Source organism: Papio anubis, chromosome 10, assembly GCF_008728515.1.
Source record: "Papio anubis isolate 15944 chromosome 10, Panubis1.0, whole genome shotgun sequence".
In the NCBI taxonomy this organism is placed as follows: Eukaryota; Metazoa; Chordata; class Mammalia; order Primates; family Cercopithecidae; genus Papio; species Papio anubis.
In genome coordinates this window covers 36689694-36833872 of record NC_044985.1, presented here as the reverse complement: position 1 = coordinate 36833872, position 144179 = coordinate 36689694, and the positions used below count along the sequence as shown (strand labels likewise).

Sequence of the window (144179 nt, the reverse complement as noted above, 5' to 3'; positions counted from 1 at the left end):
TTTTTTAGGAAGCAGCTCAGTCCAGATAGGCTGCCCTTTCCAGGCAGACTATCTGGAAATTCGGAATAACATTTTCTCCCTCTTATTATACCTATATAGGCATATATTGGAGATATTGTGGATTCAGCTCTACACCACCAAAGGAAAATGAATATAATAATAAAATGAGTCACATGATTTTTTCTTGCTTCTTAATGAATATAAAATATATGTTTACACTATAATGTAGTCTATTAAGTTGCAATAACAGTACATTTTTTAAGGCATACTACATTAACCAAAAAACACTTTATTTGGAAAATGATGGATAGGAGACAGAATGAGCATGTAGCTCCCACCTGGACAGAGAGAACAGTGTGTGAAGACTCATTGTGAACTTTTGCTTCAAGAACCACCACAATAACATACAAGAAAAACAGGAAAGAATTCACAGACCCTTTGAAAGAAGTGGCTTGCAGCTGCAAACTCTGTAAGATAATCAAAAAACTGTGAGTTCCCAAAGTGTGAGGTGGGGTATATCTGCCTCCAAACACACGCCCACTAAGAACCCTGAAAATTCAGATCACAGGATAAGATTTGAGCTGACCTTGAGTTGAAACAGATTTAGGGAGCTGAATGAAATGCAGAAGTAGAAGCAGCAGCAGGAAGAGCTCTGTAGTCATTGCCGGTCCCCAGCTCAAGCCCAGGGAAGCCATTCCTGTTTTTTTGTTTTTTGTTTGTTGAGACAGAGTCTCACTCTGTCTCCCAGGCTGGAGTACAGTGGTGCGATCTCTGCTCACTGCAAGCTCCACCTCGTGGGTTCACGCCATTCTCCTGCCTCAGCCTCCTGAGTAGCTGGGACTACAGGCGCCCGCCACCACGCCTGGCTAATTTTTTTTTTATTTTTAGTAGAGATGGGGTTTTACCATGTTAGCCAGGATGGTCTCCATCTGACCTCATGATCCGCCTGCCTCGGCCTCCCAAAGTGGCCACTGCGCCTGACCGCCATTCCTGGTTTTATCTCACAGGATCCTTGGGGATAGGAAGACAGCCAGCCCTGAGGTGCGGCCACAGGGTGAACAAGATCCCAGCTGAACTTTGTAATAATTTCAACTGAGCATAGATTTTCCTGAGCAGAATCTGGAGGGAGGAAAATAGGAATTACAGATATGAGTGTAGAAGCTGCAGCCAATGGTGCATGCAGGTGGGGAGGGGCCAGGTCTGAGAGTCCTGCTTGTTTTGTTGGCTGGGAGGCTTGTAGACTTGGGGAAGAGCTCAGCCTTGCTGGTCAGCTGCCTGGATATAAACTCAGTGCTGTTGGTAGTGGGGAGGGAGGGCATAGTGGGAGTGAAAATGACCTTGCTGGCTGTGTGGGAACTGGGTGAGGCCTGTCATTGCTAGCTTTCCTCCACTCCCCTGGTAACATGTATGATGCAGCAGAGGCAGCCATAATCCCACTGGAAACATAACTCCATTGGCCTGAGAACCACCCTCTCAACCTCCACAATAGCAACAGCAAGGCCTGCCTAACGAGAGTCTGAACTCAGACCCACCCAAACCTGCCCTTACCTGATAGGCTTTCTCTACTCACCCTGGTATCTGAAGACAAAAGACATAAATAATAACCAGCATGATGAATGGAAGAGTTCCTCATATCTCAATACTAACATTGAATGTAAATGGCCTAAATGCCCCACTTAAAGATATAGATGGCAGAATGGATAAAAATCCACCAACTATGTGCTGTCTTCAAAAGACTCACCTAACACATAAGAACTCATGTAAACTTAAGGTAAAGGAGTTGAAAGAGATACTCCATGCAAATGGACACCGAAAGTGAGCAGGAGTAGCTTTTCTTATATCAGACAAAACAGACTTTAAAGCAACAACAGTTTAAAAAGACAGAGAGGGACATTATATAATGATAAAAGGATTAGAGCAACAGGAAAATATCACAATCCTAAATATATATGCACCTAACACTGGAGCTCCCAAGTTTATAAAACAATTACTGCTAGACCTAAGAGCTGAGATAGACAGCAATACAATAATAGTGGGGGATGTCAATACTCCACTGACAGCACAAGATAGGAGAATGTCCAGTAGGTAGGACAATCAGAACACATACGACATTTGTCATTTACATTTTTCATCTTATATGTGTGCAGTTTGTGGTGTCCCAAAACAATTACAAGAGTAACATCAAAGTTCACTGATCCTAGATCACCATAACAAATATAATAATAATAAAAATTTTGAAATATTTCAAGAATTACCAAAATGTGAAACAGAGACACAAAGTGAGCTCACGCTGCTGGAAAAAATGATGCCAACAGACTTGCTTAATGCAGGGTTGTTACACACCTTCAATTTGTTAAAAAACATATCTGTGAGGCACACAAAAGTGAAGCACAATAAAATGAGGTATGCTTATACCTACATATCTACTCTCTGCATAGAATTAATAAAAGTATGATTTAAACTTTTCCTTTAGTTTCTGGCAAATTTTGCTGCCTTACAATTGTATAGATTTTTTAAAAAAACACAAACTTCATTTGCATAAATATGATGCTACATCTTTAGCATCCTGAGAATTTTTTTTTTTATGTTTTGCTTGGCCAGGGGAGGGAAATCTTGTTGTGGAAAAGTTTTTCAGATTTATGTTCTGATTATTTTTCTTAAGAATTATACCTGAAATAATGAGGAAACACTAATTCAAAGGAAAAGAATAGGGTTTTTACAAGATGAAATCAGATTTCCCTCTAATTCTTTATGGGACTAGATATTGGAGCTAGAAAGAAAAAGAATTAATGTAATAATTCTTAATACATTAATAATGTAATACTAGTCAAAAACTTACTGGAGTAAGTGATCTTCAAATAGAATGGTTTTCAACCTTGTTTACGTCTCTGTCACATCAAAGCAATACCACATACTATCATCAGCAGTAACAATAGCTCATTATGGCAATAATTCTTATGTGGGAAGGGGAATTCGATTTGGTTGGGGTGGTTCACATCATAACAAAGGGGTAGGAGAGGAAATGAATGAATGTATGCATTTTGAGAGAGCTTCCAGGTGCAGTTGACATAAATTACCACCCTTCTCCCTTCCCACTCCATGGCTACCATAGTTGCACACTCTCTTCCCCAGAGTTAATGTCTGCTTAAAGTCTGGGTCACAAGAAGTTGATTTGAGACCTGGGGACTTCCAACAGAACTGAGTTCAGTTGGAGCAGTGGAACCTATATTCATATTCTGACTGTACTCCTCTGAAATGAACTGAATTATTTGTTTCTTAAGGCAAACTATAAACCAAAGCTGAATCCAGCCACAGTTGTTTTAAGCCTACACAGTGATTTCTTTTTAAATGTGTGTTTAGTTGTCCTTAGATAGAGCATAGATTTTTCCAGTTTTCTATAATTGCCTCTACTCTTTCTTAAACCAGGTTTCATCCATTTATCTGTTTTCTAACTGGCCCCTACAGGGATTTACTTTTTGACTTCTTCGTTAAGACAGGAGACTTTGTTAAGATGTAAGGTGTCTTATTTTAAAAAGCAAGGATTTTCTAATTGTAAGTATGTGACAAGGAATGCAGGAACAGAGGGAAAGGTTTCTCAGCACAAGTGTTACTATTCCATTTTATTATCTTTTGCCCAAAGATCTTGCTCCTACCAGGTCCACAATGAGCTCAAGAAACTATAGAGTGAGACTGGGTCATCTGGATAATTGATGTAAATAAACAAAAGGCCTTTGTTTGGGACCCCACGGGCTGCCTGAGGTTTGGGATCAAATGAAACTTTGCCATCAGCCTGTGTCTCTGTCACTCTCTTGTCATTACTGGTTAAATCACACTGTTCCCAGTGGTATGTCAACATAACAACCTTCCTTGACAAGTAAATCAAGAATTCTCTTCCCAATTGCCTTATTATTGTCCTAGGTCAATATTTCTGGATCCTTAAGAAGCTTGTTTCTAGGTCTCACCTTGATTTTGTTTAAGTTAAAGGCCAAAAAAAGATTTCATATTATAGAAAATCCACAATCTAAATTTTTTGGCAGAATTTGACTCCATTTCTGCCAAGGTACAACTATCATTGAGAGTAACTGATGAGGCAAGGAAAGAACACAAATGCATGAAGAGAAAGGAGTGATTAACATAATAAAGAAGTCTAGGGACTACAGACAAATTAATCTATCCCAGGCCCTTATTTCAATACTGGCAAAATGTTACCATTCTAATATTACCTTCAATGCACAGAAAATAAAGTACATCTCTCTGATTTGAAAGAATTTTTAACATTATCCACTCTTTCCTGAAGAAGTACTCATTACCCTGTGATAGCCTCGAGTTGGCAAAGCTGATATTCCAAGAGTTGATTTACAACCATGTATTTCCCTTAAAATTCAGGAAACTACAATTAGGTGAGCCATATTGTACCGATTATGTCAAATGGTTCAAAAAGTTCGTGCACAGTTTACAAAAGGCAAGATATTAGCATTCCTTTCTACACAATTTTGACTTTCAGTTGTGCTTTTTTGTACATATTATAATGGTGTAAATTTCTCTTTCACTATAAAACTATAGGTTTTAATCTATGAAATCAATTTAGTAGGTCATATCAGAAGCTTTTAATGGAAGAATAAAATAAGAAAGAGAATGAAACATAAGCCAGCATCACAAATATTGTTTTATGAACTTTTTTTGTGTCTTAGGCCACAGTGTAAAATGTCTTTCTTACTGTAGTTCATGGGTCAAAATTTTTGAAAAACAGGAATTCAGGAGCGTTTCCCTTCATAACGTGCTGTCTCCCTGGGCTCCACTCCTGAACTAAGGCTTAGGTTGCCTCTGATCTCGAACACATAAACCGATCTGGGATTTTAATTTCCATCTTCTTCCTTCCAGCCAGAGGGAGCAGGATCCAGGTCCACTTATCAAAAGACATACTTAGAGCTCTTTTTTGTCCGTCTCTCAGACTCCCTTTCTCCCAGTTCTTGAGATTTTTATCTGACTTAGGATAAATCTGATTTAGGACAGAAAACTGTCTTTGGTAGTATTCGGTTATATCTGTTATTCATGGCATAACTCCATGCCCCAAGTACTTCAGTGTTCTAACTTTTTAAGCCATTCATTACAAATGCCCAAGTTCTTCAAACTTAAAAAAAAAATTTCTGCCAAAAGTATTGCCTTTTCCTAAGGTAATGGATACCCGAATCTGTGTTTTAGTCCAAATAGGAAGAAGGCTGCGGGGTAAAGAGAAATTATCAGACATGAATAACATTTCAATTAAAGTTCCAACACTATCCTTAATATTAAATTTAAAAGAATAAGTGAATATAAAATTCAAAAGGTTATGTGTATATGAATGACACTTTTACACTGCTATTTACACTTGCCAAATTCTGTTTAACCAAATCCTATTTTTATTCAAAACTTGAATGAAACAATTCTTTTATGTTTTTTCTAAAAAATTTACATAATAATTTTTAAAATCTCTGAGTTCATATATGACCTTTGACTTTAGATTAATATAAACTTTTTTCAATGATCGTGAGTTTTCATTGTATGTTAAATAAACCGTGCAAATTTGACGTGATGCAAAATAACATGGCTAAACTCTCAATTCTGGCATAAAATTTGGGGAAAAAATTGTTTAAACCTCTTAAATTGTGAAAGCTCACCAAAAATTTTATGATTTCAGAGCTGACGGGACAACTTCATTGTAAATGATATATACATAATTGCCAAACAGATGAGGATTTTATGTAAATGAAAACTTTTATGTAAACTACCCACCCACAATCTTTCTTCTGTAACCAGTAATCATATTTTGTTTATGTGCATCAGTATTGTGCAGGAAATATCTGTGCTATTTTCATTCATTCTTACCATACTTTAATTTTTCCTTATATATAATACACTGTATATTATTGATCAAGTAATGGGGCTAGTGTTAGTGCAGGAATATGCCAAAATCAATAATGATGGGGGAAAGTCAGATATGATAAAAGCCCATGAAGGAGGCCAATCAATTGTCATGACACCCTGTACTGGTAAAAACAAGCTAGATTTATTCAGGCTTAAGGAAAATTTAGTCCATAAGAGTTTTGAATTATGGGTGGCCTTCAGAAAAACATTCCTTGCATAAAATGTAAATGCTAGTCCTTGAACTACTTATAACTGTGGCAATAAGTACTTCAGAGTTGGGAATTATTCTGATGACTGTTATTTTCCTCAAACTACTATCAAAATGATTCAAATCAGCACATCTTTGGCTCCATTATTTTCAAATTTTTTTCCTGCTAACATGATTTATCAGGAGTTGGGGAAGTGATTGCAGCTATTTAACGTGTCTATACATTGTTTTTGAGATGCCTGTGACCTTTTTCTTGTACCTTTTAGAAAGAGGATGCCTAACAGCTTTGTGAAGTTGCTTTTCCCACTTGAAAATGTGTTAAGCACCTGTCAGTCACTGCCTTATTTTCTTTACAAATACGTATTGTTAGAGAGTCTTTACCAGACTTTATAAGTTAGACATTTCTATCAATCAAGGTCCAACTAGGAAAACAGAAACCTTTCTAAGCATTTAAAAGAAAGACAATTTAATATAGGGATGAGGATCAAGGAGAGAAATCAGGGAGGCAGCAGAGGTTAGAAACAGGAGAAACAGTGACCACCTAGAGCTAGAGGGAACAAGGAGAGGAGTGGATTATGGAAACCAAGGGTCTACGCTGGCAGAGCGGGACTCAGGACATGGTTGCCAAAGGGTTATGGGGTCATAGAGAAGAACAAGCAGCGCTAGAGATGAGACCAAGGCAGACAAAGAGGAGGAGAAATAGCCTGACATCTCCTTTCCTCCAGCGTGCCAATCTCCTGCCAAGGTTTCCCATTGGTCTAGCCCAAGACAGAACCCAGAAAGCACATCCTGTAGGGGTAGCTCCCTCGCCAAACCAAGCACAGCAGGAGAAGAAAGGGCCTGGATCAAATCTTAGAGTAAGCCCAGGACAGCTCTACCTCCCCCTTCTCTTCTGATGAGGAAACCATCCAGCTTCTAGCCAATAGCTTAGCTTTGTGCCTGTGAGCTAAAAAAATCTGTGTTCTATCCCTTCCATGACAATCATGACATATAATTTCAGAAGAGAACATTCTCAAAAAACTTAGAGTTGCAATCTCACCTATACCAGAATATGACTCTAAAAAATAAATTTAAATGGATTTTAAATATCTTTTATGGATATATAAATTTATTTTATCCTAAAGGACTCAGACCTAAAATGCTCTACAATGTGGTTTAGTTTAAGATATCTAGTATAGAAATATAACAAATTCAGTATAATTGCTTCCTTTTTAATAAAACCCATCCACCATTTGGTCTTGAACTGCAGCAGGGGCAATGAGCATAATAAATCTCAATCTCATTAACCTTTTTAGTCAGTCATACATAGGTGACTTTGGTCTCAAAATCTCTGAGTTGATTTCTATAAGGTTTATAGATGTAATTCTTAAAGAGCTTAAGATAATAGAAACTCAGTCTCTGCTTTCAAATGATCAATATTTTAATTAAGTATATTTTTCTTACTTTTCCTCTATGCCATTAATATAACCACACCTGCTGGAATTCAAGGAGGATGTAAATGACTTTCTCTAACTAATTGACAATCTCCGCAAATGTACAAATCCAATTTGATGTACAAAATCCATTTCCCTAATCTTAGCAAACTATAAGTTAAGAAATGAGGCTGTGACAAGCTTATTGATTCCTTACCAACAATTTTCTCTAATATGCTGCTTCTATTCCATAAATTAAGATGTTACCACTGTGCCCTCTAAAACTCATATTAATTATTAACAAGCTTCCCCACAACTTCAACTTCTTTACTAAGCATTGCCTACCTCCTTTAGAGAAACTAGCTCTTCCCTGAGGACTCTGCTTTCCTGCAGGTCTTTCAAGGGGAAGCCGTTCACTTTCCAACATCTCATGCACTTTGGGGTCTGAATCAGGGAACCCCTTGCTCTTCACTGCTGCTCCAGGACCATTCAACTCCCCCCGTTTCTATCATCCTCTCTTCCTTCATGACTCACTTATGCCATTGGCTAAGTATCCTACTCTCCTCTTAGTGAGGAAGACCGAGCTCCTGGTTAGTCTCCCTCATTCACTGAAGACTTTGACACAGAACTCACTGCCAGTGGCGACCTTAACTTCTTCCAACATCCTAGCTACTAACATTTTCAACATCCATGGGGAGAACAATTCCCTAAAATCTCAATGCCTTGACTCCCCATCTCTATGACCTTCTTCTTCCAGTCAAATCCTTCTTCTTTTTTTCCCCAAAAACTCCTTCCATTATTCTTTTATTATAAAAATACCTAAACCTGAGGTTCCCAGTCCATGTGCCAAGGGGCCCCAGGGTACTTTAGCAGATTCACAGGGACACCATGAGATATTTTCAATTTTCAAGAGAAGCATAGCAACATCTGTCAGATATCATGCAAACTACTAGTTGGAGGAAGTTCAGAGTTTCAACATTAGATAACTACATTCTTTTTTAAAATGTCATATCTTTCTCAAGCTGGGTTTTCAGCAGTGGCTGTGATAAAAAGGAAGTATCACATGGAAATCAATATGGTACAGAAAGCTGTAGAGGTAGGACAGAGGTGTCCAGTTTGATTTAAAATCTGAAAAGATGTGCAGTGCCCAATAAGCACTAAGTTATGTTAAATAACAAATACTTATGTTATATGGACCTAATTACTTAATAAGCAAAACTGTTAATTTTTTTCTTTGGGCCTAGAAGCAGGAAAAAATTACTGAGACACTAAAGGAACTGGGAAAGTTTGGGAAACTCTGTCCTTGTCAATTGCTAATTTTTCTTTTCTTTTCTTATTTCCCTTAGATTTATTTGATGGTCCATACAGGGTTTGAACCCATGACAAAATTTATTTATTTATTTATTTTTATCTCCTTTATATTTTAAAGTTTTTTTTAATAATTTCAACTTTTATTTTAGATTCGGGGGGTACATGTAGAGGTTTGTTTCATGGGTGTATTGCACGATGCTGATGTTTGATGTATGAATGACCCATTACCCAAGTACTGAGCATAATACCCAATAGGTAGTTCTTCAGTCTTTTCCACCCTCCTTTTCTCCCCCTCTCTAGTAGTCCTCAGTGTCTACTGTTTCCATCTTTATGTCCACATGTACCCAACGTTTAGTTTCTACTTATGTGAGAGCATGTGGTATTTGGTTTTCTGTTGAAATCACTTGTAAGTTTCCCGAGGATAATGGCCTCCAGCTGCAACCATGTTGCAAAAAAGGATATAATTTCATTCTTTTTTTATAGCTGAATAGTATTCCATGTTGTGTATGTACTACGTTTTCTTTATCCAATCCATCATTGATGGGAACCTAGGTTGATTTTTTAGAAGCATCTGTTATGTCTATGTCTTTTGCCCACTTTTTAATGGGGTTATTTATTTTTTGCTTAAGTTCCTTATAGAGTATGAATATTAGATCTTTGTCAGATGCATAGTTTGTGAATATTTTCTCCCATTCTGTAGGTTGTCTGTTTACTCTGTTAGTTTCTTTTGCTGTGCAGAAGCTCTTTTGTCTAATTAGGTCCAATTTGTCCATTTCTTTTTTGTTGCAATTGCTTTTGAAGAGTTAGCCATAAATTCTTTCCCAAGGGCAATGTCCAGAATGATATTTCCTAGCTTTTCCTTGTAGGATTCTTATAGTTTGAGGTCTTACATTTAAACATTGAGTTCATCTTCAGTTAATTTATATATATGATGAAAGGTAGGGGTCCAGTTTCATTCTTCTGCTTATGGCTAGCCAGCTATCCCAGCACTATTTATTGAATGGGGAGTCCTTTTCCCATTGCTTATTTTTGTCAAATTTGTTGAAGCTCAGATGGCTGGAGGTGTGAGGCTTTATTTCTGGGTTCTGTAACCTGCTCCATCTGTCTATGTGTCTGTTTTTGTACCAGTACCATGCTGTTTTGATTACTGTAGCATTCGTTTTTCTTTTAATGTATCCCCCTCACCATCTTGTTTTATTTTTGTTTATATTCCCACCCCGTTGTTGCTTATTAGGGTTTCTTTCAGTTTGTTTGGGTAATCATGATACATCTCTTTACTTCCATTGGTTCTGATTCTGTTTGCCTGATTACTATCATAATTTACCTCCTCCTCTGTAATGATTTCTAAATCCCCCATTATTAATTACTTATTGTAATGAAATGCTATATTGTAAAGAAAAGAAAATTGGCTTCATGAAGGTCTGTGTACAAACACATAAATATCTGTTTTACATGTTTGGGTGGGTGTGTGTTTGTGTGTGTGTGTGTGAAGCTAATTATGTACCTCATCCTTTCTCTAAATGGGAAAAGTTACAGTGACTTGATCTTACACAATTGTGGGGACCTGTTGAGCAGTCCCTGTAAGGCTGTCTTCTTCACATCTGATGCTAGAGCTTGAAGGTGGGTGTATGGTGGGAAAGAGCAAGATAAAGCTGGAACTCCCAAGTACAAAGCGTACTAAAACCTGTGTCAATCCTCTTGTCTCTGGCATTATTTATATGGATGTCCTTCAAAAGTTAGGTCCCTTCATTACATAGCTAAACTCACGCACACACACCCCTGAAGGAGGATGCAGGACATAGTAGAACAGTTCCAGCCCAGTCACTGCCTCACAGCAATAAGATGAGTCCACCAATCATTCAGCCACAGAATGCATGACCTACAAAACAGCTGCTGCTTCCCTTCCTCCCTCCAAATCTCACATAAGTCTGTCTCCACTCTAACTGGAAACATGCAGGAGAGGGAATTATGGGAAAAGTAGTTTGGCTGAGTCAAGGGACACATTACAAAGCCTCCAGAAGCACAGTACCTAGGTCCTTTACCAAAGTAGCTTACAATTATAGTTACAGGCAAAATATGTGTTCATTGAAAGACAAGTATCAGAAGCTCAGTATACTATGAATAGTAAATGAGTGGCTTCAAAAGAAGTAGGGAGAAGTGCAGGCAGTGGTTAATAAAGCTGATACAATGGAAAGATTTCAAGTAGGTTAATAAGTGTGGGAAAGCAGCACTCCATTGAAGGAAAATGGCAAAGTCCCAGAGGCAGGAACAACCAGGCATTCTGAGACAATGGCAGATCGATCTAACCAGACCAAAGGTTCTGTGAAGTGAGGAGTGGGTAAATAAGCCTGGAAACAAAGGCTGGGGACAGACAACAGTCTCTGATGGCAAGCCCCAGCACCCAGTTTTATTTTGCAGGCAGACAAAATGTCCTCATGATTTCTCTGACTCGCTCCTATTGGTTTTGATTCTTCTCACCTGGTTTTAGATTAACATCATCCATTAATTGTGCTGAAATGTCATATAGAAAAGAAAGTTGGTTAGAAAGCCCTCAAGCAAAGAGATAAAAGTGTGTGTAGTTCTAAGTCCCATGGGGATACACTAAGAAAGTCAAGGCCAAGGGGAGATATATACATACATACATATATATGTGTGTGCATATATACACATTAATATATTAATACATTAATTTAAATATAATGTAATATTATATATAATGTAAGGCAAATGGGGCATGGGATGTAAAAAAGTCTTTCTAAGATACTGAACCTGCAAAATACAGTAACAGTGCACAAAAGAGTCAGGCAAGAGGAAACTGAAGACATAGGCTTTTTCCCCCACAGCATTCCTCACAAAATAAAATTAGGGTCAGATTATAATTTGGAATCTTTGGCTATATATGCCTCAAGCTTCTTCCTACATTTTATAGGACTCCAGCCTGCCCAATAAACTGATAAGCCATTGTTATTCTCTCTACCCAGCAGATAGTTAAATACCTTCTATCCCCATCTTCAGGTCTACTAACCAGAAGGGATGACCCCAGTAAGATTCAAGCTGGGACAGCAGAAAGCTTGATGGTCTCCAAGTAAGTGTTTCTTAGCTCCTCTCCTGAGAAGCCTCTGGTACTAGGATAACCAGGTCCTTCTGTACGTTATATCTTCCTCATGACCTCCTCCCTGGGCAGAAGCATCTCCAGGAAGCTGGGTTCACTAACTGCTTCTGTACGATGCAATCAATAACTTAATTGTTTTTCAATGGACAAAACTGTACTCTCTTCCCACAGTCTTGTGCTCTGATGCTTCCAGCTGGAGAACTGCAGCAGGGGCCCCCCTGCTAAGTTTGTTTCCATGGAAAGAGCCGCGGGATAATATCCAGGAGAACTGGATCATGATCCCTGTTCTGCAGCCCACTAACTGTGCCATGGGCTTTGTAAAATGAATTGGTTAAATTAGATATCTCTAGGATTTCTTCCAGATTTAACTTTTTTTCAAATTTCAAGATATGCTCATTAAAATGAGATCCAAAATTTTACTTATCAAATTGGCAGAAATGAAAATAATACTACTGTTTGCTGTTGGCAAGCCCTGTTACCCTGCAGGTGAGAGATCATTTTAGTAAGAAAAACATGGTTAGCATTTGCCATTATACAGAATAGCTTTTTAAATGACATGCTCCCAGGCATTCCCGTCCTTCACTACCAGAATTTTCCGTTTCAAGGACCTATTGGAATGACTAAACAAGCTAGTTCAGACTTCATCCTGGTGGAGATGTGGGGTCAGAATGGCTCCCACAAATGAGAATCTCCAAGTGTACCGCTACCTTGAGCCCACCCAAACTCTTCTCCTTTAATCTGGAGAGAAAAAAAAAAAAAAAAAAAGCTCTTTCTTTCACCCAGATCAAGGCCTGTTTGGTGGCGATGTCCAATTATTTGAAGAAAATCCTCACCCCACCCACAATGTGGAGCCTGCACTCCAGTTCTGCTAAAAATAATCTGAATTGATATTACTAGAAAGAGGATTTAACATTTCAAAGTCAAGCATCAGTATTTGGAACAGTTCTCTAGGCTTATCTGAGAATATATCTAGTATCTAGATGTATGAAATTGGCCCAACTCATAGAAAAGAAGTTTTCCATAAACACAAAGTTTCTGTCATAGTTGGGAGAAGTTGCTTACAACTCTCCAAAATGGCACTTTCCAGCCTCCACAATTTAAGATTCATTCTCCCAAGGCATTCGTCTACATACACAAGTACATGTATGGACACATACTATCTTACTCCATTTTTTATTGCTATAACAGAATACCACAGACTGGGTAATTTGTGAAGAAAATAAGTTTATTTAGCTCATGTTTTTGGAGGTTGATAAGTCCAAGAGCATAGCATTGGCATCTGGTGGGGGTTTTCTTGCGATGTTATAAAATGATGGGGGGCATCACATGATGAGAGAGCAACAGTGTATATGCTCAGGTCTTTCTTCCTCTTCTTATTTTTTGGTTTTTTGTTTGTTTGTTTCTTCGTTTTGAGACAAAGTTTTGCTCTTTTCACCCAGGCTGGAGTGCAATGGCATGATCTTGGCTCACTGCAACCTCTGCCTCCCGGGTTCAAGTGGTTCTCCTGCCTCAGCCTCCCAAGTAGCTGGGATTACAGGTGCATGCCACCATGCCCAACTAATTTTGTATTTTCAGTTGAGATGGGGTTTCACCACATTGGCCAGGCTGGTCTTGAACTCCTGACCTCTGGTGATCTGCCCGCCTCAGCGTCCCAAAGTGCTGGGATTACAGGCATTAGCCACTGCACCCAGCCTCTTCCTCTTCTTATAAAACTACCAGTTCCATCATAGGGCCCCCATCTTATGGCTTTATTTAATCTCAATTACCTTCTAAAGCTCCACCTCCAAATACCATCAAAATATGAATTTGTAGATCAAGTTTCCAGAACAAGAAATTTCGGGAACACATTCAAACCATAACATATACTCACAGAAAATTGTTCCAAGGATGGCTTCTGTTCATGGTGGGTAGTTCCTAAACTCCTTAATCATAGCCCAAGAAACCAAACAGAATGGAGTGACAGTGGGGAAAACCTGGAGGGTGATCCTTATTAACTGGTTTTCTCCAGTTTTCAAAGATCAGTACAGCATGCCTTCATTCCAGTTTAGCTACATAGTTGAGTGAGTTTCCCAGATTCTAGGAGAGATCAAATGACTGAGGCACCTGCTTCCCTGGCAAATTCTACCATATCAACTGAATAATGGGAATGTTTACCTTCCCTAGGGTATCTTCAGTCCATTGTAGAAAAACTAATTTAAAAGCTTCTGGGTTAGTGGTAGAAACTACATTCTTAATTTTTAAAGTTTTAAGCAAAAGATAACATTTTCTTAAAGAAAGGAGAAGAAGTGGGTAACCCAAAAGGCTGTATTCTGGATGAGTAATTAAAAATTTCTCCTTTTAACTTTGATAGTTATAATAGGTTAGTAGAGTGTTGATAGATTGAGATTAAAAAGATAACATTTTCTTAAAGAAGCGAGAGAAAGTGGGTAACCCAAGGGGCTGTGCTCTGGATGAGTAATTAAAAATCTCTCTTTTTAACTTTGATAGTTATAATAGGTTAGTACAATGTTGATAGATTGAGGTTATATTTTTAAAGAAAGGATCATCAGAAAAAACTTAAATCTGTGCAATAAGTTTGTATTTCAATAATAACCTTAACCATCATATTTAAAATGTTGATGATACCATAATATAACAATTATAATGATTTAGTGAAAAACTAGATACAATTATAAACGATTTTACCTGGACAGTCCACAGTTGGAAGGGCCTTCTTTTTTCAAGTCCAAGATTTTTCCTTTTCCACTGTAAGAAAAGTGTTTAATATATTTCTAGAAAAACTTTTATTCACAAGACAAGCTATGGCCACCATGATCCTCACAAGACAATCTATCCAGAAATGTAGCAGATATTCTTACTCACACAAAAACATCCCAACTGCATAGGTCACTATTGGTTCCACAGGTATTTGAGAATTTGTATAAAAATTTAAGCCTCTATCCTCAGAAAATAACTACTTTTCTTTAAGCAGAAATATTTCTAATTTTAATGAAAATTCTAAATAGTAAGAATAACAAAATTCAAACAGGTAATTGCCTGATGAAAATAAAACCAAGAGACACATTGCATAGAAAAATAATGATTTTCTAATAGAACTTCACTAAGAGAGAAAGAATGATGAAAATGAATTCCTATATAAACTTCAAAATGCAAAGTGAATGTCTCTCACTGAAAATTCCTATCAGAGGAATATACTACCAGTATGTCATTAATCTATAAAATATATCCCAATAGAAATACAGAATTTAACTGGTCTTTATAAATTATATGTACATATAACATCCTCCATTAAAAACATTGGCAATTGCTTTAAGCAATTGTATCCTCTCTCAAAAATTTTTCAGAAATAAAATTCTATGCTACCATAGTCTTAAGACTATCTTACAAATTCATGCAGTAGCAATCATTTAATACTTAGATATATGGGCGTCAAATCTATATATAGTTTCAACTATTCCCACCCCTGTAGAATGTTCTCCTTTGCCATGTGGAATAGACAGTCAAAAATATTTTCAGATTTAAAAAGTTGACAAACCCTTAGCTAGACTAAGGGGAAAAAAAAGAGAGAGAGAGAAGAATCAAATAACTAAAATTAGAAATGAAGAAGGAACATTACAACTGATGTGCCAGAAATAAACAAGATTATAAGAGAGTACTATAAACTTATAATCTACCAAGACTGACTCATAAAGAAATAAAAAAAATCTGAACAGATTTATAACAACTATGGAGACAGAAAATGTAATTAAAAGCCTCCTAACCAAAAAAAAAAAAAAACCTAAGCTAGCTTTACTAAAAAAATCCACCACACATTTAAAGAAGAATTAACATCAATCCTCATCAAACTCTTCCAAAGAATTGAAGAGGAGGAAATACTTCCAAATTTATTCTAGGAATCCAGCATTACTATGATATCAAGAGCAGACAAAGAAGTACAGTACACGAAAAGAAAATTACAGACCAATATCCTTGGTGTATATTGACACAAAAATTCTCAACAAAATACTAAAATACTGATATAAAAATTCTCAACAAAATAATTTTAATATGCTGCATAACCAGCATATTAAAAGGATGATACACCAAAATCAAGTGAAATGTATACCTAAAATACAAGGATGGTTCAACAGAGTAAAATCAGTTAATTTAACACGTCACATTAACAAAGTGAAGGACAAAAAATAATCATCTCAATTGATGCAGAAAAAGCATTTGACAAAATTCAACATGCTTTCCCGATAAAAACACTCATCAAACTAGGAATAAAAGGAAACTACCTCAACACAATAAAAGATGTGTATGGAAAGCTCACAGCTAACATCATACTCAATGGTGAAAGACTGAAAACTTTTCTTCTAAGATCAGGAACAAGAAAAGGATGCCCATTCTCATCACTTCTATTCATCATAGTCCTAGAAGTTCTAGCTAGAGTAATTAGGCAAGAAAAATAAATAAAAGGCATTCAAATTAGGAAAGAAAAAGTAAAATTATCCCTGTTTTCAGATAACATGATCTTATACAGTTGGCTCTCTGTATCCATGAGGAATTGGTTTTAGGACACCCCCATGGATACCAAAATCCATAGGTGCTCAAGTAGCTCATCTAAAATAGCATAATACAGTTGGTCCTTTGTATCCACAGGTTTCAATCTGTATTTGATTCAATTCACGTATGCAAAACCCACAATAAAGAGGGCTAACTGCATTTAGAAACTCCTAAAGATTACACATACACACACACACACACAAACTGTCACAACTAATAAATAATTTCATCAAAATCTCAGGATAGAAAATAAATCCATAAAAAACATTTGCATTTCCATACACAAACATTAATAAATTGAAAAAGGAGATTAGGAAAACAATTTTATTTATTATAGCATCAAGAATACAAATGTTAGGAATAAATTTGACCTAGGAAGTGAAAAATTTATACACTGAACACCACAAAACATTGCAAAAAGAAATCAAAGAAGACAGAAGTAAATGGAAAGATATCCCATGTTCTCCAATTGGAAGATATTACTTTTTAAATGTCCACACTAACTAAAATGATCTATAGATTCAATATATCCTTATCAACATCCCAATGGCATTTTTGCAAAAATAGAAGAAAAATCTAAAATTCATATAAATTTTGATGAGATCTCAAATAGCCAAAACAATTAAGAAAGAAGAATAAAGTTGGAAGCTTCACACTTTATTTCAAAACACACTGCAAGCAACAGCAATCAAAACAGTTGGTACTGACATAGATATATATAATAATGGAACAGAATAGGGAGCCCAGAAATAAACTCTTGCATAGATGGCCAAACGATTTTCAACAAGGATGCCAAAGCTGCACAATGGGGAAATGATACTCTCTTCAAAATGTTGTGAAAGGTGTTGGGAAAACCAGATATCCACAAGCACAAGAATAAAGTTGGACCTCTACCTTATACCGTATATAAAAACTAACTCAAAATTGAATAAAGATCTGAAGGTAAGACCTAAAACTATAAAACTCCTAGAAGAAAACCTAGGGGAAAGAATCAGGACATTTGAATTTGGCAATGATTTCTTGAATATGACACCCAAAGTACAGGAAACAAAAGAAAAAACAGACAAACAGGAATACATCAAACAGAAAAACTTCCGTGCATCAAAGAAAACAGTCAACAGAGTGAAAAGGCAACCTACAGAATGGGAGAAAATACTTGCAAATTGTTTATCTAATAAGAGATTTATATATATATATATAAATTGTTACAATTCAACCTTTATAGAATATATAGTGAACTTTTTCAAAGTAACAAGAACAAAAATAAACATAATTTTAAATGGACAAAGGACTTGAATAGACAATTCTTCAAACAAGATATACAAATGGCCAAGAAGCATATGAAAAGGCATTTGACATCACTACTAATAGAAGCAATACAAATCAAAACCACAATGAGATATAGCCTCACAGTTATTAGGATGGCCACTGTTGAACAAAAAAAATAACAAGTGTTGGCAAGAAAGTGGAGGTATTGGGAGCCTTATGCTCTGTTGCTGAGACTGTAAAATGATAGAGCCATTGTAGAAAACAGTGTGAGAGTTCCCCAAAAGAATTAAAAATAGAATTACCATGTAATCCAGCAATCTCACTTCTGTATATACATTTAAAAGTATTCAGAGCAGGGCCTGGAAGAGATATTTGCACATCCATGTTCATCACAGCATCATTCATAACAGACAAAAGGTGGAAACAACTCAAATGTCCATGGACAGATGAACGAATATAGAAAAAGTGGTATATATACACAATGAAATATCATGCAGTCTTAAAAAAGGAAATTCTGTTACATACTACAACATGGAAGAATCTTGAGGCCATTACACTAAGCAAAATAAGCCAGTCACAAAATGACAAATTCTGTATAATTCCACACATATGAAATACCTAAATTAGTCAAAATCATAGAAACAGAAAGTAGAAAGTTGCTTGCTAAGGGCTGGGGGAGGTAGGAGGAGACCTGCAGTTTACAGGATAAAGAGCTTCAGTGTTATAGGATGAAAAGATTATAGAGCTCAATTGCACAACACTGTGAATATACATAAGAGTTCTGACTTGTACACTTGGTCGGGTGTGGTGGCTCATGCCTGTAATCCCAGCATTTTGGGAGGCTGAGGTGGGCAGATCACCTGAAGTTGGGAGTTCGAGACCAGGCTGACCAACATGGAGAAATCCCGTCTCTACTAAAAATACAAAATTAGCTGAGCATGGTGGCAGGCGACTGTAATCCCACCTGCTCAGGAGGCCGAGGCAGGAGAATGGCTTGAACCCAGGAGGCACAGGTTGCGGTTAGCCAAGATCATGCCATTGTACTCCAGCCTGGGCAACAAGAGAGAAACTGTCTCAAAAAGAAAAAAAAAAAAAAAAAAAAGAGTTCTGACTTGTACACTTAAAAATGGTTAACAGGGTAAATTTTATTTTACATGTTTGTTTACCACAATAAAAAGAAATATCCCAAGTATCCTCTTATGGTTTTCAGGTACTCGAAGTAACTATGTAATTAGTAGGTTATAATGGTGACTCCATATGCATCCTCTTTGAAGTAATTTTGAAAAAACTATTAATGTTCAAGGCATCATACCGAGAATATTGAGAAACAGAACATAAATAAAAATCAGCCAATGTCACACTTTCAATAAATTTAAAACCCCTAATAGAGGAAAGATGTGCAGGACAGTTCTCCCGGTGGTCTTGTACCAACCTAGATCTCCCCATTTCTTGCTCATAGTTCTCAAGAATAACCACAGAATGTGCTGGGAATATGATATCTTGAAATCGGGAAGGAACTGCCTCAAACAGCCTGGACATTGTTCCTGTCCCTCCCAGAGAAGGTAACATCTTGAGTTAGGGAATAAGCGCCAGGGATAGCCCAGACTTTGCTCCTCTCTCATCTGGAACAGGATGTCCTTCAAAGCTTTGCCCACTGTGTCATGTGGTCTCTGAGGTATATAACCAAGGCAGGGTGGATTTTGGGATGCCTCAGCTGTGGTGCAAAGTCCAGCATATGCAGTCGAGATGCCATCCACCATGGTAGCTTTCTTGAGTCTTGAGAGACTGGCTCACAATAGATCTGAGGTGTTTTTGTTTGTTTGTTTATCTGTCCCTTGCTGTTGACCTGTAAGTAATTAACTTGCTTTACATAACCTGTATGTGAGTATCTTCTGTCTCACTGGACTCAGACAAACTGGTAATCAGTGCCTGGTGGACTTAAAGAGTAGCCCAGGATGCAGTGGGCATAAGTACACAGATACATCTTTCTGGCGTTAGACCTAACAATGACCTTTGCTATTAGCAAACCCGCTTGGAACTAATAGCACAGAGCAGAGGAGGCATCAGGGAAGGACAAATTAATTCCTTTTGGCAAGTGGGAAAGAAGGAGTAGATTAGAAAAAATGCCATAAGGAAGTTGCCCTTTGAGTCAGATTTGGAAAGATAGAGTTTATACAGAGAGGAGGGAAAGGGCACTCCAGGTTGAGGGAATAGTATGAAGAATGGCAAAAAAGCAGGAAGATACAGAACATACAAGGTAAAGGTAATTTCTTTGATTTGGTAGAAAATGAAAACACGAAAGAAAAAGAGAAAATAAGATTTTATTTTCCTTTCCTCTGCATAAATACCAAGGAGTAGGGTTGCTGGATTGTATGGTAGTCGCATTTTTAGTTTTTTTTTAGAAACCTCCATATTGTTTAGTTCCTTTTCTCTGTATCCTTGCCAACATTTGTTATTTTTTGGTTTTTTGATAATACCCATTCTAACTGAGGTGAGATGATATCTCATTGTGGCTTTGATTTGCATTTCACTGATGATTCATAATCGTGAGCATTTTTTTCATTCTTTATATAACTCTTGGTCATTTGTATGTATTCTTTTAAAAGAAAATCTATTCATATCCTTTGTCTACTTTTTTAATGTCACTTTTAAGTTCAGGAGTACATGTGCATTGCTGACTTTTGCTGTGGAGTTGAGTTCCTTGTGTATTGTGGATGTCGGTGACTTGTCAGATGGATAATTTGTAAATATTTTCTGTCATTTTACAGATTGTCTCTTCAGTCTGTTGCTTATTTCCTTTGCTTTGCAGAAGCTTTTTAGTTTAATATAGTCCCATTAGGATATTTTTGTCTTTTCTGACAATACTTGTGAAGTCTTAGATATAAAATCTTTGCCTAGATGACCTGGGAGCATTTTCTCTATGTTTTCTTCTATAATCTTATGTTTTGAGTCTTATGTGTAAGTTTTTAATCCACTTTGATTTGATTTTTATATGGTAATAGATAAGAGTCTAGTTTCATTCTTCTGCATATAGACACCCAGTTTCTCTAGCACCATTTAGTGAAAAGACTGTCTTTTCCCCAATGTATATTCTCGGCACCTTGTCAAAAATCGGTTGGCTACAAATATGTGAATTTATTTCTGGGTTTTCTATCCTGTTCTACTGGTCTATATGTATCTGTTTTTATACCAATATCATGCCTTTAGGATTACTATAACTTTGCAGCATATCTTGAAGTCAGGTACTGTGATAACTTCAGCTTTGGGTTTTTGTTGTTGTTGTTGTTTTGTTTTTTCTGGCTCAGGGTTGTTTGGATATTTGGGTATTTCGTGGTTCCATGAAAAATTTAAGATTGTTCTTTCTATTTCTGTGAAAAATGCCATTGGTATTTTGATGGGTACTGCATTGAATCTGTGAATTGCTCTGGGTAGTATTGTCATTTTAACAATATTAATTATTCCAATCCATAAGCATGGGATTTCTTTCCATTTGTTTGGGTCCTCTTTAATTTCTTCCATTATTGTTTTGCAGTTTACATTATAGAAGTGTTTCACCTCCTTGGTTAAATTTATACCAAGATCTTTTATTATTTTTTGTAGCTATTGTAAATGAAGTTGTTTTCTTGATTTCTTTTTTCTGCTAGTTTATTATTGGTGTGTTAAATGTTACTACTTTTTGTATGCTGATTGTATCCCAGAACTTTGCTGAATTTACCAGTTCAAAAATTTTTTTTGGTAGAGGCTTTAAGCTTTTCTAAATATATCACATCATCTACAAAGAAAATTTGACTTACTCTTTCTGATTTGTATGCTTTTTATTTCTAGTTCTTGCCTGATTGCTCTAACTAGGACTTCCAATAGTATGCTGAATAAGAGTGGTAAAAGTGGGCATCTTTGTCTTATCCTAATTCATAAAAGATTTTAGCTTTTCTCCATTCAGCATGTTAGCTGTGGATTTGTTTTACATCAACTTTCTTATGTTGTGGTATATTCCTTCAATTCCTACATTATTGAGAGTTTTTATCATGAAGAGATGTTAAATTTTGTCAACTGCCTTTTTCTGCATCTATTGATACAATCATAGTATTTCATCCTTCGTTCTGTTGATATGATGTATCACATTTATTAATTTGCATCTGTTGTACCATGCTTGCATTCCTGGGATAAATCTCACTCAATCACGGTGGGTTATCCTTCTGATGTGTTGTTGCATTTGGTTTGTTTTGTTGATATTTTTGTTTCTATGTTCATCAGAGATACTGGCCTATAGTTTTCTTTTTATGTTATGGCATTGTCTGGTTTTGCTACCAGTGTAATGTTGGCCTCCTAGTATGCATTAGAAAGATTCTCTCCTTTCCATTTTTTGGCAATACGGCAGGCATGCTGATCTTTGGGCCTCCAGGTGTCATATAGGGATGCCAGTAGTGGCAGATCTGAGCATGCTGGTCCTTGTGCCTCCAGACAGCTTACTTGGGTGCCGGTAATGGCATTGGTAGGCCAGGTCCATGGGTCCTTGGGCCCCTGCTCAGCATGTGTGGCATCACCAATGGCAGTAGTGGCAACAGCCAACCCTCAGGCCCCAAGCCTCATGCTAAGACTGACAGCAGAGGCAACAGTTGGCTGGGCAGGCTAGTCCCCAGTCAAGCTGGTGAACACAAGTGGATGTCAGTGGTGGCAGCAGCGGAAGACTGGGCAAATCAGTCCCTGGTTCCCTTGGAGATGCATGTAGGTGCCAGTGGCAGGTTGGGTGGGCCTGTCTTCAGGCCACCAGAAAACATATCTGGGCACCGGCAGTGGCAGTCAGTATGGGCCTGTCCTCAGGCCCCAAGACTGCTCTAGTTCCCAGGCCCCTTGAAGGTGTCTGCAGATGCACAGTGGTCCTGCTGCTAAATAGGGTGGGTTTTCTGTCAATGGCAGCAGCTCCAGACAGGCAGTTGTCTGGCTCTGAGCAGCACACACTTCAGCTCCCTTTGTCCCAGATGCAGCCTCCCTGGTACACTGCACTACATATTCCCTGAAAACATAGAACACTGAGTGGGCTAGAATGCTGGAGTCCTACCCCCACTACCAGGTCCAGCTGGTGTCACAATACTGCAGCCTTCTGGGTTGATGTCAGGGATATCATCAAGGCTTCAGAAATGTGGGTGTATAGGGACTATCTCATCATTTTGAGAGCCCAGTCCCACCAGAGTAGTACAAAATTATACTGTGCTGCAGCCGCTTGAGTCTCGGGGGATGTATGGGAACCAATACAAACTTCCTCTCTGGATCAATGCTGTCATCTGGACACCAGGCAGCTCCCTACACTAACTCAGGGCCCAAAAGAGCCAAGGGGCTTATCAGCGGCTAGAATTGCAGGAGTACGTGGTGGGAATGTAGACCACTGAGAATCTCTCACTTACATTTTCCTCATGATGGAGAATTTCTCCTGGCTCCAAACCAATCCTGGCCAGTATGGCTGTCTTGCTTTCCTCTCCTTCTGTATCTCAGGAGTTCCCTGTCACTTTCTTGCTGGATGCTAGTGTTCTCTCTTAGAAGCTCTGTTCAACATGTGGTTATCTATTTGTTGTTTTGGTCCTTGTTTGTGAAGGAGGTGAGTGCCTAGTGCCAAGTGCCTCTAGTCAGCCATCTCGTAGCCCCCTCACCACCTGTATTCTAAGTTCATTCTTCCAGCACCATTGTTCACAATGTATCATGAAAGATTTAAAAAAATTTCTTGTCTGTGCATCTGGAAGAAAGTACAACTAAAACAAGTGGAAGAGAGGAAAGAAAATCAATGATGAAAACCATGTCAAAAGCTGTTACTAATAAATGTCAAATTTCATATATTATGATATAATAGCTCATGTTTTCAAACAGAAGATAATTACCTTCCACAAAGCTACCTGAAAAAAATGTAAGCTGAATCATAAACCTTCACAAATTCAGACTAATTGTGCAAGCCAGCTAAAAATTAGAAATTTACATTATATTCAAATTTGAAAGAAATTCAAAATATAAAATGCTATTTTCTTGAACTTGTCAGGTTACAAATTAAGTTCATTTCCAACAAAGCTCAAGTGGGAAATAAATCCCCAACAAAAGAAATGATATGGTGGAAAGAGTGCTTAAAAGAAGTTTAGAGCCAACTTAGACTGCTAGATGCTAGATGATCACCTTTTTTTCCAATTATTTTATTGTGGCAAAATACATGTGAATAAAATTTACCTTATCCATTTTAAGTATAAAGTGCCGTGGTATTACATTCATATTGTTGTATAACCATCACCATGGTCTATCTCTAGAACTCTTCATCTTGCAAAACTGAAACTATATAGCCATTAAACAATATCTTCTCTTTACCTTACCCTCTCCCATCTGCCCCACCAACCACCATTCAACTTTCTGTTTCTAGGATTTCTGACTCTATGATTTATACCCCATATAAGTGGAATCATATAATAGGTGTCTTTTTTGTGACTGGCTTATTTCACTTAGCATAATATGTTTCAAGGTCCATCCATGTTATAGCACATGACAGAATGTCCTTCCTTTTTAAGGTTTAAACAGTATTGCATTATATATGTATATATTTTGCTTATCCATTCATTTCTTGATGAAAGTAACACTTTTGGGTTGCTTTCATAATTTAGCTATTATGAATAATGCTGCTATTAACATTGGTGTACAAATACCTGTTTGAGACCCTATTTCAATAATTTCAGGTACACTCTTAGAAGTGGAATTGCTAAAATCTAGTTTTAGTTTTTTTTAATGGCATACTATTTTCTATAGTGGTTATAATATTGTAATATTTTATATGCCAATTAACAGTGACCAAGGGTTCCAATTTGCCACATCCTCACTAACAATTATTTTCTTGGTTTTTGTTTGCTTGTTTGTTTTACTAATGGGTGTGAGGTGGAATCTTATTTTGGGGGTTTTTTGTTTGTTTGTTTGTTTGTTTTTGAGACAGGGTTTCACTCTGTCTCTCAGGCTGGAGTAAAGTGGTATGATCATAGCTCACTGTCATCTCCAACTCTTGCACTCAAGTCATCCTTCCACCTCAGCTTCCCAAGTAGCGAGGACTAGCAGGCATGAACCACCATGACTGGCTGGCTAATTTTTTAGGTTTTTTTTTTTTTTTTTTTTTTGGTAGAGACAAAGTCTCACTATGTTACCCATGCTGGTCTAAAATTCCTGTCTCCAAGCGATCCTCCCACCTTGACCTCCCAAAGCACTGGGATTATAGGCATGAGCCACCATGCCTGGTCACCTTTTAATAGACTTATTGGCCATTCATATATATTCTTTGAAGAAAAGTCTATGCAAGTGTTTAATCCTTTTAAACCATGTTGTCATTATCATTGAAATATCCCTTAACATAATTTTTGCATTATTAAAATATACAAACGTATAACCTGACTTTGAAGTCAATGTAAAAATATCACTGAGGGCACTGTCCATTATATTACTTAATACCAACTGAGTTTTTTGTTCATTTGTTTGTTTTTTCATTCTTAGTATTCCAAAGTATTGTCCATTTATTGCACACAGAAGACACTTAATAAATGTTTGCAGTTAATAAAGACAATATGCAATGATACTTGTTAATTATATGCTCATTTACAGCAAATATATATGCTCTCAAATATTTGAAAAAAAATTCTCCTGTGTAAAATAAGTACACATATTGAAATATTATTAATGGCTCTAATTTCCTTAGGTGAGTGTAATATAAAGTTAAATGAAAACTCCAAATAGATTTTTTAAATTCTGAAATTTGTATGTTTTGTTCACATTGTATTGCACATGCACCAATAAATTAATGGGCAGTTTCTTTTTTTGAAATATCAAAGCTATACATTAAAACAGGAACAGGTAAATTATTTTCATGATTAGTTGATGCTATTGTTTGAATGTCCCCTCCAAAACTCATGTTGAAATGTAATTGCCATTGTAATGGTGTTATGTGGTGAACCTTTAAGAGGTGCGTAGGTCATAAGGGATCTGCCCTTATAAGTGGGTTAATCCCATTATCCTGAGAGTGGGTTAGTTACCATAGTAGTGGGCTCTGATGAAAGGATAAGACTGGATCCCATTTTGTCTTTCCCTGTCTTGTGTGCTCACCTGACCTTCCACTATGTTACGAAGCAACACAAAGCCTCTTGCCAGATCCCAGCACCATGCTCTTGGACTTCCCAGCCACTAAAACTATGGGACACAAATTTTTCTTTACCCAACCTGAGGTTCTCTGTTATTCAGCAGCAGAAAATGAAGATTGTTGGTATAAAATATAACTTAACCTATATATAAACAAAGAAAAACAATAAAACTATTGAAAATGATAAAACTGTAATTGACTCTTGGACAACACATAAAAGTTTTACATAATTCTAATCTAAAATGTACATTTTACCTGTTAAATATGTATCACACTTCAAAATAAGGAACGATTCTGAATAATATCCACTAACGGCTTTTGGAGCATTCAATTAAGATTATTTCTTCATTTCCCACCTGTAGTTCTCACGGAAGAGTTGACTGTAAAATATTCACCTTCACGCTGGAACCGGATGTCTAAAAGACAGCTCCCGACCCCAGGCAGTGATCCCCTTAAGCAGGAAGTTAACACTAATAATGACTGAAATCAGAAATTTTCTGCATCTCTTAACAGATAAGTATTAACACAGCTGATGTAAACTAACATTGACTAACCACTCATTGAGTACCAAGGCATATGTCAAGTGTTTTGTGTGCATAATCTCACTGAATTCTCCCAACAGTCTTATGAGGTTAGTTCTATTATTTCACTTCTACATTGAAACTGGCCTAGGGTTACAGAACTAGCAATTGGCAAAAGAATATCCAGCACAGAATTTTTGGCTTAGCACTATACTGAATCAGTATTATCAAAAATTATTGCCCCAGCTCTTCAAAGAAACACTGCAAAAACAGAATACCTAAAACATTTTAAAGTTTGACTAAAAATGTTTAAATAACAGCTAAATAAAAAAATCGATTAAAATATAGCATTCTGTCTTGAAGTTTTGATTATATTTGAAGATTTAAATTAAAAATAATTTGGATGAAATAGAAAATATGAACTATGAGAAGGTGATTTTTTTAAAGACTTAATTTTTTAAAATTTAGTCCTCATAGTTCATTCTTCTGGCAACTCTTGTTGCCTGGTTACCACCAAGCAGGGAAAACCAACTAAACAAGAATTATCACAACTATGCCAAAAATAATGAACACTTCTTATTTTCCTGTTCTATTCTAAAATAATTATTTACAAAATAGAGCAAATAAAAATATAAGCCTAGGTGGTTAGTGTGGCTCATGCCTGCAATCCCAACATTTTGGGAGGCCAAGGCAGAAAGAAGGCTTGAGACCAAGAGTTCAAAACCAGCCTGGGCAATATAGCAAGACCTGTCTCTACAAAAAAATTAAAATAAAAAAATTAGCCAGGCATGGTGGTGTGGCTGGTAGTACTAGCTACTTGGAACGCTGAGGTAGGAGGATCATTTGAACCCGGGAGTTCTTGATTGCAGTGAGGTAGCATCATGCCACTGCATTCCAGCCTGGGTGACAGAGTGAGACCCTGTCTCTAAAAAAATAAATATAGGCCTCATAATAACTGCTTAATATATAAATGAATATTTTATTTATTCTTTGTTAGGTCTTCAAGACATCTACATACATAACTGATTAATGTATTTTTAGCTTTAGCAAAAAATAAATAAATACCTTACAGCATCTGACTAGTGAGTCACTCAAAGTGTTCTGTTGTTCAAAGCAAGAACTTGTTTTTGATCAGCACTCTGAAAATAGGGAATGAATAATATGAATTCCAGATAAGGAATGTATAAATCCAGTATCTGTTGGTTTTGCTGTCTTAAGCTTCTCACAGCCTTTTCTTAACAAAATTCCTCTTACCTGGGGTAAATTCTTGTAGTACAAGTGAAATTCTTGCATCCCAGACCATAGAGATAGTCACATGACCCCTAAATGAATAAAGTTCTTCATCTCCTTGGCCACATTATCCAAGATGGACAATCATACTTTTCATTGAAATTTACTACATAAACACTAAAGAGTTTGGGGGTTTCTTTTTTGGATTGCGATCTGTAAGTACACAAGTTTGTGGCTACAAGCAGCTGTCTTTCCCACCATTTGGGGAAATCCTGTTTGTGAATAAAGTCACACAGGGTTGAATAATTGAATAGCATCATTCAAAAAAAGTTCCTTGCTTGTCATTCACAGATGCATAACCAACATACTTCCTTTTTTGCATAATGTAATTTGATTTGCATTTCCATTGCAAGCAAACAGTTTGAGAAATATAATTCACTCAACCATGGAGTTAATTGATTCCCTCTTGAATATATTTATATTTAGGAACTTCGGATTTTGAGATGAGTTCTTTAAGACAACTACCTGCTGATAAAGTCATATTTCCTTTTTATTTGTCTTTAAAGTATCTCAAGTGTCAAGCAAATAGTGGTAGGAAATTGAAATTCTGTGACTGAACATCCTCAATGTATACATTATAGTCACCAATATTTGGGGAGAATAATTACAAAAAAAAATCTCTTCCAAAAAATACCTCACTTCAATATCATAAAAACTTAAATTCTATCATCAGAAGTTATTTCCTAATGTTAAGCCCTGTCATTTCCCTTCAGTCCTATTTTGAGAAATAAATAAAATGAGGCACTTACATCTTAGTGTGAATTTCTCAGACAATTTTCTTCTATAATAAGAGAAATAACAGAAGAAGAGTGGGTGCCAAAATGTTTCAGAAAGAGGGTAAAATGTAAAAGGATCAAGAGAACGAGAAAACAAGACACAGACTGGGAGGAAATATTTGCAAAAGAAATACCTGATAAAGGACTGTTATTCAAAATATATACAGAACTCTTAAAACTTAAGAAGAAGAAGAAAACAAACAACCTGATTTAAATATGGGCAAATATCTGAATAGACACCTCACCAAACAAAATATACAAATGTCAAGTAATCATAGAGAAAGATTCCCAACATGATAAGACATTAGGGAATTGCAAATTAAAATGAGATACTATTACATGTCTATTAGGATGGCTAAAATCCAAAACACTGACAACACTAAATGCTGGAAACAGGAGCAAAAGGAGCTCTCGTTCATTGCTGGTGGGAATGCAAAATGGTACAGCCACTTTGGAAGAGAGTTTGGCAGATTCTTACAAAACTAAACATACTCATACCATATGATCCAGCAACCACACTCCTTGATATTTACCCACATTAGTTGAAAACGTATGTCCACATGAAAACCTACACACAAATGTTTATAGCAGTTTTATTCATAATTACCAAAGCTTGGAAGCAACCAAGATGGCCTTCAGTAGGTGAATGGGTAAATAAACTGTGGTACATTCCGACAATGGAATATTATTCAGCACTAAAAATAAAGGAGCTATCAAGCCACACTCAAAAAATGGAGGAACTTTAAATGCATATTGCTAAGTGAGAGGGGCCAGTCTGAAAAGGCTAAACCCTGTATGATTCCAATGACATGACATTCTGGAAAAGGCAAAAGCGTAGAGACAAAAGAAAGATCAGTGGTTGACAAGGGTTTAGGGGGAGGGAGGGATAAATAAGTAGAACAGAAGGGCTATTTAGGGCAGTGAAACTATTCTGTATAATATCATAATGATGTCTACACATTATTATACATCTGTTAAAACCCACAGAACATACAACACAGAGTGAACCTTAATGTAAAATATGAATTTGGGTAGATAACGATGTGTCAGTGTTGGTTCATCGATTCTAACAAATACCACTCTGGTGCGCTGGTGAGAGATGTTAATGATGGGGAGGCTGTATGTATGTGGCAAGGGGTTACATGGGAACTCTGTATTTTCTGCTTAATTTCTTTTTAACTTAAGACTTCTCTAAAATATAAAGTTTTTTTTTTTAACAAAACCAGTGAAACAGATGATGACCATAAGTCAACAAATGGTATGCATCATAATGCCCCCATCCCTATCACTCTTCAGTGGGAAGAACACGGGATTTAGAGTGTTCTATTCACATAACAAATATTTACCAAAAGGTATTGTGTGCCTGTGCTAGGTGTCTAAATAAATACAAATAATCATTGCTTGCATGCAGCTTGTAGTCTAATAGAGAAATACAATAAACAAATAAGTATGTAATTACAGATGACAATAAGTGCTATAAAGGAAATATATAGGGACACAAAATAGCATGATAGTGGGGACAATTTTTTCAAGAAAGGGGAGAAGAAAGGTAGACCAGCAGATATAGAGAGAAGTGGGATCAAAGAAGCCTGTTTTTAACATGGCAGTACTAGATAATATTTGAATATTGGTGAGGATAGTCCAGTAGAGAAAGAGAGTCATAAACACAGGAGAGAGAGATAGGTGATAAATTATGAAGCAAGACCTGAAAATGAGGGTTGGAATTCAGAATGCACATGAAGGGCTTACTCTTTGATGGGAGGAATTCCTCCATTGCAGCAGAAGGAGAAATGTAGAAAAAGAAGAATATTTTCAGGAACCCTAGTAAGAAGACAAAGGCCTTTCCGCCAGGTGAACAGAAATCTCCTTTTGGGGTTGTGCCATAGATGACAGAGGTAGAAAGCACTGAAATAATTTTTTATGAAATCTACTAGACATTGGCACCACCTTTCTTGGTTGGCAAAAAAAAAAAAAAGAAAGGTTTTTTTCAATTACTGTAGAGAGTTTCTTTTTTGCCAGGGGCAAGATTAAAGCTATGCTGATGGGAGGAAAATCCCACTTTGTATCAACTAGACTGTATGTTCTCTGGGCTGTTTAAAAGCTTGTGTTGGTAACATACACTTGTTTGGTTTTTCCTTTTTTTTTTTTTTTTTGAGACGGAGTCTCGCTCTGTCGCCAGGCTGGAGTGCAGTGGCGGATCTCAGCTCACTGCAAGCTCCGCGCCCTGGGTTTACCGATCCTGCCTCAGCCTCCCGGAGTAGCTGGGACTGCAGGCGCCTGCCACCTCGCCCGGCTAGTTTTTGTAATTTTAGTAGAGGCGGGGTTTCACCGTGTTAGCCAGGATGGTCTGGATCTCCTGACCTCGTGGTCCGCCCGTCTCGGCCTCCCAAAGTGCTGGGATTACAGGCTTAAGCCACCGCGCCCGGCTACACTTGTTTCTTTTTTTTTTTTTTTGGTGAATTTTATGGTATGCAAATTTTATCTAAGAAAAGCAAAATATTGAACATGAATGTCCTGAGCCTCCCAAACTTAGTCTAAACCTAAACAAATATGGCGGTGAATTTTTTTTTTTTTTTAATACTTTAAGTTCTAGGGTACATGTGCATAACGTGCAGGTTTGTTACATATGTATATTTGTGACATGTTGGTGTGTTGTACCCATCAACTCGTCAACAATGAGAAAATTAGCCACTGTGGCTAGTGGGAAGACTAACCTGGAACTTGAGTAGCCACACTGGTCTGCACTCACAGGACATCCTCCATGGCCTGGGTCAGCAACAAGTGTGCAAACTAGGAAGTTCATTAGCAACTGGCCAAGGTCTGAAACATTCTAGTGTGTAAGACAAGAGAGATGAAAGAGGGGGGTGGCTTTTTTGATGACAAGTGGAATTTTCTGGGGCACAGTATGTAGACCTGAGTAGGATTTAAAAGAAAGGGCTCCAAAACTGAGAGAAATGGGGAGTGATGGAAGCTGGAGAGAGAAAGAAAGAGACCTGAGACAGAGAATATCCACTTGAGACACCTTCTTTTAGAAGGTCTGAGTGTCCCTGGCCCTTCCTTTGGTGACTCAAAAACATGACTAAGTCATATAAAATGATTCTGTCCTCCAGCATAATATGGCCTTTCTGAGACCCTTTCAGTGCATATTTGATCTGAAGAACATAGGATGTGTTGTTGAATTTCAGATTACCCAGAAAACAAAGAAATACAAAATCCCACAGAGTGAACCCTAATGTAAAACATGAATTTGGGTAGAGAATGATGTGTCAGTGTTGGTTTATCGATTCTAACAAATACTCTGGTGTGCCGGTGAGAGATGTTCAGGAGGAAATTTAGGGGAGTGACTAGAACTGGCTCACCTTAGTCTGTGGTTTTAGGTCAGATGACATTGGTTACTGGGACAGGGGAAAGAGAGCCACAGGCACTGGGGTAAAAACAGGAGGACTGAGAGAGGCTTTGTCACAACTGGGTCACAGATTTATGAGACAAGATTTTCAATGAGGATTTTAAAGAGAAAAGATATAAAATAGTATTTGTGACAAGTTGGAGAGTGATACTCGAACAACATCAATTCCTGGGAAGAATTAAGGGCCCATTTAAGACAGGTACCGGGTTTAGGCATTGCCTCTGCCATTTATCGGCTATATGATTCTTTTACAATACACTTATCCTCTTCGAATCTGAGTTCCCTTGGTGGTAAAATGGGGATAGTAACACCTCTGATACAAGCCTGTAAAAAGAATTAAGATTATGTATATAAATTCTTTATGCATAGTAAATTCTCAAAAACCACTAGTTTCTTTTCTGCTTTCACGATACATAAGCCTTACAAAGTGGTAGGGTCTTTTATCTTTAGGTAAATATTCATCTGAGAGTGTTTTCCTAAGTATGGTGTTAGCATTAGGAATATCACTTCCTAAATAATTTCAGGCATTTTGAACATGGAAAATTGTTCAAGGTATATATAATTCCTGAATCAGTGGGCTAACCACTGTATCCAGATGTTTTTATTCAAGTCAGTCTTAGGACCTAAAGTATCAAACCAATCTCATTCAGATTTATTTATACCTAGAAGACAATCTTTCCAGAATGAAAATAAAACCCTTTTAAATATTCTTATCAACATGTTACCTTTATGTTTTTACTGTTATTGGTAAACTGATAATGACAAAGCAATTTGATACAAATGCTTCTATTTGAAGAAAATAGGTTTTGGACTTCCAATGGGATTTTGTATTTCTTTGTTTTCTGGGTGATCTGAAATTCGACAATGCTGCACCAGGTTTTCATACTTTAATGTTCATCAGAATCACCTCAAAGCCATGTTAATAATTCAAGTTTGGGCACCTTCACCCTGGAACATGTGATTCTTTAGGTCTGAGGTGGAACCAAGGAATACGCACGTTCACCAGCATTCCAGGTAACATTAACACAGGTGATCCTTAAACTTCATTTTGAGAAACACCTGCAGACTGACAAGATGTCTATTCCCTTTGGAAAAATTATTTGTTTTTATCGTGGAGAATCTAAAGAAACTCATTTTTTATTTTCATATACAGACCATACTTGATTTTTCTCTTGCAAAAAAAGAAGATATTCCTTCCTTACATCGAATTTATATTCACTTTGAGTGTTGCACTTTATGGATACATATATTTTACAGAGTTTTAAATGTTAATTTTATAATTTTTTTTTTTTTTTTTTTTTTGAGACAGAGTCTCGCTCTGTCGTCCAGGCTGGAGTGCAGTGGCGTGATCTCGGCTCACTGCAAGCTCCGTCTCCCAGGTATAATATTTTTATAATGAAGGTCTATATGATTTGTATCTTTTTTACTAGAGGCTTTGACAGCTGTTTAACTTATCACTTGATAGTACAATAGCAGTACTTTTGCATTTTTCTTTATCTATGAAATCTATCGATCTTCATTTACTTTGAAGCCCCAAGGACTATCTAATTTTTCTGCTTTAAATTCCTACCTTTAAGAATTTTATGTGAAAGAGAAGAGATGTCCTGAAATTTCCTTGGGAATTTTCTCTGAAGGATATTTACTAACTATATCTTGTCTATCCTTTCTTTTGTTCCAACAATAAGTCATATTTCTTTACACATGGTAACTGATAACATTACAAACACAAAATTGCAAGCTTATGTAGAATTGAAGCCAGGAAAAATCTGGAGGACAACTATATGTCTTTTAGATAACTGCTTTTCAGGAGCATTCAAAATACATAGTTCAGATACCAAATAACAAGTAAATGTAACACCTTCCAAGATGGAACATGAGGTCTATTTTAAGAGGAAGAAAAGATTGGAAAATATCCCAGAAACGTCATTGTGTGAGCAGGTTGAACAATCCACTAGCATAAAAGGAATTTTTTGAAAAAGAAGTCACATTACACATTTATTACATTTAAGGAAGACGGTAGAATAAAAATTTTCAGATTTCCTTAGGGAAAACATTCAAATGAAACTCCTAAACTATAACTGAATATTACAGTTTCATCCATTCTGTTTGGAATCATGGGACCAGAAGGAATGACAGGCACTCATCTGGCCATTTTCCTACCTTTAGTCAATTCCCATCACTAAGTCACCTAAGCTTAGTAAATAATCAATTCCAGTTTAAATGCCTGTAGAGGAACAAACTTTAAAAATTTCTTATTTGTCAGTTCAACAACCAGTGTGCAAGTTGAATCCATTTTATTCCTTCTTTTATTCAATCCAAAAATATTGATTAACATACTATATACTATTGCCAAAATCTCCAGACAAAAACTCCATAAAATTTAGTCGATTATTGAAGCATCTTTAATACATAAAATCAAACATTAGATTTGTTCCAATGAGGTAGACATTATACAAAATTGTGAATTTTAACGTTTTCTGCACTGTTCCTTCTCAGTTCATTACCCACTCACATCTCTATCCCCAAATCACAGTACAGAGAAGAATTGAGGAAATTTAAACTGTTCAGCTCAGGAATTCTTGAATACTTGCTTCATTTACAGGCATATAAATGTTTAATATTGATATTTGATAAGCTAATGATATGCACAAATGTTTAGGGTTGATCTTTGATAAGCGAATGAGATGCACAAATTTGTAATCTGTAGAAGCTATTGGCATGTATTTGTATTCAATCAGAAATGGCATACTATTATTACAGGACAGGAAAGAATTCAAACTACAGGTGCTCCTCGACTTACAATGGAGTTATATAACCATTGTAAGCTGAAAATATCATTAGTCGAAAATGCATTTAATACACCTAACCTACCAAACAATGTAGCTTAGCCCACCCTGCCTTAAACGTGCCCAAAACAGTTATATTAGCTTACAGCTAGATAAAAATCATCTAACACAAGTACTATTTTATAATAAGGTGTTGAGTACTGTACACAGATGGGTGTTTTGTAGACATGATGCGATGAGATAACACAAAACACAATATTCCAAAACCACAAGTAACAGTACACTACAGAGTATTGGTTGTCTACCCTTGTTGTCACATAGCTGACTAGGAGCTGCAACTCACTGCTACTGCCTGACATCTTAAGAGAGTTTCCCTACCACATATCACTAGCATGGGAAAATACCAAAATTCAAAATTTGAAGTATGATTTCTACCAAATGCATATTACTTTCACACCACTGTAAAATTGAAATATTCTTAAGTCAAACCATTGTAAGTTCAGGACCATTTGTACTTGGAGCTCCCCACAACCCTTTATTTAGGTGGGAGAAAATAACAGGCAAGGGATGGGTTATAAAGTGAATATACTTACTAGAAGATATAAATTTTTGGAAAGATAAGATTTTGATGGAAGAAATGAGGAGGTGTTAGCCACTCTAGCTGTTGTTGGACTAAACTGTAAGTGGAATATTTTTCCCTTATATACCTATATGTTCCAATATAACATCTGTGTATGATTGATGGGCATTTGGAGCTCCTCCCTTGCTTACCCACAGGATGCAGACCCCTATACTTACCTCCAACTTTGCCTTCTCTAATGTTTCTAGAATAGAAACATCTAGAATAAATGATGTTCTGCAAACACGTAATATGTGTACATGACCTTGTGCCTTCATTCTATCACAATAATTTGTCTTTGTCATGTTTCCCAGTGCCAAAATGTTCCACCATGTATATTCTTCGTTCAGAATCTTATCTGAAGTGTCCAAGGTAAAAAGTTGTTATATGATCATATCATGATATAAGAAAATTAACTAAACTGCACAAAACTCAGACTTTTTTCATATCTGATATTCTTGCAAGTCTTCTTGGTTTCACCTGTCTCTCATTCTAGTCACCAGTGCAACAAATTCTTCATGAGCTCTTCCCAGCTTCACAGCGTCTTACATCCATCCCACTGTACATGCCTCTTTTCTCCAGTCCTAAGTTTCTCTATGGAAATACGAGGACTCATACTTTACACAGACACAGCCTCAAATGTAATTCCTCATGACACAAAGTTGGCCAAAGGAGAACAGAATCCAACACATCAATGCTTCTCCCATTCTCCTCCCATCTCCTCACCCCCGGCGTACAAGTATATGGTCTGGAATACATTTTGCATGGCTACTCAGCTGCACATTCAGCCTCTCATGGCAGTAAGCAATTCATAGACTTATATTGTTCTCTTTTCTATTCTGCTTCATTCCTCTATCCTTCACTCCCACTCCCTGGAATTATTATCCAATAAAATACTTAAAGAAAGACTTTTGACTTAGGCTCTGCTCTCTGGAGGAACCCAGATAAGAAAGGCAATGACTTTCATTTTCATACTGACTTCCTAGAAATATTCTTCCCAATCTGTACTTATTATAGGTCAGTTAGGAGAAGAGGATAGTATCAATGGCAATATATTTTGGAAAGTTCTCCTCAACTAACATGCCAGATATATATAGATTGCACATATTAGACTAGTTAGACTAGTTCTGGATACTATTCAATATGATTGCATTACTTCTTGGAGTCATATTTTGTTGTTGTAGAAATATATCTCTTTTAGAAGACAAATTTCTTAGAAAACAATAACTTATGTCAAAATGTTTTAAAAACTCACTTTTTCAAAAGCCTGTTTAATGTTTAAGTAATATGTGCTTTATAAAAAAAACATTCTCTGCACTGCTATGTCTGGAAATCCCTTTCACACCTCCCTCACTCCCCCAATATAAGCTACAATATTCTACTTTTTAAAAAAATTTAAATATTTGATAAGCAATAGGAACTTGGTTATTTTTTCTTTTTGAAGTGCATTACTGATCAACAAAAAAGCCACCTTTAAGCCTACTTAACATTGCATAAGAAAGTTGTGCTTTTTACATTTTAATATTCTAAATAGTTCAATGGGAAAATAATACTCCACAAACAACCTAGAAGACTGATGTAAACCCCCATTTCACCATAAACATATAGATAATCAATAAAGTATAACTCTCATTTTTCATATAGAAAGATGAACAGAAAAGTATTTTTTTTAATCCTGGGTATAAGAAAAGAAGTTAGAAAACTCATAGCCATAGTGTTTGATATGGTTTGGCTCTGTGTCCCCACCCAAATCTCATCTTGTAGCTCCCATAATCCCCATGTGTTGTGGAAGGGACCCAATGGAAGGTGACTGAATCATGAGGGTGGATCTTTCCCATGGCCTTCTCATGATAGTGAATGCATTTCACAAGATCTGATGGTTTTAAAAACAGGAGTCTCCCTGCACAAGCTCTCCCTCTTGTCTACCATCATGTAACACGTGCCTTTCACCCTCCACCATGATTGTGAGGCTCCCCAGCCACGTGGAACTGTATGTTCAATAAATCTCTTTCTTCTGTAAAATGTCCAGTCTCAGGTATGTCTTTATCAGCACTGTGAAAACAGACTAATACAGTAAATTTGTACCAGTAGAGTAGGGCATTGCTGAAGAAATACCCAAAACTGTGGAAGTGACTTTGGAACTGGGTAACAGGAAAAGGGTGGAACAGTTTGGAGGGCTTAGAAAAAAACAGGAAAATGAGGAAAAGTTTGGAACTTCCTAGAGACTTGTTGAATGGCTTTGAAAAAATGCTGACAGTGATAAGAACAATAAGGTCCAGGCTGAGATGGTCTCAGATGGAGATGAGAAACTTGTTGGGAACTGGAGCATAGGTGACTCTTGTTACATTTTAGCAAAGACACTGGTGGCATTTTGCCCCTGTCTAGAGATTTGTGGAACTTTGAACTTGAGGGAGATAATTTAGGGTGTCTGGTAGGAGAAATTTAAAAGCAGCAAAATCCCATTTTTTGAGGAGAAATTCAAGCCAGCTGCAGAAATTTGCACAAGTAATGAGGAGTTGAATGTTAATCACCAAGACAATGGGGAAAAGGTCTCTAGAGCATGTCAGAAACCTTTGCAGCAGCCCCTCCCATCACAGGACCAGCGACCTAGGAGGAAAAAGTGGTTTTGTGGACTGGGCCCAGGGGCCCTGTGCTGTGTGCAGCCTAAGGACGTGGTGCCCTGCATCCCAGTAACTCCAGCTGTGGCTGAAAGGGACCAACATAGAGCTCAGGCCATGGCATCAGAGGGTGCAAGCCTCAAGCTTTGGCAGCTTCCATGTGGTGTTAAGCTTGCAAGTGCACAGAAGTCAAGAATTAAAGTTTGGGAACCTCTGCCTAGATTTCAGAAGGTGCATGGAAACGACTGGATGTCCAGGCAGAAGTTTGCTGTAGAAGCGGGGTCCTCATGGAGAACATCTGCTAGGGCAGTGTAGAAGGGAAATGTGGGGTGGAAGCTCCCATACAGAGTCCCTACTGGAGTACCACCTAGAGGAGTCATGAGAAGAGGGTCACTGTCCTCCAGACCCCAGAGTGGTAGATCCAATGACAGCTTGCACCATGCACCTGGAAAAGTCACAGACGCTCAACGCCAGCCCATGAAGGCAGCCCGCAGGGATGCTGTACCCACAAAGCTACAGGGGCAGAGCTGCCCAAGACTATGGGAATCTACCTCTTGCATCAGCCTGGCCTGGATGTGAGTCACGAAGTCAAAGGAGATCATTTTGGAGTTTTAAGACTTGACTGCCTTGCTGGATTTCAGATTTGCATGGGGCCTGTAGCCCCTTTGTTTTGGCCAATTTCTCTAATTTGAAATGACTGTTTTTACCCAATGCCTGTACCACCATTGTATCTACAAAGTAACTAACTTTCTTTTGATTTTACAGGCTCATAGGTGGAAGGGACTTGCCTTGTCTTGGATGAGACTTTGGATTGTGAACTTTGAGTTAATGCTGAAATGAGCTGAGACTCTGGGGGACTGTTGGGAAGGCATGGCTGGTTTTGAAATGTGAAGATATGGGATTTGGGAGTATATTTAGGCTGTGTCCCCACCCAAATCTCATCTTGTATCTCCCATAATTCCCATGTGTTATGACAGAGACCCAGTGGGAGATTATTGAATCATGGGGACAGGTCTCTCCCATGCTGTCCTCATGATAGTGAATGAGTCTCATGAGATCTGATGGTTTTAAAAATGGGAGTTTCAGCCAGGCATGGTGGCTCATGCTTGTAATTCCAGCACTTTGGGAGGCTGAGGCAGGTGGATCATGAGGTTAGGAGTTCGAGACCAGCCTGGCCAACATGGTTAAAACCTGTGTCTACTAAAAATACAAAAATTAGCCGGGCATGGTGGTGGGCACCTGTAATCCCAGCTACTCGGGAGGCTGAGGCAGGAGAATCACTTGAACCCAGGAAGCGGAGGTTGCAGTGAGCTGAGATTGCACCACTGCACTCTAGCCTGCATGACAGAGCAAGACTCTGTCTATTAAAAAAAAAAAAAAAAAGTGAGTTCTCTGCACAAGCTCTTTCTTTTTCCCTGCTGCCATCCACGTAAAATGTGACTTGCTCCTCTTTGCCTTTCACAATGATTGTGAGGCCTCCTCAGCCATGTGGAACTGTAAGTCTAATAAACCTCTTTGTTTGGAAATTGCCCAGTCTCAGGTATGTCTTTATTAGCAGTATGAAAATGGACTAACACAGTGTTAAATGCAAGAGCCAATGGATAAAGGTCAAGTGTCTAATGGATACAATTCCTAGATATAAGCCCTAGGGATTCAGGAATAGGGCTTCAAATAACAAATGTGGTTTAAAAATGTGCCTTGGTCCTGTACAAGGCAAAGAGTTGAAAGTGAATTTCTTGCAAAGCAGGAAACTGTGAATTGACACCACTCCATGAAAATGACAGTAGAATCATTTTACCTACCAACCCAGAAAGCAGCAAGAAAACTTACCGTGTGCCTATAACTCACTGGCAATAAAAAGAATCCCATGAAAGGTAAAACACCATGATTACACCTGTACTTGAGTAGAAGCCCAAATTTATACCATCCACATAGTGTTAAAATCCCAAACCCAGGATTTAACATAAAAACTGATGAATCTAGACTTTGGCAAAAACAAACCCAAAATTACTCTGCAGAGACACTATTTCTATTCAGGCTGTAAGGGATGCTCACAAAATGAATGTGTACACTGAAAATAAGCTTATAATCAAAATTTATGAACTATCCAAAGGAATAATGCACCATAATAAAGAGTAATCAGAAAAAACAGGACAATTAAGAATCAAAGAACCAAAGATACTAGAAAAATCCAAAGATAAAAATTGTTTAAAGCATTTAAGGAATGAAAAATGTAATAAGAGAATAAGGCACCAGAATAAAAATATAGATTTTAAAATATAATATTTTATAATTTAAAATATAATATTAAGGTTAAAATTTTGACAAGTCAAACAATGGCTAGACACAACTTGAGGAAGAAATGGTAAACTAAAGGAAACATGAGGAAATTACACAGAATATAGCACTAATAAAAAGGAAGTGAAAAACGTAGAAAAGCAGTTAAGAGATAAGGAGTTTAGAATGCAAAGGTTCAACATACAATCGATATAAGTTCCAGTGAAAGAGAATAAAGATTATTGGGGAGAAGTAAGAGTAAATGACTAAAAAAAACTCAATTGAAAAAAGCGGAAGACTCACAGAGAGAGAATAAATCTCTACCCAGACACACCAAAGTACAATTAAAAATTATCTAAGGCAAAAAGAAAAATATTAAAAGAAACCAAAGAGAAAAAAATCCTCAGAGTAACAATAATTAGACTAACCAGAAACTCTTGATAAATAGTAACAGGCCAAATAGATTACTCACTCAAAGTATTGGAGGAAAACAGTCAACCAAAATTAGAAATCCAGCTAAAACGGCATAGAGGACTAAAGGAAAAAATAAATATATTTTCAGAAAAACAAAGAATGAGATAGTTTACCACCAGTGACTGTTATTGAAAAAAAATATGAAAGGATATGTGTCATGAAGAAAAAGCTAACCACAGAAGAGAAGAGTAGTGTGCAAGAAGCAATAGCTGGCCAAAAAAAAAAAAAAAAAAAAAAGATGAGAGAAAATATTTTGGTAAATCTAAATAAGCATTGAAATATAAAGACAATGCAGTGGTTCGTGCCTGTCATCCCAGAACTTTGGGAGACTGACGTAGGAGTATCACTTGACCTCAGGAGTTCAAGACTAGCCTGGGCAACATAGTGTGACCTTATCTCTATAAAAAAATGTTCTTAATTAACCAGGCATGGTAGCACATGCATGTAGTCCCAGCTACTCCAGAAGGTGAAGTGGAGGATCGCTTGAGCCTAGGAGGTCAAGTCTGGAGTGAGGTATGATTATACCACTGAACTCCAGAGTGGGCAATAGAGCAAGACCCTGTAGAAAAAAAAGAAAGAAAGAAATACAAAGACAATAACAAAATAATAATATCCCCATGCATGAGATTTTTTGGTCCTGAGCAAACCTGTCATTTCTCTCACATGTATGGAAACTCCCAATTTAAGCGAATTCAAATTTCCTTAACTTCTCTACTTGTTACCATTGTTTCATGTTTGGCTCCTGAACACTTACTCTTTGCATAAGCTGAATTGAAATAGTAACACTTGTAACAGTCTCTTGTGTCTAGCATTCCACTTAACCCTTACTAACATGAGAATGCCCTGAGTGAAAGATGGAGAGGGGACCATTAATACTTATTCCCAAATTTACTTGCTTCTTTGAACAGGCCCAACAACCTAGGAATGATGGTAATGCTCAAGAAAACAAGCTAGGCTACATCCTCTAAATGAAGGACTAGGACAGTTCTCTTATATTCAACATTGTACCAGATGCCTAGCTAAAATAACAAGAAAAAAAGGTGTAAGGACAAAAAATAAGAAAAAATTTTTCATAATTTTCTTCTAGAAAATCTGCAGAATATTAAAACTAATAAGAGAGTTCAGCAAACTTTTAAAAAATAAGATTAATAATGAAAATCAATGTTTACTTATGAGTAACAGAATATTTTAAAATATGATTTTCAAAAGTTCCCCCCTTTTTTTGAGACAGGTTCTCTGTCACCCAGGCTGGAGAGCAATGGCACAATCTTGGCTCACTGCAGCCTCAACCTCGTGGGCTCAAGCGATCCTTCCACCTCAGCGTCCCAAGTAGCTGGGACTGCAGCTGTGCACCCCCACGCCTGGCTAATTTTTTTTTTTTTTGAGATGGCGTCTTGCTCTGCCGCCAGGCTGGAGTGCAGTGGTGCAATCACGGCCCACTGCAACCTCTGACTCCCGGGTTCAAGTGATTGTCCTGCCTCAGCCTCCCGAGTAGCTGAGACTACAAGCACCCGCCACCACACCCGGCTAATTTTTTTGTATTTTTAGTAGAGACAGGGTTTCACCATGTTGGCCAGGATGGTCTCCATCTCTTGACCTCATGATCCACCTACCTTGGCCTCCCAAAGTGCTGGGATTACAGGCGTGAGCCACCACGTCTGACCACACATGGCTAATTTTTCAATTTTTTTTGTAGAGACAGGGTCTCACTATGTTTCTCGAGTTGGTCTCAAACTCCTGGGTTAAAGAGATCCCCCGACCTCAGCCTCCCAAAGTGCTGGGATTACAGGAATGAGCCACCACACTAGCCCCAAAAGTTACCATTTTTATTAGCTATAAAAACTATAAGGTGCCTAGTAGTAAATTTAACAAAGATGTGCAAGAACTCTAATGACAATATTAAAATTTTGCCAAAGACATAAAACAGACCTAAATAAATAGGAAGATCAATCATGTCTAATACCAGTTTCGTATCACCTTAACAAGTGGATATTAAAAGTTAAACGAAAAAATAAAACACCAAGAATAGCCAAGATATTTTTGAAAGTGAAAATGGATGGCTAGTTCTACAAGCTATCAAGATTTATTGTAAAATTATAATAATTAAAACTGGGTGATATTCATGCAGAGAAAGACAGAAGAGAGAACTCAGAAACAGGCCTATCTATACTTTGGGTCATTTGGTGTACGACAGAGACATCACCTCAAGTCAGTAGATAAATAATGGAATATTCAGTAAATGATACTGGGGAAATATGCTCCTGATATGAATACAAATAAATTCAATTTTTACTTATATGACATTAAAAAATTTCCAAGTGAACTAAAGACCTAAGTGTCAAAAAAACTTTAAAACTTTTAGAAATAAATATAGAAAATCTTTTTAATAAATTCAGTGTGAGGAATAATTTCCTAGACAAGATGCATAAGCACAAACTATAAGAAAGATGAATACATTTGACTAATTTAGAATTAAATACTTCTGTCAAATGTAAGACTTGTCTTTTAAGTGATAATACAAGCAATTCTGGTAGAAGATACATACAATATGTATATATATATAAAATGTTACATATTATATAATATATATAATGTAAAATATATATCTTATAATATATATAAAATATATAAAATATTGTATATCATATAATATATATAAAAATCACCGTGGATTACTATTAAAATTCCAGAAGGAATTCCTATGGATCAATTAAAAATGAAACAAAAACAATAAAATATAAAAATGGCAAAGCATGTAAACAATTTAGAGACTAAGATATCCAAATGCTCACTGTTCTAACTAGTAATTGGTGATACAAAATTTTTTTTAAATTCAAGTTTTTCACAAACATGAGAAAACAGGAATTCTCAGTGTTCTCAGTTTGGAAATACAAATCAGCACAATCCCTTTAGAATAAAATTTGCCAATATCTAGGATATTTTAAAATGTGCTTAGCCTAACATCCAGCAATTTCTCACACAAGCATTTCCCTAGAGAAACTTTCTTATGTATGCACAAGAAAACATATACAAAAAAGGTTTATAGCAGCAGAAGACTAAAAGCAATCTAAAATTAGACGAATAAATTATGAGATGTTATATAATACTACATGACAGTAAACATGAATGAATTATAGCTACCTATATCCTCAAGGTCCATCCCAAAAAACTGATGTTAAGTGAAAAAAAAAAAAAATTAAATATTAAGTATGTTACAACACTAGGTAAAGTTTAAAAACTTGAAACATTCAATAGCACACTTTATATACAAATTTATGATAACCTTATCAATAAACAAGTTAGAAAACTAGTTTTCCATTTTACTACTGATTTATTTTTGGTAAATACAATTTCTGTTTCATGAAGAGTAGAGGGTTTTGAGTTTATTACTGATTTATGAAGATTTCATACCAAATTCTTACTACCAAGTTGGTTTAAGCAAATGAATCATTAAAAAGTATGTTATTTTTAAAGATGATGATAGTGAACCAAAAATTGCTGTTATCACTTACCTTCATATAAATAATTTTGAAAATCTTCCAAATATTTTAACATCTCAAATTAAAATGAAGTTTCCTATTTATCCAATGATTTCTATATTTTGTATAACTCCAAATCAACTCTATAAAAGAAAATGAATTATTTGCAATGTTAACATTGTAATAGCATAACTTTGATAGAAGCAGATATCTTTAACTATTTTTAGCATTTGTTCCATGAATAAACATGCCAGCATTTCCACTGAACTGAAAAAACTTTATTTCCAAAGCCGTAAATAAATCCAAAGCTTACAGCTAATTGATGAGAAAAATAACAGTTCATAGCTTTTTTTAAAAAAAGGTCTCAAATGTAAGCTTTACTAATTGTAGTTTCCTTGGAAGCATAGATGTCTATATTAAATCTTGTCACATTTTAATCTACATTTAATTATCATAGATCAGTTTCTAAATGCCTACTGATGAGAAAGAAAATCACACAGCATATGGTAACCAAGAGCACAGAAAACGTTGCAAGGCATCTCTTCTTTTGCCTCCATGATAAAACTAATCAATATTCTCATGCAGTCTCCCGAAATAGATAAACTCATGACACGATAAAACCATCCCTTCACTAATTGTTAACAGTTACAGGTTGCATGAAGCTGTTGTTTTCTTTGGGCATCCATTCCTGTAGCAAAACTCTTGAGATGCTTATACTGCTGTGTGAGAATCTCATGAGACCACTGCCTCCCATAACACAGAGAGTGATGGTTCAGTTCCCCCTTACAAATCATTAGAGTCTGTGGTTTAGTGCTGCACCAGACACATCAATCATTGTGCCTACCACACCTTCCAAGGAAACTGCTGTGTGCCAGATAAAGAAATTAGCCACAGATTCTCCTTCTGCAGGGAAAGCTATATTCTGCATCATGCAGCCCACCTCCCTTATCTCTCCCATGGGACACAACTGATTGAAAAATGGATAGGTATCTGACCCACAGTAGACCGTCTTTCAGCTTTCCAGTGGACCATAAGTTGACTTGTGAAAAGCTTAACTGAGTTCATTCAAATCTCACTGTCAATACTGAGAAACATAATAAGAATTGGATGTAAGCAGTGGGAACTGAAAGCTAAAGAACGTTCAAATAGAAGCCATGAGGTGAAGAAGAGGACATGATGGACTAAATCGGTTATGAAAAGGAAATCAGAAGTAGGTATACGATGTTAAAGGGAAGAAGCATAGTAACCAGGTTGTAGTAGCAAGATCAGTAGAGACAGAGAGAGGCTGAGTGACATTCACTAGCCAACACTGGAGCAGAGCTTCCCACCCAACTGCTGTGCCAGTCTTACCAGTTCCACTCTGTTCAAGACCCTACCTTCCCACTATGTATATCGTACACTAGGTGTCCATCCTTCCTACAGATATCCTTTAAAATAACCCCCTTTTACTTGAGCTAGACTGAGTGAATTAGGAATGGAGGAGGTTGTCATCTTTACCACATTTTAAAGAGCAACAAGCATTGCAAAATTAATGAAAATTGCATTACAGTTTCACAGTTACCTCCTGTTTAAACTCATTTTGCTTACAGGATCTCCAATGTACCTTTATAATAAATGTTCATGTTTACCACTACTTTTCTGGATAAACCACCCACTTATACCAAGTAGAAAATACAAAAATAAGCAAAAAATTTGAGAAGTTAGTGTAATATTTATAATATTCTCATTCCTACCTCATCATTGATACATGATTTGGATTTTTATCTTGGCAGACTATTTTAAAGGAAAGCAGACAACAGGGAGTAAGGATGCAACACTTTTTTTTTTTTTTTTTTTTAGTACAAGACAGTTGAGTCATACCAATCATAAATTTTAAACAGAGAAGCACTCAGGTCTTATTTTTGAAGTAAGTATTTTCCATTTATTATATCTGAACCATTCATGAGTTTAACACAGTAATGCCAAACAGAAAAAAAAACTCAGAATTTTTGAAAAGTGTAACTACACTTTGAGAAAATATAACAAAAAGGAAACTGAAAACAAATTTCCCCATAAGTGGCACTGAATTCCCCATGGAAATGATTTAAAGTTGGCTTCAGAATCACATACTTGATTTTTAAAGTAAAAACAAAAAAGAACTTGGTTCCAAGATGGCCAAAAAGGAACAGCTCCAGGCTACAGCTCCCAGCATGAGCGACACAGAAGACAGGTGATTTCTGCATTTCCAACTGAGGTACCAGGTTCATCTCACTGGGCTGTGTCAGATAGTGGGTGCAGGACAGTGGGTGCAGCCCACCGAGCGAGAGCCAAAGCAGGGCGAGGCATCGCCTCACCTAGGAAGCGCAAGGGCTCAGGGAATTCCCTTTCCGAGCCAAGGGAAGCCATGACAAACAGCACCTGGAAAATCGGGTCACTCCCCTCTAATACTGCACTTTACCAAGGGTCTTAGCAAACGACACAACAGTAGATTATATCCGGTGCCTGGCTCAGAGGGTGCCATGCACACAGAGCCTCCCTCATTGCTAGCACAGCAGTCTGAGATCTAACTGCAAGGTGGCAGCAAGGCTGGAGGAGGGGAGCCCACCATTACTGAGGCTTGAGTGGATAAACAAAGCAGCCTGGAAGCTCGAACTGGGTGGAGCCCACTGCTCTGCAGACTCCACCTCTGAGGACAGGGCATAGCCAAACAAAAGGCAGCAGAAACCTCTACAGATTTAAATGTCCCTGTCTGACAGCTTTGAAGAGAGTAGTGGTTCTCCCAGCATGGAGTATGAGATCTGAGAACACACAGACTGCCTCCTCAAGTGGGTCCCTGACCCCGAGTAGCCTAACTGGGAGGCACCCCCCAGTAAGTGCAGATTGAAACCTCACACCTCACACAGCCAGGTACCCCTCTGAGACGAAGCTTCCAGAGGAATGATCAGGCAGCAACATTTTCTGTTCAGCAATATTCACTCTTCTGCAGCCTCTGCTGCTGAAATCCAAGCAAACAGGGTGTGGAGTGGACCTCCAGCAAACTCCAACAGACCTGCAGCTGAGGGTCCTGACTGTTAGAAGGAAAACTAACAAACAGAAAGGACATCCATACCAAAACCCCATCTGTACATCACTATTGTCAAAGACCAAAGGTAGATAAAACCACAAAGATGGGGATAAAACAGAGCAGAAAAGCTGAAAATTCTAAAAATCAGAGCACCTAACCCCCTACAAAGGAATGCCAGCTCCACGCCAGCAACGGAACAAAGCTGGATGGAGAATGACTTTGACGAGCTGAGAGAAGAAGGCTTCACATGATCAAACTTCTCTGAGCAAAAGGAGGAAGTTTGAACCCATTGCAAAGCTAAAAACCTTGAAAAAAGATTAGACGAATGGCTAACTAGAAGAACCAATGTAGAGAAGTCCTTAAATGACCTGATGGAGCTGAAAAACCATGGCACAAGAATTACGTGATGAATGCACAAGCTTCATAACAGATTCAATCAACTGGAAGAAAGGATATCAGTGATTGAAATCAAATGAATGAAATGAAGCGAGAAGAGAAGTTTAGAGAAAAAAGAGAAAAATAAATTAACAAAACCTCCAAGAAATATGGGACTATATGAAAAGACCAAATCTACGTCTGATTGGTGTACCTGAAAGTGATGGGGAGAATAGAACCAAGCTGGAAAACACTCTGCAGGATATTATCCAGGAGAACTTCCCCAACCTAGCAAGGCAGGCCAACTTTCAAATTCAGGAAATACAGAGAATGCAACAAAGATACTCCTGGTGAAGAGCAACTCTGAGACACATAATTGTCAGACTCACCAAAGTTGAAATGGAGGAAAAAATGTTAAGGGCAGCCAGAGAGAGAGAGAGGTCAGGTTACCCACAAAGGGAAGCCCATCAGCAGATCTCTCGGCAGAAACTCTACAAGCCAACAGAGAGTGGGGGACAATATTTAACATTCTTAAAGAAAAGAATTTTCAACCCAGAATTTCATATCCAGCCAAACTAAGTTTCATAAGCGAAGGAGAAATAAAATCCTTTACAGATAAGCAAATGCTGAGAGATTTTGTCACCACCAGACCAGCCCTACAAGAGCTCCTGAAGGAAGCACTAAACATAGAAAGGAACAACCGGTACCAGCCATTGCAAAAACATGCCAAAATGTAAAGACCATCGGTGCTAGGAAGAAACTGCATTAACTAATGAGCAAAATAACCAGCTGGCATCATAATGACAGGACTAAATTCACAAATAACAATATTAACCTTAAATGTAAATGGGCTAAATGCTCCAATTAAAAGACACAGACTGGCAAATTGGATAAAGAGTCAAGACCCATCAGTTCGCTGTATTCAGGAGACCCATCTCACATGCAGAGACATACACAGGCTCAAAATAAAGGGATGGAGGAAGATCTACCAAGCAAATGGAAAACAAAAAAAGGCAGGGGTTGCAATCCTAGTCTCTGATAAAACAGACTTTAAACCATCAAAGATCAAAAGAGACAAAGAAGGCCATTACATAATGACAAAGGGATCAATTCAACAAGAAGAGCTAACTATCCTCAATATATATTCACCCAATACAGGAGCACCCAGATTCATAAAGCAAGTCCTTAGAGACTTACAAAGAGACTTAGACTCCCACACAATAATAATGGGAGACTTTAACACCCCACTGTCAACATTAGACAGATCAACCAGACAGAAAATTCACAGGGATATCCAGGAATTGAACTCAGCTCTGCACCAAGCAGACCTAATAGACATCTACTGATCACTCCACCCCAAATCAACAGAATATACATTCTTCTCAGCACCACATCACACTTATTCCAAAATTGACCACATAAGTGGAAGTAAAGCACTCCTCAGCAAATGTAAAAGAACAGAAATTATAACAAACTGTCTCTCAGACCACAGTGCAATCAAACTAGAACTCAGGATTAAGAAATTCGATCAAAACCACTCAACTACATGGAAACTGAACAACCTGCACCCGAATGACTACTGGGTACATAACGAAATGAAGGTAGAAATAAAGATGTTCTTTGAAACCAATGAGAACAAAGATACAACATACCAGAATCTCTGGGACACAGCGAAAGCATTGTTTAAAGGGAAATTTATAGCACTAAATGCCCACAAGAGAAAGCTGGAAAGATCTAAAATTGACACCCTAACATCACAATTAAAAGAACTAGAGAAGCAAGAGCAAACACATTCAAAAGCTAGCAGAAGGCAATAGCTAAAATCAAAGCAGAACTGAAGGAGATAAATAAACAAAAAACCCTTAAAAATCAATGAATCCAAGAGCTGGTTTCTTGAAAAGCTCAACAAAATTGATAGACCCATAGCAAGAACTAATAAAGAAGAAAAGAGAGAAGAATCAAATAGACACAATAAAAAATAATAAAAGGGATATTATTACCACCCCACAGAAATATAAACTACTATCAGAAAATACTATAAACACCTTTACACAAATGAACCAGAAAACCTAGAAGAAATGGATAAATTCCTGGAAACATACACTCTCCCAAGACTAAACTAGGAAGAAGTTGAATCCCTGAATAGACCAATAACAGGCTCTGAAATTGAGGCAAAAATTAATAACCTACCAACCAAAAAAAGTCCAGGACCAGATGTCTTCACAGCCGAATTCTACCAGAGGTACAAACAGGAGCTGGTACCATTCCTTCTGAAACTATTCCAATCAATAGAAAAAGAGGCAATCCTCCCTAACCCATTTTATGAGGCCAACATCATCCTGATACCAAAGCCTGGCAGAGACACAACCAAAAAACAGAATTTTAGACCAATATCCCTGATGAACATCGATGAAAAATCCTCAATAAAATACTGGCAAACCGAATCCAGCAGCACATCACAAAGCTTATCCACCATGATCAAGTGGGCTTCATCCCTGGGATGCAAGGCTGGTTCAACATACACAAATCAATAAACGTAATTCAGCATATAAACAGAACCAAAGACAAAAACCACATGATTATCTCAATAGATGCAGAAAAGGCCTTTGACAAAATTCAACAGCCCTTCATGCTAAAAACTCTCAATAAATTTGGAATAGATGGATCATATCTCAAAATAATAAAAGCTATTTATGACAAACCCACAGCCAATATCATACTGAATGGGCAAAAACTGGAAGCATTCCCTTTGAAAACTGGCACAAGACAGGGATGCCCTCTCTCACCACTCCTATTCAACATAGTGTTGGAAGTTCTGGCCAGGGCAATCAGGCAGGAGAAAGAAATAAAGGGTATTCAGTTAGGAAAAGAAGAAATCAAATTGTCCCTGTTTGCAGATGGCATGATTGTATATTTAGAAAACCCCATTGTCTCAGTCCAAAATCTCCTTAAGCTGATAAGCAACTTTGGCAAAGTCTCAGGATACAAAATCAATGTGCAAAAATCACAAGCATTCTTATACAATAACACACAAACAGAGAGTCAAATCATGAGTGAACTCCCATTCACAATTGCTTCAAATAGAATAAAATACCAGGAATCCAACTTACAAGGGATGTGAAGGACCTCTTTAAGGAGAACTACAAACCACTGCTCAATGAAATAAAAGAGGACACAAACAAATGGAAGAAAATTCCATGTTCATGGATAGGAAGAATCAATATTGTGAAAATGGCCATACTGCCCAAGGTAATTTATAGATTCAATGCCATCCCCATTAAGCTAACAATGACTTGCTTCACAGAATTGGAAAAAACTACTTGAAAGTTCATATGGAACCAAAGAAGAGCCCACATTGCCAAGACAATCCTAAGCCAAAAGAACAAAGCTGGAGGCATCACGCTACCTGACTTCAAACTATACTACAAGGCTACACTAACCAAAACAGCATGGCACTGGTACCAAAACAGAAATACAGACCAATGGAACAGAACAGAGCCCTCAGAAATAATACCACACATCTACAACTATCCAATCTTTGACAAACCTGACAAAAACAAGGAATGGGTAGAGAATTCCCTATTTAATAAATGGTGCTGGGAAAACTGGTTAGCAATATGTAGCAAGCTGAAACTGGATCCCTTCCTTATGCCTTATACAAAAATTAATTCAAGATGGATTAGAGACTTAAATGTTAGACCTAAAACCATAAAAACCCTAGAAGAAAACCTAGGCAATACCATTGAGGACATAGGCATGGGCAAGGACTTCATGTCTAAAACACCAAAAGCAACGGCAGCAAAAGCCAAAATTGACAAATGGGATCTAATTAAACTAAAGAGCTTCTGCACAGCAAAAGAAACTACCATAGGAGTGAACAGGCAACCTACAGAATGGGAGAAAATTTTTGCAATCTACTCATCTGACAAAGGGCTAATATCCAGAACCTACAAAGAACTCAATCAAATTTACAAGAAAAAAACAAACAACTCCATCAAAAAGTGGGCAAAGGATATGAACAGACAGTTCTCAAAAGAAGACATTTATGTAGCCAACAGACACACGAAAAAATGCTCATCATCACTTGCAATCAGAAAAATGCAAATCAAAACCATATGAGATACCATCTCACACCAGTTAGAATGGTGATCATTAAAAAGCCAGGAAACAACAGGTGCAAATAGGAACTTTAAATAGAAATTTAAAAGTAGTGAGAAGAGAGTAATTCAAATGTTCTTAGCATTAAAAAAGATAAATATTTAAGGTGATGGGTAAATATGAATTGGAAAAAACTACTTGAAAGTTCATATGGAACCAAAGAAGAGCCCACATTGCCAAGACAATCCTAAGCCAAAAGAACAAAGCTGGAGGCATCAAGCTACCTGACTTCAAACTATACAAAAATTAATTTAAGATGGATTATTAAATTTTCATGTTAGTTCTATTTGATTTATAGTGACCCAGATAAATTACTGCTATGGGCTGAAATTTGTACCCCAAAATTCTTATGTTGAAGCCCTAACTCTCAATGTAACTGTATTTGGAGATCCTATAAGGAGGTAACTAAAGTCAATAAAGTCACATGGGTGGAACCCTAATATGATAGAATTAACATATCATATTGCCTGTCCTTATAAGAAGAAATACCAATGAGCTTGCTATGTCCCTCCACCTCCTTCTCTTTCACAGCATGCTCCATGAACATGCTCACCAAGTAGAGGTCATGTGAGCACACAGTGAGACGACAGAAATCTACAAGGCAGAAATAGAGACTTCACCAGAAATCCACTGTTCTGACACCCTGCTCTTGGACATCAAGTTTCCAAAATTGTGAGAAAATAAACGTCTGTTGTTTAAGCCACCCAGTCTATGAAATTTTGTTACAACAGACCAGGTAGATGAAAACAACAAGCATGTCAATATTAGAGTCTTTAAACCAGCATACTTGAGAACAAAAGTCGGTAGCAAATTATATGAACAATCTCTATTAATCTTAAATGGCTGACCTCATAAAGGCGTAGCTTGGTTGACTGCAGAACCCAGCATGATTTGCACCAAAACGTCCTGAAGAGTTGCTCTGAAGATGTTCTTAATAATGCCAAAAATTACTCGATAAACTTTAATAGTAATTTATGATTTTAAAACATACTAGCAAGTATTAGGAATAGAATAAAGCTCCCTAAACATGATAAATAATTACACATACTGGAGAAAAGTTTAGACATATACTCTTAAATTCCAGGAAAAGGCAGGAGTATCTATTATCATTCCTACTGCTCAACAAAGTAAAGGATGCCATAAAGGAACACTCTCCTCCTCAGCTTGTGTGTCAAACTTTGTCATTTGGACACTGAGCCAAATCTGCTTGTTTCCCAATCTTTCAAAGCCTTTTTTTTTTTTTTTTGAGATGGAGTCTCATTCTGTCACCCACCTGGAGTGCAGTGGCACAATCTTGGCTCGCTGCAACCTCCTCCTCCCAGGTTCAAGCAATTCTCCTGCCTCAGCCTCCCAAGTAGCTGGGACTACAGGTGCCCACCACCATGTCCAGCTAATTTCTGTATTTTCAGTACAGACTGAAACCCCTCTTCAGTAGAGGGGTTTCATCATGTTGGCCAGGCTGGCCTCAAACTCCTAACCTTGTGGTCCACTCACCTCAGCCTCTCAAAGTGCTGGGATTACAGGCGTGAGCCACCACATGCGGCCCAAAGTCTTTCTTAAGTCACTATTATCAGCAGAGAATCTCAAAATGTCCCCATAGAAATAATTCTATAAATTCCAGTTTTTATTTCTCTATGCATGAGTTCAAGTTAGATTTTTCCGAAGAGAGACAGATACCATACTATTGTCATCTAGGGGTTATCAATGCCTCTTTTTACATATGAAATAAAGGTATAGATAAGATAATCTACATAAATGTGTAATTTAAAATTACAAAACTATAAATTCAAATTGCTATTATATAAAGTCTTAATTATATTTTAAAAATGAAGTAACTTATAATAAAATATGTCTTAATATAAAAATGTTTAGACAAAACTGCATTATAAGATATAATGAAGTACAGTTCACACACATACACACACACACACACCCCTCCCACAGACACCAAAATCTAAGGATGCTCAAGTTCCTTACATAAAATGGCAAAATAGTATTTGCATATAACTATGCACATCCTCCCATATACTTTAAATAATCTCTATATTATTTATAATACCTAATACAATGTGAATGCTACACAAATAGTGGTTACACAGCATTGTTTTTTACTCGTGTTACTTTTTGTCATTGTATTGTTATTTTTTTTTTCCAAATATTTTCCATTGAATCCATGAATGCAGAGCCGATGAGTAGGGAGGGCCAACAATAAGCTGATATTTACCTGTATGTATAGAATGCAGAGAATGACACTGCCTCAAAGAAAGTCTGATATTGGTATTTGACATTAGCATTTCTTTCAATCATGTGATTTACCAAAATAATAAACAATTATTGGTAAAGTGATGCTTCAAAGTATAAACTTGCCTTGATTTATTCAGCAGGTTTATCACTGGAAATCGATAGATGTAACACCATGAAAAAAAACATACTGATATGTAAAAAATTTTTTGCATTTAGACTCGGTTATTTATATACAGGTTTTTCTATATACCTCAATGTCTGGTCAGAAAATCAAAATTCATAGGAGTCTCAGGAAAAGTCTTCATTGTATGGAAATATTCCATGCATTGTAGATAATACAGCACCCTCAATAGCTGCCAGTAGTATTCTCCACATACACACAATCAGTGAGAACCTAGAAATGCCTCAGTTTTTTTAATGTCCTCATGAATTACTAAACACTCCCTTAAGAGTGGTAGCATATCTTCTCATAAACCACTATCAACACCATTTCTCCATCCTCTGGACTCTTTCCATGAAACCCAACCCAAACCTCTCTGCTCTCCTATTTACAAAGCAAAACTCCCATACAGCAATGGCATTAAATAGATGTTTTTAGAAAAGGCGAAGAATGTAACATTTGTGTTTCTATCACTGAGTCTGATTTATCCAAACAAATGTGCTTTATTATAATATAAATGTAGAACACTATTCAGTGATCAAAAGAGAAAATTGAGGGTTTTTTTTTAATCTCATTTCAGAGTCTTTGTCATCTTGGATCTTTCGCACTAAGCAAAGTGCACATAGTAGGTGTGTTATCTTATGATGTTACTGTCTTGTCAACATATACTTTCACAGGGTTTTTGTCTGTCCTGTTTTTCTGTTTTTCTAAGCAGATAAACGTTCTATAACATAGCTTTCTTTATTAAGTTGTGAGCATTCCACTTTTTAAATTCACATTTCTCCTTTAGTTGAAGTTCATATAAAAACATTCCTCTTGTATTGCACAAAAGTAAACATCTTTATCAACTCTTCCAGTGAGTTAACATTCCGTGATATGTTTGATTCCCTTTACTATTTTAATCATTAAATTGTACTTTATGTTCTTATCTTGTGAGTGTCAATAGATCACTGGGTTAATGAAGTGTAATAAATGAGTTCTTGATTATTGTTCTCATTAATCATTGTAGCTCCACAAAGAAGATCAGTGAAGTACACAGATATAATGTGGTGCCCTAGAGTACAGAGTAAAGTGTGGATGCCAAGCACAGAAAATATAATTTTTAAAACTCTGGAAAATAAGCCCTAGAGCATCACATATTAGAATCATATTGATATTTGGAATTTTTTTAACCCAGTCTGCACCACAAGGTGTAATTTGGTTTTTAAAAATGCCTATAATAAAAAATAGTTCTTCAAGGTGTAATTTCATGATCAAAATCGATTATTGCCCCCACACAGCAGTGTTTCAAGACATTGGAGGTGTTTTAACTGACAGCCACTGATGTTTCAAACTGTGGCCATGCACTGCACTGCTATTTCTGCAAGAGATAGTGATGGCTACTTGTGTTGGTATAATGCAAGCCTAAAGTACCCCCAAAATACAAAGGAATAGCTTTTGTAAACAGTCATTTACATGTTCTACTGTCACTACTAAATAACCAGTGACAAAGAGATTTTCGTCCACCTTTCTAAAATGTATTTTATTTCAAATGTCCTTGCAGAAGAGCAAAACACAAGTTCTTTCATTCCAAGCACTTGACAAGAACACTGGAAATATTAAGAAAATTGTACTTGGTTCTTCTGAATAGTAAATCAATTGCTTCATCTTATCTTTTTCTATAATTATAATATTCACAGTGCTATTTTGGTATATATTTTAAAAGGATCATTATTAACCTTTTATATCCCTGAGAAAACCAAAGGTTAGAAAGTTATTATTTAATTATAATCAAAAGGCTAGAACATGGTAAAAAAAAAAAAAAAAAAACAGGATGTAATTTCTGATATTTGGACTCCTAGTTAAATGCTCTTCACATTACACCTTCACAGATTATTTACTGTTAGTACAAAGGATAATATGATCCTCCTCTTGCAATTGTAATTCTCTTTCTGTGTCAAAACCTGAAACTCTGGAAGGGTAGTGTATGTGGACAGAGTCCATGGCCGAGGATACAGGGAATCATTACCGTTCTTTTTTTGACCCCTATCTTTAGGACCTTTAGAAAATTCTTTATAAAAATACTTTGTTGTTATTTCACATAAACTCTTTAATGGCACAGCATGAAAGTCCATACAGCATACAATATATGACAGATGGACAAAGCACTCATACTTTGTTGGTGGCCAGGTCCCAACTTGTTCCTTGTGAGTGCTTTGTGGTCCTGGAACTAGGCACATCAGTTCCATAAAACCTGTCAATGGGATTTGTCCACTGATGAATTAGGCTTCACTTACATAGACCCCTGCCCCAGCACTAAAGAATAAAGTTTTGTAGGGCTTAGATCTTAGATATGTCCAGTAGTAGCCCTGTTGATGTGACACAACCAATAAAGTAATGGCAGAATGGATGGCCAGATATCTCTCCTCTCTCTGCTCCTCATTCCCCACCTCTCTGACTCTCCATCTTAGCTACAGAGGCACAGAATAAAGGCCAAGATAAAGTGAATATCCCTGAAAGTGTCATTATACATGAGAAACGAAACCTGGCTAAAAAATAAACCCTAAAAGAAAAATGAATTCAATAAATTACTCATTAGTCTTTTGGTTTATTGACCTTTAATGAATTGATCTAGAAGCCCCTGCTCCCAAAACTACAGTAACCGAAGTCACATACCTTGAGAATTGGGTATGAGCTCTGGGAAAATTGCTAAAGCTGTGGGTAAAGATGCTCCCGCTTCCTTTGGTATCTCAAGCAATAAGGACTGTGTATGCATCAAGTCATCAGTGGCCATCTTGCCACCTGATGGAGGGAGATACTGAGAATGTAGCCAACACATGGGCCGGGCGCGGTGGCTCAAGCCTGTAATCCCAGCACTTTGGGAGGCCGAGACGGGCGGATCACGAGGTCAGGAGATCGAGACCATCCTGGCTAACACGGTGAAACTCCGTCTCTACTAAAAAATACCAAAAAACTAGCCGGGCGAGGTGGCAGGCACCTGTAGTCCCAGCTACTCGGGAGGCTGAGGCAGGAGAATGGTGAGAACTCCAGGAGGGCGGAGCTTGCAGTGAGCTGAGATCCGGCCACTGCACTCCAGCCTGGGCGACAGAGCAAGACTCTGTCTCAAAAAAAAAAAAGAATGTAGCCAACACAGAGGAAAATAAAGCCAAGGTATGGACAGAAACAAAACCCTAGCTATATAGTTGAAAACACATAGCAAGCTATTCCTGAAGACTGATGTCTCTAGACATTTCAGTATTGTGAGACAATACATTCTCTTTTTGGTATTAAGCCCTTTTAAGTTTCTACCACCTGCAACCAAGGGTAGACCAAAAGATTATGGCACAGCACTGAGAATATTTTTAAATATGACGGAAATGTAAGAAACTTTTATTGTTGCCAAATAAATGCAAAAACTTCCTCCAAAATATTACATTTGATCTGATTCAAGTCCAGTGACTCCTTCAATCTTGGATGTATCTTTAATTCAATTCTCACTGTCCTATAATTGATAAGTCAGCATGACCATTATATAAGATTAAAAGAAAAGTTAAAGGAAAACAACATAGATTTATTCAAACTTAACTACAAAGCCCATGGAAGAAATGAAAAGGTGTTATGAAAGTAGTGTATTTGTGACACTAAGAAACACTATTCTTACTGCCAAATGGATTTCATAATGGATTAAATCCATTATGAAAATTATTCCATTTATTGTGCCTAATAAGTACTGCTGTGTATGTCCATGAATAGAGTTTGATTTCAGAGACTTTGTGTTAATCAGCATACAAATTTAATGATGACTACTCTTTAATAACAAAATCACATTTACCTCAAAGAATAGGTAGTATTATTTAATAGCTCTTTCTCTGAAAATGATTGTATTCATAGTCCCCCCAAAACTGTTCTTTCACATATAACTCATCAATCAGGAACTATGCCATCATCCTGAATCGTATTTAAAGATTATTTTCACAGAAAAACTCAATATCATGAATTTCATTCCTTTGAACAATCTTTTTACATTCTAACTCTACTTTAAAAATGTTGATCCATAAGAAAGTTATTTTCAGGTTATGCTCATTTCATTTAAGATGAATGACAGTATTTATTTCAGTTTCTCATTGTGTATTCAAGTCTCTATTAAACAAGGGAAATAAAGATTCTCTTTTTGCTTAGATCAATTTTTTTGGTCCTAGCATTAAGAGGCTTATTTACATGAGCGAAAGCAATTTCTAAACATTACAAATATTGAATCTGATTTTCCTTCCTTCTCCACCATTAGAGATTGTAGGCTGGCAAAAATACCAGGGAGATGCTGCTGGCTGCGGGTCCCCATGGAGAGAAGGAGTGCAGTTACAGAAGGGTGTCTGGGCAGAGTTTCCACTGGTGAACACAGCACACACAAAGAGGGTGGTACATGGAGTACTTTGGCCAAAACTTCTCTAATCTGGGATGAGGCTATGGAATACTGTCTCCCCACTAAACACACTGGAATCCCAAATCTGAAAATTCAGCTAGGAAAGCAGCTCCTCAAAACCTGCTACGTCTACAAGGAAACTCAGCCTAAATATTGGCCACAGGTGAGAAAACAGGTGGGAAGGCAGGATGAAAATTTGCACCAAAGAACGAAAATGTTTTTCTCAAAACCCTGGAACGTCAATTAATTGCCACTCAAAGGGCAGGACTCAGACTTCAAGAGTGAACTTGTAGCACATTTTACGAATTGCAACTGTGGCTGAATTTTAGTAATGTTTCCCTCCTGGAATGTACTTAGCCATGTATATTTGAATCCTACCTATCTGTCCTGGCCCAGTTCCAATTCCACCTCCTCCAGTGAGATTCCTCTAACTTTTCCAGCTTGAAGTCAGTGATTCTCTTCTGAAATAGGATAGTTCTTAACCTTTTTCCTCTTTCATGAATCCTCTTTTACTCAAACTTATATTATTGCTTTAAAGCAATGTTCATGTCTTATCTTCCCTTACAAATTATGAACTCCAAAAATGATTCTCTGCCTAATTTAATTTTTTATCTTAGCAAGGTACCTTGTACAGTATAAAACATTCAATAAATACTTGTGACATGAATGGTGTAGAGGAATGGATGGAGAAAATGTTAAAGACCAAGAGTCAGTCAACTTTTCCTTAAAGAGCCAGAGAATAAATATTTTAGACTTTGTGAGTCAAGAGAAAAAATTGAGAATATTATATAGGCATTTATGTAGCCTTTTAATATGTAACTATTTTAAAAAGTAAAAGCCACTATTAACTTTCAGGTTGTTTGCACAAAAACGGGCAGCAGGTGAGATTTGACAAATAGGCTGTAACTTGCCAAGCCCAGGGTTATGCCATTTTTTCAATGCATTCATTAGGAAGGCCTGTTTTCAACAGATAATTTTTAATTACTTGATTTGCCCTTGAAATAATGTGTGGCATTTAATTCGGGCACATAATAATTGTTTTTGGCTACCAAGAGCCAAACCCGATTGTTCTACTTATTTCTGAGGCCCACTTAAAACACCCTGAGCTCAAAGCTTCTCTCCATATGTTCCTTATTTTACTGTATATTACAATGCTTTATAAGGTTGAAGGTATCAGATACCTAAGGATAAAAATTGTGTGATCTCTGAGAATCCCAAATAGTGGACAGAAAGTCATGTTCAATGATAGAGAAGTGGTAAGGGGAAAGTAGAATCAGGAAGCAGCATCTAATCAAGTTTTCACCTCCACATGTAGAGTGGTACAGTTTGCAGTAAGGCTAACCAGTAGGAAGAGCCAGGCTACGCACTAGAGTGCATTACCCAACAGTCAGAGAAATTCATCACTAAAAATATAACTTAAAAAGGACAACTGTAGACTCTCACTTCTGGCCATGATGGCATAACTGGTGGCAGACTTGTCCTCTAGTAACAACTAGAAAACTTGGCAGAATATATGAAGTAATGATTTTTAGGCATTGGATAGTAGGCAAAGAAGACTATGGTTCCTGGAGGAATAGACGCAAAAGTGGTAGGCCATGCAATCACTTCAGTTTCACCGGATACACATTAAGGACTATAGTGGAGCGAGGAGGAACCTAAGAAAAAGGTGAAAATATTTTGAATTGAGGAAACAAAGATCAGAATTCAGGGACGCTATGAGAGATGAAATGTGTGAGACAGAAATCAGAGAGGAGAAATCAAAAGAACTCCAAAAATCTATAACAGAGTATTCTTGAATGTCCTCCTCAATACTAAAGGGCACATTTATAAGGTAAAAACTCCATGAGGCTCAGCAAATGACAATTATAAGTCGCTGTAAGCTTAATAATTCCCAAAGCTTACATAAGGCTGGGAGGTAGTGCCAGAAAAAGCAGCAAGCCTTGAAGAGCTTTCTGGCATGGCAGCTGGCACAGCACTGGGGGATGGGTACATGGGGTATGCAGGAGACAGTCTGAGATGGCCTTGCTGAGATTTCCCCAGAGCTCCCAGAGCCAAGAGGGCAGCCAGATGATTTTCTGTGTCCAAAGGTGGTGGAAGGATTTTATACATAAATACAAGAGCACGTGCTGAAGAAGTTTTAGGACCAAAAGATGGATGAGAATAAGCATACCTAAGAAGATGCCCAAGGGCCAGATGATGATGCTGTGAACCAGGTCCACCACACCCCTCCACACATATCCTGGTATCTATGCTTTCAAACAGAAATCTGGGAAAGGTGAGAAACTGATTTGAGGAAACAATTAATTGAGCAAGATTTTAAGTTGTAGTCACGGGAACTAGTTACAGGGGAAAAGGCATTTCTTGCCAATCTGTGTTTCACTACATTATCATGATGATTACCATGACTGAGATGATGGTAGTGCCTAAACAAAACTGCTGTTACCCTGCTTAGTATTTGGGTCTTCCTGATCTCAATTTTTATACTTGACTCCACCGATTCTCACTGATGTGTTTCAGCTTTGTAAATCCCATTTCAAGCTCCCATATCTGGCTTTCCCTCCATACAAGGGCCTATGCTTGAAACCTTCCTTCTCTATCAAAATATGCCTCTCCTCTGCTCTCTGGGGATTGTGCTGTCTGCTTTGCGATTTTTTAATTCTTCCAAAGGAATCTACTCAAAAGGATACGTGCCTGCGAATACATTAATGTCGTATCTCTCATAGGTAAGGTATTAGCACAAACACTTCCTAAAGAATATGAATGACAGTCAACTGTTGCAAAAATTTAAAAAGAGATATAGCTTCTCATCCAATCCAGGACACTTTTTAGAGGGTGCTATGGCTTGAATGTGTCCCCTCCAAAATTCATGTTGTCAATGTGATAGTATTAAAAGGTGGGCCTTTAATGGCTGATTAGGTCATGGGGGCTTCTCCTTTGTTCATGGGATTAATGTCCCTATAAACGAGGCTTCACACCACTTTAGGCTAGCTGGCTAGCTTGCTCTTCAGCTCTTCTATCACGTGAGGATGCAGGAAAGCAGCCCTCACCAGACAATGGAACCTGCCAGCACCTTGCCTTGGACTTTCCAGCCTCCCGAGCTGTGAAAACACAATTTCTGTTCTTTATCAATTACCTAGTCTCAGGTATTTTGTAATAGCAGCACAAATGGACTAAAGCAGAGAGAAAGTGGTATTAATAATTTCTCTGGGACAAAAGTCATAAATTGGGTCTGATCCAGATGAACCGGAGTGTATGGTCACACATAAAATACTCCAGTGCTACAATAAAAAAATACAAATTTTCCAAAAATATATTAAGTACACTTTTGTTGTCTAATGTGCCTAGTTAATGGAAAGTAATCCAAGAGGGAAAGATGCAGATGAAGGGACTGAGAGAACCGTAAAACAGAGCTGTGCAAAAACATGAACAGTTCAAAAGGGAGGTCACCAAGTCAAGAAGAGAATTGCAAAAGGCCATCTCCTGCTTATATAGCCCTCATCATTTCCCCTCTTCCATTTTCAGAAACTGACCTCTGAAATGACCTCTGCTAGAAAATGATCTTTTCTATAGATGTATGCGTTACTGATTCCCACCTCAGATCCAGTTTCTTACAGATCCACATAGCCTCAGTTCCTTGGAATTCATTCACGACCCAAGTGAAATTTATCTTCACTTACCTACATATTTTTAAATGTCATGTTATAGATATTTTGAACATACCCACCTAAATTATCCCTCCAATTTGATTATTTAAAAAAGTCCACATCACATTATATCATTTTTTCTTTAATTACTTTAGTTTGAAAGCCTAAGGTCTCTTTTTAATAACAACAATAACATTTTACCTTATAAAAATGGCAACCTTTAAGACTGCCTGAATGTTATCAAATATCCAAACTAGTCAAATATCCCCCATACAACGTTCTGGGTTTTCTCTTGTTATTATTGGTGTCTGTTTGTTATTAATTATTGCTTTGCTCAAATAAGTTCCATATAATACATTCCATTGATGTGTTTAATTTTATTTTAAAACTTATAATTTATTGGTTGAGGACATGAAATCACTTGACCTGTAGATTTTCCCAATTTTTATATTTTGCTGCTTGTACCTTCATATTATAATCTAACCTGTTTCTCTGTCCTGTATATTTCTCATAAACTGACAGTTAGAATTAGAGGATTGATCAGATTGAGATTGAATTTTTTCAGAAACAGAGTTTTATAGTTATCTTATGTATTGCCCTAGCATCGTATCAGGAAACAAATAATGGCTGATTGTCCCTCTTTGTGAGATTTAGACTCTTGACTGAATTCATGTATTGCTAAGCCTAATCCATCCATTATAAAGTTTCCCAACAGTTTCTCACCTCATGATTTTATTATCTGTTGATAATGATTGTCTAGATCCATTAGTTCATCAGTAGCGGGAAAATAATAATATTTTAATTCTATCACTGTTTCTACATTTATTACCTAGAATTATTCTATTAAAAAAGAATTTTCCCTTGGGTAGTTTGTCCAGGAAAGGTATAAAACTTTTCAGTTTTCAGAATAATTCACTGGTTCCCTAGCATCCTCCAAAAGTGACCAACTTTTTTTAGTATACATATTCATGTATTTTAACATATTTGATGTGTTTCAATTTATTGAAGTTTTTATTCTTTTTGGTGATAAAATTTTTTAGCCCATAAAAAGTCCATCATGTTATATACCCTAATACTTTTGACCCAAGCTTCGCAGTTTTTGAAAAGTTCTTTGAATTCTTGTATAAGATTTCTCAGGCTTATCTCGTACATTCTCTATTTCCAATCTGGAACCAGCTATTTCTCCAAAGATCCGTAGTTTCTTTCAGTGGGAAATGGTGTTTAGAGATTACCAGTGGCCTCAAGGAGTACTCACTGCCACTGTTTCTAAGTTTTTCAGTAGCTAGAACCACATGAAGCTGAATTTTTTTAAGTGAAAATGCATCATGAGTTTATACTGGTATTTCCAATCCAAATATGCAATTATAGAATTTTTTACTTTATTTTTTACTTGTTTATCTTCTTTTCAATAAAAATTTGGGCTACTAATGATGATAAGATTACTTATTTGCATTAGCTTATTATTATAATTACAAAGTAGCAATGGCAATATTTTTACGAAAAATAGGATAAATTAAAACAGTCAAAGATGTATTTACAGTGACTTTGCTCTTGGTACATATACCACTACAGATGTACAGACATATTACTTTGTTTTAAAAGTATTTGAAGTAACCCCTCTTTGCTGACTAAATTATCAAGTCAATACACAGTTACATTCAATTATTTTATTTGCTTTATATTTTCAGACTTTTTAAAATGTTGTTTTAATTTTATATTATAACAAAACTTTTTCAGGATTCTGGAGTCAAATCTATTTATACAATCATTCATTTGCATTACCTTTGTTTCATATTCCTTTAATTTTATTTACATTTTTTATTTATTTGATAAATAAATTTAAAGATGACAATAGAAGGCATCATTCATACACGTTCGCACCAAAACCAATGTGCTCCCCAATCCAGTATTCTCTTAGCCAAATCCCTCCAACCGCCCCATATACATGTTTTTTTCATTTTTTGGTATACATTTTTTGACATCAGCAACAGACAGGTGAGCATACGCACATGCACACGCACACATACATATTTTTCCCATTTTAGGTAAAAGGTGTTTTGAACACATTGTTCTGATCATTACTTTTGTTTATTTAGCAGTTTCCTTCAGATTCATCCCATGTTGATATAGACATATAATTCACTCTTTTTTATGGCTTCTTAGTACCCCTTCTGTGTGGGCACACCACAAAAAATGCTGCAATGAAGAGAATTGGGTTTGCTGTCTCTGCCATTGCTAATTTGTCTCTAATGTTCTTTTCAATGTAACAACTAACTCAACTAACTCAACCTTCCTCAGGAACCAAAATCTAATACTTAACATATCTGACACTCCCACTAAGTCTCCCAGCCCTTTGAACACTTCATTTTGTTTATATGACAACATTACTGCCACAAACACCCATCCTCCATCACAACTATTATCCTAGAACTTATTCCTCTGTAAACTTTAGAGATTATTTAGTTCAACTACTTTATTTTCCAGATGAGGAGACCAGTCCCAGAGGGATCATCTGATTGTAATCAAGGTCACACAGCAGGAATGGCTCATCTAAGACCAGGTGACTTACCGTGAAGTTAGGAAAGCACAAGCTTTAACCTCATTTGCTGCTTCTAAGACCCAGAAAAAGACTCCTAGCAATGTGTTCATGTTATCAGATGTCCTTGTGAACTTTTTAGAAATAACTTATTTTAACTCAAATCAATTAGGACCACTGTTTCCGTTCACTCTGATTTCCCTCCATCATGTTTGGGTCAAGTGGCATCGGAGTGACAGTGGGCATCTTTGAAATCTAGCTAAGAGAATATTTATTAGGCTAGGAATATACTGCTCCTAATCTGAATGGATATGAAGCATGCCTTCCCTTGTCATATTTAAATTTATTCATTAAATGAGATAAACTAAAAATTAAAGGAATATGAAATTGTAAAATGATACAAATGAATGATTAAAGCAATAGAAATTATTCAGACACTAAGAAGGGCATTATTATCAAAAATTTCAGGTTCTATCAAAAGTAGTAATTCATTAGAAAAAAAATATAATCTTTAAATTAATTTAAAACAATTCAAGAGTAATTGATAAATGAATGAAGAAGAATATATCTCATGAATACATTAGAAAAATACATTTCTTGCTGACTGAACATGAAATACTGACACTGACCAAGGTAATATAAAACAATAAAACACTGTTACAAGGACATTGATGAAAAACCTGCTCTAATGAGCATCATCAATTCAAAAAGTATTTAAAATTAGTCACAGCCCAAAATCTTTAAACACCCTAAAATGTTGCAACTCATATGGAAGAAATTTGATCATATTTCTCCAACTTGGCAATTTATTAACATTACATGATCTTAACAACAACAAATTAAGAGGCTAAAAGAAAATTTTCTAACTCTAAAAAACAATTTTGATCTATTGTAGGAGTTCTTTTCATAACAGATTGCATGATTAATGCTTCTTTAAAATGAGGCAAAAGGAAAAGCTTAACAACAAGCTAGAGTAGCACTTGTCATTCTTGAAGGTAATCCTTATAAGAATAATAGAAGTAAGGAGACGTACTCTACTAGACACTATGGGATTTATAAGGATAAATAAGACAAGTTTCTGCTGCTGATTTAGGAGAATGTACTATGACAAACAAAAAACGTTTGTGGAAAACAAACTTACTGAAAAAAAAAACAAACAAGAGCAATTCACATCCATTCAGGAAGTCAAAAATTTTTTTAATATTTAATGTAGATGCTCGTTCTTGAAGGATGAAAATGATTTCAATAGATAAGGATGAAACATAGGGCATTCTAAGTAGAACTAGTAAGATGACAACAAAAATGGAAGCAAAAAAATATGGACTGTGCCAAGAAATCCTGTATGGTCAATCTATAAACTGTACATTAGAAAGACATATTAGAGAAAGAGTAGGTAAGGATCAGATAGGACATGAACACTTGAATTGTATTTGGCATTTCTGTGAGCAGAAAAGTACATGTTATATTTTTGATGATGCAGGGTGCAGCACGGAGAATATATTTGGGGAGAAAGACACTTGTGGCAGGGAAAGGAGTTAGAAGGCCTTTACAATATTTCTAACCAGGGATAATGAAGTTTAACCTATGGTTGCAGATCAAAGCACAAATTTATGATGCACTGTGAGGTAGAAGCCAATAGAACTTTGAGAAAGAAAAAAATCTTTTATCTGACAAATGCAAGCCCCTTTAAATTATCAGGCCCAGAAAGACATTTGATATGTAGGTAGTCACATCTCACTCCCCCTTAAGCTAAATAACAACCTCTTGAAGCCACTTGCTCTGTGGGTTCTAGACTGATGCCAAGTACACATAAAATGCCATGCATCCTCCAGTTCAACAATGTATAGCAAATCACTAACCAACGTTATTTCTGCAAACCAATGAGAATTCTTGATGAACAACTTTTGTAATCACCCCTCTCCTAATTTGTCCCTTTTTCTTTTAAAACAAGCCTTTCTTCCCCAAGGCCCCTTGGAATTGTGTGCCAGGATGAAGTCCTCAACCTTTGTGCTTGAATCAACTTTGTTTAAACTACGTTCTGACTCATTTATTTTAGGCTGACAACTTGACAATCTATTGGCTATTAGAGGTGTACTAGGAGTAAATAGTCCAGGTTTTCAAATCTAGATGCAGATTTCCAGGAGCAAAATAAGAAGTTTAAGCATTCCCTGTGTTCTTTTTCCCTTTTAAAGTAATATAATAGCAAATTGTATGTTTCTTCCTCCAACTGTCTTTTTCAAAACTACTATTCATGCCCTACATTATCTTGGGGAAATACAAAATTTTAAGGAAAATGAAGGGCTTTCTATCACTGATTGCATCAAAAAGCTACTGAATACAACATAATCTTATTTGTTGATTTTCATAGGAATTTTGTGCTAATTTCATCTTAAATCTCTTGAACTGAAACTTTGCTGTCTTTTCTCAATTTTTATGTCCTTGTTTTTCCATGCACATATTAAATTGCTTGATTGCAATAACTTTCATCTGATTATAACAACACAAAGTTGAATGCAACATATTAAAAACTGCAGAGTGCCCTGGTCATAACTCTACTCTAGATTTCCCCTAAATTGGATGTGCAAACACTGTTTTCAAGGAGACAGGACAACATGGGATGAAGTCACAGGCCTAGTGGACTGCCACTATTCAGATAACAATAACAATGATGTAGCTAAAGTTCACACCATACTTGATTCAGTTAATCAACCAATCCATCACTATGCTAGTCCTCATAATCAGTAAGAGAGAATTTTGAAAAATAATTTTTACCTTCCAGGAACTTTCTGTCGCTTTGAGATGAGAAGAAAAACAATCTTACTGTTTCAGATAAGTATTTGATTAAACACCACAGTAAGAGGTTCAAACTTAGTTAAATAGCTAATCATTTAGAAAAGAAATCATGTACACTGATTGGAGGAAAGGGGAAATCTTTATGTAGAAGGAAACACATAGTTGGTTCTTGAAAGATCATTCTGCTTAGGACTAGCAGAGAAAAGAGAAAAAAGCACAAGAGCATTGGAGGGACACAAATTTGCAGCACTGGCTTGAGCCCAGTATACACACAAAACAGAACCAATGCTGATTTGGGTGAAAAGAAAGCAACTATTAAGAAAGAGAAGGAAAAAAGATTGCCCAAACAGAAGGACTTTATCATGGAAGTCTTGCTAGACACAATTCGATGGGTGAGGAAAGTTATTGAAATTAATGACTAAGAAAGTAAGATAATCCAAGTGGAATTTTTAGGAAGATGAGCTGACAGGTGTGTTGACAATCACTTGAATACTAGAGAGACACTAGAAGCAGGAAGGCAGTTAGGAAGCTACTCTAATAAGAGGTAGGGACAGCAAAATGATTGGGATAAATATGAAATGCAAATGAAGGGAAAACTAAGTCCCCCAAAAGAGATTCTGTGACTCTATGAGCTGTTAGGACTGCTATGACTATTCAAAAATAGAGAATAAAAAAAATTAAGGCAAATTTTTGGCTGCAGCTAAATGCTAAATTAAAATAGGTTATTTTCTTCACTCTTGAAGTACTGTTTTATCCATTTTTTTCATTTGGTTTGAGCATACCCTGTTGGTTAGCCATACCAAACAAGAGACACTAAGGCCTAAAATACAAATGTAAACTTTCAGGGCAAAAATAAGAAAAAAATTTTCCAGGATTGGAGGATAAGAGTACTTCTCTTAAAGTTAATAAAACAGAATGATGGGAAAAGAAAATACAGTAAATTGAAAGCTTCTCTAAAAAAGAATAGAAAGAAAATTTATATTTATTGGGCACCTACAATAACTACCTCTTCTTATTTAATTCACTACAACTCAAGAAACTTCTTTTCAAATTAAAGACTGAAATGTTGAAAATGTATCCAGATTTACAGTTTAAACACAGGAGAGAGAGGGCTGAAATTAAATTCAGATCTATCTAGTTACAGAACCTGCTATGGAACGCAGCCTTGACAACCTAAGTCTTCCATGAAGGAATTAGGCTCCTTTACCTCTTCCAGTCTCCTTTCTGGGAATTTACATGAATGGAAGCCTTTCCAGATATTAATAGGGGAGAGTCCTATGTTCAGGTTATTTAGAGAAGTGCTGACTAGAAACTATGTTCAGGTTATCTAAAGAAAATAAGCCTGTAATATGTTCCTCTCATGGACTATCCAAAGCAGAGATACTCCATACAACATGGTCCAGAATAATTTATCTACAGAAACTGTCTCAAGGTTCATCTTATGGAATTAGTGTGCTAATTAGGTTGGATAATATGATCTGGTACTTCCAGTGGGAGAAAAGGCTTAAAGGTAGAAAATAGGAAGGCTAGTGGTATATACTCATTTAAATGTAGAAATATAAGTGATGAATATACATTCTATTGAATTTTACCATGTAGGAAACCAGATAGCAAGCTTGGGGATAGTTGTAAGAGAGATACTTTCCAGTGTTGCATGGCCTCAGATTTGTGGATAGGAAACCCACTGGGGCTTCTGATAAGCAAACTCTTCCCATGACACCATAAAAGGGCCTTCACCAAACACAATCTCTGACTCATTATAACTTTTCCTGTTTCAGATGACTTCATTTTTGGCAAAAAGTGAAACAGGCTAGCATTTGGAAACACACAAATCAAAAAACAAACATGAGTCAAAAGAAAACAATAGCACATAAAATTATAGAGGAGCTTTCCTCTAATTAGGTAACATTTAAAATAAAAGAAAGACATTTAATTGTTTTTCTTTCACTTCTCTCTTTGCATATTTAACTATAAGTAATGCATGATTTTTTTAGAAGAAATCATGCACAGATATTGTATAATTGTATCCATAGAGCTGGGACATAAATAGAAATAGGTTTTTGTTGTCTTTTTAAACTTTTTATCTTTTTGTACAGACAAAATATTGTATACCAGGTATGTGTTATTCTTTTAATTTTTAAAGAAAAAAATAAATTAGTTAGATGCCTTTATCTAGAAAAATACATGACCCTCATCTCTATCATGAAGATAGCTATGAAATTTTACTTCTTTTTCTAACAAAACTGTGATCATTTTGTTCTGAAACTTGATGTTTTTGTTTTTAAAATGTTGTTATTGATACATAATAACTGTGTGGTACATATGGTATTTTGATACACACATACAATAGGTAATTATTAAACCAGGGTATTTGTCAAATACCTGGTATTTATCAAACCAGGTATTTATCAAAAGAAATGATAAATGTTTGAGGTTATAGATATCCTAGGGCATTTAGGATATCTATAACCTCAAACATTTATCATTTCTTTTGAAATTTGATTTTTTTCCTTATTCTGTCTTCCTATGCCCATGTACATATGGGTATACCCCACTATTCTTAATAACTGTGAATTATGTGACATTACACAATAACTTGACTATAAAATTTTGTAACATATCAGTTGTTTTCAGCTTTCTACTGCAAGAAACGCTTCTATGAACATCAATCTGGCACCTCTGTGTATTTGTAAGATGAATTCCTAGAAGTAGAGTGGCTGAGTCAAAGGACATGTAACTGTCTATTAAGTGGGCTGAATTCAGTGAAGTATGAGCACAACACCTTCATTCTGTCTCATGATGGTCTTCCCTCCTTACCCTTTGAGCAGATTGTGTAACTTTCCAGTCATTCTTACTTTCCAATATTAAAAACTCTGGGCTGGTCATACTCTCTTCCAGTTTAAATCTTCTCTCTTTCTCCCAACTCAGACCTGATCTCGTTTCAAGATTCTCCAGAGGAGAAAAGAAACAAGGACTATTCTTTTAGTATTTATCTCCTCCTACTGACAACCTGAGACTTAGGCAGTTGAGTTTTCTTTACTGGGCTTGATTGAGGTAAGGGAAGGGGAGAGAATCCACTTTAGTTTCAGTCTCTTTTCCTGATCATTCTTGCCATTTGGATGATACGGTAAGGATTTCAGAATCAGTCTGCATCCACTTTTGCAATTCTTTCATAGGTGACCTAAAACCTCTCTTCAGAATAAAGAAAAATTATCACCTATTGTTACTATTTTTAGGACATTAACCCAGACCAGAAAAATGTCCTATTAATTTGTTATACACATTTTAAATTTTAACAGATATTAATAAATAGTAGTAGCTGAACAAATTCCCCCCCCACACACACTAAAATTATATCAAACACTATCCTCATCCAAATTTTGAATATTTGCCATTCTGGTAGGTGAATAATGTAACATTTAATTTTTGTTGATTTTCACGTCTAGATGAGCAACTGAACACCTTTTTCTTTTTTATTCATTGGCCATCTATATTTATTTTTCTGTTACCTGTCTATACATACACTTTTCCATTTTTGGCCGGGCACACTGGCTCACACCTGTAATCCCAGCACTTTGGGAGGCCGAGGTGGGTGGATCACCTGAGGTCAGGAGTTCGAGACCAGCCTAACCAACATGGTGAAATCCCGTCTCTACTAAAAATACAAAAATCAGCCAAGCGTCGTGGCGGGTGCCTGTAATCCCAGCTACTCAGGAGGCTGAAACAGGAGAATCACTTGAACCCGGGAGGCAGAGGCTGCAGTGAGCCGAGATCACTCCATTGCACTCTAGCCTGGTGACAAGAGTGAAACTCCATCTCAAAAAAAAAAAAAAAAAGAATTACTTTTCTCTCTGACTATTATTTTTCCCCATTTGTATTTTCATTTTTTAATCTTGAGTACTTGTCATTTCCTGTTCCTTTTGCCTGCTTAGGCTAGCTAGCTGTTTTCCCAAATAAACAACATGTGATTTATTTATCAATTATATCTTGTTCTCTGTTTTCCAATTTATTAATTTGTACTCTCATGTTTAATTCCTTTATTTGATCTTCTTAGATGTATTTTAATTTTTCCTAGCTTCTTAGGTTAGGAAATCTTAAATTTTTAATATATTTATTTATTTTTGTTTAATACTGTAATAGTTTCAACTGTAAGTATTCCTCTTCATACCACCTTAACTCATGTGGGGGTATTATTTGATTTCTAGACATTCTGAAATTTTAAATTTCATCTTTCATAAGAGTTACTTAAGAATGAAGTCAAAGATCATCACATTGCCCAAGTGGATATCACTGTTTAAATTGTATTCTATTTGAATGTCACTCTATGAACAAAACTTGGACCCAATGTGAATGGTGCCCACAGAGCTGCAAAACATGGTGGCCCTGAGATGTGTGTTTCAATTTTTAGGTTCTTGGGTGCGAAAGTTCTGAATCTTGCTATTAATTACTAGCTTGAGTGCATTGCAGTCAGTAAATGTAGTCTCTAGTGTTTCTAATGTTTAATATAGTAAGGATTTCTTCAGGCCTGATATAATGGTTGATTTTATAAAAACTTGTCTTTATGGTATGAAGTCTAATATGTAACTATGAGAATATCTATATTAATTTTATTATTCTGATTTTTACAGGATTACTTACTTTTCGTCTACTTGATATGCCGGGGCTGAAAGATGAGACAAAATTTTTTACTAATGTTGAATTACCAATCATTATTACTATACAGTATGTTTTTTGTTTATAATAATTTTTATTATAACAATGTTTTATATATATAATTTATATAATTTTATATATAATATATATTATACATATAATTTTTTATATATAATTTATATATATAATTTTATATATAATTTTTTATTATAACAATGTTTTATATAACAATGTTTTATTATAACAATGTTTTATAATAATTATATATCTGTTGTGGAATTTACCCTTCATCATTAAACTGAAATTTGCAGTTGCTTCCCTAACATAATTCAATCTTTCTCCAATTACATACAAGCTAATACAGATGCTATACAATTTAGGTGGAATTGAGTCATGATCCAGCACCATGGATGATACCTGATTAATCTAAATCAGTGTTTCTCAGAATTTATGGCATCAGATCCCCTTTATGCTATTAAAAATTATCAAAAACTCCAAAAATATTTTATGTGGGCTAAATCTATCAGTATTTACTATATTAGAAATTAAAATTTAAAATTTTTAAACATTTATTTATTTAAAAGTAACACAATAAACATATATATTACAACCAACATTTTTATTTAAAAATCTATAATTATCATACTAAAATGTAGTGAGGAGAGAAGGTTTTTTTTACATTTTCACAAATTTCTTTAGTATCTGTCTTAATAGAAGATACTCATATCTGCTTTTGATTTCATTTGTTGTGATATGTTAAACTATATAGAGAAAATCCAACCACATACAGATATGTAGTTTCAAAAGGGAAGGGTATTTTAAAAATTTTCAGATAATTGTAGACATTCTTTTTTGATACTATACTACAGAAACAACTGGTACCTTAAATGTTGGAATACGGAATTTGAAACCATGTCAATGAATATTTTACACCCTTTAAATACTGTTACATTAAAATTTATTGGCCTATTTTGTAGTTCGAATAGATCTTTTACCAAGCATGATTTTGTAGCATTATACATTGATCATCTGAAAAATATTGATTCTCAAAATGTTACTCTTCTAAATTTTGACACATTATATAATATCCAAAAAAAAATCACATTTGCTAATATTTGCATCAATATAACTGCGAAACCTTTTCAATATTGGGAAGCTGTTGAGCTGAAGGTGGTAGACATAAGTTTTCCAAAATTTGAATTTTTTCCTGAAAGCTTGAATTTCATCTTTGGCAAAAAATATTGTCAGTAGTTTCTTTGAAGTGACAGATTCACTTCATTTGTTTTCAAGAAAATGTCTGTCAAGTACCTAAGTCTGAATAACAATCATTTGTCTGTCAGTGGTTCTCTGAAATAAAATGCTTTTACATGAAAAAAAAGCAGATAGTTCAATCACATCTCACACTACCTCAAAGTGCTTTCTTTGCAATGACCACAATACTCCCAGATGCTGTATTCATGCTGCATGCTTACTTCTCATTTCATCACACAAAATATTAAAAAAGACATGTATTCAAGGGTCAAGATTTAATAAAATTAATAGTTTTTACTGGTTTATCAGGGACATTCTTAGGTGAAAATGGCTTTTTTTTTTTTTTTTTTTTTTGGCTGCAAGTAACTGACAGTGAATGCCATGATCCCTGGTGCAGTGTGGTGCCATTGCCTTGAATCACACTAAAGTACCAACAGCTTTATCCCATCAGCTTTTGTATCATCATGGCCAATGTCAATATAGGAAAAAGGGAAAATAACCTCTTAGTACTACTATAAAAATAGTTGTGCACTTGTGGACCTCTTGAAAGAGTCTTGGGAACTCCTGGAGATCTATGGTTCACCCTTTGAGAATTCTCATCTAATTTAAACAGCTGACAATCCTACCTGGTTTTCCAATGGGATTGGTTTAAGATTTGTTGAGGGTGAGGCAGGGAGAAAAGTGATGGCATAGAATGAAGAGTCACATTCCCACAGTTGTTATGGGAAGTCCTCTTGTGACTATGAGGAAGCAAGTCTAAGAATAAGCCATACAAGACAGGGTGCCGACCAAGAACCTTCACAGAAAAATAAGGCCAAAGGCCCCATGGTACCCACTGTTCCACTGAACTTTTTGGTTACATGAGCTAAATGGTCCCTTCATTTTCAAGCCAGTTTGACATTTTCTGTGTTCTAGGCATCGCCATGAACAAAACAAACAAAAAATCTCTGTTCTCACAGAAACTAGTCTAAGAATCTTTCTCTTGTTACAAGTAATTTCTTTCATTTACCTTCATTTTTTGAAACAGATATTATTTGTTCTTATTTCTGACATTTATATTTTCTGATTTTAGTGCTTGCTTTTTTCTCATTTTTTCAAGGTTGTTTATACCCTCTTTAAGAAAAGTTTAAATTATATATTTAAACTATATTTCTTAAAGTATCTACTTTAGAATATATTATATGATTCCTCGATTTTAAAAAAGCACACTTAGATTTCCTTCTACCTCACATTTTTTTCTCCACATCTCCCATTATTTGGCTCTTTAGGTTATTATTTTTATATTGTCTACATTTATAACACTTGGATTTTTCCGTAATTCCCATAATTGTTGAGCCCAAATTCTAATATAAACATATTAACGGCCGGGCGCAGTGGCTCAAGCCTGTCATCCCAGCACTTTGGGAGGCCGAGACGGGCGGATCACGAGGTCAGGAGATCGACCATCCTGCCAACACGGTGAAACCCCGCCTCTCTACTAAAAACACAAAAACCACAAGGTGGTGGGCTTGCAGTCCCAGCTACTCGAGACTGAGGCAGAAGAATGGTGTAAACTCCAGGAGGCGGAGCTTGCAGTGAGCTGAGATCCGCCACTGCACTCCAGCCTGGGTGATAGAGCAAGACCAGCCCCCAAAACATATTAACTACCAATCTGCTAATACCAGCTCCCTTACTTCTGAGATCTGTACCATAATTCACTTTTTGACTGCCTGATTTTCATCATGTATTGTTTTCAAGGGCTAATTTTTGCTATATTTTCTTTTGCATATTTATCAATCTCTGATTGTAACTTTTATCTTTCACAGAATTAAAAAATCATTTAGTCACACGTTTTCCTCTCAGATATATGATGTTGTTCCATGATACTTTTGTTATTGAATGCCACTATTTCTGATGTCTAAATGTTAACTTTTTTCTTTCACCCTAAGAATTCTTTGTAGAATTTTGAAATTCAGGTTGCACATCCTACATCTTAAGTTGTAGATGAACATCCTTAAGATGCACATCCTACATCTTAAGTTCCAATAACCAGCAGCCATTGGTACAAGACATCTCCCTGTGGAGTTCCTTGAGAGGATCAATTAGCAGAATCAGCTCTACTGCCACCACCTTGTCAGTGTAAGAACCAGACTGGAGAGAAGCCATTGCCTTTAGAGGAATCTGGTGTTCAGGAAGAAAAGCTACTTCCTTCCCCTTGAGTAAAGAAAGAGAGATACTCTGACTACCAAAAGGTTTTTAATCACCTTGAGTGGGATGGAGATGCCCTTCTAGGACATCCAGGGGGGTGCTCACTTGTAATAGATATTGCAGTGCAAGTCCTTGACTTCTCATACAAGCAGAGCCCACGTATACATGGCACATATATAAAACTTATTTATTCCATTCCTTTATTTTTTCCAGTTGTTTTTATTACACTTTAGGATATTTGCTTTTATTTGTCTATCCAGGATCTAAACTTTCTTCCTAACTAGAAGGAGCCCCCATTGTGTGAGACTTTATAGAAAGCAAGTTCCCATGCACCCACTCTAGCATCAAAGGGGAACAGATAGTGCTGCTCCTTATCCCTGTGAGGCAGGAGAATAGAGTCTGGAGGCACGGAATCTAAGGCCAATTTGCACTGACTTCCTAGAACTGAATCAAAAAGAAAACCCCACCTCTCCAAGCCCAAGTAACAAAAGGATCAGAGGCTACTCCCTTTGCCACCACTCCCCTTTCCACTGCCTCACAGATGAAAAATGGAAAGTACCTCTGATTAGTTCCCTCCAGCAACCAATCAGATTCACCACGAGCTAATCCTTCATTTACATAGGGTATAACCAAGTAACCAATGGAAACCTCTAGAGAATATTTAAACCCCAGAAAATTCTGTAACCAGGGCTCTTGAGCTACTTGCTCAAGCCCATTCCTACTCTGTGGAGTGCACTTTTGTTTCAATAAATCTGTGCTTTCATTGCTTCATTCTTTCATTGCTTTGTTTGTACATTTTGTTGAATTCACCTGGACAACTTGTAGTCAAGACCCTCCACTGATAATATATTTTGGTGAGACGGCCAGGAGGCAAGCTCCAAGTTTTGGGTTTATTTTTCTCTCTTCCCCTTTTCCTCTTTGCTCCATACAGGGGAACCCTTTTTTTTCTCTCTCTCTTTCCCTTTCTGACTTAGGACCCTCAGTGGACATTGCCTAAGCACAAAGACAACTGCAGGTTTCTGGCTGGGGCCACTCTCCAGTGAAACTGAAAGGTTTCCATGTGGAAACACCTGACCACCACTACCCAGTTTGGGTGAGAGACCTGAGTCCTTTTCCTCTATTTTTTCAGTCTTTCAGTGGCCATTTCCTAGTAGCTCCTTGGTAATTGAGGACAACTGTCTCAGGTCATTCTCCACTATTACCTGAAGCCCAAAGAGCGAATGGAGATAGTTGCCCTGCCCATAAGGGGGAAAGACTCTTTTCTATCTTTCCTGGTTATAGTTCCTGACTTTTATGTGTGATACAATTGGCAGCAACAGCTCATCCAGGACAAATTCACACACGTTTCAGGTGACTTAAACCTGCTTTTCTTATGCTAAATTCTTCTTTAGAGTTAGCCCATAAATGATAATGTCTGTTAGGTGTGTTGACCTCCCTTCTCCTAACTGGTGTATTCGACTGGCTAAGGACAAAAGAAACCCAACTAGCCCCCTATGCAAAGAAGGTTATAAAGAAAAGAGATTTTATATAAGAAAGTATCTTGCAGCTGGGCATGGTGGCTCACACCTGTAATCCCAGCACTTTGGGAGTCCAAGGCAGGTGCATCACAAGGTCAGGAGGTCGACACCATCCTGGCTAACATGGTGAAACCTCTACTAATAATACAAAAAATTAGCCAGGAGTGGTGGCATGCACCTGTAGTCCCAGCTACTTAGGAGGCTGAGGCAGAAGAACTGCTTGAACCCAGATGAGGTGGAGGTTGCAGTGAGCTGAAATCCTGCCACTGCACTCCAGCCTGATGACAGAGGGAGACACTCTCAAGAAAAAAAAAAAAAAAAAACAGAAAGGATCTTGCATAGTAAATTCTTGTCCTAAAGTCAAATGACTGCTTGTTTAAAAAGAGAGTTTAGGACAAGTCAGAGAGTCCAAGCATGTCATAGATGGTCTGTGTAAGTCGTGACAAAGATTCGTGAAAGCAAAGTATGCAAGAAATGTTGTACAATTTAATGTGAATTTCTTGGCTAAGATTAGAGTGTTAAAGGATTGTTTTTAGTGAGATAGGAAAAATCCAAAGGTTTGACCAAGTTGTAGTTTATAAAAATTAATTGTAAAAGGGATTCTGTGTGTGAACACATTGGCTAAAGTCAGATGGGAAAGCTTGACCTTATCAAATCATAAGGATGCTAAAAGTTGAGGTCTTCATCCAGTAACAAGAAGGAGAACTCAAAATGGGTCATCAGTGGTGGAGGAAATCATTCCAAAGCAACGCTGGTACCCATCTAAGTTCAGAGATGTCTGACAGACTAAGATGGGGCCCTAAAGGAGGACCCCAGTCAGGGCCCAGGGTTTTTCCAGGGGGATACCCCAGTTAAAATTTGGGTCACCTAATAAGCCCTCCACTTTTCAAAGTCCTCTTCTCTTTTCTGGACCACTATAGCAACTTCCCATCTATTCCACCTGATTCCCTGCTTGGCTGGATCCTCAACCACTGGAATAAATTTGACCCTGACAATTTAAGGAGAAAACACCTGATTTTTTTATTGTAATACTGTCTGACCACATTACCAGCTAGAAAGTAAGAACAATGGGTGGTCAGTGGTAGCCTTAATTATGACACCATCCTGCAATTAGACCTATTTTGCAAAAGGAAGCATAAATGATCACAAATCACAAATATATACAGGCCTTTATGACCTATACCAAAACCCAACAATCTGCAAAACTGCCATAAACTGTCCCCCAAAAGGAAAGTCCTAAGGCAGAACTAGATATTGTAGATGACCCCCTTTTACAAGGGCCACCTGTCTCTCAGAGGGAATAGCAACCACCCCCATATAACCTCTTGCTAAGTGCTCCTGAGGCTCAAGCCCAACAGCAAACAGTGGGAACCTTGCTAAGTACCCCTCACACTCAGAGGGGAACACCTTATTCAACTCCCACTCCAGCCCTGCTACCTTTTAAGGAAGTAGTAGGAGCCAGGGATCCAGTCTGAGTTCAGGCCTCCTCCTCTACAACTAACATACAACAATGTAAATAAATCTAGGAAGTTATTCCAAGAACCCCAGAAAATTTGCAGATGGGTTCTAAACTTTGATCTTAGCCTTTAATCTCTCATGGAGAAATGTTCAATTCATGCTAGCAACCTGTTGGACCCCCTTGGAAAAAGAATGAACCTTTGAGACTTCCCAATGGGAAGTGGACAATTTATTTGCCCAAAACCCTCAGGGCAATCACCCAGGCCCAGACGTAGTCCCCACTGATCCTAATTGGGACTATAACACCCCTGTAAGGATGAACAACTGGGCTAAATTTCTTGAGGCTCTCCTTGGAGGAATGAAAAAGGGAATAACTAAGGCAGTCAATTATAACAAAGTAAGAGAGGCTGCACAAGGCAAGGAGGAATATAGAGCCATGGTTTATGGCAGGATGGAGGAAACCTTTAAAAAATATACCAATCTAGACCCTTCCTCTCCTGAAGGTAAAATAATAATGGCACAGCATTTCATTAGCCAGTCCACCCAGACATTACATGTAAGCTCCAAAAGCTAGAGATGAGGCCACAAACTAATCAATATCAGTTTCTTGATACTGCCTTTATGGTATATAATGATTGTGACCTGGAGGAAGGAAAGGGGAACAGAGTAAAGAAAAACAGCAAGCCAAAATTATGGCAGCCATCATTGGTGCTGCCCTGAATGCCCAAAGGGCCATAAGGATAATGCCAGCAAAGACTCTTGCTTCAAGTGCAAGAAAAATGGGCACTAGGCAAGGGACTATACTAAGCCCCTGCCAGGCCCCTGCTGTCAACAAGAAGGCATCAGTCATGACCTTTGGCACCAGAGAATTGACTGCCCTCACTCCCACAGAGGGGCTCAGTCAGTCAAAACTCTAGCAGTGCAAAAGGAGGAATTAGATGAAGACTGAAGGGGCCTGGGGCCTTCCTCACCGCCCCTGTCCAGGAACATTATCATTACTATCAAGGAGCCCCAGGTAACTCTTGACGTCATGGGCATGCCAAGGATTATTTACTCCTCCTTTGACTTGTCAATTTGACAAACAAATCTTCCAACAAGTATTTCTAGTAGTACCAAGTTGCCCAGTCCCTTTGGGGAAGGGATATCTTGGTTAAAACAGAGGCACTGCTACAACTTAAGCACCACCCAGTGAAATTGCTAATAGTCGATAATGGAGACAATGTCCCAGACTACATTAATAAACAGGTTAATGCACTAGCATGGTATACTGAGAAACTGGGGAAGGCTAAAACAGCAGTGCCAATCAAAATACAGCTTAAAAACCACAGCTGTTTTTCCAAACAAAAACAGTATCAAATTGAGTTGAAAGCAAGAAAAGGCCTATTATCCATAGTTGAGGAATTACTTACCCATAGACTTTTAAAATCCTACAATTCTCCCTGCAATACTCCCATCTTACCTGTTCTGAGGCCTTTGGGGAAATACCGGCTAGTACAGGATGTCAGAATAATTAATGAGGCTGTTATCCTTGTCCATTCATTGGTCATGGATCCATATACCCTCCCGGCTCAGGCGCCAGGGGATGCAAAATGGTTCTCAGTCCTAGACCTGAAAGATGCTTTCTTCTCCATTCCTCTAGCCCCAGGGTCTCAATAACTTTTTGCCTTTCAATGGGAAAATCCTAATACCAGAAAAAACAACAATATACCTGGACAGTGTTCCCTCAGGGGTTTCGGGATAGCCCCCATTTCTTTGCCTAGGCCTTAGAGAGGGGTCTGAGGGATCTGCAATTGGAGAATGAGTGTACACTTCAGTATGTGGATGGCCTTCTTATATGTAGCCTGACCCAGAAGGTTTCTGACCAAAATACTATAAAAACTTTGAATTTCCTCAAAGACAGTGGATACAAAGTATCCAAAAAGAAGGCTCAGTAGGTCCAATAATTAGGTTATATCTTAACACCCACAGCCAGCAAATATCCCCAGAATGAGTGCAAGTCATATGCAGTTTGTGACTCCACCACATCAATCAAAATCTTCGTTCTTTTCTAGAAATGGCTGGATTTTGCAGAATATTGGTACCAAATTTGGGGCTCATATTAAAGCCCCCAAATGAAGCAACAAGAGGGCCTGAAAATGAGCTAATGAAATGGAACCCAGAAATGAGAAAAGCCTTCGTCAAGCTAAAACAGGCTGTCACCCAGGCTCCTGCTCTTGGCATCTCAGACCTCACCAAGCCCTTCTCCTTGTATGTAGCAGAGAGGAAGGGCATAGCTGTGAGAGTGCTAACCTAGAAAATAGGATCAGAACCCAGACCAACTGCCTCCTTTTCAAAGAAGTTGGGCAGAGTAGCCTCAGGATGGCTGAGCTGCCTGCAAGCATTTACAGCCACTGCTATTTTAGTAAAGGAAGTCACTAAAATCACCTTGGCTCAACCACTGGAAGTTCAAACCCCACATCAGATGAAGTCAGTCTTAGAAATAAAAGGACACATCTGGATGATGGGGGAAAGATTAATCAAATAACAGGCCATGCTCCTAGACAATCCAGATGTAACCCTTAAAACCTGTAACACCTTGAACCCTGCTACCCACAGGCCCAATAACTGATCATGCCTGTAAGCAGGTTATTGCACACACATATGTCAGCCTGCCTGATGTAAAAGATCAGCCTCTCCCAGATTCCAGAGGTGACTGGTTCACAGATGGAAGTAGTTTTGTGTCAAATGGGAAGCACTGAGCTAGACATGCAGTAGTAGGTCACAACATCATTATTGAAGCCCAGCCATCACCCGCTGCCACATCAGCACAACAGACCGAAATCATTGCTTTTACCTGAGCATTAATGTTGAGACAATGAAAAAAGCTTAACATCTATACAGATTCTAAATATGCATTTCTCCTGCTTCGTGATCATGCTACAATCAGGAAAGAAAGGGCACTACTTAAATAAAGCATGGTCCTGAACTTCTTCAGCTACTGGAAGCAATACACCTGCCAAAAACATTCCCCAGTAAAGCACAGGCCTGAAATTCTTCAGCTACTGGAAGAAATACACCTGCCAGAGGCCGTAGCTATTACCCATTGTAGGGGGAATCAAAGGGACTTAATTCCCATAACATAAGGTAACAGAAAGACGGATAGACAGGCTAAAGCTGCAGCCCTCAGGGTGTAATTTCAACAGATCCTAGCAATGATCCCTTTCTATGATTCCCCAATAGAACCTGAATATACACCACTGGAAAAACAGTTAATAAAGGAGCAAGAGGGGCAAAAACAAGGATCTTGGTGGCATATGGGACTAAAAGTATCTCTCCCTCAAACAGCCTAATGAAGAATTATAAAAACCCTTCATGACTCTTTCCATATGGGGGAGATGCCTCCCTGGCCATGGTTAACAGGCTCTTCTTTGGGCCGAACTTAGCTTTGGTGGTTAAGCAAGTCTGTCAAGCCTCCTCGCTGTGTGCAATTAACAACCCAGGAAACAAAATGTCTCCTCTAATAGAATCAGGTCAGAGGAGAGGAACTTGCCCAGGGGAAGACTGGCAATTGGACTTTACCCATATTCCAGCCTATAGAAGATACAAGTTTTTGTTACTACTAATAGTACTGGTTGGGTTGAAGCTTACCCTACCAGAAAAGGCAAATGAAGTTGTGAAGGTCCTCTTAAAAGAAACAATCACCCAGTTTAGGTTACCTCAGAGCCTCCAAAATGATAATGGCCTGTCCTTTATCTCCCAGATAACTCAAAGGGTTTCTAAGGCTTTAGGGATCAAATACTATTTACATCCAGCATGGAATCCTCCATCTTCTGGGAAAGTAGAAAGGGCTAATCAGACTCTAAAATGGGCATTAGCTATGTAAGGAAATATCAGAAACTTGGATCAACTTGCTGCCTATGGCCCTCTTTAAGGATCCATAATTCCCCTAGAGCTAAAATTAATATGAGCCCATATTAAATGTTATATGGGAGGCCATTTTTAAGAAATGATATAATTATTGATCCAGATACTGCCAGTTTAGTAAAATACCTAGTTAACCCAGGACAATTTCAGCAGGCTTTACAAAAGTTTGGAACTCAAAGGCTCCCCATACTGGGAACTAACCAGCAATCCCACATGAGACCAGGGGATAAGGTACTTATTAAAATATGGAAGGAGGGATCACCTGCTCAACAATTACAACCCATGGGAGGGGTTGTAATGGAAGGGACCATTTTCAGTGGTACTGGCCACGCCTTCTGTGGTCAAAGTACTAAGATTAGATAGCTGGATACATCTTTCCAGAGTCAAGCCTGAGATACCTGAAGCCTTGGACCTGAAACGTGAAGTTCCCATCAGCCACTACACCTGTGAACCTGTGAAAGACCTCAAGTGCCTGTTTAAAAGACAGTCAAAAGATAACTAAATGCCTATCAACTTTCCTTGGTGTCTCTGCTGCATAGTTACTACAGGCTGGATAATAGTAGCCATTTTTATATTTTTGCAATTTAATTGCCTTCTTCCAAGTGGATGGAATCACATCCTTCGTAATCATTAAGCAGTGTTTTAGTTCATTTTTATAATAAGAATTCCTGGCAGCAAAGGTATCCACCCCCTGAAGTTCCCATTCTATAGAACAAAATAACATATAAGTATTTTTTTGTTCTGTCATGGTCACCGACAGCCTGTGTATACTGGGACCATGCATACCAGGAATCAGCCTTATTTTACAACAGAGATTCACTTTACCCCTCTGGCAATTGATGTACTCTGGGTATTTATTAAGAACTTTAAATTCAACACAAAAAATATTAAATACTACCAACTTAGCTCTGAAAAAGGACTGTCGGCTTTCTTTATCTCCATCATCATCCAAATACACTGCCATCCCGATCCCAGCCCAATCTTGGGCCCTTGAAAAAATAACCTATCACCCTGACTACAAGAGAGGAACTCCCTTCAAGTTAATAGACCTGGATGACTTATATGACTTCAAAATTATGGAAATGAAAAGGGCTATAATGACAGGATGAGCACCTTCTCCAGTCCTATCAGAGCAACCTTTCTGGGGATACATCCCTACAGAAGCCCATTTGGGGCCCAGTATCAATGCACACAGAGCTAAAACTCCAGGCACCACTTTTTATTAAGAGAAGCCACATTTCTGGTCAGGCCCTGGGAAATTTGAAAAGTCATCAATGTAACTGCACCCTAGAGATTAACCCCTCACATAATCATGTAAGCTATGCAGTTACCCGAACTGCATCATTTAGAAAACCTGTATGGTTTTCATGGAAACCATTCCCCATTCCTAGATAAAGGCACTTTAAAGGATATACAGTATAAGTGCTGTCAAAGTAAGCCCACTAGCTACATTCACATTTTGCCTTGGGAAGACTGCACTAATTCTGAGACATCAGTTGCCTTTTGGTTCCCCAGTATGAAAACACCTCTGGGTGGTTGTTAGTGGACTCTTAAGTGTAACTACTTCCACTGGGAAAACAGAACTGCTGGGGCAACTCAGGATACTTCCCAAAGTCCTTTCCAGCCTTTAACCAGGGCTACCTTAGTACGGACCTTAACCACTTGGGAAAGTGAAAACAAGCTAACCCACATGTTCACCATAAGAAACAATTTTTGTCTGAAAAACAAGGAGTCTTTTTCCTGTGCAGGATAAGTTTCTACTTATGTTTACCAGCCAATTAACCTGGAACCTATACACTTGTTTATTTAGCCTCCGAAACTCATACAGCTCCCAACAACCAATCCTTCATTATGCCTTTAACCGCAACTACCAGACACAAATGTGCCATCCAACTCATAGTCTGTTTGGTAGGGCTAGGAATAACAGTGGGAGTAGGAACTAGATAGAGTTAGCAGACTTGCAACTTCTTTATCCTATTGCTAACATTTGTCCAAGGATTTTATGGAAAGCTTGAATGACACGGCCCAAAGTATTGTCACCATACAAAATAAAATAGACTCCTTAGCAGCAGTCACTTTGCAAAATAGAAGTGAACTAGATCTCCTAGCTGCTGAAAATGGGTGCTTATGTCTTTTTCTAGAGTAAGAACGTTGTTTTTAGGTCAACCAGTTAGGATTAGTAGAGATGTCACCCGAAAACTAGCCAATTGGGACTTTAAGATACAACAACAGCTGTCTGAGTCATGGGCTCCTGATCAAAAATGCTAAATTGGGTTCATAGCTCCTTCCTCTGGCTAGCCAATTATTAATAATTATACATGCCTTGGTCTTTGGACCACGTTTGTTAAATCTTTTAACCAAATTTATTTTCTCTCACCTAGAGACCATCAACCTTCAGATGATCATGTGACAAGGTTTCCAGCCAGTTCCAGGTGAAGGCGCCACCACAGCCATCAAGAAGCTACCCTGTCTCCACTAGACAGAGCAGGGAAAGAATTCTGTGATCCCCAGTAGATAGGGACTGCACTTCAAGTCAGCATGAAGCTGTTACAGAAGAAAAACCATCGGTCCCTCTGCCTCCCATAAAGATTTAGGGGGATCCCATCTCTCAGGGGGAAATGAGGCAGGAGAATAGGGTCTGGAGGCAAGGAACCTAAGGTTGATTCATACTGACTTGCTAGAACTGAATCAGAAGAAAAACCACACTTCACCACACCCAACTCACAAAAGGATCAGAGGCTACACCCTTTGCAACAATTCCCTTTCCACTGTGTCACAGATGAAAAATGTAAAGTACATCTGACTGGTCCCCTCCCACAACCAATCAGACTGCTCAGAGGCCAAGTCTTCATTTTCATAGAGCGTAACTCTGTAACTTCACTTCAGCCTCTGATTGGTTGCCTCCCACCTCTGGAGAAAGTAATACAAAAAAAAAAGGAATAGCTATAATCAATTGAAGTGGCACCTGTCATCAGCACGAAGTCCAGTGCTGGTCTCCAGCAGGGCTGACTTCTTCTTAGTATTTGGTTATTTTGTTTTGTTTTGTTTTTTCAGACGGAGTCTCGCTCTGTTGCCCAGGCTGGAGTGCAGTGGCCAGATCGCAGCTCACTGCAAGCTCCGCCTCCCAGGTTTACGTCATTCTCCTGCCTCAGCCTCCCGAGTAGCTGGGACTACAGGCGCCTGCCACCTCGCCCGGCTAGTTTTTTGTATTTTTTAGTAGAGACAAGGTTTCACCGGGTTAGCCAGGATGGTCTCGATCTCCTGACCTCATGATCCACCCGTCTCGACCTCCCAAAGTGCTGGGATTACAGGTAGTATTTGTTTTAATTAATTAAAGATTAGGCCAGGCACAATGGCTCACGCCTGCAATACCAACACTTCAGGAGACCTAGGCGGGCGGATCACCTGAGGTCAGGAGTTTGAGACCAGCCTGGCCAACATAGTGAAACCCCATATCTACTAAAAATACAAAAAAAAAAAAAAAATTAGCTGGGCATGGTGGCACACACCTGTAGTCCCAGCTACTGCAGCAGGAGAATCGCTTGATCCCGGGAGGCGAAAGTTACAGTGAGCCGAGACTGCACCACTGCACTCCAGCCTAGACAAGACAGCAAGACTCCATCTCAAAAAAAAAAACAAAAATTGATTCATTAAAATTTCTTAATTTTAATTGCTATTTCTTACAATCAAAACACTAACTGTTCCACTCACAATTAGGACAAGCCAATGTTTTTTGGTTTTAGTGTATGGTTATCAAATTCACTGAAGAGTATATGTACTAAACAAAGATTAAAAATACAAACAATAAAGCTGTAAAAACCTCGTGTATCTTACCTCTTTTCTCATACACTTCTCTTTTCTTGGGATCATAAAAAGAGAACACGTTTCCAACTGCATCCCTAGAACATAAAGTATAATTTTTAAAAAAAGAGAGAATACACATAATTTTTCTTATAACTAATGGATGCCTGGTACAAAGCCAAAATAGCAGAGTTCCTTCTTCTGACCAATTTAAATTAGGTGACGTGTAAATGAGGTTATGTGTTCCCAAATTAGATTTCCTGAAATCTGCTTTATTATCATTAATCTTTGGCTTAGCACATGAGTAGTTGGTTCCAGAATTCACGTAAAGAAGCTAGGTAAAAATGGCTATATGGATACACTCCTCATACTGCTAAGACTCATTCTGTCAAATCCCTTCACGAATCACTCTCCCTGCCATCATGAGTCACTGAAATCTACTGCTATTTTATGTCTTTCTCCAGGGAAAAAAATCTTTACCAACTCCTCACAGTTCACACTCTCAAAAGTCTGCTCCATTATTGTGGGGATATTAAATGCCAAGCCCTTGTTTGAAAATACAGGCTGCTTTCAATAAGGCAATGAAACTGCAATCGATTCTCTGCCTTCAATGAGATTTAGACACTTTTGCTTCAATAAAGCCTGTTATTAAGACACTTCCTTTTCTAAAGCATTTCCTGGCATTTTTTTAAATGAGCCCATTCTCATTTTATAAAACCATCTTGAATCCTGTTACCTTGACAACAAGACAACATATTACATACTTCATGAAGACCAAGAACTAAAGGCAGGAGAGTCTAATCTAGCCCTTCTCACCATTTAAGAACTCAAATATGGAAAATTTGTGGCATGATGATAAAACCTTTACCAACAGCTTCAAGAAGTGTTGAAATTACTGCCTCATTCACATTTTTCAGATACGTGAAAGTATTTTATGCAACAATCAATACATAGAGTGCTTATATGTTTCAGACAGTATTGTAAATCTACAAAATTAATAACTAAATTTTCCTAGCTCTCTGAGTGATATACTCTTATTATCCCCATTTTAATGATGAGGAAACTGAAGTATAGAAAGTTTAACTTATTCAAAGTCTCAGGGCAAGTAAATGTCAGAACCTGGTTTCAATTAGTTTTGCTCCTAAGGACCAAACAGAACCTCAAATTGAGTTATATGTTGTTTGCACATAACTGAAGATTATTTGTCACTGTACTTGAAATTTAAACCAAATTTAATGTTTGGTGGCAAAAAGTCAAAAATACTTTTCCACATCACAAAGAGAACTGTCACACCAAACACTCCCACCTGTGTTACTCAGCCCCAAATACTTTGGTCTTCCTTATCCCATTAGATATCAAAGAAAGTCAAATGAGAGATGAATAATAGCCACAATTTCTGGAAAGAACCATGTTCTTGAGATGCTTTATACACATTGTCTCTCTCTCTCTTTTTTTTTTTTTTTTTTTTTTTTTGAGGCCAAGTCTCGCTCTGTCACCCAGGCTGGAGTGCAGTGGTGCAGTCTTAGCTCACTGCAACATCCACCTCCCAAGTTCAAGTGATTCTTCTGCCTCAGCCTCCAGAGCAGCTGGGATTATAGGTGCAGCCATCACACCTGGCTAATTTTTGTATTTTAGTAGAGACAGGGTTTCACCATGTTGGCCAGGCTGGTCTCAAACTCCTGACTTCAAGTGATTTGCCTGCCTCGGCCTCCCAAAGTGCAGGGATTACAGACGTGAGCCACCGAGCCCGGCCTACACTCTCTTATTTTAATACTCCTAAAAAGAAAGGCATTTTTATCTCTGCTTAATGATTAGAAACTGAGGCTCCTAAAACCATTCAGAGGCAGAGACAGGAATCAAACGTAGCCTGTCCCTGTCCTACACTGCTACAGTTCTTACCAAATGTGCTACCACTGATAACTCAAAAGCCTAAACTGAAGTGGGAACGCTCACTGATCCGCATAATTACCTCCCTTTAAGTAAAAATGCCAATTCCTCTACCCTTTGGTTCAGATGCTATGCCTTCAACCTGCTGATGTTTCACTTGAACCAGGCAGCAGACTCACATTCCAGAGTCTATTCAGTTTCAAAGCTTGTATTGATTTCTGTTTGTTTCCAAAAATCTTCATTTTTAACATCATTAGCATTACTTCCTCACAATAGAGTCCCCAAGTTGAATTTGGAGTTTAAGGAAATAAACTCCGTATTTCCTGCTTTTTATGGTTTTTAAAACACATTTTAAAATTTTTTAACAAAAGAAGTCCTATCAAATTACATTGCCACCATAAACTTACAATCTCAAGAATTTTATTGTATCTTTACAAAATTCAACATCTTGCAGTTTTTTAAAAACTTCACTAATTTAGCAGAAAATAAAGGAATCTAGTTATCTTTCTTTCCCTTTTGTTTTGTTTTGTTTTGTTTTGTTTGTTTGTTTGTTTGAGTCAGGGTTTCCCTCTGGTTATTCAGGCTGGAGTATAGTGGTGTGATCTCAGTTCACTGCAACCTCGACCTCCTGGGCGCAAGTGATTCTCCCACCTCAGCCTCCTGAGTAGCTGGGATTACAGGCCCATGCCACTATGCCCAGCTAATTTTTTGTATTTTTAGTAGATATGGGGTTTCACCATGTTGGCCAGGCTGGACTCGAACTCCTGACTGAAGCAATCCACCCTCCTTAGCCTCCCAGAGTTCTGGGATTACAGGCGTGAGCCACAGTGCCTGGCCGATTTTTTATTCATCGATATCCATTCTCAATACCCTCAAAGAAGAAAAGAGAAATTACAACTTCAGAAAGATAAAATAAAGTAGTTCTTTAATAAGCTAGTAGTTTCTAACAAAACTTCTCCCAATTTCCCATGAAAATATCTACAATACAGAGAACACAGGTGAGAAGTCACAACTGATCTCACGTATTCTACACACAATTGGTGGCTAATCCTGTACTGTTTACCCTCAATCACTGCCTCATTGCTAGTGCTGCTGTTTATTAGCTGTGGACCTTAAGCAAGTTACCAGCTTCTGTCTGTCTTAGCTATCACATCTGTACAAAGGGAATAGAGTAGAACCTATTTCAGAGATCGTTGTGAGAGCTAAAGTTCACACATGCAGAGTTCCTGGAATAGCACCTGGCAAAGAATGTCCAAATACATATGAACTGGCATTACCTGGCATTATTGTTGTCACTGTTTTTCCAGTGTTTCTGAAAGTGTAGAAAGTGTATCGCTGCAGACATACAAGATTAGGGGTGATATTCAAAGTTATTGTAGGGTGTACTTGTAGGTATCATTAAATGGCATGAATCACATATAATGAGAAAATTATACCTTCCTTTTTCAATTCTCATTTAGTACTCTGATTACGGCAAGATTAAAGCTTCAATTTGATGACTTTATCATCTTTATCATCTTTATTTATCATCTACCTGACAATTGAAAACCTCCTTCATTACCTAAGAGAGCAGGTCTCAGACCACACGGAGTAGTATTACACTAAAATTTAATAACAAATTGATTTGTTTTAAGCAATTTGCTTTCTTAAATATTTTCTATTCCTGTCATGTTTTACTAATTTTTCTTTTAAGATAATGTAAAGCTTCTTTTATAAAATATTCTTAACCAAAAAAATGAAGGCTCTATTTAAAGAAAATATGAAATGGACAGTAAGCAGATGTGGCAAAAATCAAGAAATATACTAAAAGATTTAGTTTGGGAAGACTCTAATACTGTACTGATACTCCTAACCAGACATCAGCAAACTTTTTTCTGTTAGACAGTTAATATTTTAGGCTTTGCAGAACGTATGGTCTCTGTCCCAATGACTCAACTCAGCAATAGATAATATGTAAATGAATGAACATGGCTATGTTCCAATAGAAGCTTTATTTATAAAAGTGGGTGATGGGCTGGGCACAGTGGCTCATGCCTGTAATCCTAGCACTTTGGGAGGTGTAGGTCAGCAGATCACCTGAGGTCAGGGGTTCAAGACCAGGCTGACCAACATGGTGAAATCCCATCTCTACTAAAAATACAAAAATTAGCCAGGAGTGATGGTGCATGCTTGTAATCCCAGCTACTCAGGAGGCTGAGGCAGGAGAATTGCTTGAACCCAAGAGGTGGAGGTTGCAGTGAGCCGAGATTACACCACTGTACTCCAGCCTGGGTGACAGAGTGAGACTCTGTTTCAAAAAAAAAAAAAAAAAAAAATGGTGGTGGCTGCTGCATTGGGCCCAGAGGCCATAGTGTGCCGATAGTGCCCTAAACTGTGAGAGATTAGGATCCTGGAATAAATGTTTGACTATAGTCAAAGTATTCTTTCCAAGGTCTCACTACTGAAACAGAAAATATAATAAAATAGTTCATTTGAGATTGGGAGGTTTTTTGAATAATGACTCTCTATTAATCTTTTGAAAGGCTATGTCAGGGATGTCAGATAAAGAACAGCTTCCAAATTTTAAGAAGAGAGAGAATGAATGAACAGCACCTAAACATCTTTTGCTAATTCATATGAAAAACACATGTGTAACACCAGATCTAAGCACTGTCCTAGCAATTTACATGTGTTAAAACTCATTTATTCCACATAAAAATTCTTTGAGGTTGGTAGCAGTATATTCCCATATACAGATAAGGAAACTGAGGCATACATAGCACCTGGGAGAGGCAAATACTGTGGGACGGTATTTGAACGCAGACAGGAGGCTCAGAGTCCATGTTCTCACTCTGCTGATGATGCTGCCCTCAGCATCATGCACAGTAGTTGGTTGTGTTTTCCTGCAAGCTTTAGCTCAGCTTAAAATCTCTTGATATGGCAGGAATTTTTTGCCAGTGCAACTGAGAGAAATTCAAGGTTTTGAACAAGGAATAACATTCCTTGAGCAGGAAATGAGAGCAACTGAGAGCAATTTTACATAATGAGTTATCACAACTTTGTGAGCCTGCAGTAACTAGCTTCGTGGTAAGTTCTGACATCCATAGCCTCGTATAGGTAGGGCCGAGGAGAACCTGCCAAGCTGTTTTCAGTGGTTACACAAAGACAGAAGCATGGTGGAGGCTTCATTTTAAGTACTTGCTAGGCAAGAAGGACACCCTATTGCAGTTAAAGTAAATATTGATTTAAAAACTTAACGTAATTCTTCTCTTCCAAATTCTCATAGTTATTTTTTTAAGCTGGCTATAAACTGATCTTAATGTTACACATCAACATGGATGGTGTTCATCTTCACAAATTTTATTTTTATAGTTATGTTTTTGTGAAAACACAATTTCAGAGTGTGTGAAATATATTTCTGATGGTTTTCATACATGTCCCATTGGGACATAAGCCTGAAAGACAACAATACCTAGCAGTGATTATGGAAATCAAAAATGAAAGGTTTACAACCTAAAACAATCAACATGAAGAAAGGCATGCCTTCTAAGTCTTCCCTACTCCAGCTATGGCAAATATTACACAGATGGTAACAATGAAAGTACAAAAACAGCTTCCAAAGCTATTGTTATGAATTATTCCAAAAAATGAAAATATACTTTCATTTAGAAATAAATGTAAAACTTCAATATCTTTTTGAAATTTAGAATAAAGAAAATGGTATCATTAAGCAACAAAATTGGGGTTTGAAGAAGTTTTCTTGTTGGTTTGCCTGTTTGATTTCAGCAATCATGTGAATAGTGAAGAAAACAGAAGATATTTGGGGATATTAATTCATCACCCATTAATCACTGTCCAATTGTACCAGAAGCAGGGGTCAAAGAAGCATCTGGACATGTTCTAAGAGCAGCAAGAAGGATACTAACAGTCTTGGTCCTTGACATCCTTCACATTCTGCTTTCTGATGTCCCTTTTTAATTATTACTCATTTTCCTTCTCCAGTGTTCTCTCTCTCTTTCTCTACACTCTCAGAACTTCCATCCTTCCACAGGAATGAATGCAATTGCCTTTCCTGGGACTTTTACAAGGGAGCAAAGGGAAGAGATATTAGGAATTTCCATGCATTGCCACATCTTTCTCCTCCTCACCTATTCACAAGGTTGACCCTGTTACTGTAGCTGCTCTCTGTTATCCTCTAAACAGATGAAACTTTAGAAAACAAGGGACAACTACTCATGAGAATTAAGGAATAACATAGCTTTTAAGATTGACTTTTTTATAATCACCTTTTTCCAAAACTAATTTAAGGAGGTTTTCAGAGACATATTCCACTTAACATTATTAAAACAAGCAGGTGAAGTTTTAGGGCAATAGATTAAATGTAAGTAGGAAAAAAAAGATAAAACTGGATTGAGCTCATATACTCATGAAACACATCCCTGAAATTTCCTCTTCTTATATATGGGCCACAAATTCAGTTTTATAGAGGTCAGTTCAAAAATGAAAGCACAATTTGTTATATTACTCACGGTAGGCATAAAAAGAAATTATAACAGTTTCTCAGAAGAAGCTCAAGTATTCCTGGAGATCATGGATAGAAGATAATGTTCTCAATAACATTATTACAGGAAGCACAGTAAAAAGTTTTGCAATACATATTACATACTACCCTCCAAATCAGAATTTATAACAAGCTATTCTATTCTACAAAAAAGTTCATAAGGAAGGCATCAAAATATGGGGATTCAAATCAAGAAACAGGCCAAACATGTAGAAATTACATAGGGGCTAGTGGCTAGAAACATTCCAACTCTCTTTTTTTTTTTTTGAGTCAGAGTCTTAACTCTGTCACCCAGGCTGGAGTGCAGTGGTGTCATCTCAGCTCACTGCAACTTCTGCCTCCCAGACTTCAAGTGATTCTTGTGCCTCAGCCTCCTAAGTAGCAGGGATTACAGGCATGCACCACCACACACAGCTAATTTTTTTAAGTAGAAAAAGGGGTTTCATCATGTTGGCCAGGTTGGTCTCAAACTCCTGACCTCAAGTGATCCACCCGCCTTGGGCTCCCAAAGCCTTGGGATTACAGGAATGAGCCACTGCACCCGGCCCCCAATTCTCTTAATCTTAAAAAAGTATTTCTCATACCACCAAAAATTAGATTCACCTAGACTCAGAGGATGCATGTGTTAGCCAAGTCTCTGATATAGATCTGATATGGGTCCCAAATCCATGACCATCGACCATTTACCTATTGTCCTGCAGATTTCCAATGCATATCTTCTGCACAGGGAAGGGAAATGAACCCTTCACTCATCATTGGGGCTGAAGCCCCAGAGCCCTATGTGTTCTTCTATCCAGTGAGCCAGGCTGACCACCTATGAGCCACACATGAAAGAGGTGAATACCAAAAGTCCACTGGCTTTCTAAATTGATTTCTTCTAACATATCAATATTTCATCCCTTAACAGATGTGAAAGCAGAGTGTCGCCAAGGTTCAATCTGTATCATTTTCAATCATATCATTACTCCTTTAAATTAGCCTTTGTAATTATCAGACGCTACACTACAGCACTAAAAATGAACCACTGCTATGAACGAGAACGGAGCCAATTAAACACAGCAGCAGAGTTTGCTCTGATAAAAAACAAACCCCAACTAAGAAAAGGATTCTACCATTGGAGTCAATGAGGTAACTCAGGTTGAGAAGACGGCCTCATTATAACTTTCTGGAATTCTGCCATTTGTAACAGTAGTGATAAAAATTCCCTTTCAGTATGATATATCTTAGCCAAGTGCTTAACCCAAGGAGATTGTACACTAATAAATTTTATTTGGCTATTTATATACTACTTGAAGGTAAATAATGCTCTCCCTCACACTTATATGTACACATGACCCCCCCAACACACACACACATACCCTGCAAGGTATGTTTTAGGATGGTAATGGAGAGTGTGAGAGCATTCTTCATGTCAAGGTTGCTCTGTAAAAACTTACAACACTTGCCAGCTCCCAGACAAGTGACTTTAACATGTACTAAAGAAGTTGGTAAAAATTAATGAAAGAAAAAACTATGGAAAAGCAAGCTGATATGGTCTAGCTCTGTGTCCCCACCCAAACCTTACCTTGAATTGTAATCCAAATTGCAATCCCCATGTTGGGGGAGGGAGGAGATTAGATCATGGGGCCGGTTCCCCCATGCTATTCTCGTGATAGTAAGTTCTCCCAAGATCTGACGGTTTTATAAGAGCCTTTTCCCCCCTTCATTCTGCACTTCTCTCTCCTGCCACCCTGTGAAGAGATGCCTTTCACCATGATTATAAGTTGCCTGAGCCTTGTGGAACTATCAGTCAATTAAACCTCTTTTATTTATAAATTACCCAGTCTCAGGTATTTCTTCATAATAGCATGAGAATGGACTAATACACAGGTTTTAAAAAACCCAATATGTGATGAGATGATTAAATACCGAATGTGGTGAGTACCATAGTTTAGACACAAAAATAAACATATTAAATGCATTCATCAACTTTATCTCATATTCATTCTACTTTTCAATCTACAGCATACTCTAACAGGCCAGAACACATAAGGATTAAGGGAAGAACCCAAACATGTTTGTGATTCTGCCTACAACTCCAGTCTCTGGGACTTTCTTGCAGGAATTTGTCTCTGGGAGAGCAAGGTCTTTCTCAGCTTCTTTCAGTGTCATGCTAGTTTGACTGAGCTTAGGTGATTCCTTTTTTCACCTTCTTCAGAGTTCTGTTAATTAGTGTTGAGCATTAGCAGATCATACAGATAAGCTGACAAATGACCAAAAACATGTTAATAGAATGCTGCTCAAAATTCCCTTGCTGCCTGTCAGAAATAATTGGTACCTTTCTTCAAGCTTTCCTAGGAAAATGACAAATCAAGAGGAAATGCCTTTAATTTCAAAGGGTTTTATTGGCTCTGGATCACAAAGCATGGCAATTTATTTTACCTTTTTTATTATAAAAAATATAACAATACTTCTGAAGGATTACTGATTGAAGTTATAGAGTTTAATATCTGTCAAAGTACAAATCCCAGGGCATATAAAAAAAAAATCTGAGGATATAAAGCTGCTAAATGCCTCAGTCTGGTTCCTTCACAGAAGTCATACTGTCTAAGCAAACCAACACTTTTGATATGAAGATGCAGATATACTCCACATTGGTCAATGAAACAAATGATAATCTATCATCTATGTAGAAGTAAATGTATAGGCTACTTTCTGATTACAATCCAGATAAACAAAGGGAAAAAGTATACTTTCTGCTCATTTAAAAAGTTAGAACATGAAGCTATAACCACCTCTGTTTGTTGCCCAAGATAAAGACAAAAGAAGCTTCCATAAAGCTCAGACAAGACTGAGAAAAGCACAGTATGGGGCTGACAAAATCTGGCGGATCTGTTTGTTGATAACAATGAAAACATCACTTTAGAATTGGAGTCAACTGAAAATGTATTCTTAACTTTTTAACTATTCTTTCATCTCCCATTTAATGTTACGGTGCATGTTTGCCATTTCCTTATTAAATATTATATAACGTATGATTATTACTATACTTTGTTACAGCACAGCACAGGTGTAACCTGTGTGAGGAGTGGGTCTGAGGCAACTGCAATCCATATTTAAGTGAAATCTTCCCTATGCTTTTTTAGATTGTACATGCTTCTTGGAGGCCATCAGAACTGTTTCACCATGTCAACTTTTCAACGTCCAATAAGCTACATAAATACAGTAAATATGAGTTTTAAGAATCACAGCATTAGTACATAAAATGCACATGTATCGGGAGAACCCGCTCCCGATGTTTAATGTGGGTTCTTTTCTATTTCCTAAGTGTCTCAGCTGGGTTGAGAAATAAAGGGAAAGAGCACAAGAGAGAGAAATGTAAAGCTGGGTGTCCGGGGGAGACATCACATGTCGGCAGGATCCATGATGTTCCCCCAGCCGTAAAACCAGCACGTTTTTATTAGCGATTATCAAAAGGGGAGGGAGTGCATGAATAGGGTGTGGGTCACAGAGATCACATACTTCACAAGGTAATAAAATACCACAAAGCAAATGGAGGCAGGGCGAGATCACAGGACCATGGGATAAGGCGACATTAAAATTGCTAATGAAGTTCCTGGCACGCATTGTCGTTGATAACATCTTATTAGGAAACAGGGTTTGAGAGCAGATAACCTGTCTGACCAAAATTTATTAGGTGGGAATTTTCCTTGTCCTAATAAGCCTGGGAGCACTACAGGAGACCGGGGCTTATTTCATCCCTTCGGCTTTGACCATAAAAGACGGGACACCTTAAAAGGGGCCATCTATAAGCCTACCTTCAGGGCGCATTCTCTTCTCAGGGATGTTCCTTGCTGAGAAAAAGAATTCAGCAATATTTCTCCTATTTGCTTATGAAAGAGGAGAAACATAGCTCTGTTCTGTCCGGCTCACTGGCGCCAGTTCAAAGTTACCTCTCTTGTTCCCTGAACATCATTGTTATCCTGTTCTTTTTTAAGATGCCCAGATTTCATATTGTTCAAACACACATGCTCTACAAACAATTTGTGCAGTTGATACAATCACAAGGTCCTCAGGTGACATTCATCCTCCTCCGCTTACGAAGAAGATCACGGGATTAAGAGATTAAAGACAGGCATATGAAAACACAAGGGTATTGACTGGGGAAGAGATAAGTGTTCATGAAATCTTCACAATTTATGTTCAGAGATTACAGTAAAGACAGGCATAAGAAATTATAAAAGTATTAATTTTGGGAACTAATAAATTTCCATGAAATCTTCACAATTTATGTTCTGCCGCAGCTTCAGCTGGTTCCTCCATTCAGGGTCCCTGACTTCCCACAACACACATGGAGCCTCATTTCTAAATGTCCATAATTTAATTCAAGAGGCAGGCCTGCGTGGTGGCTCACAGCTGTAATCCCAGCAGTTTGGGGGACTGAGGCAGGTGGGTCGCTTGAGGTCAGGAGTTCAAGACCAGCCTGGCCAACATGGTGAAACCCCATCTCCACTAAAAATACAAAAAATTAGCTGGACATGATGGCAGGCACTTGTAATCCCAGCTACTCAGGGGGCTGAGGCAGGAGAATCACTTGAACCCTGGGAGGCGGAGGTTGCAGTGAGCCAAGATTGTGCCATGGCACTCCAGCCTGGACAACAAGAGTGAACCTCTGTCTCATTTAAAAAAAAAAAAAAAAAAAAAAGTAGTTGTGGCTATTTGAGCATAATTATGTAACTTTTATGCACAGGAAATTATTTAAGCCATCTTAGTTTGGAAATTGAAAGTTAGCTACTATCATATATAATGCCTCTATTGGTAAGGTTTTTATTTTAAAGACATCTAAAATCTTGAGCATATCAGTTTCCTACTCTACCAAAGTAACACATCTGATCCTTGTTTTAAATTTCACCAAATTATATCTGTTTCTTGAGAAAGCTTATGTCACGCAGTCTATTTATTGCTTTCAAAACCTGAATTTTTCCATCAAGAGAGTGGGATACTTTCTTCTCTTTTTTTTTTTTTTGTTTCAGTAGATAATTGGGGACTCCAAATGAGCAGTTAATACATGTAATTTTTATTACAATATCTGATCTTGTCCACTCTTAATGAAATTTCATAAATTTGGGGTTTTCTTAACTCATCTTCATATATACACAGGTAATTTCTGAAAATTTGTTAGAATTCATCCAACTTTGCATGTAAACAGTTAATAAAAAGGCTCTAACAGAATTTTAGCTGTGTGGTGGGGTATAAACCTTAAAGGAATCCAGTTAATAAATACTCAAGCTTATAAAAACAGATTACTTAGAGAATGATTATTCAAAGACTCACTGAAACTTTTTCCCAACGTTTCTTTCAGTAGCAAATTCTCTAAGGGCTTTGAAGTCAGTGATTCAGCGAGCATGTGTTGATTTTCTACCTTGTGTCAACTATTCTAATGAGCATAGGGTTAGAAAAGATGAGAAAGTCCCAGGATATTCTCTCCTGAAGCTCAAGTTTAGTAGTTGAACAAACCCATAAACTAATAATAATAACAGTTGACACATTTAGATTCTTATTTTGTCTCTAAAAGAACCTGAGTCACTAAATAAAAATTATTATAAAATAACTATAACATTAGACATACAAACAAAGCCCAGAAAAAAGCAAACCTAATTCAATTTATACTCAGATGCACTAGAATTAGTGATGAATAAGAGTAGAATTCCTATATAAAACCCATAGATGGGAATTGCAGAATGTCAAATTATAACTTTGAATACATTTATATAACTAGATTATACAAATAAGCAAATATCTATCAATCAATAGTTGGCAGATAAGTCATATATGCTACTTTGTCATGTCTATTGCCAAGCTGAAAGGTTGTTGATTTTATAGATGGCCACACAGTCACTTATTTGAAGCAGCACTTCAAGTGGAAGGGGGTTGTGGGAGCCCAGAAAAAAAAGTGATAAATTTGCTTGTGCCTTCTTCTTTGTTTCCTCATCTAATCTAATTTTTGAAGATTTAAATCCTTTGAGAAATATTAGACTTCTAAATGAATAGCTAAATAAAGCATCAGCCCTATAAAAATTTGCTGAAATCATTACACTGTAGTTTTAAAACATTAGGCCCATGATTCAATCTATATGTAGGACTGAAAAACAAACTTGTTTTATGTTCCACCTACTGTTCCACCTACAGTTCCTAGAAAGTTGCAAGCTAATGTTACAGGCATGGAACTTTAGTGGACATGGGTTTATGTTTGGCTAGAATCAGAATCTCTTTGGGAAAAAAGGCAATGCTGCTGTCCTTGGTCCTGATACCCCTAGGTATGGGCATACAATTCAGGCCTGGCCACAGGAATTGAGTCAGGAATGACCATATAATCCAAGTCAGTCCAGTTAAGGTCATTGGCAAGGCCTTGGCTGAGCTACAAGGAAAGAGACGATAGCTTTAAGAATAATGTATGTCTAGAGATGCTGGTGGCCAGCCTCACCTCTACATTGGAAGACCCTACCTATGAATGAAGCTGGCTCAGAGAAAAGCAGAGTCAGGAGACAGAACAAAAGGCTCAGATCCTTCATGATGTTAGTTATACTTCTACATACAGCATGCTTGATGTCAGATTTTCCTCTTGAATTTCTTGGTGAACTAAGTCTTGATTAACTAGTTTACATGTATATTGAGTACTCTATATCCATGGGTTTTGCATCCATGGGTTCCACCAACTGTGGATCAAAAATAGTTGGAAAAAAAAAAGAATGGTTGCATCTGTACTGAACAGACTTTTTTTCCTGTCATTATTCCCTAACCAATACAACAACTATGTACATAGCATTTGCATTGTATTATGCATTATAAGTAACCTAGAGACTATTTAAAATTTAAAGGAAGAGTTGCATAGGTTATATGCAAACACTATACCATTTTATATGAGGGACTCGAGCATCCATGAATTTCAGTACCTGTGTGGAGTCCTAGAACCAATCCCCATGGATACTGAAGGATGAATGTATATACTGTGTACACATACAAAGTGTGTGTGTGTGTGTGCGCGCGCGCGTGTGCTCTCTGACTAAAAGATTAAGTGTTGTGAATTTAAAAAAAAGAACTCATTGTGGTACAAGAAGACAGATGCATACAAGCTTCACAAGCCTAATTCTGGAAACTCCCTAGAACATTCAAGAGAGCATACACTATAGCAGGGGTCCCCAACCTCCAGGTCATGGACTGGTACCGGTCTGTGACCTGTTAGGAACCAGGTTGCACAGCAGGAGGTGAGCTGCAGGGGAGTGAGCATTACTGCCTGAGCTCCATCTGCCTCCTGTCAAATCAGCAGTAACATTAGATTCTCATAGGAGTACAAACCCTATTGTGAACTGTGCATGTGAGGGATCCAGGTTGCACACTCCTTATGAGGATCTAACTAATGCCTGATGATCTGACATGGAACAGTTTCATCCTGAAACCATCCCCGACCAACCAGTCTGTGGAAAAATTGTCTTCCACAAAACCGGTCCCTGGTGCCAGAAAGGTTGGGAGCTGCTGAACTTCAGTATATGTCAGTATTTAATGAAAGCTCTTACTTTACTGAAAGACCTAATTCCAAGAAGATTTATCCATTTTTTTAATCCCTTTGTAGTTTGAAAAGTAAATGTGTGATATCTCACCCTATTCTTCAGAAAAATAAATAAATAAAAATCTTAATGCCATTTCCTTGCTAAACCTAATAGTGGATTAACTAGACCATGTACAAAATAAGAGATGTCAGAGGGAAGAAAACAGGAATGGTCTTAGTTCTCACAGAATATTCTAAGGAGATAACACAAAATTGTTTGTTTTTCTATTGATGTTTCTCCAGTGAAAAGCAATGGGTAAAAATTAGGGACCAGGCTATGTTGCTGAAAGCCTGCACCCTCATGTCATCAACACTTTACAGGAAGTTAAACAAAAGAAAAAGCACCTCTTTTTTTCCCAGGTGGGCTTTGAGGAGCACTATGTAAGACAAAGCAAATTACTCAAACCCCAAATTACTTTTCAAACCCCTCTCCTTTCCATGATGTCCCTCCTGAAACGGAATTGTGTGCTTTTCCAAGAGCATGCAACATATATTTGTTTGTATCTAATCAAGTCATTTATCTTCATTTAGTTTTATACCTCCTCTAGGTGCAGTCAACATATCTTATAAACTTACAGTGAAAGCAGAAGAATGCCTACGCAGTCCTAGGATTTGGCACAGGCAATCTAAGCTTTAAATGATGGTACTGGTATCCCAATTAAAGTCAAGATGTGCTTCCAAACACCCATGGAAAAGTAAGCAGATACATGTAATGTCACCTCCTTTCTTAGCTAATTCTTATCCTTTATTTATGTCACTTACTCAATATGTTTTCTACTTTTTCTTCTTTTTTAATTGCTATATAAACCACCAACATCAGAAAAGACCATGCACAGTCAATCTGCTGCCCAAGTGAAATATCTGTTTAATATTTCAGTGTTTCCAAAAATGATGTGCCACTGGTTTGGCTCTGCCTGTAATCTTGTTTTCAATTTCTATCTGCCTTGGGCATCTTCCTCCTGCCGCATATCCATATGAGCCTAACTGCACCCCATGTAATGCTGGATGCTAGAAATGCCCTGATACCAAAACATGTGATACAAGGACGATCTGCTTTTTCCCTTATAATTAAATGCTAAAACTGTAGGTATACTGTGTGCCACTCGGCCCCATCACAAATACATCCAACAGATGCTACCACACACGACCCAAGTTAAGTACAAAGGAATGATGTAAATATGCCCCTTAAAAAAATTTCACCGAGGACTGAGACCACTTGGGGTTGGTTACCTTGTGAAGGAAAGCAGGTGTTAAGGTAAAATGAAGGGCATAGCAATATCCAAGTTAACCAGCACTTTGTGACCTCTGTACAAAGCCAAGTTACACACTTGCCTCATGCTTTAAAACATCTCCTATTGTGAGCTATCCAGGCTCTGAGTTGGTGACAAATTAGGATTAAACCCACCAACAACTATTCACCTCATGCCCATCAGCCTGTGCTCTGAAAAGCCCTCAGACCCCTTCAGACTCTTCAGCAGCAGCCATCATTTCCTTTCATAACTGCTACCTTCCAGCAAACAGCATTCAGAAAGACAGCCCATCTGAGAAAATATGCTTTCATCTCTGCACTCCCTTACTGCTAACAAGCTTCCCTATAATAATCATATAAAACCTAACTATGCATGTTGGGAAAAAAAGGCTTTTTTGTTAAAACCAAACGAACTAGTGCAGATGAGGTCTGCAGCATAAATTAGAGCCATTAGGATACTGTGGATAAATTACTGGTGATTCTGGTTACAAAGTGTAATAGTTTGGCTTAAGAGGATTAAGCACAACAAGAAATCTTGAATTTTATAACTTTACTCCCAAATTCAGTCCAAGGTCAGGCTTTTGATCTTAATTTTACTGATTTATCTTTAATGTTATCATCTAACCTCTCCAAAATTATATTTTTTCCTAGAGTTGATCCATATACAAATAATCATCATTTAATACTGCATTATTCTCCAGACATTTTGTGCTTAGGCTTCGTATGAGATACTGAAAAATGATCAGAAGATATTGGGCAGCTGCTAACAATTTTTTGATACGCATGCATTCCCTCCAAAAGAAAGCCTCAAATTTTCAAGTGTGAATTCACATTTTCAGGCAATTTATGTGGCCTTTAATATCGAGAGTAACAATGTAATTACATAATAATCAGCCAGACCCATCTCTCCTCATAAATTTTGTCTGAATCCATTTTAGGTTGCTATAAAGGAATATCTACGGATTTACAAGGAAAAAAGGTATACTTGGGTTCTGCAGGCTGTACAAGGAGTGTAGCACTGGCATCTGCTTCGGTGAGGGCCTCAGGAAGCTTCCAATCACCGCAGAAGGCGAAGTGGGAGCAGGCCATCACATGGCGAGAGAGGGAGTGAGGAAGGGAAGGTGTAACAGGCTTTTTAAAACAATCAGCTCTCACCTGAATCAATAAAGCAATAACTCACTTATTAATGCAAGGAGGGCACCAAGCCATTCATAAAGGAGCCTCCTCCATGATCCAAATACCTCCCACCAGGCCCCACCTCCAACATTGGGATCACATTTCAACACAAGATTTGCAGGGAACAAATATCCAAACTATATCAAAAGTATATCTGATTTCTCTAAAAATGTTCTGTCATCTGCTGCAGGTTCCCACATGGTTCCCCACTTCCCGTCCCCTACTAAATAATCCTAAAGAAAGAAAATAAAAGAAAGAAGCAAGTCATAACTGTCTTCTACATTTTGGTGCTGTATGGCATTTCCATTTCCCGTTTAGTTCCCATTCCCTGCCTTTCTTCAGCCTTTAGCATTTATGTTAATGCCCATCTGGTTTATGGACCTCACAATATGTATTTCCTCTTGGCTTTTATGGCCTCCTTCCCAAATCAGCCATAAACACCTCTGAACATCCTCATCATAAAGCCCATCATAAAGCCTATAAAGGCCCATGAGACTGTAAGTTCCATGAGAGCAGAAGCTACATCTTACTCACATCACAGCATCTGGCAAAATAACCATCATATAATACACCACTGAGTTTCAAAAAATATTTTTGACTTGAATGTAATATATCTGAGATCCTTACCTTAGCGTTCTCTCCTCCCTGATCACAATCTGGCCATTTGTCTTTTTCTCCCCTCCAATCACATCTGCACTTCATTCTTATAAATACTTTTTTTCTTCATCTTTTTCTTTTTTTTGGAGACAGAGTCTCACTTTGTTGCCCAGGATAGAGTACAGTGGCATAATCTCGGCTCACTGCAACCTCTGCTTCCCGGGTTCAAGTGATTCTCGTGCCTCAGCCTCCTGAGTAGCTGGGATTATAGGCATGTGCCACCACACCCAGCTATTATATTTTTAGCAGAGACATGATTTCACCATGTTGGCCAGGCCAGTCTCAAGATCCTGACCTCAAGTGACGCACCTACCTCGACCTTCCAAAGTGCTGGGATTACAGGCATAAGCCACTGCACCCAACCTGTATAAAGACCTTTAATCACCAAGTCTTTTACATTTCTTCCAGTCCATCATGATCCCATCTCCACTGGCAATATAACCCCAATGCAGCCCTGGACTGGTATCAAGTCACTTCCCTGCCAGCTCCATCACCACCATCAAAAGCTTCACTCTGTGGCCTACTGGAGAACTCATCACCAAATTAGTTTCCCTTAAAGACATACCCTTCCAATCTACTTTCTGTTGCTAGGCTTATTAGGATGTATACAGAAAGGTACAGAAATGGCCCAGTGTAGTCTCATATTGGAGAACATCCATCAGATCTATTTGCTATTCACTGTCCATCTCTCATCAACTCTTAGCTTACTCCTAGGGATTTTCCAGGAAGTTTCATTTTTTAAGTCCCTAGCTCTTCACACTTTAAGCATGTCAGATTTGTTAATGTTCCACTTCAAGAGGCTGATGTCACATGTAAACTATATAAAATGGATGTTATACATCAATGAAACACATTCCACGCTGCTACAAAGAGAATAAAGGTTTAAATTTCTCAATGTTTATTAATGTGACAATCCAGTGAAATTTACTTTTGGTAAGAAGGGTTTAATTATGTAATAAATCCATAATTTGGTATGTGAATTTATTTCCAACAAATAATTGATTTGAGAAGTTGAACAAAGTTGTTACTTTCACTAAAAAAACAAAGGTGTTGACATATACTGTTATCTATCAAGAGGTGAGACCACCATTCAAACTCTGAAACAAAAATAAAAGCTGCAAAGTTAATTTATTGTTCTCCTTAGGAAATGAGAGCATTACTGATTGGGAAAAGTCTCACAGAATTAAGCAAACTGCTGATATTACATAGAATTTCAATAAAGGAGGATTGGGGAGCAGGGACATTGTGTTAGTTACAGAGGCAATCTGTAACTACATCAATCTTAGAAGGTGACTCATGTTGGATAAAGAAACATGCTCGTGCTAGTTACAAAAGCAGAAGTTGGTTGATATCACCCTCAGATGCAAGCTCACTGGAATTAACCTATATTGATTGTATAGGTCTCCAGAAGTATTCTTCGTGATTGTCAGAATCTACTTAATTTTAATCTCACCCTCCACCCTGCAGTGTTCAGATTTGGATCATGTTTTAAAATACTGTATCTCGAGTGTTATCTATGTGGCAATAGATCTTGGTCTCTCTGCTTATCAGGATGTGAAACAAAGCAGAGCTCTTGATGATCCTTCTGGCACAATGATGATTCTTTTATATTTCAAATAGTTAATTCAAGAGATGTCCATAAACCCTTATTTCCATAGTCTTCTATAAGCACAGGAAGGAAGAACAATGGGTTGTATAAGGCTGTATTTAAAAAACACAGGTGATCAAAAACAAACAGAATTTAATATCTATATATTACCAACTGGAAATGTAACAGAGTTTTCAAAAAAAGCAATGTTATTCACAAACTGTGTGACTGAGTAAATTTCTTAGCTTCTCTGAACTTATAGTCTGCACTTTAAAAATGGTGACCTCTTTCATTGTGTATTTTTACTATTAAATGTGATCATTCAGTTTGATCATTTGTCTCCAACACTTGGCACATGACAAGTATTAATAAATATGAGTGAAGGCATAATCAGACTGGATGTGAAAACCAGGGATGGCTTCCTCAAGATGGTGAATTGAAGGAACCTCTCAAAGTAAACTGCAAAGAGCAGAACCGAGTTCATTCTAGGTGAAGACATGACCAGGGAAATGGAAATTTTCAAGAAAAGCATTTAATTTTATTTATGTAAAAAGTATACTAATTCTGCATAAGACCATATTAACTTTTGTTTTAATAATAACATGGAAACTGAATTGAAAGAGACCTTGAAAGGACAACCTATCTATTACATTGGCTTCAGATGGGCAGGATCATTTCCAAGCTACTTACATGTTACTTACTTGAGATGACAAAGAGAAGAAAAATTATGGCAAATTTCAAAATATAAAACCCTTTACTTGGTGGCCAACCCTGTCTTTCACTTTAAGGCTGAAATAACACCTTCTCCAAGTGCCTGCTGACTGAATTTACTCTACAAGGGCACCAGTGCATTTATAGACCTGCTTCCTTTCTCTAGAGCTGTCAGTTATCATTAATGTTCCTGACAGTCTGCTTCATCCGTGGCACTTGCTCAGGGAGAAGGTGTTAATCTTGAGTGTTCCATTTATAGGTAGAGAACAATATCCAACATGAAAACTTCAATCAAGCAAATGCCTAAGACAAAATCTCCTTCTACAAACAACTTTTGTCTATTTTAGCTGATGGAGATGCCAAGTGTTTATTAGAGTGCATACATTGTAAGAAAGGGCAGGAGTCGATCATGAAAAAAAGTATTAAAGAATCAGTAAATATTTTTTCAAATAGCCTTCAATTACATGAATTATTAAGACTTCCATACACTTAGCAGTTTTAAAATTTTGTTTTCAAAAGAATTCATACATCAAAAATGAGTATGGAAATCCTGCTTATAGCAATAGAATAGTTTTAATAGACCAACACTCGCCCCAAAAGTAACTACAAAAGCTGTATAAAATAGTCTTTAAGGTTTGCCTGAAGAGTTTTGGGGACATTCAGGAATGGAGGGGCCAAGATCTCTGAGAGGAGGGAAATTCTTTGAGGTGAGCCCAATATTCTGCAGACAGTTTTCCCCTTGGGGCATTTGCTGAGTCTTAAGCAAGAAGGCAGAGGTTGAAGGCAGAGGCTAAAAAGTTTTACAGAATGCAAATGCTAAGAATCAAAGGGGCCAATTGAGCTTTTTGGTAGAGATAAGAAGAAAAATATTGTACTTTGGGCCTGCTAAGGCAGCCGGAAGATCTAGGTTTGCCAAGACCACGGACAGAGAAAAAGCACAGAGAAGTAAGCCCAAACTCCTGACTTTTCCTCTCATTGCACTGACCAATTCTTAGCTTATACAAGGATAGAAAGCTGAGCAAAAAGCTGCAGGAAATCTCAGTAGAGGTTTTCCACGGTCTCATAGTGCTGATGATTAGAGTTCAGGCTAATGACTGGAATGCTAAAATTAGAGTTCCGGACCTGCCAAATCCTGAAGGCCCTGGTAACTATCCTAAGGGTTCTTTTGAGTGCTGTCTTCTGAGATGGGAAAAAACCTGAATCTAGACTTCAAAAGTCACAAACATAGCCTAGAGTAACCTTAATCCTACCTAGATTAAGGAGTCTGCCCCTCCCCTAGGTGCCTGACAGAGGATAAGGTGGATCCTCTCTGGAGGAAGATAACATCCTGCAGAGCTTCTACAATTTTTCATATACTACATCAGCACTCAATTAAAAAGAATTTCTAGGCATACAAAGAAACAGAACCAGGAGAAAGGCAGAAAGAAAAACACATTCATAGATGACCCAATTATCATCTGTATAAGTTATGTATAAATGATGTTTAAGAAAATAGATGACAAGTTGGAGAATTTTGCCTGAGAATTAAAGTCTATAAAAACAATCAAATTTCAAATGTAGAACTGAAAAGTACAATAATCGACTTTAAGAAGGCAATTATTATTTCAACACAAAATGAATGCAGGAATAGTGAACAAGAAAATAAGTTATTATAAAGTACTCAAACCCAAGCACAGGAAGAAAAATGACAGAAAATACAAAAAGAGTTTAAGAGACATGGACATAAGGAAAAAGTCATACATTCATAAAAGTGGTGATCTGGGACAAAGGGGACAAGAGAATTAGGCCAAAGCAACCTTTGAAGAAGTATGGTTGAAAATGTTTTAAGACTTGTATAAAAAAAAAAAAATCTACAGATTTGTAAAGTTCTAAGAAGCCAAAACAGATTAAATTTTTAAAAAGCACATCTGAGCATATTATGGCCAAAACTCCTAAAAAGGGATAATGATAAAGGAAAAAATATTGAAAATCATCTAAAGGAAATAATTACATTAGCTTCAAATGAGCTGTCAAACACTAAGTTCTTCACAAAAGTGATACAAGCTAGAAAACAACAGAAAAACTGCTGAAAGATTTCTTTTTAATCCACCCTAGAATTATACATCCAGATAAAATAACATTCCATGACAAAGATATAATACCTAAATTTTAGCAAATGGCAATGAAGTAAAAGTTCAAGAGAATTATAATTACAATTTACTCTAAAACAGTTTAAAAGAAAAACAAATGCATTTATCTATGCATCAGAGAGGATGAATATGAGTAAAAATTGGTGAAATGTTAATATTTAGAAAATCTTAATAAAGGACATACAGAAACTTCTTATATTATTATTGCAACTTTTCTTTTAGTCTGAAATTATTTCAAAACCAAAAGGGTATTTTGGTTTTTAAGGTTTTATTTTAGGTTTGGGCGTACCTGTGAAGGCTTGTTACATAGGTAAACACATGTCATGGGGGTTTGTTGTATATATACACACACATATATTATATATACATATATAATATATATATATATATAAAATTTCATCACTCAGGTATTAGACCCAGTACCCAACAAAAGACCCAGTCTTTTCTGTACTTCTCCCTCCTTCCACTCTCCCTCCTCAAGTAGACCACAGTGTCTGTTGTTTCCTTCTTTGTGTTCAGAAGTACTCATCATTTAGCTCCCAACTTACAAGTGAAAATGTGTGATATTTGGTTTTCTCTTCCTGCATTAGTCTGCTAGGGATGACAGCCTCCAACTCCATCCATGTTCCTGCAAAAAACATGATCTCATTATTTTTTTTGGCTGCATAATATTCTATTAGTGTATATGAACCACATTTTCATTATCCATTCTGTCCTTGATGGGCATTTAGGTTGATTTCATATCTCTGCTATTTGTGAATAGTGCTGCAGTGAACATTCATGTATGTGTGTCTTTATGGTAGAATGTTTTATATTCCTCTGCATATATACTCAGTAGTGGGATCACCAGGTCCAATAGTAGTTCTGCTTTTAGCTATTTGAGGAATTGTTCTACTGCTTTCCACAATGGTTGAACTAATTTACACTCCATCAACAGTGTACAAATGTTCCCTTTTCTCTGCAATCTCACCAGCATCTGTTGTTTTTTGACTTTTTAGTAATAGCCATTCTGACTGGTATGAGATGGCATCTCATTGTGGTTTTGATTTGCATATCTCTAATGATTCATTATACTGAGTATATTTTCATATGCTTGTTGGCTGCATGTATGTCTTCTCGCAAAAAAAAATGTGTTCATGTCCTTTGCCCACTTTTTAATCGGGTTGTTTTTCTCTTGTAAATTTAAGTTCCTTGTAGATGCTAGATATTAGACCTTTGTCAAATGCATAGGTTGTAAATATTTTCTCCCATTCTGTAGGCTGTCTGCTTACACTGTTGATAGTTTCTTCTGCTGTGCAGAACCTCTAAAGTTTAATTAGATTCCACTTGTCAATTTTTGCTTTTGTTGAGATTGCTTTTAATGTCTTTGTCATAAAATATTTTACTGTTCCTATATCCAGGATGGTAGTGCCTAGGTTGTCTTTCAGGGGTTTGTATAGTTTTGGGTTTTACATTTAAGTCTTTAATCCATCTTGAGTTGATTTTTGTGTATGGTGTAAGGAAGGGATCCAACAGGTTGCAGTGAGCCAAGATCATGCCATTGCACTCCAACCTGGCTGATACAATGAGACCCCATCTCGAAAAAACAAAAAACAAAAAACAAAACAAAACAAAAAAAAAAAACAGAGAGAAAAAGGAGCATAGAACAGGTAAAGCAAGAGAAAACCAAATAGTAAAATGGTAGGTTTAAACATACTACTATGTTGTTACAGTAAGTATGTATGGATTAAATACCATGTACTTTTCATATCAAATTAAAAGTCAAAGATAGAAGGAACATAATAAAAGGTACATATGACAGATCCACAGCTAGTAACATACAGAATGGGGAAAAACTGAAAGCATTTCCTCTAAGATCTGGAATACAACAAGGATGCTGTATTAGTCCATTTTCATACTGCTATGAAGAAATACCCAAGACTGGATAATTTTTAAAGAAAAAGAAGCTTAATGGACTCACAGTTCCACACTGCTGGGAAGACTTCACAATCATGGCAGAGGGTGAAGGAGGGCCAAAAGGCACGTCTTACATGATGGCAGGCAAGAGCACATGTGCAGGGAAACTACCCTTTATAAAACCATCATATCTGTGAGACTTATTCACTATCACGAGAATAGCACAGGAAAAACCCACTCCCATGATTCAATTACCTCCCACCAGGTACCTCCTACGACGTGGGGATTATGGAAGCTACAATTCAAGATGAGATTTGGGTGGGGACACAGCCAAACCATATCCAATGTCCACTGTCACCACAGTTATTCAACATAACACTGAAAGTCTTAGCTAGAGCAATCAGACAAGAGAAAGAAATACAGGGCATACAATTTGAAAGGAAGAAGTCAAATTATACTTGTTTGCAGATGATATGATCTTATATTTGCAAAATCCTAAAGATTGCACAAGAAAACTACTAGAACAGATAAACAAATTCAGTGAAGTTGCAGAATACAAAATTAACATACAAAAATCAGTAGCACTCCTATATGCCACAGTGAACAACAGGAAAAATAAAAAATTATCCCATTTACAATAGTCACACAAAAAAATTGTATACCTAAGGAATTAACCAAAGAAGTAAAAGATCTCTACCATGAAAACTATAAAACACTGATGAAAGAAATTAAAGATGACACAAAAAATGGAAAAATGTTCCATGTTTGTGGATTACAAGAATCAATATTGTTAAAATGTTCATACTACTCAAAGCAATCTACAGATTCAATGCAATCTTCATCAAAATACCAATGACATTCTTCACAGAAATAGAAAAAAAATCCTAAAATGTATAATGACAGAAAAAAAAAAAAAAAGACAGAATAGCCAAAGCTATCCTAGTCAAAAAGAAAAAAACTGGGGGAATTACATGACCAAACTCCAAATTATACGGCAGAGCTATAGTCACCAAAACAGCATGGTACTGGCATAAAAACACATAGACAAACGTAATGAAATAGAGAACCCAGAAACAAATCCACACACCTACAGTGAACTCATTTTTGACAATGGTACCAAGAACATATACTGGGGAAAAGAAGATCTTTTCTATAAACGGTGCTGGGAAAACTGAATATTCATATGCAGAAGAATAAAACTAGACCTATATACAAAAAATCAAATCAAAATGGATTAGATCTAAATCTAAGATCTCAAAGTATGAAACTACTACAATAAAGCATTATGGAAAATCTCCAGGACATAGATATGGGCAACAATGTCTTCAACTCTATAGGAAAAAAAAATCTAATAATCCGATCAAAACTGGGCAAAAGATATGAATGGGCATTTCTCAAAAGAAGATATGCAAATGGAAAACAGCCATATGAAAACGTGCTCAACATCAATGGTTATTAGAGAAATGTAATTCAAAACTACAATGAAATATCTCACCACAGTTGAAATGGGGCTTATATCCAAAAGACAGACAATAGCAAATGCTAGCAAGGATCTAGAGAAAAGAAAACCCTTGTACCCTGTTGGTGGGAATTTAAATCAATACAACCACTATGGAAAACACTTTGGAGATTTCTCAAAAAGCTAAAAATTGAGCTGTCATATGACCCAGCAATCCTACATCTAGGTATAAGCCCAGAAGAAAGGAAATCAGTTTATCAAAGAAATATCTGCACTCCTATGTTTGTTGCAGCACTGTTTACAATAGCTAAGATTTGGAAGCAACGTAAGTGTGCATCAATAGATGAGTTGATAAAGAAAATGTGGTACATATACACAATGGACTACTATTCAGCCATAAAAAAGAATGAGATCCAGTCATTTGCAATGACATGGATGGAACTGGAGATCATTAGGTTGAGTGAAACAAGTCAGGCACAGACAGACAAAGATAGTATATTCTCACTTGTTTATGGGATCTAAAATTCAAAACAATTTAACTCATGGACATAGTTACCAGAGGCTTGGAAGGGTAGTGGGAGGGTTGGGGGTAGGGGGGCAATGGAGATGATTAATGGGTACCAAAAAATAGAAAGGATGAATAGACCTACGATTTGATAGCACAACAGATTAACTATAGTCAGAATTAACTGTACATTTAAAATAACTTAAAGAGTGTAATTCAATTGTTTATAACTCAAAGAATTAAATGTTTGAGAAAACGGATACCCCATCCTCCATGATGCACTTCTTTCACATTACATGCCTGTATCAAAACATCCCATGTACCCCATAAGTATATACACTACTATGTACCCACAAAAATTAGATATAAAAAATTAAAATGTATATCTTGCTTATAAGAACCACAACTTAAATATAAAAACACATAAGTAAAATGATGGAAAAATTATATAATGTGCAAAAACTAATCTTTATAAAACCTGTTACAGTCGTACTATCACAAAAATATACTTTAAAGCAAGATACCAGATGTCAACAAGAAGGATTCCCATAATGATAAGAGGTAAAGAATGATTTTCATAATGGTAAGAACAGAGATGCAACAATTTTACACTTGTATCTTCCTTATAGTACAGCTTTGAAATATATAAAGTAATATTTAAAAGAACTAAAGAGAGAAATGGATGCATCCGTAATCAGACTGGGAAAATTTAAGACAGCTATCTCAGGAGTAGATAGACTATGCAATAAAAATCTTAATGATACAAATAAATGATTTACTTTATTTTCATGAATACTTGAGACAAAACAACAGAATAAACATTTTTCACAAGCACAGAAATACTTACCAAAATTTACCATAAGATGGGCCATAAAGCAAATCTCAACTAACATCAAAAAATTTGAATCATTGAGGTAAATTAACCTAGAAATTGGTAACAAAAAAGATAATTTTAAAGTCCCCAAGTACTTGGAAACTAACCAACTTAGGAGTCAAAGAAATAACTACAATGGAAATTAGAAAATATTTTAAATTATAACTAAAATATAATATAATCAATATTATGGAGTTAAGCTAAAACTATAATTATAGGAGGCATTTTAACCTAAAATGAATATTTTAAACAAAAATACCCACTGAAAAGCAATTATCTGAATGTCTATCTCAAGGAGTTAGAACACGAAAGCAAATTAAATTCAAAGAAAATTAGATGGGAAAAGTTATAAAGATAAGAGTAGAAACAGATGAAGTAAAAAATATGCACCACAGAGAAAATTAACAAATCCAAAATTTAATTTTTAAGAAAACTAATAAAATTATAACCCCTAACAAGTAAAGTAAAAAAAAAAAAAAAAAAAAAGCACAAATTACTAATATCCCGCAGACAAAGGAGGATATCACTATAGACATTATGGACATTAAAAAGAAAAATTAGAAAATACTATAAATGTTTGCCAGTAAATTTGAAAATGCATATAAAAGTAATAAATTTCTAGATAACTACAACTTACAAAAGTAACACAAAAGAAATAGAAAATTAGAATATTGCTATACTAGAAAAGAAATGGAATCTGTAATTGAAAGTTTACCACAACAAAAAAATCTCCAGACCTAGATGGCTTTACCAGTGAATTCCTCCAAACACTTAAAAAGATATAATATGAATTCTACATAACTTCTTCTAGATAATAGGAAATAAAGAACATTTCCCAATTCATTTTATAAAGCCAGCACTTCTGAAACCTGACAAATGCAATTCAGGAAGAAAATGTATAGGCCAATTTCTCTCATGAAAATAGGCAAAAATAATTCTAAACAAAATATTACAAAATAAAAACTAGTAGTATATAAAAGAAAAAACACCATGATCAATTGAGATTTATTCAAAGAATGCAAGGTTAGTTTAACCATCCCAAATCAATCAGTATAATTTATCACTTCAATGAAGTAAAGGAGAAAAATCATATAATCACATACATACACAGGTAAAAGTATTTGATAAAGTTCAACATCTACTTACAATTTTTTGAAAAGCTCTTGGCAAACTAGAAATAGATAGAAACTTATCTAATCAAATAAAAGATATTTATTAAGAATCTATTGGGAACATAATATTTAATGCTGAAATTTGGAAGATTTCCTTCCCACCCCCACCCCAGAGATTAGGAATAAGACAAGAATAGATGCTATTATCATTTTCATTCAACATTATAAATCTTGCAATTGAAAACAATTAGAACATATATGTGTGCACATACATACACACATATATTTATAATTTTAATATATGTTACAAATATTGAAAAAAAATAAATTTTTCATTTGAATAGATGATATAACTGCATACATAGAAAATTCAACAGAATGTTCAGATATCTATCAGAATTAATAAGGGAATTTAGCAATGAATCTGTATAAGATCAATATGTAAAAAAATAAATCTACCTCTACATGCTAACAATAAACTATGAAAATTTTTTTAAATACCATTTTGTAAAGCACCTAAAACACAGGAATAAATTCAACAATATATATGCAAACCCTAAACACAAAAAACATTATGAGGATAAATTAAAGAAGATCTATATAAGTAAAGAAAAATACCATGTTCATAGATTTGAAGACTCAATGCTGTTAAATTGTTGGTTCTCTCAAAATTGATACTTAGACTAAATGTTGTGTCAATCAAAATTCCAGAATGCTTTAAGGAGGAAGCAAGAAACAAGCTGATTTTTAAAATTTATGTAGAAATGGAAAAAAAAAACAACTAAAGTCTTTACTTCAAGAATACTGAAGAAAAACAGAGTTGGAGAACTAACACTATCATTATTAAGACTACAGCCAGAAACTACCAGGAATTAAGATACAGTATTTGGAACATACATAGGCCAAGAGAACAGAAAAGAGTCCAAAAAAAACACCCACACATATACAGCCACTTCTGGGTTGTTTTGTTTTATTGTTTTGTTTTGTTTTTGTTTTTGTTGTGAGATGGGGTCTCTGTTGCCCATGCTGCAGTGCAGTGGTGCAGTCATACTTCACTGCAGCCCTGAATTCCTGGGCTCAAGTGATCCTCCTGTCTCAGTCTCCTGAGTAGCTAGGAGTACACATGCACACCACCTCACCTGGCTAATTTTTTTAACTTTTCTTTTTTTTTTTTTTTGAGACAGAGTCTCGCTCTGTCACCCAGGCTGGATTGTAGTGGCCAGATCTCAGCTCACCGCAAGCTCCGCCTCCCGGGTTCACACCATTCTCCTGCCTCAGCCTCCCGAGTAGCTGGGACTACAGGTGCCGGCCACCTCGCCCGGCTAGTTTTTTGTATTTTTTACTAGAGACGGGGTTTCACCGTGTTAGCCAGGATGGTCTTGATCTCCTGACCTCGTGATCCACCCGTCTCGGCCTCCCAAAGTGCTGGGATTACAGGCTTGAGTCACCGCGCCCGGCCAATTTTTTTACTTTTTGTAGAAATGTGATCTAGCTATGCTGCCCAGGCTGACCTTGAACACCTTGCTTCAAGCGATCCTCCTGCCTTGGTCTCTCGAGTAACTGAGATATCACGTAGGAGCCACTGTGCCCAAGTAGGGCCACTTTTTATAAGGAGACACTGTGGTATAGAAATAAGTGTTTTCTTAAATAATGGTGCTCTGTTTATTAGATACCTGTCTAGTAGTTAAATAATTGTTGATTCCATCTCACTTCATACACAAATATCCATTCTGGATAGACCATAGATCTAAATTTAAAACATCAGAGAATAAAACTTATACAAAACAAATTTTTTAAAATCCTGTGAACCTGTGATAAACAAAGATTTCTTAAGTAAGACATAAAAAGCACTAATCATAAAAAGATAAATAAATTAGAGTACACAAAAATAGTAATTTTCTCTACATCCAAAGATACCATTACAAGAGTAAAATAATCAAGCAACAAAATGTGGTAAGAAATTTGCAATTGTGTATCTATCAGACAATTCAAATGCAGAATTTAGAAGAATTTCTACAAATCAGTAACAACCTACTATAACAACCTATTAGAACAGTTGACTCTGACAAAAAAAAAAAGGGTCTGCAAATGGCTAGTAAACTCATGGAAATTTTCTCAACTTCATTTGCCTTCAGGGAAATGTATATTTGTCCAGGGAAATGTAACTGACAGTAGTCTTCAGGAAAATGTAAGTTAAAACCACAGTGTCATTTTACTATATACCAGAATAGCTAACAGTAAATGACAAGTGTTGGCAAGAATGAGAAGCAACCAGAACACATATATGCTGCTGATGAGGAAGGCAATTGGTACAACAATTTTGAAAAGCCATTCAGTGATAATCTACAAAAATTAAACACAGGCATTCCTTATGGCCTAGCAATTCCACCTTCAGTTACATGTGCATAGATATTCAACAAAAGACATACAAGAATGCCTTATGTGAACATCCATGAATGTTCATAGCAGCACTCTTCATAATAGCCAAAAATTGGAAACACAAATATCCATAATAAATAAATAAGATGGATTAATCATGTTACATTCATACAATGGAATATTAAACAGCAATGGAAATAAATAAATTACTGCCACAACAACAACATGGGAGAGTTTTACAAACATACTGTTAAGTGAAAGAAGCCAGCCAAAAGGGTGTCCATATTATATAATTCCATTTACATAAAGTTAAGAATCAATAAAACTTAGAGATAGTGATAGAAGTCATGATATTGTTACCATTGATAAAGATAATGAGTGACCAGGAGAGAACAGGAGAAGGGTCTCTGAGGAGCTGGTAATTTTCTTTTCTTTATCTGGGTTACAGTTACACAGTGTATTCACTCCATGAAAAAATAGCAAGCTTAGGACTTAGTACTTTTCTATATGTATGTTGTATTCAAAGATACAGTTTAAAAAAACAAAAGATAAATGTGTCCCCCTGAAGTCGGACAGTAAAGAAAGATAGACTCCTATTGCCGAGGGACAGGAAAAACAGGCCTACAATGCAATTTAATATTCACAAAAAGAACACCACCGTTTTTGGCTGCACAGAAAAAGTATTATGTTACAATCAAGGGGAAGAGAGTGCCTCTCTAAAGATTAATGGCGGTACACAAAAAGATTGCATTTAGATTAGGACATCAAAATGGCACAAAATTGAGTGCAAAGTTTTTTTTCTTTTTAACGTTCAGAAAAAATAAGTTTTTGATAAAGGAAATAAAAGTATCAAAGTAATTTTTCTGTTGGGAGAAAATCATGTCAACAGAAGAAATAAATTTACCACAGATAAGAAAAGCATGGATTTATAACCATGAACAATCCTCCTTTTTTCTGTTTTCTCTCCAGTTCTACCAACCCCTAACAAGTACATCAGCATGTTGCCTCCATTTACCCCAAAACAACCAGCCTTTGAGAAGTTGAAAAACAAAAGTCTTCAATAAGCACAAGATTTGTTTGGTAACAATTTCTCAAAATGGCCCTTTTTTTTTTTTGAGACATTGTCTTGTTCTGTCATCCAGGCTGGAGTGCAGTGGTGCGATCTCAGCTCACTGCAACCTCCACATCCTGGGTTCAAGCAATTCTCTGCCTCAGTCTCCTGAGTATCTAGGATTACAAGCACTCACCACTGTGCCTGGCTAATTTTTGGATTTCTAGTAGAGTCGGGGTTTCGCCATCTTGGCCAGGCTGGTCTTGAACTCCTGACCTTGTGATCCACTCTCCTCGGCCTACCAAAGTGCTAGGATTACAGGCGTGAGCCACCACGCCCGGCCCCAAAATGGCCCTTCTTACCAAGACCATACTCATCAAGCAATTTTTTAGAAAACTGGTTAGAGAACAAGTAAAGAGTTTACATTCTTTTATCTTACAATATGACCTTATCTTCACATCGTGGAGGCAAATGTGTCTATACTCTTACACACTCACCTTTCATTGGCCACAGTATCTGTGTGCCTATGATTAGTTCATATCTCCTATTCTATCCTGAAAAAGAAAAGGAAAAAAGAAAAACAATAAAGTAAATAGAGTGGATTCACTTGGAAATGCCCATCTCTTCTTCACTCTGAACACTTTACAATAATAGCTTAAAATTTTTAAATGTCTTTATAAGACACAGCTGTAATAAAAAATGTACAAATATCTTTGTGGTTCTGATATGGAAAACAACTCATAATATTATAAAGTGGGTTGTAGCTCTAAGCATCCTATGCTCCAAGATAAAAAACAAGCGTTGGTCACTGAAAAGTCAGTTGCTGCAAGAGAGTAAGGACAAAAGCAACCCATGTACATAGGAGCCTACATTCAGGTTCAATGTTGAAAAATATGAGCTGGAACAAACCTATCTCTCTCCGTGAACAGAGGCTAAAATAAAAGACTGTTGAGCTTGGATAACAATAAAGAACAAAGTCTTCCAACGTCGGATGTGCAATATCCCCAAGTCAATATAAGACATCATTCTGAACTGGGAACTCTGAGAATCCAAAGCAAAGCAACTGCCAAATCACCAAGGATTACATCAGGAGAGAGAAGAAAATCTCCCACTTAAGATGATCTTGCAAGTCAAAATTTAAAGTCTTACAAAGACAGCTAACCCATTAAATGAAAGTCCACAAACTCACCAAAAAGAAGAGTTGATTTCTAAGGCGATGCAAACAATAAAGAAATGTGAAAGATTTTTAAAATAAGCATTTTAATATCCTCAAGCTGATAAAAGAAGGAAAATTTCTTATTTATCAAAACAGGGTATGGAACAAATATAGGTACATTTGAAACAAAACAGGTTGGTATGTTAAAATGTCAACTATAAATGCTAGAAATTACATATATATTTCTAGCATTTATGTATACATATTATATATCTAGCATTCACTTGTATATATAATTTCTAGCATTTAATTATATATATAATATATCAAGGAAAGAATTCAGATGACAAGATAAACTTTAGGCTGAATCCTGTTAAAGAACTAGTTATTGAACCACTACTCAGTAATTCATTCTTAAATCTTGGTTCCCCCAAATGTTTCTTCCTTGGACTCCTGGCCGTCTCACTTTACATGCTCTTCTTATCAATCATTCCTTCTTCAAAAGTCATTAAGGTTCTGCTGATGAGTTCCCAGTATTTTATCTCTAGAAAAAGACCTCTACCCTAATATGTATTATATATAACATATATAATTACATGTTATATATAATTATATATTAATATATAATTACATGTTGTATGTACTATATTATATATTATATGTTAATTATATATTAATCATATATAATTATATAATGTATAATTTATATGTAATCTATTATATATTACATATATTATGTTACATATATTACATATAATATATGAACATATATATTACATGTGTATATATGTAATCTATATTATATAAATGTATACATAATAGATATTACATATGAATGTATCAGATATATAATGTATAAATATATATTATATAATATATAATATAAATATATAATACGTAAATGTATCAGATAACATAACCAGTTGTCTCATGGACACATATATCTAGATGAACTTAAGTATCTCAAACTCAACACATTCCAAACAGCTCATTAACTTGTTTCTCCCACTATAATCTATTTTGCTATATATTCCCTATCTCAGCAATTGACTCATTGCCACTATTGTTTACTTATCCAAGTCAAGAGCCTGAGAGTCATCCTTGACTCCCTTCTCTCTACCACCACCTAAGACTAGCTGTCCTCATTGCTCCATCTTAATGTGAGCCCTCCCATCTTTCACTGGACCCCTTCAATTTCAGTAGCTCTTTAAGGGCCCCTTGCCTTGAGTTCATGATTCTTTTACCCACATCCTCTAGACAGTTGCTAGAGAAGAAATCTCTAAAAAAGTAAAAATATAACATTGATTGTGCTATTTTCCTTCATAAAACTATTCAGTGTCTCTCCATTCACCCAAAATAAATCAAAAGTAAAGACATAGTCAAATGAGGAAAGGTATCCTAAGAGTAAGAAAAGGTATGGCTCAACTTTGATCCTTAAGGGCACCTGAAAGGAACAAATCTTTTTTCTTTTGGAGCTGCACAGTTTCTGGCACATCATTAAATGTTGAACGAATAATTGTGTGAATGAATAAATGACTGAATATAGAATATGCTTAAAATTCAGACAGCTTTGCATTTTGTGGTCCTGTCTATATAAGCTCTACTCCCCGCCTCTCTAGTATTTGAGAAAGACAATTTGAAGTTGACATGACTACAAAAAATATGCATTGAATACAACAAAAATATAGAGCTTGTGTTTGGCTAAAGTTTGTTAAGAATTATGAGATTAGGAACTCAGGCTCCAGAGAACAATAGACCTAGGTTTACATTCCAGCTTCACCATTTAATAGCTGCATGACTTTGAACAAGAGGCTTACACTCTCTTGGTTTTGATTTCCTCATCTGTAAAACTGGAGACAATGATAGTATCTACCTTTTTATTGGATAAAATGAAATGATGCATATAAATCATTTAGCAGGTCCAGGTTCCCAATAGGTACTCGATAAATGTTAGCTTCTGTTATTTTTATTATTCAATATTTGCTCAGTATCTCTTCGAAAGTTCTCCCTCAGAACACTGGAATTCACTGGCTGGTACTGGGCAAGGAAGCTCTGTCACAGAAGTGCCTTCAGGCAAACTGGGAAGGCTTTAGAATTGCTCTGAGAATGGCTATCTTTCAGTTCATTTGTTAACTGTTTTTGTAATTACTATTAATTGTAATGAATAGTAACTACTATTAATTGTAATTAGTAGTAACTTCCAGTGCTTTATAGTTTATTAACTCCTTGTACCCATTTAACCAACAGAGAACAATATGCCATCAAACTTCACTGAAAATGACTTTTCTTTTAAGGATAACATTGATTCATAGAGACAACTTTAAAAAGTGAGGCATCTGATTACTGGTCCATCTAATCTTCCTTCTGTGTTGACTGTCTTTCCACACTTGGATTAGTTTTTAATTAAATAAAAAGTTAAATTGTATAAAGACAAAAACCCCATTAGCAAATGTAAATGTTTAGTGAGATGTGTACTCTTTCTGCCTGATCTATGAGTCCAAAGTGTACACTCATCAACTAGATCAGAACAACCAGCAAGACTGCTTTTCAGTATCAACTTTCGGTATTCAAATCACACAAAACCCAGCATTTGCTTTCCCTAATTTACTTGGTTTCCATGACTTGCTGGTGAAATCATATGAAGCCTAGAGTTTGCTTTTCCTAATTTACTTCAAATTTTATACTTTAGGCTATTAACCCAATGGAACATTACACAGCAATTCAAAAACAAATAAAGCAATAAACAACAATATACAATAAATTCTAGCAATTAAGTTAAAAAGTAAAAATATTACATACCATATATATCCTTTTCATAAAGCTAAAACAACTGTAATTAAAATACATAATTTTTAGGGTTAGTTATGCCTATAAATGCAATAAAAACTACACAAAAGGGACAGATAGGGAGTGATAAACATAGGATCAAGGCCACCAATTAGCATTTGTGCAAAGAGGCTGGAAAATGGAATAGGGAGTAAAGGCTATATGGTTAAATAAAGGTCATTTACAAGGACTTGCCTTTAGACCCGATTTTAGGGTAGCAAATTCATGAGTGCTTCTTACATTATTAAAAATAATTATATAGACCAGGTGCAGTGTCTCATGGCCATAATTCCAGCACTTTGGGAGGCCAAGGGAGGAGGATCACTTAAGCCCAAGAGTTCGAGACCAGCTTGGGCAACACAGTGAGATTCTATCTCTATCGCATAACAATAAATCAATAATAAATTTTTTAAAAAATGTTTTAAAAATAGGCCGGGCATGGTGGCTCACGCCTGTAATCCCAGCACTTTCGGAGGCCGAGACAGGGGATCACGAGGTCAGGAGATCGAGACCACCCTGGCTAACACGGTGAAACCCCGTCTCTACTAAAAATACAAAAAATTAGCCAGGGGAGGTGGTGGGCGCCTGTAGCCCCAGCTACTCTGGAGGCTGAGGCAGGAGAATGGCGTGAACCCGGGAGGCGGAGCTTGCAGTGAGCCGAGATCGCGCCACTGTACTCTGGGCGACAGAGCGAGACTCTGCCTCAAAAAAAAAAAAAAAAAAAGTTTGAAAAATAAAAGATAATTGTATCAATCTGTGTGTCAGCTAGGATTTATGCAGGAATACAGAAACCATACTAATTATTTTAACAGAGATAACATAGGGAATGGGTTAAATAAGTCTTTGAGGAATTCAAAAGCAAAAAAAGGAACATGAAGGTAGCACATATATGGTAACGAGAATCGCCTACCACTCTTAGGGCTAGAAAAATGAAAAAGGTCGGGATTATCAGAAATTGGAAACTCAGACAAGGCACCTCATGGCGTCTGAGAAGGGCAGCCTACCCATCCTACCCATTTTGCGCTGGTGCCTCTGGCAGGGAATAGTAAAACTAGTCCTGGAAGTGCCAGAAGAAGCTGGAAACTGGAACCAACTGACACTGTTAGGGTGAGAAGCCATGGATGAAGCAATGCTGACAGGAACGGCAAGCAGAACAGGGAAGAGCCAAGAGCCGCTCCCTTTGCCCTCTTCCTGCCTTCTGGTCTCTGTGTGCTGCCTCCTACTGGCGAAACATAACAGGAGCAGCTGGCCAAGGAGGCACGTGAGGAGCAAAATCCCAGCTCCAGACACACAGGATTAGGCAAGGGTGGGTTAGGCACTGAGAAACAATAGCTTATTAACTGGCACAAGCAGGTAGGCTAGGTTATGCCATCCAAATATCCAAAATCTCAAACACAATAAAAGTGCATTTTCTGCCCATACTACATGTCCAATGCAGGTCAACAGGAGGACTCTGTTCATCATAGCCACTCAAGGACCCAGGCTGGAAAATGTTTCCATCATCACCATAGCAGAGGAAAGGGTGTATGGCGGATCATACACTTGCTTCAATGCTTCTGCTCAGAAATGATACACATCACTTCTGCTTACATTTTATCAGCCCAAGCAAGTCATACGACCATGCCAAATTTCAGAGTGTATGGGGAAATGCAGTCCAGCCATATGCCTAGAGGGCCAAGGGACAGAAATATTTTATGAATAGCCACACTAAGAAAAGAAATAAAAATGGTCCATGCATGAACTAATATTGAGAATGTATCATAAACAAAGAACTATAACTAATCCACTTCTGGGCACCTAAAGTAAATATATATATACTTTATATATATATATACACACTCATACACATATACATACTTTATACATATCTATCTTCTTTAAGTTAACATTTTGGCATGCTAAGCATAAGTGTGCTATAGGAGCCACAGCGAGACACACCCAGTCTCCAAGAGAGGTTAATGACCCAGATTGCAGGTCTGCAACATTACCTTTAAAAATTTTGTTCCCCTCACACACGGGGGCCTATTGTGGGGAGGGGGGAGGAGGGAGGGATGGCATTGGGAGTTATAACTGATGTAAATGACGAGTTGATGGGTGCTGACGAGGTGATGGGTGCAGCACACCAACATGGCACATGTATACATATGTAACAAACCTGCACGTTGTGCACGTGTACCCTAGAACTTAAAGTATAATAAAAAAAAAAAAACAATTTGTTCCCCAAAGTGAAGCACTAAAGGAAGAACATGTTGATAACTTGAACGACGCTTTTAGTACCCGAAAGAGAACAATATGACAGTGCAAGGAGGATGATCCTAAACACGGGAAATCTGAACCCCAGTATTGGTCCCCTTGACAGGGCTGCAGTGAACAAGGCTGACTCAGGCCAGGGATTCAAACAGGTTTAATTTCAAGAGCCAGTTTCTAATGTTTGGCAGTGGTTGCCAGGTGGTGTGCCAGCCAGCCTCCCTACACAACACTCCTACCTCATTTCCCACAACTGTGGCCATGAGTTGCTTCTTGAACCTCTGGGAAGCCACACCTTTCAAATTGGTTATAACTAGTAATCGTGTTTCACATTGACGTTTAACAAGGCAAGAGTCACACATTGGAACCTCCAAATCTCTCCTCTATCTGACTAATTTTTAAGGCATACATTTGCATTTTTCTTCTCTAAACACTTTGCAGTTTGGCCTGTATCCTTGAAGTCATCAGGTATAAAGAATGTAACACAGCACATACCTGCCAATTTCACGCTTCCTAAAAATAGGTCTCTTGATAGAAAAACGTAGAAAGTCTTTCATTTTCCTACCATGGGAGCTACTGTTCCACCCCCTCCTACTTTTTAGCCACCATCTAAATAATAAGACTATCTGGATGATAGTTCAGGCAAGCGTGCTTATTAGCATAGGGCCTGCCAATGAGCAACCAGGCACTCATGCTGGGCTAAAACATCTCGAAGTGGCCCTCTCGTAAGCACAAAGTGTTAAACCTCCCAATTTCTGTCCTGAACCAATATGTAAACTGAAAAGAGAGAGAGAGGACTCGATGCATGAGGGGATGGGTATTAACGACCAGAGGCACCCTGGTACTTCCTGGCATCAACCCCAAATTTAATAAGGCCAGACCACCTTAGTTCTTAGGTTTATTTTAGGATGCCCATTTTATAGACATTAATCCCTTGGCATTAGTTCCTCAACTAATCAGCTTCCCAATACACCAGCAGGAGGCGTGATTTAGGTGTTATGTTTGGCAGGAAACTTCAAGCAGCAGAAACTTAGTTCAAACTTGTTATGAAGAAAAGGTTCACGTGGACTCGCAAATCTGAAAGTGCATCTGGCACAGCTGGGTCCAAAAGTCCAACACTATAGTCAGGAAACTGGCTCTTCACCTCCCAGATATGCTCTCCTCTGCTTGGCTTCCTTTTCAGGCAGTTTCTTCCAGTGTGGTGGCAAAATTAGCTCCTAGGAGCTCCAGCTCCATTCTGCCCAGTTAGGAGTCCTAGCAGAAGGGAGCATACCTCTTTTCACCTTCATCAAAAGTACAAGGCAGTAAGTTTCTCATGGCCAACTTCTGTGCCATATGAGAATCCTGGGAGCCAAGGTCAGGGTCAGCCTCACCCACAAAACTTGGACTTAGAGTGATGACAGGGTAGCTGCACAAAGAAAACTCAGGGAATGGGGCAGTCACAGTGGCTCATGCCTGTAATCCCAGCACTTTGTGAGGTTGAGGAAGGAGTATTTCTTGAGCCCAAGAGTTCAAGACCAGCCTGAGCAACATACCGAGACCCCATCTCCACTAAAAAAAAAAAAAAAAAAAAAAAAAAAAAAAAAAAAATTTGCCAGGTATGATGGCACGCACCTGTAGTTCCAGCTACTCTGGAGGCTGAGGTGAGAGGATTGCTTGAGCCCGAGAGGCAGATGCTGCAGTGAGCCATGATCACACCACTGCACTCCAGCCTGGGTGATAAAGACCCTGTAGAGAGGAAGGAAAGAGATGAATGGAAAGTAATGGAATAGAAAGGGAAGGGAAGAGAAGGGAAGGTAAGGGTGGGAGGGGGAGAGGGAGGGAGGGAAGGAGGGGGGGAGGGAGGAAGGAAAGAAAAGACAAAAAGATGGACAGAAAGATGGACAGAAGGAAGGGAAGGGAAAGGAAGGGAAAGGGTAAGGAAGGGGAAGGGGAAGGGGAAGGGATAGAGAAAGGCAAGGGGCAGGGAAGGGAAGGCAAAGGGAAGGGAAATGTAAGCAAAAAAAAAAAAAAAACAATGTATGCCTAGTTCTTAGATGGCTGATTTAAGGATGCAGCCGACAGAGTTCTCGGGCACTGTCTAGTCAATCCCTGAGGCCCATTCAATAACACAAAAAAAGGTATCAAAAATAAATTGAAGATGAGGTAAAGAAAAAATAACTATAGTCTACTTTATTTTTTAACATCATGGAAAGAAGAAAGGGATGGAGGGAGGATGGAATGAGAGGAGAGATGGAGGAAAGGAGTGACACAGGGAGGAAAGGAGGAAGGAAGGAACCCAACTATCATCTTTAGATCTAAATAAAATAGACTGTAAGCTCCATGCCTCAAATTGTAAAAATCCCAATACCTGTTCTAAGATTTCTGTGAATTTCTGGGATGTTTCTGTTTTCCTGGTGAAGTCGCAGAGTGGCCTGTGCTTCTTTTGCATTCTGCACAATCCTTGTCATGCCATGACTTCTACCCCCAGCATCTCTCTATGCACCAACAATGTCATACAGTTTAAGGGAAGCTTCCTAGATCTCAGCAGCCTGTGGATATTGACTGTTATATTACAAATGGCAGGGCCAAAGAAACTGCCTCTTGGATTTCCCAAATCTGTAGCAAACAGCCAGGATGTCCCTGGAGTCTCAGTGCGCACTCCTCTCCCCTCTGATGCGGTGATGGAAGTGCCCCTAGACTCTCAAGTCTCTCTGGAAAATAATCTTTCCACTTCTGCCTATAGCCCATCTGTCCACAGGGTTCAAACTCAAGTCCTTCAAACCAGTATGAGAACCACAGCTGAGGCAAATACTGTACGTCCTCCACTCCTACCCTAATCCCTTAAGGAACATTTTCTCCTTTCTTCATTGAGCAAAACGCTTGAAGTCAGTTCATTCAAGAACATCCACCCTCCATTCTCTTACCAGGTGACTAAACATTCCCAGACACATGAACCGCAGCTTGGACCTAGCCAGGAACTCTGCTAAGCACTGACTGATAGCAAAAGGGCTCCCTATCTGTACATGAAAGATGTCTTTGGAGTTGTAATATTTTGATAGAAGGCCTTCTCAGGTTTCTTCCCTGATCAGACCATAAAACACTAATGGTTCTGATTGCTTCCTAAAGTATTCTTACCTTAACTATATAAGGCATCCTTGATTTATCATAAGAAATGCCAGACTGCGTTTTGCCATAAGGCTTTTTATTGTTGTTGTTGTTGTTGTTATTATTATTATTATTTTGCCCTTTTTGTTAATTTTAGTCGAGTACATTTTTCTTCTATTTAGGTCCACAGCTCCAGTCCAGATTATCACCTTTATTTCTTTACCTCTATATCTTACTGTCCTTCTCCTCCTCCTCCAACTGCTATGGTATGATGTTTGTGTCCCCTCAAAATTATGTTGAAACCTAATCTCCAGTGTGATGGTATTAGGAGGTGGGGGCTTTGGGAGGTGATCAGATCATGACAGTGGTGCCCTCACGAATGGGATTAGTATCCTTACAAAAAAGGCTTGAGAGCGATCCCTTGCCCCTTCTACCATGTGAGGTTGCAGGGAAAAGACAGCTGTCTGTAAACTAGGAAGTAGGCTTCACCAGACAGCAAGTCTTGCCAGCACCCTGATCTTGGACTTCCAATTTCTGTTGTTTATAAGCCACCCAGTCTGTGACATTTTGTTCCAGCAGCCCAAACAAATGAAGGCAGTAACTTAGCTTAATGTGGCCAATTTCCTCGGCGTGAGTGTTACAGTCCAAATGTTCATCAGGCAAGGAAAAATAAGGCTCAGACTCAAAGGACAAGGAGAGCTTAGAACACCCTATGTAACCTGCACAGAATGAATCAAAGCAAAGGCTAGTACACCGTGGAAGGCATGGTGCTATGGCTCACCCATGAGTCATATGGGATGAGTGGAAAAGCTAGCGGCACAGCACTAAATAAGGAGCAGTGGTGAAAAGAGCTTCAGCATCACCTTGGCAGCCAGACACTGTGCAGAACACAGAGGCACCACTCCTGCTCTGAGCATATTAAAGTCTCCAAAAACCAAACTAGAGAAGCCCTCACCTAAAAGGCACATTGTCCTTTTGAGAAAAAGTGGCAGATAAGGAGCAGAAATTAGAGGCCCACTTAACTTTCTTTTCTATCCAAGCAAAGCCAGCTGAAGCAAACCAGAAACAGCTTCCCAGAGCTCTCCTTCTCAACCTGAAAGCATTCTGGAGAAATGTAATGCTACCAAGTCATTTATTGTCAGAATTCATCTGGGAGACTTTACAAGCAAGACTCATACAGCAGATGTCTGGGAGCAGAGAAATACCATTTATTAATGCAATTAGAAATGGAGAGTCTATGAAAAGAAAAATTCAAGAACAGGAACCCAAACCAGAACTAGACCAGATAATTTGATAGGGAAAGTTGCAGAATCCAGATCTTTAACTTGGTAGAGATTAACTGAGACACTCCAATGACCAGAGATTCAAAGCCCTCCCAGGGAACACCAGAAAGATCTGTATGGGGTAGAAATGTATGCTGGAGTTACAGTTCATAGTTCACTCCTTAAAAAAGGCTTGGAGAGAAGCAACCAGACATAGTCTCCTCACCTGAATTTATTGCCTGCTTCGTCTTCTTCACTGCCTCTGCTTCTTAATCCTCCCCCATATTTCCTTAATATACAACAAAAGTGAATTTGAAAAATAAACAAGACCCACATTTTGTAGGCAACTAGCATATATATTCAATAAATAGCTATTGATAGGAATAACAAAAGCAAGGAGAGAGAGAGAGAAAGAAAGGAAGAGAGGGAGTGGAAGGGAGGGGAGGGAATACAAGAAACATAATATTCCTCATATTGCATAGTAAAAGACTTTACCACTTTTACTTTCTAAAGGAAAAACCAGATATCAATATATGTTATCCTGAAGTTTGAATTCATTTTTATTTACATTATGCAAGGGTATAGTTTTAGAGCACTTTTGTTAACCCTTAATGCACTGCTTTTGTTGAGAAAGAACAAAACTACACAAAAACAGAATTGTTCTGGAAAGCTTGGATATGTGATCACAGAACCCAGGAAAACAGAAATGTCTCAGTATTCCATGAGGATGTGGCTATAAAGCAGTTATTGTAAAGCCCTTTTCCTAAAGAATGTTTGTGAGAATTTTATGCTCAACTTTCTAGTCCAAGCTAAGACAGGAACTAAAATGTGTTTATAGGAACTGACCACCTCTAGCTCCTACACACTCGTTTCTTTACAAGGTTACCCTGTTTTAAGGAGAAAAGGAATGCACTTTGTCAAAGGATTGATGTTTGTTATAGGCAATCCGACTACTTTTCAAATTTAAAGAAAAATGTAATTTGTTTTTGAGTTCCTGAAAAACAAAGACATTAAGAAGAAATGTGAGTTTCAGACTTCAGGAAATAAAAGTAGCAGCGCAAAACATTCTGATCAGTTCATTTTCTGATTTTGGCTTTAAAAGGTCAGATTTGAAGTTCGTCAGCCATCTACTGTCTTTACCACAGGCAGATACTAATATAAATGAAGTCCAAACATCTAAAATTTCATAGGTTAAGCTTAACGTTGTGAAAATATGGAAATAAACTTAGTGAAAAGCAATATTTTATAAGATAAATGTATAAACTTTGTCTCCATTTATCTGGGCTGCTGTAACAAAAATATCTTAGACTATTTGCCTTTGCTTTGTTGATGTGGAAGAAAAAAAAACACCTTAGACTGGGTAATTTAGAAACAATAGAAATTTTTGGCTCACAATTCTGCAGGGCACCCAGTCTCTGCTTCTAGGAAGACACCTTGTAGCTGTGTCCTCACATGGCAGAAGAGGCAGAAGGGGGAAACAAGCTTCTCAAATTCTTTAATAAGGGAACTAATCTCATTCATGGGGGCTCCACCCTCATGACCTAATCACCTTTCAAAGGCCCTACTTCTTAATACATCATGTTGGGGATTAATTTCAAACTATAAATTTGGGAGAAAAGGAACACAAACATTCAGACTATAGCATTCTGCCCTGGCTCCCCAAATTGCAAGTTCTTTTCACATGCAAAATATATTTATTCCATCTGAATAGCTCCAAGCTTCATAACTTAAAATCTGAAGTCCAGCATCTCATCTAAATATCATCTAAATCAGATATGGGTGATGCTCAAGGTACAATTTATCCGTAGGCAAACTTCTCTCCACCTGTGAACTTGTGAAATCAAATAAATTATGTGCTTCCAAAATACATTGATGGGCAGGGATAGGATAGACATTTCCATTCCAAAAGTGAGAAATATAAATAAAAGCGTAACTGGTCGCAAGTAAGTCCAAAGCCCAATAAGGCAAACATTAAATCCTAAGGTTTGAGAATAACCTTCCTCGACTCTATGTCCTATTTCCAGACACAATGAGGATGGAGATTGGGCCCCCAAGGACTCAAACAGCCCTGCCCCCATGGGTTTGCTGAGCACAGCCCATGCTTCAGCTGTCATGCACTGGAGTCAAATAGCTGTAGCTCTCCCAGGCTGAAGTTGCACGCTAATGGCCCTACCAGGCTGGAGTCTCAGAAGCAACCTTCCCCTGACAACTCCACTGGGCACTGCCCTAACTGGGACTCACTGCTGTGGCCTCAACCTCATGGCTCCACTAGGCATTATCCAGGTGAGAGATCTCTGGGTGCCCTCAGCCATGTTTCAGCTCTCTGTCTGGGCTCTGAGGCTCTCTATGGTATCCTTTGACATTTAGGTGAAGGTTGACATCCACCTACAGACCTTACATTCTGTGCACCTGCAGACAATGCACCATCATGTGAATGCTCCTGTGATTTACCACTTGTGCCCTCCAGAAGGAAGACTTCTATAGCCCACCTTGCATCTGGGCCCACTGGAGCCACATGTTGGGCAGCTAAAGAGCACTGTACCTGGAGGGAGAGAGCAGAGACTTGAGATGGCACTGGACAGTGAGTCATGATATCCCCTGGGTATCTGCTTTGAAACTGTAGTGCCCTCATGGCCCTGGAACTCTGGACCTATGATGGGAATGGCAGCCCCAACATTCTCCAAAATGTCTTTGGGGTCATTCTTCCATTGTCTTAATAGCATCTGTCTTCCTTATATCCATACTAATCTTCTTATCAAATGTTTGCTTGGCCAAACCCTTAGTGCTTTCCCCCAAACATGCTTTTGTTATCTTAACAACATGGGTAGGCTGAAAATTTTCCAAATCTTTAAATTCTGCTTCCCTTTTGATCATAAATTTTATCTTTAATTTACATGTCTCTTCTTGCACTTTAAGCAGCCAAGAGAAGCCATGCCACACCGTCAACACTTTGCTTAGAAATTTATTTGACCAAATATCCTACTGTATCACTTGCAACTTCTACTTTTTACAAAGCACTAGGAAATGAACACAATTTCAGCCCAGTTCTTTGCCGTTTTAAGACAAGAATGGCTTTTCCTCCGTGATCTAATTACATAGTCCTCTCTTCCATCTGAAACCTCATCAGAATGGCCATTAATATTCATATTTCTACAAACATTCTGATCACAAACACTTTGGTAATCTCGAGGGAGATTGAAGCTTTCTCTATAGCTCTCCTCCTCTTCTGAGCTCTCATTAGAAAAGACCTTCATGGTATTTGTTACAGCAGCACCTCACTTCTATGTATCAATTTCTGTCTCAGTCCATTCAGGCTACTATAACAAAACAAACAAACAAAAAAAAAAACCAATACAGGGTAACTCATAAGTAACAGAAATTTATCACTTACAGTAAGAGTGGCTGGAAGGTCCAAGATCAAAGAGCCAGCAGATTTGGTGTCTGGTAAGAGTCCAGTCTCTGCTTCCAAAATGGCACCTTGTTGCTGCACTGTCACAGGGCAAAAAGGACCACTGTGTCCTCACATGGCACCAGAGGCCAGCAAGTTCCCTCAACCCTTTTTATAAGAGCATTAATCCCATTCATGAGGGCTCTGCCTCCATGACTTAAATCACTCCCCAAAGGCCCCACCTCTTAATAGATCACATTAGGAATTAAGTTCCAGCATGTGAATTTCAGACCATAGCAAAGTCATTCACAACTCCTCAACAATTATTCCACGGCAATAATTAGGAGCTCAGGAGGAACTGAAACTGGGGATTACATATGCTTTTAAAAATAAACAATAAGAAATAAAAGAACACCAGCCTAGCATGTAAGGAGCTTAGAAGTCACCACTTCATCCTCACAAGAATCAAAAAACTGAACTAACTGAAAAATGAACAATTCTTCTTAGAGGCATCAGAGAAGTGAGGTCACAGGGCAAACCAGTGCCCTCAAAATTGAAGAGACAGACAGGTGGATTCAGAGAATCACAACTTACCATACCAGAGCTTAGCAGAAACCAGTGCAGGGGTAGGAAAGCCTAAACTATAATTGGTAAATTGCTGGAGACTTGGATTAGACAATCTGAGAGTTAAAATCTCTGGGGTGAGGGAGGGAGGGGTGACCTAGTCATAGTGGAACCCCACACTCCTCTGAGATTAACTTCAAGGAGTTCTACTGGGTCTTCACAGTGAGTATCAGATTAAAATTCCCTCATTTCTCCAGCATGGAGAGAGGAAAAGAACTACTTTGAATACGTCAGAGCATTCTGTTCTTTACAAGTTCTGCCCCTCAGGAGAAATTTTTAAACAAAGCCTAACTTGCTGGGATTTTATCTGAGCCTCACTGAGCTGGAGAAAAAAAAAATGAGGAACTCTAGCTGACTCTCGCCCTCCACATAGAGGAAGGGAATACTCAACACCAGCCCATTCAATCCTGTCCCACCTAAGTAGGAAAGGAGGGGAAATACTGAGAACCATGTGTGAAGTTCACAGTCCAGATGTACAGATTTACTAAAAGACTTAATCTTAGGACTACAGAATTCTTTCCCTCCCCTACACCTTATAACCATCTTACTAAAGGCTTATTTACACTTCCTTTTACCCAATAAATCATGTCTAGCTATCAAGAAGAAATTACAATACATACTAAAAGAAAACACACACACACTTTGAAGAGACAGAGCAAGCATCAGAACCACACCTGCACATGGTATGGATGTTGGATTTATCTGACCAGTAATTTAAAACAACCATGATTAATATGCTAAGGGCTCTAATGGATAGAGTAGACAATCTGCCCATGTGAGAACTGATGCGCAATGTAAGGAGAGAGATAAAAATTCCAAAAAGGAAACAAAAAGAAATGCTAGAGATCAAAAGCACTGCAACAGAAAGAAAAATGCCTTCAAAGGGATTTCAGTAGGCTGGACACAGCTGAGGAAAGAATCTCCAAGCTTGTGAATATCTCAGCAGAAACCTCTAAAACTAAAAAAACAAAGAGAAAAACAGATGTGTGTGTTTGTGTGTGTGAATATGTATGACAGATGTGTATATATGTGACAGATGTGTGTATATATATATATATGACATACATATGAGAACTGTGGGACAGCTACAAAAGATGTAACATATGTGTAAAGGGAATGACAGAAAAAGAGAAAGGAACAGAGGTAATATTTGAAGCAATTATGACTGAGAATTTGCCCAAATTAATATGAGATACCAAAACACAGATCCAGGAAGTTCAGACAACACCAAGCAGGCTAAAAGCCAGAAAAACTACACCTAGGCATAACATGTTCAAAAAGCAGAAAATCAAAATAAGGAAAAAAAATACCCTGAAGGAAGCCAGAGCAAAAAAAATACCTCATGTATAGAAGGGCAAAGATCCAACTTCGCCTCAGAAACCATGCAAGCAAGAAGAGAGTGGAGTGAAATATTTAAGTGACTTAAATGTTGAGAAAAAAACTAACGACAACTTTGAATTCTGTGCCCGTAAAATTATCCTTCAAAACTAAAGGAGAAATAGTCTTTTTCAGGCAAACAAACATTGACGGACTTTATTGCCTGTGGACATGCCTTGTAAGAAATGTTGAGACGTTATTTAGAGAAAAATAAAATAATGTTGGTCAGAAACTCAGGTCTACGAAAAGAAGGGAAGAGCGTCAGAGAAGGAAAAGTAAAGGTAAAATAAAAACTTTTATATTTCTTATTCTCAATTGATCTAACAGATAACATTTTGTTCAAAATAATATCAACAACTTTTTCAAATCTATATGTATAGGTAAAATGAGTGACAGCAATAATGCAAGGGACAAGAAGAAGGAATTAGGATTATCTTGTTATTACAAAGCACTTTCACTACCTGTGAAGTTGTATAGTGTTATTTAAAAGTTAGCTTAAATTAGTTGTAAATGTATATTGCAAACTCTAGGGCAACCCATAAAGAAAATAAAACAAGAAATATAATTGATATGCTAACAAAGGAGAGAAAAGAGAATTATATTAAATGTTCAACTAAAGCCACAAAAGGCAGAAAAAGAGTAGAGGACAAAAATAGGGCCAAAGAACAAGGGCAACAGATAGAAAATGGTTTTAAAAAAAGGTAGATATTATTCCAATTATATCAGTAATCACTTTGAATATGAACGGTCTAAATGCATCAATTAAAAGACAAATATCTGGGTGCAATGGCCTGTAATTATAGTACATTGGGAGGCCAAGGCAAGAGGATCATTTGAGGCCAAACATTTGACACAAATATTGTCAGAGTGATCAAAAAGCGAGGCCCAATTATATGCGGTCTACAAGAAATTTACTATAAAGACACATATACATTAAAAGTAAATAAATGGAGTGAGACATATCATGCAAACAACAATCAAAATAAACTGGGATTGCTATATTAACTTGGGACCAGAGAAGACTTCAAAGCAAATAAATTATCAGGAATCAAGAGATACATTACATAAGAATAAAGGGACCAATTTTCCAAGAAGATGTAGTAATAATTAACATGTATTTGCCTAACAAAAGAGCATCCAGATACATGAGACAAAAATGGTTAGAACTTTAAGGAGAAATAGAGTAATCCACTATTATAGTTGGAGACTTCAATATTCCTCTATTAAAAATGGATCAATTCAGTAGGCAGAATATCAGTAAGGACACAGTTGAATTTAACAACACTATCAATTAACTGTATATAACGGACATCTAGAGATTACATCTAATAACAGCAGAATTCACACTCTTCTCAAACTCATTTGGAACATTCACCAATACAGATGACATTCTAAGTCATAAAACACATCTTAATGAGCTTAAAGAATAGAAATTATAGAATTTCTGCTCTCATACTACAATGGAATTAAACTAGAAATTCATAACAGAAAGATGGCTGGAAAATCCCAAAATGCTTAGAGATTAAGCAATGCACTTCTAAATCACAAATGTATGAAAAAAGAAATCTCAAGACAAATTTAAAAATATTTTGAATTAAGGAAAAATAAAATTTGGGGGATGCAGTGAATACAGTGCTTAGAAGGAAATTCATAGTATCGAAGGCATGTATTTGAAAAGAAGAAAGACCTAAAATCAATAATCTAATCTCCTACTTTAGAAATCTAAAAGCAAGAAAAGAAAATTAAATCCGAAGTAAGCTGAAGAAAACAAATAACAAAAATTAGAGCAAAAAAAAAAAAAAGAAAACAAATCAATAGAGAAAAACACAGACCAAAACCTGGATTTTGTTGTTGTTGTTTTTTGGTTTTGTTCTTTTTTTAGATGGAGTCTCACTCTGTCACCCAGGCTGGAGTGCAGGCGCACCATCTCGACTCACTGCAAGCTCCGCCTCTGGGTTCATGACATTCTCCTGCCTCAGCCTCCCAAGTAGCTGGGACCACAGGTGTCCGCCACCACGCCCAGCTAATTTTTTTGTATTTTTAGTGGAGATGGGGTTTCACCGTGTTAGCCAAGATGGTCTGGATCTCCTGACCTCCTGATCTGCCCTTCCTGGCCTCCCAAAATGCTGGGATTACAGGTGTGAGCCACCACGCCCAGCCCAAAACCTGGTTCTTTTTTTAAAAACCTTTATTTTAGGCTCAGGGGTAGATGTGCAGTTGTGTTATATAGGTAAATTACATGTCATGTGGGGTTGGTGTACAGATTATTTCACCATCCGGGTATTAAGCACCGTACCCAATAGTTAGTTTTTTTAATCTTCAGTTTCCTACCCCCCTCCACCCTCTAGTAGGCCCCAGTGTCTATTGTTCCTTTACCTCCCAAAAGTGGAAGCTAAACATTCAGTACATATGGACACAAAGAAAAAAAATACTGTATCCTCCCACATGCAGTATTTGGTTTTCCGTACCTAAGTTAGTTCACTGAGGATAATGGCCTATAGCTCCATACATGTTGCTGCAAAGAACATGATCTCATTTTTTTTATGACTGCATAGTATTCCATGGTGTATATGTACTACATTTTTCTTTATCCAGTCTATCATTGATGGGCATTTAGACATGATTCCATGTCTTTGCTATTGTGAATAGTGCTGTGAGGAACATATACATGCATGTGTCTTTATGGTAGAACAATTTATTTTCCTTTGGGTATAAATCCAATAATGGGATTGCTGAGTCAAATGGTAATTCTGCTTTCAGTTCTTTGTAAAATCACCAAACTTCTTTCCATAATGGCTGAACTAATTTACATTCCCACCAGCAGTGTATAAGCATACCCTTTTCTGTGCAACCTCACAAGCATCTGCTATACTTCGACTTTATTATAATAGCCATTCTGATTGGTATAAGATGGTATCTTATTGTGGTTTCAACTTGCATTTCTATAATAATTAGTGATGTTGGGCATTTTTTTTACATACTTATTGGCTACATATGTCTTTGGAAAAGTGTCTGTTCATGTCCTTTGCCCACTTTTTAATGGGGTTGCTTATTTTTTGCTTATTAAGTTCCTTATAGATGCTAGATATTAGACCTTTGTCAGTTGCATAGAATGCAGATATTTTCTCTCATTCTGTAGGTTGTCTGTTTACTTTGTTGATAGTTTCTTTTCTGTGCAGAGGCTCTTTAGTTTAATTAGATCCCATTTGTCAATATTTGCTATTGTTGCGGCTGGGCACAGTGGTTCACGCCTGTAATCCCAGCACTTTGGGAGGCTGAGGGAGGTGGGTCACGAGGTCAGGAGTTCAAGACCAGTCTGGCCAACATAGTGAAACCCTGTCTCTACTAAAAACACAAAAAACTAGCCGGGTGTGGTTGTGTGCACCTGTAATCCCAGCTACTCAGGAGACTGAGGCAGGAGAATCATGCGAACCTGGAAGGTGGAGGTTGCAGTGAGCCAAGATCGTGCCATTGCACTCCAGCCCAGGTGACAATGTGAGACTCCATCACAAAAAAAAAAAAAAACTCTTGTTGCAATTACTTTGCTTTTGGTGTCCCTGTCATGAAATCTTCACCAGCTCCTATGTCCAGAATGGTATTTCCTAGGTTAACTTCCAGGGTTTGTAAGTTTTAGTTTTAAATTTAGGTCTTTAATCCATCTTGAGTTGATTTTTGTATATAGTGTAAGGAAGGGGTCCCATTTCAATCTTTTGCATATGGCTAGCTAGTTATCCCAGCAGCATTTATTGAATAGGGAATCCTTTCCTCATTGTTTGTTTTTGTTGACTTTGTTGAAGATTAAATGGTTGTAGGTGTGTGGCCTTATGTCTGGGCTCTCTATTCTGTTTCATTGGTCTATATGTCTGTTTTGTGAGCAGTACCATACTGTTTTGGTCACTGCAGCCTTGTAGTATACTTTGAAGGCAGGCAATGTGATGTCTCTGGCTTTATTCTTCTTGCTTAGAATTGCTTTGGCTATTTGAACTCTTTTCTGTTACATGTGAACTTTAAAATAGTTTTTTTTCTAATTCTGTGAAGAATGTCATTGGTAGTTTGATAGGAATAGCACTGAATATTTAAAACGCTTTGGGAAGTATGTCCATTTTAACAACTTTGATTCTTTCTATCCATGAACATGGAATTTTTTTTATTTGTTTGTATCATCTCTGATTTCATTGAGCAGCGTTTTGTAATTCTTGTTGTAAAGATTTTTCGCCTTCCTGGTTAGCCATATTCCTAGATATTTTATTCTTTTTGTGGCTATTGTGAAAAAGATCAACAAAATTGAAAATACTCTATGTCAGCAAATTCAAGGTATATTTTTTAAAAAGGAAAGAAAATTGATAAGCCTCTAGCCAGGCTACTTTAAGAGAGAAAGAGATGACACAAATGACTAGTATTAGAAATGATAAAAAGGAACACCACTACATATTCCATTGACATTTTAAAAAAAAAAAAAAAAGAATATTATGAATATTTCTATGGTCACAAATTTGATAAACTAGATAAAATGGATTAATTCCTTGGAAAACACAATCTGACAATCCTTACATAAGGAGAAATAAACAATCTGAATAGGTTTATCCCTATTAAATAAACAAATAAATAAATAAATAACCTACTTAAATGGAAGGCACCAGGCCCAGGTGGGTTCACTTATGAATTCTGCCAAACATTTAAAAAAGAAATTATACCAATTTTCTACAATCTCTTCCAGAAGATAGAAATAGAGGGAATAGTCCCTAACTCATTCTATAAGTTTAGCATTAACCCAATACCAAAACCAAACAAATATAAGAAAAGAAAACTAGAAACCAATATATTCTGCAAATATAAAACCAAAATCTTCAACAAAATATTAGCAAATTGAATCAAAGAAGTAAAAAAAAAAAAAACTTGCATATCACTATCAAGTGGGATTTATCTCAGGTATGCAAGAAGACTGGTTCAACATTTGAAAATCAATTAATGTAATCACATGATTACAGAAGGCTAAAGAAGAAAAATCACATGATTATATCAGTAGATGCAGAAAAAGCATTGTACAAAATCTACCACCCATCACTGATTTAAAACTTTCAGCATATTAGGCATAGAGGGAATCTTCCTCTACTTCATAAAGAACACCTATAAGAGCCTACAGTCAACATCATATTTAATAGTAAAAACTGGAAGCTTATGTTTATGTCTTCTGATCTATGAAAGGTAATGCCAAGAGAATGAGAAAACAAGCTGGAAACTGGGAGAAAATAGTTGCTAGAGGCACAGCTAATAAAAGACAGTTATCCAAAATACACAAAGAACTCTCAAAACTCAACAATAAGAAGATAAACAACCCAATTTTAAAACTGTCAAAAGACATAAACAGACATCTTACCAAAGAAGATATAAAGATAAGGATTAAGTGTACGAAAATATGCATATGTTGATAAGAAATTGCAATTTAAGGGAGGGCAAGGTGGGCAGATCACCTGAGGTCAGGAGTTCAAGACCAGCCTGGCCACCATGGTGAAATCCCGTCTCTACTAAAAATACAAAAAAAAAAAAAAAAAAATAGCTGAACGTGGTGGCACATGCCTGTAATCTCAGCTAGACAGGCTGAGGCAGAAGAATCCCTTGAACTTGGGAGGCAGAGGTTGCAGTGAGCCGAGATTGTGCCACTGTACTCCAACCTAGGAAACAAAAGTGAAACTCCATCTAAAAGAAAAAAGAAATGGCAATTTAAAATAACAATGAAATGCTATTATACACCTATTAGAATTGACCACAATTCAAAACACTGACAACACCAAATGCTGATGAGGATATAGAGCAAACTCTCATTCACTGCTGGTGAGAATGCAAAATACTATAACCATTTTGGAAGAAAGTTTGGCAGATTCCTATAAAACTAAACACAATCTTTCCATTCAATCCAGCAATTGAAGTCCTTGATATTTACCCAAATAAACTGAAAAATCATGCTCACACAAAATCCTGCACATGAATGTTTACAGCATCCTTATTGATAAATTGCCAAAACTTGGAAGCAACCAAGATGTTCTTCAGTAGATGAATGGATAAACTGCAGTACATCCAGACAATGGAATATTATTCAGCGCTATTAAAATAAAAGAACTATAAAGCCATGGAAAGCCATGAAGGAAACTTAAATATATATTGCTAAGTGAAAGAAGCCAACCTGAAAAAAAGCTACATACTGTATAATCCGATTATCAGACATTCTGGAAATGACAAAACTATGAAGATAGTAAAAATATTGGTGTCTGCCCGGAGTTAGCATAGCGGGAGAGATGAATAGGCAGAGCACAGGCGATATTTAGATCAGTGAAATTATACTTCACAATATTACAGTGATGAACACATGTCATCATTCATTATCCAAATCCATAGACTGTGAAAAGCCATGAGTGGACCCTAATGTAAATTATGGACTCTAGGTAATAACAGTGTGCCAATATAAGGTTCATCAGTTGTAATAAATGTACTGCTGTGGTGAGGAAGGTTAGTGGGGGAGTTTGTGGGGAAGGGAAAAAGATTTAAGGGAACGCTTTGTTTCCATTCAATATTGCTGTGAAACTAAAACCACTCTAAAAATAGTTTATTAATGTGAAAATATGAACAATAATGAAAAAAACAGTTAAAATCTATTGGGCAAGCATGCATCATCCACAAAGTCTGAAATACAGATCTGTTAATTCCACAACAAAAAAATAAGCATCAACCACATTGGAGGCACTATCCAAGGTACTGCTGGTACAAAGTAAATTACACCTATATCTTACCTACGAGGTGAGGATATAATTAAATAATTGTAATATATTGCAAGAAGTCCTATAATAAAGATATGTATGAAGTACTATGGGACACTGAAGTAGGAGTTTCAGCGTTTAATTTATCTATTGAGCTATAGATACTACTATCTCAAAAGATGAGGTACTACTATAACATACGAATGTGTTAATTTGTATAAAATTTACAGAAGCTTAACAGTAATATGAGAAGAAAGAAACTAAAGATAAATTAGTGCTTTAGAATTCTCCACCTAGCTTCTATACACCTTCTAGGGAATGAAGAGTTAGTTTAAAGACAATTCATTTGAATGCCTAGATATCTGCATTGTAGACTGTCGTACTATTTTTTTCCTTTAATATAGCTCAGTGGCTCTCAATCTTTGGCAAAAATAAAAATTAGTATACAGGGCCACAGACATAAATTACGTATATTATATTTTGAGGCAAGCTACAGAATATTTTAAGGTTCTTTAGACCACACAAATTTGCTGATCTCACATGCTATTCCCTTAGCCAACTGCTAACTTCGTTTGGAGTGTATTCCCAGAGGAAGCAACAGTAGAGAAAAATATAATGAAATCAAATAAATATTTCAAATTTAAAATAAGCTCACTCTTAGATCTTTTAAGATAGGTGATTTCATGCTTAGTTTGGATTTGCATTTCCCTAACAATAAGTGAGGTTGAGTATCTTTTCATATATGTATTGACTATTTGTATATCTTCTTTAAAGAAATGTCTATCAAGTCCTTTGCCTGTTTTTCAATTGGGTTACTTGGTTTTTGTTGTTGAGCTACAGAAGTTCTTTATTTATATTAGACCCTTATCAGATATATGATTTGCAAATATTCCCCCCATTCCATTGGTTGTTATCATTGTTTTCATAAGGCTCAGCTTCATATTATCTGCGCGATCACATTCATATTATCTGCATGATCCCTTTAGGCATTTGAATTTCGGACCCCTGCCTGACATTTTCCTAGTTGCAACATCTAACATGCCTCCCTGAAGTTAATACAAACCACACTGATTAGATTTTGGAAATTTTTCAAATTCGTTAGTTAATGTTTGAAGATAATTTCTTTTGTTGTACATTTGTACATGTGGCTGAACTCATCCATTACATTTTGAATCTATCTAATTTCATTTCTCCTTACCTTTAACCCACGGAGTACCTTGCTGTAATCCTCATGCATATGTAATTTTAGCTTCACTGATCCTATTACACCAGCTCATTTTATTTTGTTTTCATTTTTAACCACATGCCTTCATTTTGATCTTTCCATCAGTTCTGCACTCTGGGCTGGTCTCTGCTGGGTGGTTCTTCTGCTCATCTTCAGGTTACTCAGGCAGCTGCTGTCATCTTCAGGCACAACTGGGGCTGTATAATCCAAAGTCACTCATGGTTTGGAAAGCCAGGACACAGTGGTCCTGCCTGGGCCTCTCTCTGTAACTGGTTTATTCGGCAGGGCAGCTACACTCCTTACACAGCAGCTGAGAGCTCCAGGTGAGTAAAAGCAGAAATTTCTAGGCACTTTGAGGCCTGGACCTTTTCCTTTTCCTTTCACTCCTTCCTTACTCATTAGAAAGCTGAAAGTAGGGCATGTTGACAGAATGTACACTTGTGATTTTACTCCCTCTAGAGTAGCTGGACTTGAGAAAATACTATTTTACTTTTGACACATTTAATAATGACTCTTCAGATTCCATGATCAGTCAGCCTCTTTAGAGTCTTATGGATTGTTTCAGATGCTCAGTTCCTTTACCAGAAGCTGAACGTCTTCCTCAATAGACTTTCTCACGATCCATGTTGTAGGCTGTTACTGATTATCTCTCTTCGTTCTTTGTTCTTCCTCTCTGGGCTCAACCTCTAACTGCTGTTCTCTCTTGCTTACATATTTTTAATATTCCATGAGGCAGCCCCCAGCTGTTATGCCTTCAGATACCATTATTTTTGTTAATGCTCTGGTTATAAAATTACATTGGTTTGAAATGGTCTGCCCTAATTCCATATTCTCACAACCCTGTTATGTTTAGTATATAATTTTCCAAAATAGGAAGTTTTCCAGGAACCTGAATTTCATGTACTACCAAAAGGTGCTGCAGTTACAAATTATTCCCTTGAAAGAATGAATGAGTACTATGTTTTGTTAATGCAGGTTGTTGTTTCTCTAACTCCAAGGATATTGGAGAAAGGGAAGGAGTAGGGAGTTAGTCAGTTAGCTATGCTGTGGTTTGAATGACTTCAATCTCTTCCTAACCTTTCCATTTGCTCTTACTTGTCCTTTTTTCCCACTTCTAGAAAATTTCAAGTTCATTCCCACCTGAGAGCCTTTGCAGATATTCTCTGTCTTGCCATTCAAGTCTCAGACCAAATGTTACCCACTCCAGGTCAATCTTTCTTGACCATCTTACCTAAGACTGTACTCTCCCAAACTTCTGTCCTGTCACACATCTCTCTTTCATTTCTTTACTAGCACTTAACATTTCATAATTTTTGTTTACACCTTGTCAGCTCCATAAAAACCTGGACTACACTTGTGTTGATAACTAGAGAAACAAAACCAGAGATCAGGGTGCTTATAGTTAGAAGAAGGGACACAGGGAAAAGAGCCCACCACCCATAGTTCACAGCCTAGCCTGTGTCTCCTGCCTTTTATTTAACACTGCTTTCCCTAACAGCTTCTCATCACAGTCCTAACAATGATGGAAAATCTAGAAGAAACAAGCAGTCTCCTAGCTTGATCTCAGGCCACACCATACCCCTGGCTAGATCACAGATACATTCCAATGTCTATAAAAAGACCTTGCTTCTAGGAGCCACAACAAAAACATTTCTATAAAGTATGACAATAAAAGAAAAAATACTAATTTAAAAATAAACAGATTTTTTACCTGGTCACCTAAAACAACAATTACAGTTGAATCACTCAACTTTTGTTCTCTCTGGTGCTTTTGTTCTCACTATTTAATTGGTTCTCAAAACATACAAATGAACAAACCTCCCAGAGTTTCAAGTTCTATTTGTTTTCTCTGTCTTCTTACAGCACATTCTTCAGCTGTATTCCCTGTTGGCTTTGATTTTTTTATATATACATACTTTAAGTTCTGGCATACATGTGCAGAACATGAAGGTTTGTTACATAGGTAGACACGGGACAAGTTGGTTTGCTGCAGCCATCAACCCATCAGCTACATTAGGTATTTCTCCTAATGTTACCCCTCCCCCCTCCCCCCTCCCCCACACCACAACAGGCCTTGGTGTGTGATGTTCCCCTTCTTGTGTCCAAGTGTTCGCATTGTTCAGTTGCCACCAATGAGTGAGAACATGCGGTGTTTGGTTTTCTGTTCTTGCGATAGTTTGCTGAGAATGATGGTTTCCAGCTGCATCCATGTCCCTACAAAAGACATGAACTCATCCTTTTTTATGGCTGCATAGTATTCCATGGTGTATATGTGCCAGATTTCTTTAATCCAGTCTGTCACTGATGGACATTTGGGTTGGTTCCAAGTCTTTGCTATTGTGAATAGTGCCGCAATAAAGATACATGTGCATGTGTCTTTATGGCAGCATGATTTATAATCCTTTGGGTATATATCCAGTAATAGGATGGCTGGGTCAAATGGTATTTCTAGTTCTAGATCCTTGAGGAATCCCCACACTGTCTTCCACAGTGGTTGAACTAGTTTATAGTCCCACCAACAGTGTCAAAGTGTTCCTATTTCTCCACATCCTCTCCAGCACCTGTTGTTTCCTGACTTTTTAATGATCGCCATTCTAACTGGTGTGAGATGATATCTCATTGTGGTTTTGATTTGCATTTCTCTGATGGCGAGTGATGATGAGAATTTTTTCATGTGTCTGTTGCCTGCAAATGTCTTCTTTTGAGAAGTGTCTGTTCATATCCTTTGCCCACTTTCTGATGGGGTTGTTTGTTTTTTTCTTGTAAATTTGTTTGAGTTCTTTGTAGGTTCTAGATATTAGCCCTTTGTCAGATGAGGAGATTGCAAAATTTTTCTCCCATTCTGTATGTTGCCTGTTCACTCTGATGGTAGTTTCTTTTGGTGCGCAGAAGCTCTTCAGTTCAATTAGATCCCATTTGTCAATTTTGGCTTTTGTTGCCATTGCTTTTGGTGTTTTAGACATGAAGTCCTTGCCCATGCCTGTGTCCTGAATGGTATTGCCTAGGTTTTCTTCTAGGGTTTTTATGGTTTTAGGTCAAACATTTAAATCTCTAATCCATCTTGAATTAATTTTTGCATAAGATGTAAGGAAGGCATCCAGTTTCAGCTTTCTACTTATGGCTAGCCAGTTTTCCCAGTACCATTTATTAAATAGGGAATCCTTT

At 37.3% G+C, this 144179-nt stretch overlaps 2 long non-coding RNA genes across 2 annotated transcripts; both read right to left on the bottom strand.

Moving 5' to 3' along the window:
* Positions 1-2598: 2598 nt before the first annotated feature.
* LOC110740872 lies at positions 2599-18084 on the bottom strand. Its single transcript, XR_002516094.2, has 3 exons — positions 18064-18084; positions 14633-14692; positions 2599-5219 (listed from the first exon to the last, which is right to left on the bottom strand). It is a non-coding gene; the product is annotated as an uncharacterized LOC110740872 (long non-coding RNA).
* A 15149-nt stretch (positions 18085-33233) lies between these two features.
* Positions 33234-108378, bottom strand: LOC103876254. Its single transcript, XR_002516093.2, has 5 exons — positions 108343-108378; positions 86306-86370; positions 72141-72165; positions 44184-44293; positions 33234-35660 (listed from the first exon to the last, which is right to left on the bottom strand). It is a non-coding gene; the product is annotated as an uncharacterized LOC103876254 (long non-coding RNA).
* Between the last annotated feature and the right edge of the window lie 35801 nt (positions 108379-144179).